The sequence below is a fragment of the Scomber japonicus genome, chromosome 21, assembly GCF_027409825.1.
Source record: "Scomber japonicus isolate fScoJap1 chromosome 21, fScoJap1.pri, whole genome shotgun sequence".
In the NCBI taxonomy this organism is placed as follows: Eukaryota; Metazoa; Chordata; class Actinopteri; order Scombriformes; family Scombridae; genus Scomber; species Scomber japonicus.
This window is the reverse complement of record NC_070598.1, coordinates 12,534,684-12,657,440: the sequence shown is the minus strand read 5'-3', so window position 1 is coordinate 12,657,440 and position 122,757 is coordinate 12,534,684. Positions and strand designations below refer to the sequence as shown.

At 41.9% G+C, this 122,757-nt stretch overlaps 6 protein-coding genes and 1 long non-coding RNA gene across 9 annotated transcripts; 3 read left to right on the top strand and 4 right to left on the bottom strand.

Moving 5' to 3' along the window:
• Nucleotides 1–4,634: 4,634 nt before the first annotated feature.
• wasf3b (WASP family member 3b) lies at nt 4,635–17,128 on the bottom strand. Its single transcript, XM_053342417.1, has 9 exons — nt 17,081–17,128; nt 11,852–12,008; nt 9,612–9,746; nt 9,211–9,364; nt 7,820–7,937; nt 7,514–7,695; nt 7,110–7,382; nt 6,073–6,386; nt 4,635–5,543 (listed from the first exon to the last, which is right to left on the bottom strand). Exons 2-9 carry the CDS (start codon nt 11,982–11,984, stop codon nt 5,386–5,388), a joined length of 1,467 nt encoding a protein of 488 aa, XP_053198392.1. The 5' UTR covers nt 11,985–12,008; nt 17,081–17,128; the 3' UTR covers nt 4,635–5,385.
• Nucleotides 17,129–19,242: 2,114 nt separating this feature from the next.
• cdk8 (cyclin-dependent kinase 8) lies at nt 19,243–28,410 on the bottom strand. The gene is made up of 13 exons (XM_053342226.1): nt 27,976–28,410; nt 26,264–26,339; nt 25,433–25,543; nt 24,553–24,693; nt 23,748–23,805; nt 23,539–23,670; nt 23,297–23,440; nt 22,362–22,431; nt 22,085–22,157; nt 21,808–21,905; nt 21,593–21,671; nt 21,286–21,444; nt 19,243–20,349 (listed from the first exon to the last, which is right to left on the bottom strand). The coding sequence occupies exons 1-13, from the start codon at nt 28,101–28,103 to the stop codon at nt 20,224–20,226; spliced, it is 1,395 nt and encodes a 464-aa protein (XP_053198201.1). The 5' UTR covers nt 28,104–28,410; the 3' UTR covers nt 19,243–20,223.
• Nucleotides 28,411–30,105: 1,695 nt separating this feature from the next.
• Nucleotides 30,106–35,892, top strand: rnf6 (ring finger protein (C3H2C3 type) 6). Its single transcript, XM_053342594.1, has 4 exons — nt 30,106–30,148; nt 31,173–31,328; nt 31,505–31,669; nt 32,182–35,892. Exons 2-4 carry the CDS (start codon nt 31,181–31,183, stop codon nt 34,023–34,025), a joined length of 2,157 nt encoding a protein of 718 aa, XP_053198569.1. The 5' UTR covers nt 30,106–30,148; nt 31,173–31,180; the 3' UTR covers nt 34,026–35,892.
• A 1,440-nt stretch (nt 35,893–37,332) lies between these two features.
• On the top strand, nt 37,333–86,532 carry atp8a2 (ATPase phospholipid transporting 8A2). 3 transcript variants are annotated; one of them, XM_053342042.1, is made up of 36 exons: nt 37,333–37,486; nt 44,608–44,752; nt 47,753–47,852; nt 49,107–49,205; nt 49,299–49,344; nt 49,639–49,679; nt 51,759–51,832; nt 52,135–52,204; nt 52,666–52,793; nt 53,157–53,268; nt 53,650–53,818; nt 53,976–54,103; nt 54,209–54,286; nt 54,426–54,514; nt 54,791–54,835; nt 55,081–55,156; nt 55,254–55,442; nt 55,528–55,577; nt 55,672–55,741; nt 55,853–55,937; nt 56,643–56,782; nt 57,916–58,054; nt 58,777–58,841; nt 66,866–67,038; nt 71,849–72,032; nt 73,144–73,254; nt 74,902–74,976; nt 75,437–75,559; nt 75,994–76,072; nt 76,171–76,232; nt 76,702–76,758; nt 78,368–78,475; nt 80,344–80,432; nt 80,630–80,734; nt 83,356–83,447; nt 84,151–86,532. In XM_053342042.1, exons 1-36 carry the CDS (start codon nt 37,444–37,446, stop codon nt 84,243–84,245), a joined length of 3,534 nt encoding a protein of 1,177 aa, XP_053198017.1. In that variant the 5' UTR covers nt 37,333–37,443; the 3' UTR covers nt 84,246–86,532. The 3 variants fall into 3 exon arrangements, with proteins under 3 accessions (XP_053198017.1, XP_053198018.1, XP_053198019.1); XM_053342044.1 differs by lacking the exon at nt 37,333–37,486 and adding an exon at nt 43,619–43,776; XM_053342043.1 differs by lacking the exon at nt 54,791–54,835.
• LOC128382065 (uncharacterized) lies at nt 39,194–43,433 on the bottom strand. The gene is made up of 3 exons (XR_008323665.1): nt 43,334–43,433; nt 41,924–42,069; nt 39,194–40,994 (listed from the first exon to the last, which is right to left on the bottom strand). It is a non-coding gene; the product is annotated as an uncharacterized LOC128382065 (long non-coding RNA).
• A 753-nt stretch (nt 86,533–87,285) lies between the features above and the next one.
• Nucleotides 87,286–94,667, bottom strand: LOC128382063 (protein shisa-2). Its single transcript, XM_053342041.1, has 3 exons — nt 94,464–94,667; nt 93,040–93,961; nt 87,286–88,687 (listed from the first exon to the last, which is right to left on the bottom strand). Exons 2-3 carry the CDS (start codon nt 93,341–93,343, stop codon nt 88,116–88,118), a joined length of 876 nt encoding a protein of 291 aa, XP_053198016.1. The 5' UTR covers nt 93,344–93,961; nt 94,464–94,667; the 3' UTR covers nt 87,286–88,115.
• Nucleotides 94,668–96,952: 2,285 nt separating this feature from the next.
• spice1 (spindle and centriole associated protein 1) lies at nt 96,953–103,801 on the top strand. Its single transcript, XM_053342493.1, has 18 exons — nt 96,953–97,089; nt 97,316–97,411; nt 98,534–98,581; nt 99,087–99,227; nt 99,364–99,466; nt 99,712–99,830; nt 99,942–100,030; nt 100,186–100,328; nt 100,423–100,548; nt 100,645–100,910; nt 101,174–101,305; nt 101,430–101,556; nt 101,697–101,798; nt 101,906–102,342; nt 103,021–103,198; nt 103,282–103,360; nt 103,476–103,542; nt 103,644–103,801. Exons 2-18 carry the CDS (start codon nt 97,316–97,318, stop codon nt 103,698–103,700), a joined length of 2,310 nt encoding a protein of 769 aa, XP_053198468.1. The 5' UTR covers nt 96,953–97,089; the 3' UTR covers nt 103,701–103,801.
• Nucleotides 103,802–122,757: the final 18,956 nt, after the last annotated feature.

Sequence of the window (122,757 nt, the reverse complement as noted above, 5' to 3'; positions counted from 1 at the left end):
CTGAATGTATTTCCATCTGTTTGATCTCTAGTGGCTCCTCGACTTCCTAAAGCAGTGGTTCTCAAACTTTATCTCATCAAAGACCCCTAAACTGACACAAAATGGACCCCCATCTGATAAGGTTTTTGCTTTTAGATGTTTTATTACAGTAATTGTATGAAACCTGTGACCAAAATAGTCATACATTCTGTCATTGTGTTACTTATGGATGCAATTATAGTGAAAATAGAATTATTTTTGCTGGAGACTCCCTTGAACCCCCTCAAGGACTCCCGTGGGTTCCAAGACACCACTTTGAGAACCACTGTCCTAAAGAGCCCCATAACCACGTGATATCTGATCTGCATGCTAGACTTCAATGTAATTTGCATGCAACAAGCACAAATTCCTCTTTTCCCTCCTGAGTTCAGCAAGTTAGGTCACGCAGGCCACTGCAGGCGATGTGTCACCATGACCCCAATAATTCTGTTATCCTCACATGTATTGTTATGAAAGAACCACAATCATCATTGGATGCTCACAGGATTTGCACCGATTTTTGCAAAATGTGGATTTTCTAAAATGTTTTTCTGTATAGAGCTGGAGTTCAGAGGCGCTCTTACAGCCGTGCTTTGATTATGATTTCAATTGAACCCTTACACATTGTTAATATTCTGAAATTTCCTCAGAATTAGTCTCAGCCGAATTTCTAAAACTACAAATCTATCATTTCGTATTCATACATATCTCACGTCATTATTAAAAGGGCCCTTTCAGAAGAGCGCAGAGAGTGTATTCTTTAGTTTTTATGGAGAAAAAAACATTTACAGTCACAGTATGATTGCCATATGTTACCTAAATCACAACAACATACCAGCCATCATAATTCCAATTCATTTAATTCAATATGAAAACATTTTCTAATGGTGATTTATGATTAACCTGAAACCTGAAACACCCTCTATGTATGGATTACTTTTTAATTGTATATTTTGGCTCACTTTAGGAAGGATCACATAAATTCAAGCTAAAAGAAAGATGCTGAGGGTATTTTTACAGCTCTGAAATGTAAAAATTGCTCAGATTTGACCTGAATAATGTGTAAGGGTTAAGAAAATGTAAATCAACAGAAACCCAATTCACGACACCCTACAGCTGCTCTGAGTTAGTTTTCCATTCGGCTGTTTTTTTGGTCTCAGAACTAGTGGCAAAAGCCAACAATGTGCACGCTAATTCCTCGTTCATACAGATCATGTCAGCAATAACTAGCCAATGAATGGTAGTTATGTTTTTTTTATTTTTTTTTTTAGAGGTGAAGCAATACTCAGACAGCAATAACATCCACGTCACACCATGACTTCTTCCTGCAAAGTGAGGTACCAGAACGGCCGCTCGGGTTTGGGATGTGATGCTTCAATGACATGGGGGTGGTGAGATAACCACTTCTGGGCTGCAAAAAGAGGACGAGATCATTTGTCACCGGCGACACCACTGCCTCATTCCTCTGCAAAAAGGGGTGTTTTTTGATCATTTGCCACATCTAGATGAAATTGTAAACTTTTCTTGGGGGTGGGGTGGGGTGGGGGTGGGGGTTGTTGTTGTTGCCTCTGCCTTTTTGTGAGCATATGAACTGTCCTGAGTGTCGTAACCTCAAGTGTCTGTGCGTGATTCGTGCATATGATATGAGTTGCATGGCCTCTGGGTGTGTGCATGTGTGCCTGTGTGTGTGTGCGCGCGGGCGTGTATGTGTGTGTGTGTGTGTGTTCGTGATCTAGCAGCTCAGCAGACACAATCTGTCTCCTTGGATTGTCGAGGGAGAGGGGGTGGGGGGGGGGGGGGGGGGTGCGGTAAAACAGGTCTGAGGAATATAAACTCCTGTTGACCCCCTGACCTTAGAGGATAATGCTGCCAGTCTTCCTGTCAAATCCTGTGAGAAGTGACCTCGTTGTGTGTTTGTCTAAGAGCTTTCTGAAGAGAGACGGGACTAGGATGCGGACGCTCCAGCACTTCAAGCCAAAGTGAAAGAGACTCTGAATGAACTGGGATCCTAGTCCCGCTGTGTGTTTTTCTGTCTGCTCTATATCGCTAATATTCTACTACTACTTAAAATCAATCTAGTCTGGTGAAGGCAGGTGTCCATTAAGTGACCTCTGAATGATTCTATGAGCTAAAAACGGCCATTTCCAAACACAAAAGTGATGCTTCTTCTGTCTTTTCTCACTTCCTCCTCTCTCTGTGAGCCGAAAGAGCTCGATACAGGAGTCCTTCCATGGAAACTGTTAAGTTTAGGTCCACAACATTTAAATGGGGAAAACAAGGCAGGATAGAACTGTCAGTGTTGTTTTTTAATGGCTGAAGACACTCATTCATTTCAGTATTATATATCATTGTCATTTTTCTTATGTCCTTCTAGACCATTTCTCACATTCATGTTGAAATATCACTCCACAAAGACATATCAGACTTGTTTTTTAGGAGTATAAATGCTTCCCTATTTATGGGAAATTCAATTCAAACTTTAAAAATAACACATTTTGGTTAAAAAACATGATGTGTGTCCATAATTGTGATGTTCCACCCTGCCATGGACATGTATTTTTGCACCAAAATACCTTTAAATGACATTATTTAAGAGTTTTGAAGAGTTTGATTTTCTTATAGAGCATTTTTTGGTACATTTACCTTTCCAAACTTTCTCTCTCTGTCAAGCATTACAAATCCACCCTGTCACTCAAAAAACACTGCAGAGAGAATTTTATCCACAATACTTTGAATCTTTCCACCTCATCAAAGGCTTTAGTATAACATTTAAAACAAAGTTAGTGTCTGAGCTTGCAAAATCTGTTTTATAGCAGGTCTAATGTATTCTTCATGCTTTGAAAAATAAAATTCTATGTTGGGTTATGTTAAAAAAAAAAAGAATAAATAAAAATGAAAAGGTCCAATCTGAACAGTTTACATGGAGTGACCCAGAGGCTTCAGTCTCAGATTATGAGTGTTGATGAAAGCAGAAGAAAAATCATTTCTGAGCTTTTGGAACATCGCCCGTGTATGTGAACTTGTGCACAGTGTCAGACTGAACCCTGTAGTTATTCATCGAGCATCGACAGGTCAGGCTGGCACATCGCAAACCATCACAAACTCTTATTCCTTTTACCTTTGGAGAAAAGTCTATTTTGTTATATTCATTGAAAAGGTCTATTTTTTTCCACTTTATTCTGGCCTGAATTCTTTCAGATTCTGATGTTGTATGATAAACAGTATAATGGCGCTGTAAAGCCTATTTCTGAATGTAGTAATAATCAACTTGTTTAACTGATATCCCCCTCCTCTTGACTAATTTGTTTCTGTAAATAAGGCATGCGTAAGAGGGGGGGGGGCTTAATACCACCATGCATGGTGCTACCAAAGCCAGTCAAACCAGGGGATGAGTTGGGTTGCACCATTTTTTCGAATCACATTTCACCACATCGGCTGTAAATGTAGAATTTGTTTTGTTGAGTTTCCTCGCTTAAATATGCACCAGTTTGTAAAGGCTGGTTAATGTGTGATTGAGTGGATTTGGCTACAAAGATGGGGGGTGTTTGAGAGAGAAGAAAAAAAAGTAATGGATGTCTGATCAGTGAATGTTTTCCACTCATGCAGCTAACAGTATTTATCATCCTGGAAGCTGTAAAGATCCGAGATGTTCATGGTGGAGCAGGTGTGAACAAGGGCTTTGTATCCAAGAATAGTGAAAAGACTGTGATGTTGGATGTAATACACACCTGAATGGTTTCACTGTGCAACAGTACACAAAGTTGTGGCTGTGTGCGAGGATTTTAAGAAAGTGCGTAGCCAAGGATGGGCTGTTCAGGAAGGGAAGAGGACGGCGTCTTTCTGATGGTTATTACCGTAATCTAGAGCTAAATATCAAAACACTCAAGGGCCTGTGAATGTGTGTGTGTGTGTGTGTGTGTGTTTTTGGGGGGAGGAAGTTGGAGATAGAAGAGGAGGAGTAGGGGTGGGGAGGGCACAGTAACAGCATCTTGTGTAGACGTATGCGTAGTTTTCAATGTGAAATGCACTTTATTTTTTGGATGAAAAATGGCACAACAAATTAAGTATCTGCAAAATGAAACGTATAAACGATAATCAACATGCACTAACATAACTGAGATATTGTAAAAACATTGTGTGAACGTGGTGTCTATTTTTCCAAGGTGTTAGTTGTAACTTTTTAATTGCTTTGGTTAGTTCACTCAATTGAGAGATCTTGTTAATTTTGTATTAAAAACAAACGTGCTGTGCATAAAAACTCCTGCCTCGACTAATTTGTTCATCCTCACCCTGTACATACCCTCACCCCTCCTTCCTTTTTTCGCACTCCTCTGTTTCCCTGGCAACTCCCTTCTTAGCTGTACTGTTACCATGGAAACTGAAATCTTAGAGCCAGGTATGTGTCGTCTCTATGACAACAGTCGAACAGTAAAGAGACATGGCAGCGTGGCCACCATCCTTCATTCATCATTTTATTTTTCTCTGGGTCAAAGGTTACAGAGCTCACACTAGCATATACATCACCCCGCCCCGACACACACACACACAACCCGCCCACCCCCGCACCCGCCTCCCTCTTCCCCTCACTTTCCCCTCCTCCCCCTCCCATTCCCACACAGCAGTGAGCGATTGCAGACGCAGATGGCTCAATCAGTTATCATATTTATGATCAATAAGACTTTTTACACATCTATCTTCACCACAGCGTTTCATTTCAGTGGCTTGAACCCGTTACATGCCGCTAAGCTCCTCCGTTATTTCCAGTTATTGTCGTCTACATGTTAAAAACTTGCCTCATCATCGTCTCTGGCATAAGCAAGTGTTTCAGTAAAAACATTTTTAAAAAAAACAGACAAGTACATCGGTTAGCTCAAGAGGAAAGTTTCTAGTTTTTGTTCTAACGCTCTTAAGTCTGGACTATACATGAAATAAGCACCTTCACAGGGTGTCTATAGTGTTATAACAGGTAGAGAAGCATCCACTGGGGTGTATTCACAGTGCTTTTGAGATATAAACGTCAAACTGAAGTTTTCAGAGAGTGGTCAGCATTACAGTATATTACTCGTCTCTTTACAGTGTTTATGCATCTTGAATACACCCTCAGGTTTTCCAGTTTTTGGACCATTCAGCTTATATGAACCTACAGCATGTGATTGTGTGTAGGTGTTAGTGTGTATGTGTTTGTGTGTGTATGTGTATGTGTGTGTGTGTGTGTTCTCAACATGTGTGATGACCCGTGAATGTGGTACAGTGGGCATTCTTTCAAGTGAGTGTGAGATTGACTGTGTGTTTATCATCAGTGGTTATCTTGCTTGTTGTGAGTGTGTGAATGTGTGTGTTAATCCAGAGTGTGTGTGTGTGTGTGTGTTAATCGGACCAATCGTTGTCCTCCAACTCAGAGTCATCCTCGGAGTCTGAGTATTCCACAGCGATGCGGCGTGACAGGATGGTGGCCACGTCGTTTCCAACCGGCTCCCTCTTTGCCTGCTGCTCCTGCTGCTCCTGCACCTTCTTCAGCTGGATGCCTGCAGGAGAACGTGGAATATAAAGCCGCCTTTTAAACTCATAAACTGGCCTGAATAATAATAGTGTTGACATAATAGGATATTAGGACTGAGAAGTAGCTTAATTTTTGTGGTATTTCCTTAATTAAAGGTTAATTTCTTCATTTTTTTCAGTTTTGACAAAGCTGTGTCTCATATCATGCCAAAAAACCTACACTACTTTAGCATTTTTGTTGAAATATCAAGCCTCGTAATACCCTAAAATGATAAAATACAATTAAATTATAGATAAAAGGCAACATGGGAGAGGTCAGTTGGAAATGGCCAAGAAATAACTAGATATGATCTGATATTTAATCACTCTAATTAGACTGGTATAAAAACACCAAAAGTTAACTTTAACACAATATATGGAAGTGTATTTTTCATTTCTATCAGATGTTGTTTCAGCTGTATATCCCTTTAAAGATTGTACACATGTAGACTGAAAAGGCACCTCTTCAGGGGCACACACACACACACACACACACACACACAACACAGCTCTTACCCATCCGTATGGCAGCTAGCAGATCACTGCGGGCATCGTTGACCACTGTGGTCTCAGCAGGTGCAGAGGAGGACATCTTGTGGGAAGTGAAGTGGGAGCCACCAGCTGGAATGGGAGGAGGCGGAGGACCAGGAGGAGGTGGGGCAGCCTGGGCTCCAGATAGAGGTGGCGGAGGCGGAGCATAGCCCCCAACACTAACCATGAGCCCAAGAGGCATTGGACCTCCAGGAGGTGAGGCAAAGGCAGTTTGGGCGGAAGGGATGAGAGGGGCTGGGGGAGGGGGAGGAGGACCGGTGTTGGCGTAGCCATCCATGCTGCGAGAAAGATAAAACAAGAGAGAATTAGTAGAGTTTTAATAAAAAATCATAGTGAGTACTCAGGTTTGTTATCAAAAGTATAGAGACCAGTGTTCCTGAGTGGAGCATGAAGATGCTGAACCATTAGGTGGCAGCATTTCCTTAAAGTTCAGATAGATGGAGTCAATGAACCTGAGCTGTCTTAAAACTTCATAATAGTAAAGTAGATAGAAAATGTAATCCAATAGCAAACACTCTATCAACTCTCTATATACTTTATCTATCTAAATACAGTCTGCTCAAATGCTGTTGCCTGGATTAACAAAGTAACTTTCTGGTCAATATCTAGTACAATATTTATGTAACATATTTTTACATGAATTGTATATGTTTTATTTTTTTGTCTTACTTTGTAAAGGTGGTTTTCTCTCACCTTCCATTTTTGATTGTTTTGCACATATAAGGCAAACCCACTTGGCAACAAACCTGTTTCTGTTTCTAATATTGTCCTGGATTTATCACTTGTATTCTTATTTTCTCCTATTATTTTTTACACCTGAATGCTAAATGGCCAATGTCAGATTTAGAAGCAAAAAACACTGTATTAAACATCTAAATGGTCAATCTTACTGAACTGTGAAATACAGAAAAAGGGGAGTTGCAGTATGGATGGATGTTATATATGCTATGTTTTATATGTTTGATGGTACAGTGCACGGGTGCTTTGGCTTGTATGTTTACCTGTAGTCCACTGGTGGGAGGGACATAGAGCCACCGTTCATAGCCTCAGTGGGTGGAGGAGGCAGTGGGACTTGGTGGTGGTGACCACGACCAAGCGTCCCACCCTGATAGGCCATGGCCCTGCCCCTATTATCCTGGTCACTTCCTCCACGAGGAGCGTGCCCTGCAGCCATCTGGGCAGCCAAGACACTGGGTGGTGGGCCGGAGTAGGTGTGGGCGTGGCCAGGGTGGTTCATGGCGTTGGGGTAATGGTGCATATCAGGACCATGGCCCCTGATGAAGGCAGCAGGAAGGAGGAAGAGGACAGGTTAGAAGATGAGGTACAAAAAAATTAAAACTTAAGAGTGTAAGTTTAGTTACTGAAATGATGCCAATATAAAGTATGTCAGTATGTGTTCACTTACCTGTTCTCTGGTGACATTGAGCCCTCAGAAGAAGCACCTCTGTCTCTGTGTATGGTGTGTCGGTGGTCCGGCCTCAGCTCTTTATCCAGAGCCATCATATTCCACTCCTGCCGACGGTTCCTCGCCTTTCTGACCTTCTTCACCTCTCTCTGTAACGTCCCGTCGACACAACGCCTCTGCTCCTAGGAGAGTGAAAAAGAAAGCGTTCAGGCCATTTGAGCTGGGAAGGAATAAGACCAGTAACTGTCTGGAAGGCAAATAAAATCTCAATGTGCTGTATTAAACCACAGCATGACTGTATTGTACCTTTTGCTTCCTCTTCTCTTTCCTCTTGTCCTCTGTGTCCTGCAGCATCTTTTCCTTCCACAGGTCAAAGAAGTAGGATGGGTCAGTGTAGAACTTAAGTGCTTCCTTGTGGTCATCCCTACAGAGACAGACACCAGAAAGGTTACACAGGTAAACAAATGTCTTTGTACATAAACTTCTTCAGGCTGAATAACAAGAGTAGAGTAAGGAAAGCACTTTTTTGACTAAGTGTACATCAGTGGGAAGTTGGGGATAAAACATGTGAAGCTATGAATATTGCAGAAGTGGAGAAGACTGATGGAAGAACAAGGGTGAAATTATGAGTGGTGGATCCTGCAGTTTCATCACAAGATACAGCATAACTAGAAATGACAGGATGGAGAAGTGGAGTGACTGGAGACAGAGAGAGGAAAGTGTGTTGCTATGTAGTCAGGGTTAGGAGTTAGATTCCCACTGGAGACAGCTATGCTAAATATGTAATGCACTGAAGGTACTGTACTGGATAAAAGCAGGAGCTGAACAGTAAAAGGAAACAGCTCCAAATCTGCTGACCTACTGTGAATTTAGGTCACAACGAAATCAAAAGAAAAACTTTTGAAAGGTTTTAAATATTACTGACAAAGTCTTAAAAAGCCAGTGTGTAAGATGTGTGTGCAGAGTGCAACCAATGTAGTAGAATCTACAGTGGCCACAAAACTATTAATGACTGCAAAAGACCCTCTCTCAAGTCACTCATTCAGGGCTACTGTAGAAATGTAGTTAGCTCTGTGGAAGAGGACCCACTCCTTATGTAGATATAAAGGGCTCATTGTAAGGTATAAAACACAACAACTCTTATTTTTAGGTTATTATAGACTATTTAAAACATACTTTTGAATATTTAATTCCATTTCTGCTAAGTTTGTTCCATTAAATGCCACTAAATTAGAGCAGAGTAAATTCATTGTTAAAATAAGGTCTTGAATCTAATAGACCCCATTAAATTAAGAGTGTTTTAAATCTTTCACATCTTAAAATAGCATTGTCTTCAAACAGATGCTTTGTTGATTTCATGCAGATAAAAGTAAGAAAACTAAGAAAGATTCACATTTAAAAACTCAATAATGGGACAACAGATCCATTTTTTTGAATGATAAATTACATAGTATGATACATTTAAGCTGCAGTCATCATTTACACTATTTATTACACACATTAAACATTTTTAAATCTAAAAGGGAACATTTAAATCGCTACCAGTGCCAATTTTAATTTAATTGGAAATCAATTTTGAGGGGAAATGCAAAAGAAATTCTTGATTAGAGAAATGTTTTAAAAATGTAGCACTACTTTTGCTGCTAAAATGTGAGGTCTGAGCACTTGGTGAGACTGGATGCGCTGTTGACACCAACCTGTAGGAGGAGAGGATGCTGAGGGGCGGAGGCTTGTCGCTGACATTGTACATCTCTTTGACAGGATTGGGCACGCTGCTCTTGGACACCACCTGCTGGTCCTGGGTGGTAGAGCTCTTGAAGGCTTTCCTCATGTTGATGTCTTGCAGGGAAACTGAGAACACAAAAAAGAGGAAGAGAGGACAATTGACTTGTTAAATGACCGGTCTCCTGGAAAGAAGGGAAGGGAACAAATAAAAAAATAAACAATGGAGGAACTAAAATATACAAAAAGGCTCTGAATAGGTGTAAAAAAAAAAAAAGAAAAAAAAGAGCACTCTTTGGTTTGCCTCCCCCATTTCCAAAGGCAGCACTTTCACAATGAAATGCCTTTCCCCTCAGAACTTTAACTTCTGACCCACCTTCCTCCACCGTGGAGTCCAGCTGTGTGACCTTGACGGCCAGCCGGTCAATGCGGTCCTGCAGGGAGTTGGCACGCATATAGAAAGTATTGGCCTCGTTAAACAGCTCCCCAAATATGTCCTCTGCATGTTTACCTGATGAAAGAGTGGAGGAGGACAACAGAGAGAGAGAGAGAGAGAGAGAGAGAGAGAGAGAGAGAGAGAGAGAGAGAGAGAGAGAGAGAAAGAGAGAGAGAGAGGACTTTTGTGAGAAATAGAAGGGCTTGTGAGAAGGAGACTTGTAATCATTATCTGGAGCCAAGTAAATCCCCACAGAGACTCTAGTTGATCAATACGATGGTAATGTGACACAATTTGAAACCAGAGTCTCTGCAGGAAATGGCGCCTCATACATATAGCAACAATGACCGTTCATAAATAAATGTCTGGTGGCTGCAGGTTAACTTAATCCTACTATATGTATATTTATGTGAAGCTTGTGACTGAAACAACTGAATTAGTCTTTAAAAATGATATTATCATTTTGTTGAAGTTGTTAAAGAGGAATCTGGCATTGCTTGAAACTCTTAACCTCAGGATTGCTGGTTAAAAGCCCTGAAAATCTGTAAAAATATGTGTCAGGGAAAGTAAATAACACTTTCTCCCCTTCATCAGCAGCTGCTGTTCATGCACCACTGAGCAAGACTTGTGTTCCCATTATTGTAGTGGCTAATGTTGAATATTGGTGAATCTTACGCTCCTCCTTACGCTCCTCGCGCTCTATCGTTTTTCCCTCTTATAATAAATCTATTATGTGTGGCTTAAGATGCACAGGTGAAAAGCAGAACCAGATGTTAACAGCTTCAGAGTAACCTTTTTTGACATTTAAATGAATAATGCATATTTAGTTGTTTTGGTTTAACCCCAGGTTGTTTTCTTAACCTGCTGTTTTGGAGAGTAAACCTGCTTGAAAATGAGGCTTTATGAAGGGGAAGTAACCCACAGTAAAAGTTGTTAGGGTGAAATAACTGATAGCCCAAGGTTAATGTTAACTCTGCACTCAAGGTAAATGAGCACAAAGGGCCTTTTACTACAAGGTCTAAAAATATTTTCCCTTGATGTCAACAGGTTAAAACGCAGTTAAAGTAGTTTTACTACTGTCCTAATAACATTATTAAAGTGTAAAACACTGTGTGTACAAAGGTGGTCTGGAAAACACACACAAACACACACTAAGGGCTATTTCTGTCCCTCCTGCTGACAGGATGAGCTGCAGGAAAAATATTTAGAGGAAGGAAGCATCACAGATCCGGCATGCAGAGCACTGTCAACTCTGACCTCTCCTGGGGATTCTTATGGTCCACATACACACACACACATACATGTGCAAACCACGCATGTCGTCTGCAGGGTTGCTCCTCCAGGCCTGTGCGAGCATTTATATATAACTTGCACAGCTGCTGTTGAAAGGCCCACTCCCAACGCAGGAACTCAACACAATAAGACACAGACTGCAAATGGATGTGACAGGGCCAAAAACGAGAGGGTTAACAGTGGGAGAGGATAGCCGAAATCTCAACTTGGTTAGTGTGAGATGGAGAAAATGGGTTTAACTGAGGATACACGAGCAAACAACGGCACAGGGAACACTGTTGACAGGTAATGAGAAAGGACACGGGAAAGGAAGATGGATGGGAACACAGTCGTCCTTGCAGCTGTAATCATTTAGTCCGCTACATTTACAGTGAGGATAACAATCGATAGGAAACAGTTATGCACACAAAGACAGTTAGCGCAGTGTCATACACACACACACACACACACACACACACACACACACACACACACACACACACACACACACACACACACACACACAGCTGTCCAGATAAGTTCATTTCTACAGCGCTATCTAAAAGGATTACATTTCAACCCTCCATGCTCCAGTGCAATGCCGCTGTAAGCCCGCTGCTAGCCCAGTGACCCCCAGGCCCTGTCACCATGACAACGCCCAAATCAATCACAGCTTTGGAAGTGATGATGAAAGCATGTGGTCTTGTCCTGCTACAAAGAGGCTACACACAGCACACAGTCTAGACGGCGGTCATATGGGTTTTATAGCTATATATTTTAAGTTTTTTTATTTTTTAACAAAAAGCTGTATTCGTGTTTTTTATGTATTTTATTTCATTTTTTTTTTACAGTTGCTGTTTTTCTTGCTGAGGCTACCACTAATGTGTTTGTGTCTATTTGTGTCTTACTTAGGCTGCTGAGCTGGCGGATGATGGCAGACAGCGTGTTATTCATCACGCACTCCAGCTCACTGCCGATACCCTCGGGGAGCTCCCCCCGGCAGAGGTGGCGGGGCTCGATGTTCCTCTTCACCAGAGGCATGGCGAGGCCTCACACCGACACAAACTGCGGGGAGACACAGGGAACAAGCACACATTGTTTTAGACAGGCGTCGGCGAGCATCAGTTCAGTGTAAATGAACAAGAAACTGAATCCAAACTAACTGTAGAAACACACAGTTATACACATCTAGCATCAAGCTGATACATACATCCATTTATAACAGAAATGCTAATAAGGCTGGATACTGTGTGTCATTTTGGTTATGGTTATGTAATACTATCACATATATTTAGTTTTTTAATTGAAATTACAATTTATTTTCATATATCTGCTGACTATTTTCTAGATATATTTGGTTCATACAATACAGAAAACTGAAAAATGTCCATAATTTTGCCCAATATGACATTTAAATTCCTTTATTTATCCAACCACTGTCCAAAACCTGGAGACATTCGATTTACCATCATAGAAACCCAGCAAATATTCACAGTAAAAAAGATTGAACCAGAATGATAAGATAACTAAAACTGTCACTGAATGATTTTTATCCATCAATTAATCAACTAATTGCTTCAGCTCCAGTTATAATGGTTTTTTTTGTCGTAAAAGGCTTTAATTCAGTACATAGTCATCTTCTACCATTATTTGACTCATCTTGTTGACAAATGTGAACAATGGATGTTGGCTGCTTGGTCATCCTCATCTACTGTAGCATATTACTTCAGAAATCGCATCGCCCACATCTAATTTAGCTTCTAATATTGGACAAAACCCACCAATAATCATATTGAAAATATATTTACATGATTGATTCCAGGGTGCTGGGGCAAAATCTAAACTCTTTATTTAATTGGACTCACCCAACTTGAGTTTACACTGAAGTGAAAGACAATGAACATGAAGTCAAACGTATGTTAAATACAATAAATATTCCTTGTGTTAGGGCATTCAGTTATCTGTAACACCATACATTTTGAGGGTGTAGTTTCTGGTGGTGTTTTTATATTGGATCGTATTTCACTGTATGGCGTTCCTGTTATTCTGTCCAACCCCTATATATACACTATATTGTACTGTAAAAACATGATAGCTTGGTTGAGGCAGTGGTCAGGAAGCCGACAAACAGTGTCCTAAAGCAAGAAGACTTGTAGCAACCACCAGAGAGATTAAAGCATTAGGGAGAGGAAGATCCAGTGTGCCAGCTAATCCCAAACGGGCTTGTCACCGGCCCAGCTGGAATCCTGACACAAACACAAATTCATGGATGTTGTGAGACAAACACCAAAAAGGCAGAAAATCATGGGTCATGCCAAAGTCAAAATGGGAGTTTTCACATATGAAGACAGTGTTGCTGAGAATAAAGAGATCCAGACTGAGACATGGAGCTACACACACTCTCCTGAGGATATACAGGATTCTACGCACAACTTTGAACTTGCCTAAAATAAACCTCCTCTGGCTCTGATCAGACACCCTCTGTAGTTCAAAAGACAATCACTTAAAGCAGGAGAAATCCCAGAGTGCATCCGACCGGCCATCTTATCGCCACTTCTTCTTGCTTCCTGTTTTTTGCCGTCTCGGCCCGGCTCCTGTTTCCTGGTCCTCCCTGTGTCACAGCTCTCCTTCCTGTCTGAGCACTCGGTCAGAACAATACAGGGACGGTTCGAAAAAGTGGCGGCGAGGACAAACACAGAGACAGATGGAAATATGTGTGCACACTTTTCCAATAAATGCGCTCGCACACAATTTCTAGCCTCAACAATTGAATGATGCTTGCTAAGTAGTGGTTCCAGTGTTTGTACTGAGGGGCCACGACAGAAAAAAAAATCACTTCAGAGAAAAGAAAAGCAGATTGGAGAGACACGGGAGACTTGGCTTTGTGACAGATGGCTAATAATAGCTGACAGGTATTACTAACACACCTCACATTACCTAAACCTTGCAAATATTGACTTGTGAGCACAGTAAATTTAGAAATTGATGGAAAATATATATTTAAACTCTTGTTTTCCCATCACAGCAATGAAATATGAGCCTTAGAGGTGACTCACAATATGTATCCTTTATATTTTATTAATCCTGGCTGAATAGAAAGATAGATTAAGTTTTAAATGCAATAAATCACCAACAAAGCAAGTAGCAGTGCTGTGCTATCAGTGTCAGAACAGGAAACTACTGTAATTACAGATCGTGTCATTACAGCTGTTCAAGACAGAAAAGAGACACCTCTGTTCATGAGGCCAATTCCCACCAGCCGAGTCCTCATCTGGCCACATTTTTCTCAGCAAAAGACCCCCCCTGTGGACCCCAACAACCTCATGCCAATAAGAGAAAACAAATGGTAAAATTACACCATCATGTGGTGCCACAAAGCCCGCTGAATACAGTCTGCGTTTGGAGTGATAGCTCTGCTCGGATTTAGCAGATTTTAGAGAGACTTGCGTTTGTGATGTAAAAAGGAGGTGATGCAAATGAGAAGATTGCATGTTTTGCTGTCTGGCTGGCATGACAATCACATCAATGAGGCGAAATAATGAGCTACTGGGGGCGAGCAGGAGGGAGAGAGGGAGGAGGGACTGGCCTTGTGTGCTGTGAGAAATGAGGAGAAAGTAGAGGCTGCATGAGAGAGAGAGAGAGAGAGAGAGACAGACTAAGTAGGATGAGAGAGTGTGTTACAGAAAAGAGACAGTGAATGAGACAGTGTGTGAAAGAGAGAGATAGAGAGAGATAGAGAGAGATACAGAGAGAGAGAGAGAGAGAGAGAGAGAGAGAAAGATTGTGTGTGACATTAAGAGGTGGACAAAGTATGTGTGTTGGGGGGGTTGTTTCGGGGTGGGGGGAGGGGTAGTAACAGGGACCTCGGGGAAGCCACTGAAAGGTTCCCGGGACAATAGGGCTCCGTTCACACGGCAACAGCACTAGCTCTCCAATGCATCCTCCCCCTCCTCCTCCTCCTCTTCGACCTTCTTTAAGGCCCCCTGTACTCTTGCCATGAAAGCACAGCAAAGAGTGCTCCTCCTTCATCCTCCACTCGCTCAGGGAGAGAGACGGGGGCAAGAAAGGAAGAGCAAAGCCTGAACATAAGCTCAGCTCACCCACAACTCCGGAGAAGAATACATTAGCTTATGCTTTCACTCCCATGCTTCGTGTTTCTGGCTCTTCCTTTCTGTAACGTGTTTGGATGCTTAAATTATTACAACCGAACATGAACGCTGAGGCATTCAGGCAAACAAACTCACACAAACACACACAAACACACCAGGTAGCCTCTCAAATGTCCCATTAGTGCATCTAAACGGCCCCTTCAGCAGTAAAAAATGTCTTTGAACCTCTGAGGGGTGACATTGAGGGCGAAACACTTCCCCTGCGACTCCTACAAGATGCCCACATCACTACACTGACACGCAGAGGAAGAGGAGGCCAGATGTGAGAACTCCATTAAGCTGAAGGGGGGGGGGGGGGGGGCGGGGGGGTGGTCATTACCAATTTATGAGTTGAGTACAGCTTCTTGTGTTGCAGGCTGGCTGTTTTGCTTGTTCTGATGTTATGAATAATGCAGTGTGGATTACGTCAGGTCACACTGCCCTAAATATGGCGTTAAAAAAAGTCTGCCGTGTCCAGGAACATGTCCTCATCTCAATATTAGTAATGGGGGCACCTGTGGTCAAACATTCATGGTAGTGTGCTGACTGAATATAGTGAATTCTTCTGGGTAGAGAGAAGACCAGGGAGCTCAGTGGTAGCTTCACCCGTTTTTTCTGCTGCTAAAAAGACAGAATATCTGTTAAGAGTGGATGATAGTTCAATAATATAATCACTTCCAATTTAATGATTCAAAGCAAGCTGTAAATAAGAGCTGATCAAACTTGTTGCTGAAGTGTAAGCATTATATGAAGTGTCAAGTAATTTATAACAGTTGAATGTTAGCTTGATGAGATTATTTTGCACATACATGTGCTATATTTTGATATCATCACAGGGAAATAGTCATATTTTAATCATGTCAACTACGTCAGAGAGGCCTAATATCTGCTGAGTAAATCTGCGGGATTATTCTTACTCAAATACCTGACATTTTGATGCACCCTCCACCCCCATGCTGTCATAATCTTAGCTGTGACACAGATGCAGCTGAAACAACAGTCAATTCATCAACTAGTTGATTTGTTTATTGATTCAATAAACTGGGTGTCAGTTTTACACCCTCCTTCTGACCCAAACTGATCTTATTTGAAGATTTTGGGGTGTTTTATTGGCTGTTAGTGAGATTAAGTGAGCACACTTTCACTTTGAGCCCAATGTGTTATTCAATACTAATTTGAAAAAGGTGATTTATTCACTCAAAGTGACTAGCTGCACCACAGGATGTTGGTAATATCTTTAGCAATGAAGCTGCCATCATCAATAGAGCTAACATGTCTTTATTTCTATCCCAGTAACACTATTTGGATTTCAGGTTAGCCAGTTTGTAGTGTAATCACATGGATGTCATGCTTAAGTCATATCTGTGTACCATTACGTTTGTTTCGTGCCTAAAATGCCCACTTCATCCACTCCTTTCACTCTTTTAGCTTCCCATAGGTTGACACACACACACACACACACACACACACACACACACATACACGCATACACACACACAGGCGTGAACTAATGGCAACCGCGATCAATCACTGTTCCGCACCGTCGCTTCCCGTTATTGATGGACTGACCCACATCTGTTCATCCACGTCGGTTCCCATGATTTTTTCCCCCAATTTTAAATATAAAATAATTTACCCAACCATTTTCTATCTTAGGTGCTTCATAAACTGATTAACACGCCGGCGTACAACCAACACCAAATATGCGGTCAAAAAATTAAATTAAAAAGGAAAAAAGAAAAGAAAAGAGATTTAAAGTTGCCCAAGCAAAGGGACTAAATGAATAAATTAAATGTTATGGTTATCGGTTATTATCCTCTACTGGGGGTCCGCTCAAACTGACCACTTGGTTAGCTAGCTTATGTCCAGTGGTCTACTTGTTAGTTTAAATAAATGAGACAACACTCAACAGAAATAACCACACAAATATCACCATTTTGATAAAAGGTGTTATCAGTCGTTGTAAAAAAAGTACCATAAGGGCCTCACCAGTACTTGAAATATTAGAAGAAAGCAGCCCGTCCGCATGTCCCGTTAGATACTCCCATTAGCTCTGCCATCCTGTGTCCCCCAGCCCGTCTGGCCACTCCGGGGGAAACAATCCTTTGAGGACACGGTCACGCCCATCTGCCACATCCACCAATCATATCTCGCATCAGGGGATTTAACATATGACGGGCGTTCGCAGCAGCCAATGGCATCTCTATGGTGGAATGATTGACAGGAAGACTCCCCAGCGCTGTTGCGAATGGAGGGGGCGGGACTAAGGTTGGGCGTTGCTGAAGAGCTTAAAGGTTGTTTTTTTTTTTTACGCAACTGGGTCCCAGTTGTCAAAATTATAAGGGCTTTAAAGATACAGATGGTGATGTGATACAGACCTTTTGGCAAGAGCTTGCCACCCAAATTTTCAACTTCATTATTGAGCTTTGTAATTTTTCATACAATTCATTCAATACACTGTCAATTTGTATATTCTGATGGCTACATTTTACATCCACAAGCATACATTTTCTAACGCTAATCCTAGTTTACTCACTTCCCTCCCAGAAATTCAGTCATCTGCAGCCCTTAAGCCATGTGAAGAACCACAAAAAAGCCTTACTACTGTCTCCACACTCACAACTTACTCATGTAAACATTACATTTTTATTTATTCATTCATTTACTTATTTATTGCCTTCAGTTCTCTTATTTCTCTTAGGGATTTGTTGTTGTTGTTGTGTGTTTATTGTTTATATACATGATTTTATTCCCCCTGCTTTTTATATTCTATGTCCTTTGTGGATTTGTTTGACTGTTTGTTTTGTGTGATTTTTGTTGTTGTTTATTTTAAGTTTTGTCCAATAAAGTTGAGAGAAAAAAAGGGCTTTACAGACATTTTGGGGCCTATGGGGATTTTGTCGACATGAAGACCTATTTCAATGACAAGCAATGGCAGAAAACTGCGCTGGAGAGAGTTTTAGGGGTTTAAATAACATTCTGCAAGCACTGATGCTTAGAATAAGCTGAGGTAGTATTGTATAACAGACTGAAATGGCTGGGCAAGCATCCTGCAGGAACAGGCTGAGTGAGAGGACTTGTTATACTTAGATCTGTGCTTTACTCTCCCAGGTGTGTTTGTAGACAGAAACAGTCTGCCTGGGGGAGATGACTGTCATCAAAGCGTGGAAAGAGAGCAGAGAATCGTCTCTGGACCGTAGTCAGGATTTATTCCATTAGAAAGGGAAAGGGAAGTTCATTATTGAAAATTCGGTTCTATTCGTGGACAAAGGGGGGGAAGCTACAGCCTGCCTTTGCTGTGCAGTTGTCAGTTGAACATTTATAATTGATTTTATCCATGAATATCAAAGCACACATGTAAGATGGTGACTATGTTATTAAGTGGGGCAGTTAAGTGTGGAGAGTATGCTGGCACACTTGGACTTTTTAATAAACGTATAACTTGTTCCTATTTTGAGATCATGTGCTTATTCAGAAAAACACTGTAGATTAGTTCTGAAACGATTACTAAATTAATCAATTAATAAATCAACAGAAAATGAACCAGCCACAATTTTGAAACCAACAGTTACTTTTGAAGCAAAATGCCAAATAATCTCTGAATCCACTTTCTCACATCTAACAATTTGCTGCTGTTTTGATGAAATGTCAATTTGCACTTCGGGGAATTTTAAGAGGATTTTTTCCACAATATTTAACATAGACTAAACAATGAATCAACATAATCAGCAGATTCATCGATAATGAAAATAACTGTTAATTGCAGCTTTATTTTGTCAAACATTGTATGAAAGTTGAAAGCACATTATCCTAAAGACTTGAAGTAACCCTTTTAGCTTAGTGTATGACAGGGTCATATATAGGTGATTAGATTAAGGAGAATAAGGTGTTAAGAACTAGACTAGTCCTTGTCGTTAGCTTTCTGTGACATTAGATCTTGTTTTTAAGCAAAAGCACAAAATTGGATGCACATAATGTTCCTGTTAAACAGATTTTTCCAGCAATTTGAAACATATTTCCTGAAAGCTAATGTGATTTGTGTGAATTCTTGAGAAATAAATAGCTTAGTGAAGCAGTCACAGGAAACAACAACAGTTTGCATCAATCATCAACAGCTTGCACATACACACACCCAAAATACAAACAATATGAATGTTTCCACTTTTATTGTCAGGATATTTGCTTCATGTAAAATATTTCAATACAATACAGTACAATGCATGTTCCATCTGCCATCCTCCATGCGATTGGTTGGTTTTGTCATCATGTTGTATGGCTTGCCACAGCATTCAGCAGCTGAGAGCTCAGCCAGCGCAAGCTGCTTCGCAACACTTGCCATGAAAACAAAACCCATGAAAACAGATTAAATTATAAACTACTAAAATCTTTTTTTTTTTTGTCCAAAAACCCTCAACGCCACAGCTATGGGGGCTCCACATCCTCCCAGCATGCTTCACAGCAGCTCAGTTCAGTCCTCAGCTGAGGCCCTCACAGGGCCACACACATACACACACACACAAAAACTGACAGACAGACAGACAGACAGACACAGACAGACAGACAGGAGGACAGGAGGACAGACGGACAGGGAATCTGTCAACGCCGGCAGTCACATAGCAGCTTTCAGTCTCATCCAAGCTTAGACAGGAAGAGGGTAACTGGCTGGGGAAGGGCATAGGTGTAGACAGGTGGAGAAGAAGAGGGGAGGGGATGACACAAGAGATTAACATGTGTCCCCCCTCAAACAGAGCCATCTTCTCTTGGCTGGCTTGATTACGTCTGAGTAAATGAAACAGATTGTATTGGACCATGATAGCCATTCTTCTCATCCTCCCGCACCGTGTTTCACCCCTCAGGTTTTGCTCTATAGCTGTGTTTCTAATACTTGGGTAATGTTGTATCATCTTGAAGAAGTGCAGGTTGTTGTCATTCTGGCCTAATAGACTGCTGCGGACACGGTGCCCTCTGTGAGGTGGGGGGGTTTGTTGCAATGGACATCCCCACATCCCTCAGTACATTCTTTCAGGCGGGCGTGATGAGGGCTGTGTATGCGTGTGTGTGTGTGTGTGTGTGTGTGTGTGTGTGTGTGTGTGTGTGTCTGTATGTGTGAGCGTGTGTGTGTGAGGAGGGTCTCAGTAGCGGTGGGTCTGGTGGGAGTACTGGGGTGGCTGTTGGGAGGTAGAGGAATATCCCATGCTGCTTTGGGGCAGTGATGTGCTTGGTCCAGGGTTCTGGTAGGCAGCATGTGGATTGGAGCGCTGCAGGGAGGGCAGAGAAGAAATTCAATAAATCCATTTAATCTTATTCATTTTTCCTGGAGGGGTTTGATGACAATTTACTACACTATTTGGTACTGCTTCAAAAGTTTGCCTCACTTCTGATCATAACCTCGTTTTAGAGGTTGTGATGTTCACGCAATGCATAGAAAAATGAATACTGTTAATATGAGGTGTGAATAAGTATCCACACCAACATGAAAGAAACTAACATTCTGTGTACACAGTTGAAATAAATAATAGGATAAGTGCCTTAATAGTAAACACATATTCTTTTCTCATTTCAAGTAAAATAAAAATAAAATAATGTGCATGATAGAATAGAGTGGATCAATCATAGTGGGCCTGTAAATCGTTCCTTTTTCTGTGCCTTCAGTTTGGATTTGAGTGCACAAGTTTCCTCCAAAGATTTGTGCAAACTGTGAAATTTGTGATAAACTGGTTTTGATCTGCTCTACTTTATGTGGTTCTACCTACAGTCATTGTGTTCTTTTCTCTCTTTTGAGCATTTATTTCTGAAAGCACTAACCAAGTGTGGACTCAAATCGATGAACAGTTCAAGAGACATATGAAGGACAAACATACAGACAGAGTTTGCTTTGTATAGAGATGGAAGTTTTGCATGTTTCATGTTGTCTCGAGACAGTAACATGAGAATAGAACAACTCATCAGTCATCCAAGCAGACTTTTTATTCATGACAGCATTTGAAAAACCCATTTCCATGACCCTTAATACTGCATAAATTATTTATCAATATAAGCGAAACCCACTGCGAGTGAATATAAAAGCAGTATAAAAATTTAAGAGGTTTTATTGCATTTTAACATTTCCATCCAGTTTGATAAGTGCTCTACTTTGTGAGTATGTGTGTGTGTGTGTCTGTGTGTGTGTGTGTGTGTGTGTGAGAGAGACCTACCTGGTAGTCTGAGGTCATTATGAGGCCACCTGAGGTAGTGGTGGGTGGGACAACTCGCACTTTCTTTAGAGGCGGGCCCTGGACGTGGCTGTTGTCAGGGTTGCCAGTGTGCCCCGCCCCATTTGTGTGGTTGTTTCCCTGTTGCTGCTGCTGGTTCTTCTAATAGCCCCCCCAAAAAACATGTACAATGTTAGTGCTGAACCCACTACCTCATTATGATGTTCCCCTTCACCCCTTCTGCATTTAAGTAGAAGTAAGCACCTTGAACAACTGTATACAGACAGTAAATGTCACATTCATTTCTTACTTTGTCTGCCTTGTCCTCTGGCTCCTCCTCTGTCAGAAACTCCCTCTTGGGATAGGGAATCTGGCAGCCTGCAAACACACTGGAGTAAAAGACAAAGAGGCTTGTCAACTTCAAACATTTTTTCAAATGACTTGGGGTTAATTAGCTAAGGGACACATCTGATGTGTTGTGACATCCCTGGGGCATGTGATCGGAGCTTAGGAGCAGTGACTCACTCAGAGGTGGGCAGCGGCTCCTCCAAAAAGTAGGGGTCCTGCATGGCCTGCTCGGATGTGATTCTACGGATGGGGTCCATGGTCAACAGTTTCTGCAGCTTTAATAACGTGTGCACAATGTTAGCGTCAAACATGAAAAGGAGTGGTGTGAGGACAATGCGTGCGTCATGTGCCACCGAGAACAGAACTATAACTACACTGCTGTGATGGACTCGCCATCATAATAGACTGACGTTAAGTCATGTCATTGCTCAATTACTGATGCATTTCAACTCACCAAGTGGAATGCTTTGCTGTCTGGTTTGACTTTGTGTTTTTCCATGTACTTTATAAGGCTGCAGTTTGTGTATCTGCGATGAAGGAGAAGCATATTGTATTGACTTCAGTGCAATTACACCATTATAAAAACATGCAGAGGTATTTCATAGTAATAATAAAAACTGTGTTAACAATTAACATGTCTTCTTTTTGCCAGCAGACAACACTTTGCTTTGCTCAGAGTTTGTTTCAGATCTTTTTAAGAAAACTGGGACAGTGGTGCTCTGCAGACTCACGTGTTCCTTCTAAAGTCTTTCATCAGCGTGGAGTGTTCTGGCATCTTTTTGATGTCCTCCCAGTCTTTATCTGTCAAATGAGGGAAAAACAGGATTACAGTATGTCACACCCTCCCTCCCTTCAAAACCAGATTATTTAGGTTGTAGGGTCTGGATTACAGTCTTTTAAGTACAAACATCCCGTTGTTACAGTTAAAGCAAAAGCATTGTGCTTCGGTTTAGATTTTAAAATACCACTTAAAATGTGGGGAATTTTTTTGCATTTGCATTTGCACACGTGAATTACGTTTTTAGACATTCACACCAATTATCTCCCAGCTTTAATTAAGCACCACAACTTTAACTGAGACAATTGCAATGGGGATTTTTGAATTAGCTCTGGTGTAAAATCTGCACGCCTTGATCTCCTACAGAGGTAAAACAAAATCCATCAAACAAACTGGTGAGTTATACAACGAAAGCAGCAGAGATGGAAGAGAGGAAAGATCAGAAGCAGTTTAAGTGAATTGGAAAATATAGGCCTAAATGTAAGCCATGCAAGTAAAAAGTTTCTGTTTGTGACTTGGCTTCATATATAGTGTCAGTGGATTGATGCTCTGAGCCAACAGACCACATTATTGCCTTAAGAAAAGGAGCAGGGAAATAATCTGCCTCTTCTGCAAAAGGAAAATACTTATCCTTCCACAGCATTTTCCACTGAAAAGTCAACACAGTAACAGCAACACTTTGGTATAATAGCAACTGAACAGCATTAACATAAATTGTTTGGAATATCAGAAATATCTATTTCCCTTACGTCACAAGCAGCCCATCCTCTTTTGAAGCTATTCAGGTAAATGTTTAATACATTTGCATGTAATCATTTCAACTGAACGGATTAAAACTAATTGTCCCTGAAAATTTTCTCCCAAAGTCTGGCAGCAGTGGGGTCTCACCAGCAGGGAAGCCCATGACGTTAAAGATGCGGTCCAGTTGGTCGTGGTGGTAAGGGTTACTGGTCTTGATGTCCTCCTGGCGACAGTGGAATATGGGCTCAGATGTCAGCAGCTCCGCAAAGATGCAGCCAATCGCCCAGATGTCTGAAAGGACAGAGCACAGGCCAAAGCTGTCACTAAACCGGCAGCACATGATAACAAATGGCATGTTGTGTTGACAGATGGTGTTGCGCTATTCTCACCGATGGCTTTGGTGTAGTGCCGAGCCCCAAGCAGTAGTTCAGGTGCTCTGTACCAGAAGGTGACCACCACAGGGTCGAGATCGGCTAAAGGCTTCAGTGGTGAATTGAAGAGACGAGCAAAACCCATGTCCGCTGCAGAGTAGATATGTTGCTCAGTAAAGCAGTTTAGTCTATAAATGATATTATATTTTAAGAGGAGACATACATACCAATCTTTACTCTACCCCTTTCTGGCCCTTCCCCCATCACTAAAATGTTAGCTGGTTTCTGAGGGGGAAACGAGACATACACACATCTTAAAAATTGCTCTCACAATCCACATATTTAAAAAAACTAAACAGAAAAAACCCATAAATATACTAAGATATTTCAGATCAGTTTGGTCCAGGTGTTGAGCTACAGTCCTGTATATGGTGTTCAAACAAAACTCTATACTGCTGCCCCCTAGTGGACATTATAAACCCACTGCATCCCTCAAGAGAGAAAGTCTACCATTTCACTTGGTCAGTGGATGTGAATGGGAGATAATTTGGCATCCCAGCCTAATCAGTACAATCTGTAAACACATAAGACTACTTTCTATTTTCAAATTATCATCCCACAGAACATACTGCAATACAAACAAATCATGTAAAGTTTCCCTTATAGTTAAATAACTAAAAATATATATAAAATATATCTACATATTTTATAATAACCTGACACTAAACAACTGCAACGTAATATGGAAAAAAGTGTCAATCATCAACAAATTGTTATTCATCTTGATTAACTCAAACATGTTTACAAATCACTGTACGTCTATGCACAAAAACATTTATAACACATGTAAAAACAGATGGTCATAAGCCATGACTGAACACATGCAGTCTGACACAGCTTCACACGCCTTTCACCAATTCTTTGCCCAAAAACAATTTTCCAATCTTTCATCAACTGTTGCCCTGTTCCCCCTTCTACCTAAATATTTTCTCTCTCTCCACTCCCCTCCCCTGCCCTCCCCAATCCTCTTACAAGGTCTCTGTGGAGGACCCAGTTGGCGTGGAGGTAATGGATGCCATCCAGGATCTGGTAGAGCAGAGACTTGACCATTCCTCTAGGAAGCTGAAGTGGTTTCTTGTTGGCCTTGGACGCTCTGTGGAACTTAATAATGTGCTACAGGGAGACAAGATAATAGTCAGGGTGGCGTGCACGCACAGTACATGTTGACTAAAATGCATTTATATCCTTTGCTACATTTGGTTGGTCACAAATGTTACGCTACAGGCAAGATGAGTAACGCTGATGTTTGTGGCATGTGTTTCCACTTCCTCGGGAGGGGAATGTGGCTATTGCAGCTCTGTGGCAGAAAATGGCATTTTAACTCAGTTCTGATATCCTGCCAATTGAAACTGCCAACTGTAAAGCAGCAGAGGTTTCACTAACAAATGCTGAATAGTGGTGTATGTGTCTGTTTAAATCAGACTTAGCAGTGCATAATTAGCACCATTTTCTCCTCCCTTACAACAGGCTGATGGTGACTGAGTGTATATGCATCAGTGCCATGAGTAATTGTGCATTTGTGAATTGTCCCTTGTTTAAAATAAACAGAAGGAAATGTTCACATATGTGCAAATGAGAGCAGATGGCATAAAAATATGTAACCTACTTGTAAACTACGAGTTGTGTTTCCAAGTACGCCTATGTGCTCACATACTGTATATGAGTGGGAATGTGCAGTATACGCATGTTTGTCTAAACTATCAACCTTGAACAAAAAATAATTACACAGATATGTATCCACATGCATTCCCACTCATATTTGCATGTTGAGTACATTAGATTAGAATATGTTTAATAAGTCATGTCATGCAGCTCCAGTGTGTGTGTGTGTGTGTGTGTGTGTGCATTTTACCCAAAGATCATGTTCGGCGTAGTCAAAGAGCAGCCATACTTTACGGTCTGCATGTGATAGGAAAACCTTCTGCAGTGAGATGACATTGGGGTGCTTCAGCTCCCGCAGCAGCTGCAATATATAAATGCATTCAGAAGACTGACCATACACTCAAACAGCAGAAATCATGAATGACACATGGCCAAAAAATTTAACTGTGAAATGTAATAAATGAATGTGCTGGATACCAATAAATAAAACATACAGGGTATGTAAAGAAGTGGTTCTTAAAGTTCTTTAGGAGGTCCCAGGGGGTTGCTATTGATCAAGGTTAATCATTTATTTTCACTATAAGTGCATCCATAAGTAACACAATGACAAAATGTATGACTATACTGGTCATGGGCTTCATAAACTTTCTGTAATAAAAATCTAAAAGTGAAAATCTGATCAGATGGGGGACTCTGGGACAAAATCTAGTCAGTTTAGTGGTCCTTGACATGAACTACTGGTCTAAACAAGCAAATGTGCAATCTGATGTAATCAAATAGAATACTGAAACTACTTATTCTTCAAAGAGGTTTGTTTTGGTTGCGGTCCTGTAAGTTTGGTGTTGATTATGTTTAAGATATTTTGTTAACTTCTGTATTCATGTCTGTTCTCAAAACCACAACCTACTTTTTCTTCTTCTGTGACTCTTTGGAGTTTCTTTGTGCTTTACGTCTGCTGCTTAGTTATCAAGAGCTTCTTTGTAAAAGACAGTGATTCGGGTGTTACATAAACCACCTAGGAATGGCATGAAGGTGTTCAACAGAGACCAAACGCAGACACAGAAATCTAAGCAGTCCTTACTGCAATCTCTCTGCAGGCTGACATGGAGATGCCAGTGCCTTCAATCTGCTTGAGGGCGTAGTCCTTATCATCCTTCCTACAAACACAGAGAGAGGCAGAGCAATATCAACACCAGACCAGACTGCCAGCCCCCTGAGAGCTGTCTGCAGACAAACATAAAGGGGGGTACTTGGCAGCTGGCACAGGGACTCTGAGAAGAGGCCGAGTTGCATTACCTCCAGATTTGTGTAATCAAGCTCACCTCTGAGGCTCAAAACAATAGAGGGGGAGAGGAAACAGGCCCTGTCTGGCAGCTGGCGAGGGACAAACAGAGCACTGGGACTGGCTCTCACTTGAATGAATCGGTTGCAACCCCTCCCTCCCCCTGGCCTAAATCATCTCATAAACCCATGCTTTGTGCCTCCTCAGGCCTCATCCAACTGCTGCAGCACAAATTAGCTTGCAGAGTCTCATAAACAGCAGTCTCCTAAAGTGAACACAAACATCTTTAAACACTTTAAGGCTCTTTTTGTGTGGTTGAGGCTGCCAGCATGTCCAGGCTGTGATAATGCGCCTGGTATGGGCCTGGTAGTTCAAGAAGTCATCAGATCTTCCTAGCTTTGGTCCAGACTCACTTAAAGACTCTTAAAATGGATTGTTATAGATACAGTGGAAAAAAAGGGAATTAAAATGTTGATGACACTCAGGTGGCCTTGAGGTCTTAAGGTCGCAGCGCCCCTGGTTCAGGGCTGGCTGGATGTCATTACCCCCATCTGTCTCTCTCAAAATGTATCTCTTCACTGTCAAGCTCTGACACTAGAACAAATACTTCAAGGTGGGCTGTAGTTAAAAGGAGAAGAGGAGGGGGAAAATAGAGCATGAAAGCAACATGACCAAACATTGAATTACAGCATGCGATTAACATTTTTACAATTTATACACGGTTAAATACTATTTTAGGAGAGAAAAAAAGTCAGGCTTTGTGTCCCTGACATCAAAAATAACACTCTGCTCTCATATGATAAACGTAATGTGTAACAGAATCTATCATAATTCATCAAAGGTGTAACAAAGTGATAAAAGCATGTTCATAAGCATGTAAAGTAAGACATGTCTGATAATTGATTTACTCAGGTGTGTATGCTTGAGATGTTTTTGCCTTAGACTCATTTTTTTAATAATCTATATATTTTTTTTTAACAGTAGGTCAGTACAGGTGTCAGAGTGTGTTCTGTTTGTTTTGTTTTTAAATGTGCTCTAATTGTGATACTGTTGCAGCATTTCCTTTTGTTCAAGAAAGACTTCTCCCAGGGGAGACACTAAAAGTGACCTTGATAAAAGCTGGTATGGATCTCTTTGAGACCCTCAACATCAACAAGTGCTTCTACACAAGTGCCTGCTTCAGCCTTCACCCCCATTACCATTCATTTTTACAACATCTACAAGAAAGGCAAGCCACAATCCCAACAGTAAACCAAATGTCAGTGCTTGTATACACATGACAGAAAGCGTCCTGAGCAGCCTGGTTGATTGACACATAAGAAAAAAACCCTGAATGTCAACACACTGCCTTTATAATGTCCTTTGCATTAAACCTCTCGCAGCATGCCTCCTCTACCAGAAGCACACGATTGTAGCCTTAAAAGGAGACACAAGACTACATGTAATAAGTAATTTAAACGTATTTGGGAAAGGAAAGGGTTGGCTAGAGGCCTTGCTAGTCGTCAACTCACCCATCTTTTCTCTTCGCCTTGTACACATGACCGTAGGTGCCTCTTCCCACTTTGCATCCTTCGTACTCAAACAGGTCCTCGACTCGCTCTCTTTCGCCGGTCAGCTTTACTTTAAAATCATAGTCCATTTTTTCACCAGTGTTCAGGCTGAATGTATCCGCTCTTTTCCTTTTTTTGTCTTTATTTTCTGAAGCGTCGCTTGGGAGGCAACTATAAAAGCGACACCAACGAGCTCTCGGTTTGGCAATTCAGCTAGTTGCCTTCCCCCCCCAAGCGTGGCCCTTTCTTCCTTCAGCCCAGCGTCCGCATCGAGTTTTCGGCTCAAATTTAACGCGCCGGAGGGGGGGTGTGTGGTGCTCGGTGAGAGTCCAGGTAGGAAAAACGAGCCCGAAATATTTTCCTTTCCCTTGTTGCTGCGTTTCTCTCTCAGCCGGTATCTGCTGCTCCAGAGAGACGCACTTCACTTCGGTAACGACGGCGTATCCAAGCACGGCACTGTCGTAAAACGTCGTGAAGCAGGGGAAGGCAGTCCTGCAGCAGAGAAAGCGGCTCAGACACACGGATCAGACCAATGAGTGTATAATACCCTGTGTGTGCGTGTGCATGTATTATTATATGTAATATAATACAGTCCCTGGCTTCACACGTGTGCAATTTAATTCAATCCAATGCAACAACTCTTCCACAAATTCTACCTTTTTTCCCCCAAGTGTATACCTTTTCTGTTTTTAGTAACGTGGTCGAAACAGGCAATATTTTTACTTTATGTTTATTAGCTACTGAGGTCGTACTAAGTGGTGGTGGCGTACTGGGGTGCTTTATATTGACTGGTCTTCCTAATATTTTGTACCCCTCGTGTATGTTAATGGAGTGGACAAAATATTAGGAACATCATTCAATATAATGCATCCTAATACACCACCAAAACCCCAAACAAAAAACAAACACTGTTTTCTATGTCAAAAATATGTTTTTGTTTTGTTTTTCCCTGTCATGTCATCTGGGATGAGTTTGATTAATATAGCGACCCCTTGTGGGGGTCACGACCCCTAGTTTGGGGGCCACCGCACTAGACAGACTATAACGTGGAAATGCATACTAATTTATGCAATCATGAAAATGAGTGTGATGAAAAATGTTTCCATATCCTTTCAATGGCACAGGTGCTCAAAGATATACCTGTGTTTAATATATTTTGTCTTTCGGTCAATTCAGTATTAAGATAAACTATTGATGCTTTAGGTATAGTGTGTTACACAGGGCAAACAAATGGACCACATTTTAAAACACACAATGAGTAAAATATTAATCTGTTTAAGTAGAATGAGATTAAATAGACAAGATGTTTTAATTAGATTTAATAATAGAGGTAAAAATGCAGTAGCCTAGATAAACATCAGAATGTTTAAGTTTAATGCACAAATAGCCTAATTTGAGACAAAATATGATCCATTCAACATGACATATCATTGTTACATTGTGGTTGATAAGCAATTACACTCTTATTAAAACAAGAATAACTGGATGAGCAGAAAAAACCCTTGGTGTTTGGTTTCAGTCACGAGCCTGTCAGGATTAGGCAAATAACAAGTAAAATCAATTGAAGTAGCAATACCAGGATGCAAAACACTTAATTAAAATTAAATGTCATACATGCACAGTGTTAAGTAAAAGTGTAAAATGTAGGCTAAGTGTTAAAATAAAAATAACAATTACTTGTTTAGAGAACTTTATATATTATGTTGCAAAATTTAACTTATCTGTTCTTGTAGTACTATTTACAAAATGCCCTGTTCTTATCCAGCACTCGATGTACTGCCGACAATGACAATAAAGGCATTATATTCTTTTTACATAAAGATAAATGTATTGTGCAGGTACTCCATACTGCAGCAATATCACAGTTTAAATCTACAGTAAGTATTCTACTTTTGTCTTTGTAGCAGATGGAGCAGATTCAAAGTATAGTTTTACCACATTAATTAAATTACACTTATGGGTTGGATAGACACTAACCCCGACAAGTGTTGTCGCAGATGTTGTGTTATGTAGGAACCAATGTATCACGTGCTGCTGTGTGGGGACGGACGGTGTAGTGTGTAGCACTACTGGTCCCATCTTGCGAGAGAAAGGAGAGCGGAGAGAACCGTCCATATTACAGCTGCTTTGTCAGGTACTAAATTCCTCTTAATGTCATTGTCACCTCCTTTAAAACTATGGTGTGGTTAAATATTAGCATGTGGGTATGTTAACTTACTGATAAAGTATTTATTTTATGTGTATCGGGGGAGTTATTCAGCCTCACAGCTCGCTGCTAACACTGCTGTCGACGGACTGCTAACGGGCTAGCAGTCTGTTAGCAACTAAAGCGTTGCGCATTCAAAATGACACTCCGCATTCTTGTGGGGTCCACAAAATTGAATGTTGCTTTGTGACGGCAGCACTGTTTGCCATCCCTGTATGTTATCATTTCGATTATGTGATGATTTAATACTGCCGACATGATTCTTTGTCTTTCCTTCATTGCCCTGCGTTTACATGGAGGATACCTCCGTTTCGTTTATCACGTCCCGCCTCTGCATCGCACTGATTGGACGCTTGGCGTGTCAGTCATGAGCAGCAGGCCGCTGATTGGCCGTTAACCAGGATGACAACGCCAGTTTTGTTGCTTTATTCCCCTGCCTTCAACATGGCCTTCCGTAGCCACGGTTGTAACTTGGCTAATATTAGCTCACATGAAGAATATGTTGATATTCGGATTTCATTTGGTTATTCTGTACAGTGAATGAATTGAAACAGTCGATACTTGTCAGTTTGGGTGGATCTGCGGCGCCAGCCGTCGTGCTAAACGTTAGCAGGATTACTATCTTTCCTTCTGCTGCTGGTGTCTTTCGATAGAAAATGGATGGCATTTAAACAGCTGGCTAGAGATCAGTCACTAAACGACAAATTCATATTTGCATTGTATATTTACTCTGGCACATAAAACAACCGTGGTAGTGTTATATTTATATTGCCAATTAAGACATTAATTCTTTATCTGCCTCAAAGAGACCCCAGTAATCATAAGCTTATTTTATTCCACTGGAGCTGCTGAGGCTATGTGTGATTTCATGTGAAGTGCAATGTAAAGATGTAGTGGGTACTAAAGCCTTTACTCCACCCCTGATTGACACCCTCACTTATCTGTCTGTCAGCACTTTTCATGGTGATGGACCCTCCTGGTGGGGGAGACGAACGGCGGAGGCAGGCAGAGCGTCTTCGAAGGGAGGAGGCATATTATCACTTCATTAATGAACTGAGTGAAGAGGAATACCGCCTAATGAGAGACAGCAACCTGCTGGGCACGCCTGGTGAGGAGTGACATACGTGTATACTTACATTCTTTGTATAAGGTGCACAGTATGCTAGAGTCACAGTGTATGTTATCCCTGATCTGCTACCTGTCTAGGAGCAGGGGTGCCACTTCATGACTGCTGACGTGGCTGCAGACATCATGTAACAGAATGCATGGCCATTTGTTTCACAGGTGAGGTGACGGCTGAGGAGCTTCGGCAGCGTCTTGATGGAGCAAAGGAGCGTGTGTCATCTCAGCCGCGTACTGAGCAACGCTTGCAGACTGCTGATTCAGTTGAGCAGCAGGGCAGCAGTGGCGAAGGAGAAGAGAGAGGGGCTGGAGGGAGACGAGGAGCAGGTAGGGATATCTACATATGGCCTTTGCAAATCAGGCTTATACTACTTATGACATATTATGGTTTGGATATTAGTTGCTGTTCATTAACCAACAACCCCAATAATAATATTATCTCACAGTCTAACTCTGACAGACCTAAAATAAACATAATATCTTATCAATGGACTTCAGTACATCCACAACACAAATGGCTTATTCATAGATTCCAAACAGCCCTTTATACAAGCAATCTATTGTTAAAAGGAGAGAACTGCAAAATTATTTCTTTTAAGATATTGTGTAGGACAAGTAACCATGAATGTTTTATTTGATTGTTGCACTTTGGCACGATTTAAACACGGTTGTAAGATGACTTGATTGTGTGCTGGCTTTAAATAAGATCAAAGATATGATACTGTTTTAAGTAGACGACAGACAATAGCAATGTTTTTTTTAGGGTTGTCCTGTACAAGAGAATAGATTTTATTTACAATATGTTAGTTCACAGTCTTACCCATCTGTGTTCTTTACAGGGGGCACAGAGCCTGGAGCAGAAACCTCTAATGGTGACTCATTACTGGAGTGGCTCAACACTTTCAGACGCACAGGTAATGCTACTCGCAGTGGGCAGAGTGGAAACCAGACATGGCGTGCTGTTAGCCGGACCAACCCTAACAGTGGGGAATTCCGATTTAGCCTGGAGATCAACATAAACCACGATCAGCCAGAGCCGGGAGAGCACAATGACTCCTCGGAAACTGCAGAGCTGCCAGTAACTGCCCCAAACACAACTTCACCCTCTATACGCACTGCTTCCTCCTTCTCCAACCCTCGACCGTCAACCACACCTAGGCCGGCTCCTTACCCCTCTCCTCGCCCAGCCCTCAGTAGAAGGATTCAAACACGTCGCACACGCAGCAGCACTACCACTCTTTCTATGAGCCCCCCTGCACTTCCTGCTCCAGTGCCTCCTCCTGCTCAGAGGAGAGGTGCTACTTTGCACTCTTTAGTACCGCCTTCCACTGTTACCCCTCCTCTTGATCAGACTACACCTTCACAACATCAACCTTTGAATGCAGAAGTGGAGCAGGGGCGTGATGATATGACTGTATCTTTAGACTGTCCTCGTGTGTCACCCCAGTCTGGGTCTCAGGCCCCAGCGGCAGGACACGAATCACGTGGCAGTAGGACTCGATCACGTGGACGTTCACGCAGGGTTGCAGCAGGAGGTGGGGTTTCATCCCGCTTGTCAAGGCGAAGTCGCTCCCCCTTACACAGAACCCCTGTTCCCAGTACCACTCCACCATCCAGCAGTGGTGTGAGTGGCTCTAGCATCCACACTGTTGAGCCAGGCAGTGGCACAAGCTCTGTTTCCATGGAGACAGGGGAGGCTGTGGCAGAACCTGCAGCTCTAACAGAGCCAGCTGTAGAGACAGGAGAACGTGAGAATGAGTCTCACATAACAGGAGCAGGAAGTTCCGCAGTGCGCCGGCACCCTACCATCATGTTGGACCTGCAGGTGAGAAGGATTCGACCCGGGGAAAACCGGGACCGGGACAGCATTGCCAGCAGAACACGTTCGCGTGCCCGGGTTGCAGAGAATACTGTCACATTTGAAAGTGACAGTGGTGGATTTAGACGCACCATCTCCCGCTCTGAGCGAGCTGGTATCCGCACCTATGTGAGCACGATCCGGATTCCACTGCGACGCATCAGTGAGACGGGCCTTGGGGAGCCCAACTCCACTGCACTGCGTTCCATCTTGCGTCAGATTATGACCGGATTTGGGGAGCTGAGCTCTCTAATGGAGACAGAGGCTGATTCTGAAACTGTTGCACCTAGCCACATAGATGTTGGTAGTACAAATAGTAGCACCAGTCCAGCCAACCGTCTACACACAAATGAGAGTGCAGCCGGCCAGGTTGGTGCAGGTGGGGCAGATCAGGAGAGGGTGGGACTGGTGGGGAGTGAAGAGGACCAGGGTGGCCAGGCTAGGCTTGGAGGTGCAGTAGTGAGCACCACAGAGGGAAGGGCCACCAGCAGAGACACTAACAACCTGGTAGAAAACGGTACTCTACCCATCCTGCGGTTGGCGCACTTCTTCTTACTGAATGATGAGGAGGATGACGAACACCCTCGCGGTCTGACCAAAGAACAGATTGACAATCTGGCCACGCGTACCTATGGTCAGGCCAGCCTGGAGGGGGAGATGGGCCGTGCATGCAGTGTCTGCATCAACGAGTATGCCCAGGGCAACAAGCTGCGTCGCCTACCTTGCTCCCACGAATTCCACATCCACTGCATCGACCGCTGGCTCTCTGAAAACAACACCTGCCCCATCTGTAGGCAGCCCATTCTGGCAGTGCACCATGACTGACCTATTTGCTCACAAACACAACTATCATGTTCCTGGCTGGCTGAACTGAGCAGACCCAAGTAGGCTTTGCATGTACATAGCGCTTTCATGGTTTAATTTGTTTGAGAATATTCATTGTGTTGAAGGTTAAGAAGGTTGAACCAAAAGTGCAGAAAAAAAGAAAGTATAAATGCAGAGAATTAACAAAACTTTATTTTTTTAGACTTTGTTTTCAGCAACTTGTTAATGTTTTATTTTTTCTCTTCCTGTGACCTGTTTTGCTGGTCTCTGTCACAAAGCCTCAGAGACTCTCATCAATGGATGGCATTAATGTTTAAGGAGCTCCTGTAGCCGCTGCTGACTAGTCTCACTTTAACTCTTTAGTGTCGGATATGTGACGTCTCTTTGTCACAACTGGACTACACAAATCACTTCTAGACTCGATTTAGTCAGTGTAAGCTGTAAATACCTCACCACTGCTTGTATCTAAAGGATTTGAAGCAAGACGTTCCTCTCATGCCATCTGTTCAGAATGGAAGCAGGAAACCTCCGTTTTTAAAAAACGTTCTCCATTTTAAAGCTTTGGCATCCATTTTAAAGTGTCGGTTGGCTTGTTTGTTTGTTTGTTTGTTAAGCCCTCTTCATACATCTGTCCCATATAATTGCAATACAGAATTCATCCATCAAAGTCGCCCACTAAAATCAGTCACTTCAAAATCTTCAACGTTACCCATATGAGCAGCACAATTGAAATGAAATACAGAAGGCAGGTGATAATCAGGAAGGCAGAATTGTAATTTAATGAGTTGTGCAATACAGAAAGAAAATACAGTATTTGTTTTTTTGCTGTTCATTGTTGTTTACATTGTAATGCCTGATTATCATCTCCACTTAAAATCAAAGGTTCGTTAACCCTGAATTCATGTTTCCTCTTGTTTGTTGTTATTTGTTTTTGATCCGTATCTGACAGACACCTTCAGACCTGTCTCATGAAGCAGCAGGAAGACGTTAGCTTGATAAACCTGTCTATCAAAAATCTGGTACCTTTTTTTTAAATTATAAAATATGGACGTAAGAGATAAAAATTGACTCTACTTTTATTTATTTCAGCTGTCCAGCTAACTCTGAAAACCTGCATCATGAGACGGGTGTTGGGGAAATTGTTGATGTTTTGAGCACCTTCTCCAAAATGACCTTTTCTGCTCATGGAAATCTGTTAATAACAAAGCTCATAATTGAGATATGTCAAAATGCAACGATTGCAGTCCGTTTCTGTTCCTGTGCTACACCTGAATAAGCCAGTGTTAGTAATAAGGTGTTCTTGTATGTCCATCTGATCTCCATTTACATGATCTGCACAGACATTGGCACTTCTTTTGCAGCACAGGTGGAATATCTAGCTGAATCACCTAGTCAGTGTGTTGTTATCAGGGTCCCTGTGTGCATCAACAGTAACAGTACACAGGAGCTATTACGTCTCTGCAGTCAACATGTCACTGACAAAACTGCAGGAATGATCCAGTATGTAAGAATGTGTGAGAGTAGGGTATGTGTGTATGGTTTAACCGTGTGTGCATGTGAGAGTGTGGGTGCTGAAGGAAAAGACCAGTGTCCGAATGAACCTGGTTCTCAGAAAGCTTCTGATCAGTGAAGGTCCACCACAGATTTGGAGAGGGGGTTGTGGCCACTCATTTCAGAAGTGAATATTTATTCTGTTCCTATTTAATAAGATGGAAATCAACTTTTGAAACATGAATATGTATTATGTTACAATGTGATGAGAGTAAATAAACCAGTTATGATAAATATGTTACTATGTAATAAAATGAAGACATGGGTTTTCTTCTCTGCTCCTTAACAATGGAATAAAATGCAGCTTTGTTATGCCTGGGAATGTGGTGTATGTGGACATGTGTGTGTCACTCTGGGCTGTGGATAATAACAGAGTACAGTTTGAATAATCAACACCAGTGGAGAAACACTACACCCAACTTGTTCACAGCTGACTACTTTATTACTCTGATACTGTTACACAACTGTTGCCAGTAAAACAGTGACCGGTAGGAACTAAAATTAGTACTCTGAGATGAGGGGACATGAATAAGCAACTTAAATGTTACACATATAAATTAAATAATAGTTAAAATGCTGTAAATGATCAAACAATTGTAGAAAATTATAGACTTCATTTTGAATATGTATAAAAAATATAATTGTGTGTAATTATTCCTAATGAGATATAACCTATTATCACAGTATACTGCATTAGGATCAATAGTGGTGTTAGAAGTAGGTCTATTCAGTAAAAAAACATCCCACTTAATTCTAAAAGTAAGTATTAGCAGCAAAAGTGATATTGTGGTCCCTCTGACTGTTACTGTATATGACATCATTAGATTATTAATACTGATGCATCAGTGGGCTTCTGAAATGTAGTTTGTAGCAAAAGTATAAAGTAGCATGAATTGGAAATACTCCAAGTACAAGTGCCTCGAAATTGTACTTGATGGTAAATAAATCAAACACGTTTCTATGGTGACGTGTTGTCAAGGGGGTGACGTCAACATTTAAACTGTCAACGACCAACACGCGGTTTTTTTCCTAGCCTATATATATATCTCAGCCATATTTTGCCACAAATAAGTGTTTGTAATATAACGAGTAAACGAAAGGAGAGTGAAGTGGGTTATGCTTCATAAGTAGTTTTAAAAGTGTATACCGTTTTGATACTTTTGTTTTGCCGTAAGACTGCCTCGTCGATATGTGGTGAGTGGTAAACAACTGCATGCTATGTTATTAAGAAATGAATTCTACCTACTTCTCTTGCAGAAAGTTGAATTCATAAGAAGTTAAACTGCTAAATTCCGGTATGACTCGTTAGATAATCCTACTTTATATAATTTTTTAAAAACGGTTTTGTTTTCTGTTGTGTTTTCAGACCCCATTAAACAAATTAATTAATAAAATAGGGCAACACAACAGGTTCACTGGGATTATTTTGTGATCATGGGGGGGGGCTGAACTAGCCTACTAGTCAAGCTGAAAAAAGAAATTAATCAGTTTTGGTTGCATATCTTTATACTATATAGCGTTTGATCTTCAAACTTTTAAATTGCCCCTCGAGGACAAATAGACAAATAAAGTGTTTTTTATTGAATTGAATTATAAATTATACACTGCTCTATTTTGAAAGCAGTGACCGGAAGTTGCATTTTCTCTCTCTCTCGCTCTCTCTCTCTCTGTCTCTCTCTCTCTCTCCAAACATTACCATCGCTGTGCTGTCGTCAAATCATGCTCCGTGATCAGCAGCAGTGGCAGCAGCAGTGGCGGCCGCAGCCTGGGCCCGCAGCAGCGTCCTCCTGCTCCGTCGGTGAGCCGTGAGCATGCCACCGCTCCGACCTCCTCGTCCTAGTCTGTCCGACTCCTGTTTACCAGCGACATGTATTTCAACCGGAGAGGCAAGAAGATACACAGCGAGGGTGGTAAGCAAAAAAAAAACCAAACAAACCCCAAAAAACAACATCCCCTTAGTACCCACCCTATGTAATCTTTCCCTCGATCTAGGTTCCGCCTGTCAGTGTGTATCAGTGTCTGTACAGGCCTGTAATGATCGAGCATATAGCGGCCTGTACATAATCGTGCCGAAATGTGCTTGGCATAATAACGGGGATCAGTATTGTCCGGCACTGCAGCATGCATGTGGGGTGAACTGCTGATCTGCTGTACCGGTATTTATCCTTCCTCCTCCTCGCTCTTTTTTTTTTTTTTTTTTTTTTTTGGCACCGGTTGGAGACTGCAGGTGCCTGCTTCAGGTAGCACCGTCTGCCCTCTACATAGGTTGGAGTTTTTCTATAGCAAAGCCTATGATAAATGCAGTGATCCGTGTTGTGGTTTAACATCACGAAAACATATTTACTCTTGATAGGACGAATGTGAGTCAGCTGTGTGATCTTATCACTGTCCCGAATGTACTGTATTCCCCATGGCATCATTATGGTATTATATAATTTTGTTGCAACAGACATTGTGGTGTATTGACCTCCTGAATCGTATCATATGGGATTCTTTTCGCATGTGTAGATTCGCAAAAAACATGTCGATTTCTTGATACGCTTATAAGGTTAGCTCATATTTAAATATTTAAGTTATTTTGCCTTTCATATGTCCAAACTCAGCTCCTATAGATCAGTCCAAGAACAGCCTATTACCTCGTCGACTTAAAAACCACGTGACCGTCTAAAGAGCGCTCTTTAGTCCGGGCTGCACATGTGTGCATTCACATCACAATATTTTAGGCAAGCATGTGTTGGAAAGGGCTGGTTTGGACAGCTGCACACATGAATTGTGTCTTCTGGGCCATGTGTAGACCAAGGCTGCTTATATTAAATAAATCCACCATGACAAACTTTATTTCTGGCAGAAAATGGCTCATCCTCTCTATACAGTAGGGGCGAAGGGAGGATGAGGGGATGGGGATGTTTAGAGGCAACGTGGGATGTGATGATTTCACACATAGCAAAACTGGGTTTGGATCGGATTGTCCTGGAAGAGAGGAGCATGTGTTTGGCTCAACCAGTGGCTTTTAATAGTGACTGTCACATATTGTCCAGCTGCTGTTGTCTGTGTGTGTGTGTGTGTGTGTGTGTGTGTGTGCGCGCCTCATGCCTGCAGCTTCCAGAAATAGAAAGCAGGACAAATTGTGAGCAGAGATGAGCGCCAACTGGGCCACACTGTCTCCAGGCCAGAGGTTCCCACATTTATTTATTGTTAATGAAGAAACACTACAATTAGATCATTTGACACTGGGGCAACACCTTTTTGCCAGAAGAAAGGTTAGAGTTAGTAAGGGTTCAGGACCAGTTTCTTACTTGTTTTGACAGTAGAGTAACCAGCATATTTTTGTATTTTGTGTTTAAACAGAGTATCTGATGACATACCTCTATTGTCATTTGTTTGTTTTATTTGGCTGGTATGTGACTTTTACCTGGTCATATGGAAGAGCTTTAATTATGAGATTCACTACTTAATTCTTGTTATCTAACCAGGTAATGTGGAAGATTTGTTTAAAATTACTGGAGATTTGTTTTCCCACCGCCACATTTAAAGCATGTGATGGAAATGGAGGGGTCATAGTGTACATGTGCGCCCTCCTGGAGTCTGTTCTCTAATCTCTTGGAGCCTGACCTCTTGATTCTTTGCTCCAATTAGCGAACTGCCTCATCCCTGGCGATGACGTCTGCAGCCTCCAATCTGTCACATTTAGTCACACACAGAATCACAGTTTTTGTTTGTATTCATGAAGCGAGCGATACAAACTCTGACCGCGTTTTCTAAGACCACCTGTGATGCATTTAAGTACTCACAAGCTCATAAAAACACCTCTGACATTGGTGAAGAAACCATCATACTGTAGGAAAAAAAAAGTATTTTTGTGTTGTGATAAGCTAAACAAACACTTGTAAAGATGTTTTGTGGTTTTTAAAGATTGTTTAGGGCAGTTCACATTTCACCATATGGATTTGTGTTCAAATTTAAGGACACATGTTGTGTTGGCGGGTTATTTAATGTGAGTCATGCAGCTCAGCCAACTGTCAACAATACGTCTGGTTTGAGACGATAATGACTGGTTGTCATGGCTGCCAAGCTACTGAAGATGCCATTTGGGAGATAAGGGGAGGCCTAATAAATTGCAGCAGTGAGGTAGTTACATGAGTTGGACACAAGGGGGCGCTCCTGGACAAGCTACAAAAGTTTTAGCCAGGTCCATTTCTGTGTAAAGCCTTCAGACCCACATTTTCATACATGCAGGCATGAATCTCATCTCACTACAGAATGCCTCCCGTTTCAGGCACATACAAACACATTTACAGTGCAGTTACTGACACATAGATGTGTTGTGTGCGGTATGTGTATATTGACTTGTTGTCTTGTGTGTGTTGTTTTCTCCCGCCGCGTCCTCTCTGTCGCCTACAGAGCAGTTAGTGTTGACCACCATTAGGCAGGAGGCTTCTGAACTGCAGGACCCAGGCGCTACCATGCGCGCCCGCCTCACAGACAGGTTTGACAAAAGTGAGTTTGCTCGAAATGGACTGGATGACGCCCCATCTGTTTCCGGAGTCCCAAGGTGCATGTGGCCATGCGCAACAGCTAGGAGCAGCTGTCTGCCAACCTCCGGCCCTCAAGAGCTACAATGTCTAGTTACTGAGTGTCTCTGGATCTTGTCTGAAAAGGTTAAGATATAATATTACTGCTGCTGACCCTGAATACGCTGTAGCTCCTTGGGGCCTGAAGTGATGAATGCTAAACGGGAATTAACCCTTTCACTGCATGTGCTTGTAGGTAGAAGCGTGACCACTCATGTCAGACCGTGGTGATGAAGACACATCGCTATGCACTGGGGTCTTTACGCCAATCGTCCACTATGTAAACACACGCATGCTGTAGAACACACAACACATGCATGTATGGACATGGCATGCCTGAAAAGAGCATGTACATGAACACTGCTGCAAACATGTGACTGTGGGCAGGGGAGTAGCTGCATGTAGGGGCCTTGCATGTGTTCCAGCGTAAAGAGTTGTATGTTCACCTTTTGCGTGTAAGAGAGTGTGTGTATGATACACTGTCAATGTGCGTATATATGCGTGTATATGTGCCTATGTATACATTAGCGAGATGTGTGTTCATGAGTATTATGAAGACTCACCTGTAGGATTATCAGAGTATGGATTAGCGGTAGTTGCAGAGCAGACACAGAGGGGATTATCATGCTTGTTCACTTGGCCTGTAAGAGGCTTTCTTGCCTTACTTCCTACTCCGTTACGGTGGCAAATGGACCCACTAGAAACGCTAGTGAACAGGTGAACCGGGACTGGCAAATAGGACCTCCCTGTCACCTAGGAAACCAGGACAGCCATGGGACGTAGGAGTCACTCCGGCAGACGGCGTTCTGTTGGTAATGCTTTCCTAACCACACTGTGGGGTTGTGGGCTGGACGGAGACAAATGGGACAAGATTATTGGTGTTTTAGATATCTAACTTAAGTCTGTGAAATAAGCAAAGTGGTTGTGGTTTGGTGTGTAACTCATGAACACTTAGATAGGTCCAGTGGCTGCGGTAGGATTAAAACCTGAGACCTTGCTGTTACAGGCAATGATTCGAACAACTTTGACGCCATGTTGCTAAGACAGGAAGATAAAATGTGCCAGTATAAAATATGCATCTGATTTGTACATTCAGCAGACCATGTGTAATTGCATCTAAATTGTTTTCATAGTTTTTCAGGCAACAAAGTGTGGAGATGTCAAATATCTGCTGCGCCTTGTGGAGGTGGGAGAGCTTTTACTGCTGGGGATAATTGTAGCTATTCTACAATAAGTGCTATTATGATTAATAGCAATTTCCTCTCTGTCTCATTATGTTTCTGAGTTGAGTGTTTGGTGCATCTCTATTAGGCAAGATTCAGAGTGTACGTTCGTGTCATTTAAAACACAATTCTGGCAGTCGTGCTAATTGACAGAGCTGCTGAGGGAGATGCCACAATAGTAGTTGACATCTGAGTCGTCCCTTGAGTGAAGGCTGGGGTGCAGCACCAAGGCAGCATGTCTGGTGAAATATGCTCTGCCATACTGGAAAATGTAGATGAATAATGCAGCCTTCTCACTGTATTATTCAGTAGCCTAGTCTGCTTTTTAACAATGAAAGTGAATTTAATATTGTAGTTGACTAATGAAGGTGCTCAAGTAGAAGGATAGTAAAAAGGGACTATTAATCTTCTCTACATAATGGAAACAAGATTGCTCGCTGATTAATGCAGAAGATTGTTTCTAAGTCTCAGCAACTAAATGGGTAGCCAGCAGTATCTGCTATCAGGCCATGAGATCAAGGTGTTTGTTGAAGGAGGATCAGTCTAGTCTTACCTGTTCTGACCGCAGGTTATCAGACCTTGGGTACCTGTCGGGCTAGCCTTGGCGCTTCATGTTTAAGTGACCTGGTTGTTCTGTGCCAGGGTTGGCTGCTGACTCATCGGTGGAGCATCAGTAATAAGTTATGGCGGTTACTGCACCTATCCTCCATCAGAGATGAGTAACGAAGGTATTGATCTGCTCAGAAATGAATCAGAGCTGAAGTGGGCTGCTGAGAAAGCCATTATTGATCTGCTTGGAAAGGTTAAGATGAGAGATGTGGGGGGAATGAGGGGTATAATAAATAGGTTTACGAAAATAAATGAACACAAGGTTTAAAAACTAAATAGAAAACAGAGTTTCTTGATGACAGGAAGAAATATGACATAGTAGATGATGTGCTTTGCCCTTCTCTACCTTTGACCTTGTCTCATCCTTAATCATTTCCTTACAGTCACTCGCTATCTTGATTAACCCCAGTGCTGATGCATTGCAGAGTGCCGAGCTGTGATTGTTACATATAGCTCTGCTCTCTGAGATGAGAGATAGGAGATAGGCTGCTTATTATCACTGTGCTTGGATAGACTTTGACCCTTGCTCCCTGCTGTGTGCAGACACTTTATGGGTGTGGAACAGCACTATACTAAGGCTTGAGTTTTTACAATCCCCTTAAAGAGGCAGGTTTCTTTTGCTTAAGGAGAATGGGACTTAAATAATGTGTATTCATAGAAAAAATACTAAATATTAACTTTTAATTTATGCAAAATGTCTTCTCTTTGGCACTCATTTTGCTCAGGAGTGCAATAATTGTAGCTGTTGTAAACACACAGGCCTTAATGTCTCTTTCAATGGAAAAGATGGCAGCACATCCAGTATTACAGCTAACTGGCTGACATCTGGGTCATTTTACAATTCATTGTCTACTTAAGAACAAGGGGCAGTGGAGTTGAGTGGACTATAATGATACTGAACTAATTTTCGTTATTGATGAATAGAGAGAATGATCATATGATGTATTCTATTGTTGTGGTGCTGCAGAATTAGAGTTTAGGGAGTGTAGAAACTCAATCTGCTGAATCCTGCCACTCATTCATGTCTAAATTATAAATGCAATTAGCCTGTTGTGGTTTTTTGCTTACAGATAAAGAGATAGGCACAATTAACAAATCAGAGAGACATGCACAAATCCTACTAAAAGAATTACAACTTACATAATAATTTATAATATATTATAAAACTAATAAAGGAACTGTAAATGAACAGCTGAACACAACATAATAATATTATGATTATATTGTCAGGATTTTGTGGGTGGCTGAGTAGATCCATGCATACTATAATGTTGTAATTTGCATTAGGGGAGATACAGTATGGCAAACAGGCTCTCTACATATAAGCAAAGTAAGGAGAAAGGTGAGCAGAAACCTGTGAGAAGTGGTCACTGCTGTTGCACAGGCGTTACAGCGGAAGGGAAGCGACATGAAGTGATCTCCTGATGGATGGCACCTGCCTCGGGGATGTCATTAGACCCATCTGTGCCTGGCTGCAAGACCTGAAGGCGATATCAGGCTTCTGGCCCTTTAAAAGCGGAGCCCCGGCTTTCCCCCTCCGCAGCACTGAAGGAGCTCCATATGGCTTCCTCTCGTTGTCTGGGCTGGGGCAGTGAGTAGCTTAGTATTACATTGGAGGGAGGAGATCGTCCAAATCGCGCCGGAAAAAAGGCGTCCAGAGGAGGCAGGTGGCCAGATGACACGGCGGCGGAGCTTAGGGGTCCAGTATCTTTCGCCAGAGCCGGGAGCTCCCTCTTCACTAGCGCCGAAGGAGGAGAGAGGAGGCACGGGAGTGCTGCTGCATCAGTCCGCGCCTAGGTCTGCCGTTGTTGTACCAGCTGAGTAAACTAGTGTCCAGATATACAGTCTATGGTCCAGACCCGTTTGCACGTCACTTTCCTCAATGAGCACGCAGCGCCAGACCTGCTCTGGTTATTAGGCGCAGTGGAGGGTGAAAAATGTCCTGCTCCTGGAGCTCATGCGGGGGTGAATGAGAGGAGATCACGACGCTTTAAAATGGTTGGAGATGACAAAGCCGGTCGGGCGGGGAGGCAGAGAGTCTGCAGGAGGAGAAGCGTGTTGCATCCTCTTCTGTCACTTTTTTGAAGGGTGGGAGATAATTTGTGCATGTTCCCTCATAACAAGCGCGACTCTTCTCTGTTGCATATGGACAAGTTGACGTGCTGATAAAACAGACAAACCCGGCGTGTTTGTTCGCCATTGTGCATCCCTCAGCACATCCATTATACGCGGGGGGGTCCCGTGGGCGTCGCGAAACGCGCGTGTGTGCATTGACGGTACCTGCATAATAATACTGAAAGACAAGGGGAGGAGGAGGGGGGGTTATAACGGAAAACGTCATTGAATTGACCCCACCGGCTTTAGCATACATCAGCATACAGTACACTCTAGTACTAATAGGTCGCCTTCGCTTTTGAACTGTAAACCTCGTCTCCAGTCTCTCTCTCTCTCTCTCTCTGTCTCTCTGTCTCTCTCTCTCTCTGTCTCTCTCTCTCTGTGTCTCTCTCTCTCTGTGTCTCTCTCTCTCTCCCGCTCTATTCCTCTTTCTCTCTCTGTCTCTGTCTCTGTCTCTGTCTCTCACTCGCACTCACTCAGCCTCGCCTCTCTCCCATCAATCCAACGGTGCAGGACCTGCTTGCTCGTCCGCCGGTTACCGCAAGGCAGATGATGAGATGTCCGGGACCACTTCCCAGGCAGATCCCGTAGACGCCACGGCGCGGATTGTGCTGCTCAACCGGCCACAAAATACCAAGTTCTGCGACAACCATGTCAGGTAGGTGCCACTTACTGTGCATGTTATTTGGCTTATGCACTGACTTTTTCCTGAGCCAGCAGAGATGTTTGTTCTGAAGTTTTAAAGAATGTTTAACAAATTAGAGCAAAGACAATGATACTACACTAGACTTATGAAATCCTATTTGATTTTTTTTGGGGGGTTTATTTTGTGTTTAATAAAAAGCCGATATACCCATTCTGACAAATGAATTATTTGGCTGCAGCCTTTTCCAGGTAGGTCAGAGTTCAGGGTCCACTTGATGGTATACTAAAGGACATTTAAGCGCCACACAGCAGAATGGATATTTGCTCACAGGGCCATGTTGTCAGGTTGAAGGACAGTCCGTTTCAGCCTGTTTGTATGTTTTTCTACCCCGCATGTGTGGCGAGTAGACTCTGGACCAGTTTTGTTTTCTTTCCCTCTCAAACATTTTCCGCCTTTTAGTTTTACCTTAAATAACTAACCTAAAACAACCTCAAAGAAAAAGCTTTTTAGTTCTTTGGACACTACAATTACACAGTTGTGCCGTTGAAACTATTGATAAGGCTTTTAATAACTCACTTATTAAGTATTTATTTGCAGCTCTGCTGAGGCTCACATTTGTCACTGCCTCAAGTCCACTCGGGAATCTCAGTTGAAAACTGCTTGGCCTAACAACTTAACATGGCTGTGTTGCTTAATCAATACACACTCATTAATGTTTAAGGCTGGCAATGAAACTAAAGTAACTACACTCCCATGTTTTAACATAAATTACTGAAAGCACCTTAGCTGTGTCTCTCCGGTCAGAGGTGTATTCTGTTATTCTGTCTTTTGAGAAATTGTGAGGGATATTTGTAAAATGAGTGAATGGTGTTTCATTGCGTGACAGCCTAGGATTTCACTGAGGATAAAAGCTGTCTGATCTAATTTCTCAGACCCTGGTCAAAAGCTGTAGGTGTGATTCTCTTAGTCATGACATTATGCGGTCTGAGCAGATGAGGCAGAAAGAAGTGGACTACAAATCCAGGACCACAGTCTAATGAAACACTTTTTAGGGATTTCACATGTGCTGTTGTGTTATGGTGGCCCAGCAGCGAACATACAAGTGACTTTTCTGCACGTGTGTAGTAACCTCCTATAGGCAGGGTCATGGGTTGGGCCAAACAGCATGTACTGCAGTGGAGAATCTCTTTTATCAATATCCTCCCATATGTTAGCTGTACATTTTATGGGCTCAATGGTGATAAATACTATGTCAGTCAGGCAATAGTATTAAAGTTTGATTCCGTATCAGATCCAGTGTCATTTGTCCCTTGTCTTTATCTGTTATTACTCTTGATTGTATAACTGGTTGGCACCAAAGAGGTTCAGGGCTCATGTTCTGTGGGGAGAGGGCTTGTCATTAGTTAGTTGATGTTCAGTGGCCTCCGATTATTGTCAGCAGATTCAATTTCACTTTTAAAAGAGCCTGTTTCAGGCCGACTAATGAGATTAAGGCGGAGGCTCCTTGGGTCATCTGACTGGATCATGCGTGGTGTCCTGCCCCTGCTGTATGCTGATTGGAGAGTCAGGAGCGTTCTTGCTCTAGAGGCGTACCCTTTGATGTCTGAGTGTTCCTGAAACTCTTTACTTTATGTTTTAAAGGTTCAATAGCCTTATTGATTTCTCAGAGATTAAAACCTTGTAGCTTTTATCTGTATACTCAGGTCACCACCTCTCCATTCCCCATGTCCTCCACCTCCACATTTCACCCTCTGCAGTTGCTTTTATACAACCTTAGCATTAGTGCTGCTCTCCTGCACACACGTGCAATCTACTCTCCTATTGGACGAAGAAAGAGGAACTTTCATTACGAAGACCTTTTGTAATTTCACCTTTCAACCAATTACCTACGGGTTTTCTGATTTAAATTTTTTTTTTTTTTTACCCCTCAGATGAATGGTTCCTCTTTGACTTCAGTTCAGTGTTTACTTTCAGCCCTTAATGTATGAAGAACACCTGCCTTGTTTCATAAAACACGACAAAGCGACACAGCAGCAGGAGGGCATCATCCCTGCAGCTAACAGCTGTTAACACCACCAGAAAGTCAGACATCTATAGTATGAAAAATAACACAACCAGATGTTTTTCTTTTTTGTTCCCATGGACTGGTGGAAACATATGTGTATGTGGAGTCTGGTGCAACTTGTCTTTGACATTAAGGCAGTTTTACTTGTTGATGTAGTGTCACTAAATCCAACATATCTAGAGCATCAGAGTCAGGATACTGTGTATGTGTTCAGAGTCTGTGTATGTGACAGACCAACAGCTGTAGCCTCTGTGTTTGGGGTGTAATATCATGCTCTTTTCACTTTTTATTCCGTGTGTGAGAGGTAGACAGAAAATGGGTCTGGCTTAGGAGATCATAGGAGATCCTGAACTATGATCGAGGGCTGTGGTTTGACATTCAGTATGCACTCATGCACACACACACACACACACAAATGCACTATCCATTAAACAAAAGGCATTGCAGAATCTCTTACTGTTTGTCGGCAGACCTTGACTTGAAGGTTGACATTATTTTTAGACTCAACTGTAAAAGCTCTTACGGTAGCTCCTGGCTATAACAAAGCTAATCAATACAGTAGTCTGATCAATGTAGTTGACAGACAGGTTGAAGTTGCCAAGGTTTCTTATACCTGCTTTCTGGGGTGTTGGGTCCAAATTTGGGCTGTTGGATTAAAAGTCTTGGTCTATTTATAGATGTGATGTGTGTGCAGCCCATAATGGCTCTGTGTTCCCTCCCTTGGCACAACTGAGTGTTTAGATTTTCATGTGCTGTAGTGATTAAAACCTAAATAGAGTCTGTTGTTATTCGACCTTTAAGATGATGCTGTTGAAGTGTATTTGGCGAAAAATCATTAGCACCCCATTTAAGCATTTTGCTAATGCACTATCTGGCTCTTCTTCCAACGTTTGAATGTAAGCAAAGTGTAAAGTCTCTTTTTTCCCTGTGTTGTTCTTCTTCTGTAGCACCACCAAGTATGGGGTCCTCACCTTTCTCCCCCGATTCCTGTATGAGCAGATCAGGCGGGCTGCCAACTCCTTCTTCCTGTTCATCGCTCTCATGCAGGTAAACCTCACACACAAAACGGCAACAAGAGCTGGTGGTTCAGTGCACTGTTTTGTCTGGTTTCAGATTATGTCTACGGACCTCGGGTCTTTAGATATTAACAGCATCAGGAGGAGTCTGCTTTAAAATGTTTCTCTAGCCATTTCGAAATACTTTAATATTCATTTTTGAAAACTACATGGCAAAGGTTACAATTTGGTAAACTGGTACAAAGCAGGAACTGCATTAATAAAAATGATGAATATTAACACATTGGTAACTGTTAAGGCATAAGTCGCTATTAATATTACTTCATTTTACTTTTTTCTTCTTATGACATATTTTGAAACTTTTCTGAGCTTAAGAAATTGTAAAATTACAAAGAACTTTCATAGAGTATAGTCACTAGATCGCACACTGTTGTCCCTACCTGACGGAGTGACAGCATTTTCTTTTCCATTGATGCTGGAGAAGAAGAGCACTCCATGTGAGCCTCATGGAAAGTTGCACTAAGGCAGTATTCAGATCAAATCAGGCGTTGCAGTGCACCTCCGCAGGGTTGTGCGGAGGTGTGGGGTAGAGGTGGTGGTGTGGGCATGTTTATTTGTTACCGCTGTGAACTGATCAGAAAATAACATTTTATTCCACTCTTTCACCGGCTTCCACACTACCACTGCTCACTCTCTCCATTCACTCTCTAGCCCGCTCAAACATATCTCTCTCTCTCTCTCTCTCTCTCTCTCTCTCTCTCTCTCTCTCTCTCTCTCTCTCTCTCTCTCTCTCTCTCTCTCTCTCTCCCTCCTTTTTTAGAGTTTTATAGCTCTGATCAGTCTGATCGCTGGTTGTGATTGGTTGGGTGGCATTTCTCCAAAAGTTGATTGCTTTCGTGCTGAAGCCACCACCCTACAGCCTAAATGCACTACTCCCATTCAAAGTGATGGGAGGACTGGCGTTTTTGCCACAACTCCTGATTTGGTGTGAATTCAGCCTAACTTTCATCTTGCTAGCACCTGCCCTCCAAAGATTCATCATTATACATCACTGACATATGTGATTTAAATAAAGGGATGTTGGGTGCTGAAAACCATATCTGTATCAACTGCTCTGTTATCAGTATGAGTGTGAAAGCTGGACTAGTTCCTGTGTACAGGCTAATGCAGTAACAACTAATGTTCATCTGTGCCATCACCATGATGGTCTATTATGAATGCTCTAAGCAACTCAATACTCACTATCAGCAATGATTTGAGTGCTGCCTTTCTTGACTCCCATCAGCAAATCCCTGATGTATCACCAACCGGTCGCTACACAACACTCGTCCCTCTCATCTTCATCCTCACCGTGGCCGGGATAAAAGAGATCATAGAGGACTATGTAAGTACTGCAGCGGAATTTAAGGTTTTTAAATAGTTTAAGTGTGGGAGGGACATCCAGTGATTGTCTTGTTTTTTTTGGGTTGTTTTACAGAAAAGACATAAAGCAGATAACACAGTCAACAAGAAGAAAACAACAGGTATTGGCTTTGTGTGTGTGTGTGTGTGTGTGTGTGTGTGTGTGTGTGCGTGCGTGTGTGCGCGTGTGCGTGCGTGCTTATTAATATCCATCACTCTTCTGTGCACTTTTCCATGAGTGTCCTCGTGTCTATTTGCGTGGTTTTGTTTTCCTTTCATGACGGACTGAATGGCTGTTGTCTGTCACTCACTATAGCGCAGGCCACGCAGCCTCAGACAAAAGTTTAGTCGCTGTGAATACTGTATGAGAGCTGCTCTGTTGGTTGACTGATGGCCATGTTGTCCTTGTCTCTCAGTGCTGCGGAACGGAGCCTGGCAGACCGTCATCTGGAAACAGGTATCACTACCATCACAGACTTCAGCTCTGTTACTCTCTCACTAATCAGTGCTGCACTACCTCTTGCTCTCTCAGTTGTACAATCCAGTTTAACATACTCTATTGGCATAAATGACTTTGAAAAGGCAGCAAAGAAGTACGAATGCTTACAAAAGTAAGTAAATTACCAGTTGAAACTACAGCACCATTCAAAAGTTTGGACACACTTTCTCACTGAAGTGAACAGGAAGCTATGTCCTAACTTTGATTGGTGCCGTATATCAATTAAAAAAAGATCCAGGTAATAAACCAAAATATGCCACTATTGGGGGTGAATTGCTGCAAAACCAGAACAATAATACAATTATATATATATTTATTATATATATTGCAGTTGTCTGTCTGCAAGTGCAACATGATGCTTTCTATTCTTTTAGTTTTGTGAAAGTGGGGATTAGCAAATCAAATTTCTTAAATAATTGCATTACAGTCTCAGAGAAGCTGCATTTCTGTCTGTGTCTCACCTGTTGTGCATTGATCACATACTCTCTGCTCTTCTAGGATTTCTTGTGTGCTTCTTTTATGTGGTCACTCAGTGTGTGTTGGGTCAGCATCTGTCCGTGCGTTGGATGCCAGACAGTAAAAAGATACCCTGCCAATTAGTATTGATGTTTTAGGACCAGATAAGTGAGCCGGCTGGTTTGTTGTTTTTGGCCTTGATTTGTCCATTACTCCACTTAGCCATGTTTTGTTTGTTTGAATATTTTGGTCTTCGATTTCAATTTCAGCATAATCTTTGCCAAATCGAAGTTACCTGAAACAAATGAAGGTTGTCACAGTGGAATCCTTGATCTATGTACAGTATGTTCTCATAAATCAAATGGGTAACTATTTCTTTAAGATCGGGTCTTATGTACCCTATAACCGAGTCCAGCTGTGTACAGTCCTGTTCCAGCAGGTCAAATCAAATCAAATTAGAGTCTTTGTTATGCGAGTGACACCAGTGTAGAGCAGGAATTTACCCCCTTGTTTGTCAGGGTCAGAACAGGTGAAGGAATTTGCTCCAGCTGCTTTCAATAGCCTTTCTCTCTCTCTGAATGGAGAGATCTGTACTTTTGTTTTTAAAATGTAACAATATTCCCTTATCGTACATTTTCCCTTTATCGCGTCATAAACTTGATTTTTGGGGATTTTGTAATTCCTCCCACTAATTGGAGTGACATGCAAAAATTCCCCTTGTGCTTTGTACATGATTAATTATGTACTGTAAAATCAGAGTAGATCAGCGCTTTGGTAGAAAGCCAATTTAAGTCAGGTCCATTAGGTATTGATAATGCAACATTCCAGGTCACATCTAATGGTATGTGTTGTAGTCTTGCCTATCTCCAGTACTCTATAACCTGAAAAAACAAGTTATATTCTTCAGTAGGTGGGAAACCAAGCAGAATGAAGACAAGATTAAATAGTCCAGGCCTGATACAGCAGCCTCGCTCTGTTTGAGCCTGTCTATGTCTTGGCGATAACAACCTGAAATACTTGGATGCTCAGTTTTCTGATATTATCATATTGTTATTTCTTTGTTCTTGGGCAATCCAACATGTCTTGGGCAATCCAACATGTCTTGGGCAATCAAATATGTCATGAGTATTGTTATGTTTTTCTTGATGGTGTAAAATGTCAGGTAGCCTCTCAAAATGAATTTTCAAAACCTTCCAGTTTTGCTAAACTGAATGCTCTCATTGGTTGTGGCTGGCTATGTGTCAGAACTGATATGATCAGTGAACTCAACTTTTTCTCATTTTGTTCTCTTTCTCTTCATTCTGTTTCTTATCTATATGCTTGTAATTTCCTGTGTGTCCTACTCTGGTCCGCTCCTGTTGCAGTCTAATCAAAACAGTTGAAGCTATGCACTGCTGTGCTTACTGTCACTTTATGTTTTGTCTCTCTGTCTGCCTCTTGGCTGCTCACTAATTGACATGCCTTTCCCCCCCCCCTCTGTTTTCCTCCCTTACCCGTCCTATTGCCCCTTCCCCTTTGCCTTAACACCCCTCCTTCTCTTTCCTCCACTTCACTGTTACACTGCTGAACCCTGGCCACAAGGTGGCAGTAGGAGACATAGTGAAGGTGACCAATGGCCAACACCTTCCAGCTGACATGGTTATCGTGTCCTCCAGGTCAGACTTCAGTGTGTGTATGAATGTGTGTTTCTGTCTGCATTTGTGTATGTCTTTTAATATGTGTCCTCAGTTAATCTAGTCCAATCATTTGTAGTATGTATGTTTATAGGGCTGGGTTTAGCTAGCCATAATACTACGTTTAAATATTATTAGAATAATAATAAATAAAATAAAATAATAAATGACTTTAATGCTTAAATGATGTAAAAAAAAATGTCATGGATTGATTGTCTGCTGATTGATGGACTACTTATTTCTGCACTACTATGTTTTGATGCAACTCTACCTGTTCTCCACAGTGAACCACAGGCTATGTGTTACACTGAGACCTCTAACCTGGATGGTGAAACCAACCTGAAGATCAGACAGGTAGGACACAGGAGCAAATCTCTCAGAATGATTCCCTTAGTTTCTGGGATTTCTCAGTGCATGGATTCGGCATGCGGTCACTGTGGAACTTCCTCCCTGACCTCAAATGCATGCTGTAAAAACAGTCTGTAAAACCAAACATTTAGAGCGTTTTTGCACTTTGAGAACTGCAGTGTGGTAAGGAGCTGCTAACCCACTTTAAAGACTTTACCCTTTACAAAAAGAACATTCAAGGAGGGATACTTTGCAAATGAACAAATTAAGTTAAGACCATTCATTTAGATAATCTAGATCCACATGGTCACATACAAAGTGATTGCGTTTCTTGTAGTCCTTGTCTTTTATTTCTATCCCCTGGTTTGATTAGTTTAGTATGTACGTTTTTATGAATCTTACATTTTAAATAGTGTTTGTGATCATTCTGTTTGGCAAAAGTAAACTTGACCTAATTTGCCATCCAGGGTCTCTCGCTCACTGCTGCCCTTCAGACCCTGGAGGATTTGGTTACACTGTCTGGCCGTTTGGAGTGTGAAGGCCCCAACAGACACCTGTATGACTTCACTGGTACACTGCGGCTGGAAAACCAAAAGTGAGAATCATACTCACACACACACACACATACATATATCATTTGTTTCATGATCAGTTATTAATGGACTGTAACAGGTATATTTTCATTGTTCTTTGCTTAATTTATCAAGTTTTAAACAGCAAGTCTCTTGGTAAATTACATCTTTGTATAAAACAAACCTGGCAAAGATGGCATAGATTCATTTGCATAATATAGATTTTATAGTTATCTGATATCAAGCATTTGCATTGTTCATTAATTAAATTAAAAATTTTCGGCAAGAAAGGTAAAGCTTGGCGTCTTGAAAGAAGAAAATACTCAACAACCCTAATTCTGCTTTGATGTATCATGTTTTGTTGCTTATGCTCTTTTTCTCCTCAGTCCTGCTCCCCTAGGTCCAGACCAGGTGTTGCTGCGTGGCGCCCAGCTCAGGAACACACAGTGGGTTGTGGGAATCGTTGTCTACACAGGCCATGACTCGAAACTGATGCAGGTAAACTTGGTGTCTTATCTGGAATCAGTATACTGACTTCATAACATGCGTGGGCATTTTTGTATTAATTAAATTCTCCCTTCCTTGTGAAGTCTATCTACATAGTTTTGGCCTTTTAATTAACTGTATGACGCATTTTTAACTGGGAGTGCATCCAAGCTGGAAAATCACTCCCAGAGTATGAATTGCTGACAAACTACTTGGCCAAAAAGGTTGTTTTTTTTAAATCCCAAAACTTCTAACAATAATCTCATATTTGTTTTTGTGTAATGACAAATTAAATTAGTAAAATAAAGGGGATTAGAGAGTTCTGCAAGTTGACATTTTCTCCCTAGAGAAACCTTTGTAACTGTATGAAATTTCTTACTGAATTACTCACAGAACTCCACCAAAGCGCCACTGAAACGCTCTAATGTGGAGCGAGTGACCAATATGCAGATCCTAGTCCTGTTCGGCATCCTGCTGGTCATGGCCCTGATCAGCTCTGTGGGCGCTGCCATCTGGAACAGAGAACATACTGAAGAGTCCTGCTGGTATCTGTCCCGTGCTGGTGAGAAAACACACATACACACACACACACGAACGACACAACCTATAACTTGACTTTACAAAAATGAAATGATTTTGGATCCCAGAGTGAAATTTCTTCAGATTTGAAGTTGGATCAGTACCCATTTTAAAAGTGAGTGTGGTGTGTTTGCATGCAGGTGACATCTCTACTAATTTTGCGTATAATCTGCTGACGTTCATCATCCTTTACAACAACCTGATCCCTATCAGCCTGTTGGTCACACTGGAGGTGGTCAAATTCACACAAGCCCTCTTCATCAACTGGGTATGAACCATTGTGTTTTGTAATGCGTGTTTTCAAATATTAAAAACTATAATTGATCAAATAGTTTTAATTAATTTTTTTCCCTTTTTTTTTTTTAAATCTCAGGATGTGGAGATGTACTACGCAGAGACAGACACACCAGCAATGGCCCGAACGTCCAATCTTAACGAGGAGCTGGGCCAGGTCAGTCCTCTTCTTCTCCCCCAAAAATTAGTGACTCTGGGATGGAAAATAGAAATGCCGAAATGTGTCACTATATCTATACTGTCAATTGAAACAGTTTGCTTTAGTTTCCTATTTCTTATCTTATTGTCTTTTGCAGGTGAAATATCTCTTTTCCGACAAGACTGGTACTCTGACCTGTAACGTCATGCACTTTAAGAAGTGTACCATAGCGGGAATTACTTATGGGTCAGTCTTCTTTTCTTTTTTTCTTTTTTTTCTGTAAGTTCAATATTGCCTCTTACTTCTAGGCGAAGCTTTCTGCTCCACTTCAAAAGCTCAAAAGCTCTGAATGTCACCAAGTGCACCTTTGTTTCCTTTAATACCTTGTAGTAATTAATGAATTGTTTATTAGTTTACTTCATTCACTAATGAATTAAACTCTTGCATGTGTGATCGGATGAACTAATCAACTCATCAACTGAACTGATTCCTTTTGCTAAACAACCTCATTAATCACTACAGCCACTTCCCTGATCTTGACTGTGATCGTTCAATGGAAGACTTCAGGTTAGTGACCTTCTCCTCCATCCCTCTCATCTGCCATCCCTTTCTAATGTTCTTTATTTAGCTTCAGCATGCTTTGAGAAATCAATGTACTGTGCATGCTTTGCTGGGAATAATAAATACAAAAATACACTTATTTTAGCCTGAAATACTGGATTTGTTGTTTGAATGCCAGAAAATTCCCAGACGTTTTTGTCTACATAGTAATTAGATTAACTCCTGTTTGAATTGCTGTTTTTGTCTCACAGCAATCTGCCTTCCAACAGCAATAATTCAACAGAGTTTGACGACCCAGCTCTCATCCAGAACATCGAAAAAGAGCATGTAGGTTTTCTCTAATTTCTTTGTTTAGAGCAAATTGACTGTACACAAAATCGACCACCTTGATAATCATTTTTGCTCTGGTTGCGTGTGTCTCCAGCCTACATCACCTCAGATCTGCGAGTTCCTGACCATGATGGCTGTGTGCCACACAGTGGTCCCAGAAATAGAAGGAAACCAGATCATTTACCAGGCCTCCTCACCAGATGAAGGAGCACTGGTCAAAGGAGCCAAAGGGCTTGGCTTTGTCTTCACTGCAAGAACCCCACATTCAGTCATCATTGAAGCTGTAAGTGTGAATATACACATTTTTACTGCGATAAAAGTTTTGTTTTGTAACGCCAGCAGTTGATATTTTGTGTTTTGTATTTCAGAGAGGAAAAGAGATGAGTTATGAGCTACTGAATGTGCTGGAGTTTTCCAGGTAATACTCGCATACATTTTCTTCTCAGTCAATAAATAACTCAGTAACAGAAGACTGTATTGTGTTTAGAAACTAAACCCACTTTCTCTTACAGTAACCGGAAACGTATGTCTGTGATAGTTAGGACTCCCAACGGGAAGCTACGGCTGTACTGCAAAGGAGCTGTATGTTTACCTCATTATCAGTGTAATTTAACACTCCACTATTCTTTTCACAAGGAATTGCATTTTAATACTGAATTGGTTATTTTGTTTTCTGTTTTGTTTTTTTTGTAGGATAATGTCATTTTTGAACGTCTTACTGAGGCATCACAGTACAATGAATTAACCATTGCTCATCTAGAACAATTTGCTACTGAAGGTAAGAGAAAGGGGCAGCTGAAGCCTTATTTATGTGTTTTTCTCTGAAGATACTTTTAGTTTCACTTTATATCCATTTTTCTTTGTGTTGATATCTTTACTGATCCATTGTTTCTTTGGCAACTCTATATTCAGATTCAACTGTACATGTTGCCGACACATCTCTAAAGTTCTTGTATTCAAGGCTTTTCATCATGGTTTTGTTTAATTGTGGTGTAGTTGTTAAGAAGTAATGTAGTGTTACCTTTTTAGAAGCACATATAAAAACCTGCCAGTCTGAAGCAGAGGCACAAAGACCTCATAAAAACTCACAAATCTGGTTGTATCAAACTTGGCTAGGGGAAATCAAAAAAGACGTGCAACTTGACTTTTTACAATAATGCCTCATGACCTCACTTGAGTCTTATGACTTAAAAAGTTGATTTTTATTTTCAAAAACAAGCAAAAGTATCCACGTACTAGTTATACTGAGTGTCAGGTTCAGGGGGCTGCATTTAAGAAATAGCAATAAATAGTTGGTCTCACCTCTATTTTGAGGTTCAAATCACTCTAGAGTTCCCTCAATTCTATCTCCTTCTCAGCCTTCCAGTGCTCTCAAAGCAAAAAAAAACATTTGGACTATTCATGCCCTGTTAAAAAAATAATCTAATCCTTCTCCATGACCACTTTGATTTACTTTCCTGTCCTCATCCTCTTATCCATCCAGGCCTGAGAACTTTGTGTTTCGCCTATGTTGACTTGGAGGAAGGTGCCTACCAGGAGTGGCTGAAGGAGTACAATCGGGTCAGCACTGTGCTCAAAGACCGTGCTCAGAAACTAGAGGAGTGTTATGAACTACTGGAAAAGGTTTGTTTTCACTTTGTAATTTCTTATGTTGTAATGTGTTTTTTTACAAGTCCTTAACAGGTCTTAAATATCTTTTTTTGTGCCAGATATAAAATTGGCTAAAAGTATTAATAGACTGATATGAAGTGAAAGCAGAAGTGTGGAGGGAAAAAAAGTATTTGCAAGTCCTCTGAGTACACATTGACTCATAAACAAGACTAGGTCAAAACCTGGTATATGGCTGGACCCTGCATGAAGTGCTAGAGGGCTTTTAATTTGAAACGGATACAGAAAGTGGCAGCATAGTGTAACTTCATCACTCAGTCAGTGACAGACATGCATGTTTATAGGGCTGGCCCTGCTGTTGTGGTCCAGCCAAAAAACATGCACTTCATGTTTACCAGCAGGTGGCAGAGAAGCTCCATTGTTTCCTGCCCATGGTCCTATGTCAGTACTCAAGTTTTTAACTTGTGCTCAAGTTGTGTGTCTTATTTTTAAGCAGAATATAAAGAGGCATTCTGCTCTTTGCTAAAACGTCTACGATCGTTAGGGTGGCAGTTGGTTAGGTTGCATTGTCTAGAGAAAAAGTGAAGAACAGTGATAAAGAGATTTCAGCTGAGAGCACTTGCAAGAGAATTGAGCTGATAGGTGGCAGAGCAGAGGTGAGAAAACTAAGGGAAGAGGGAAAAAAAGAGGAAGCAGGAGGAGAAGGGGAGCTCAGACTGGAAGACCACAAGGGTAATTACCTGCGCCAGCCTGCCAAAAGCCCCATAAAACTGGAGTCAACAACACAGTAGTGTTACCTTGTGTGTCTGTGCTAGTGTTTGTGTGTGCATCCGAGTGTGTCTAATGAGGGTACACGTGCATTTAAATGCTGAACAAATTAAAGCAAGGGGGGGAAAGGTAATGGGTTACTTCTTGGCACGAAGACACAGAGCTGGTACAGAGCTGCTGTACCAACTGAGCTGAACTCGCTGGCATCCTCAAATTAGATATGAATGATATTCTCTAGAGAGAAAGAGCCCTCACATACTGGCTAGAGATGTCTGGCTGTGTCCTAAATATGATTTCTTTTAACTTACTTACCTCTTTTTTTATTACCATATTTGGTTGTCACTGTCTTTTTGAATATTGCTGCCGTGTTTCACCAACAGAACTTAATGCTGCTGGGCGCCACCGCCATTGAGGACCGTCTGCAGGCTGGTGTGCCAGAGACCATCGCCACTCTGATGAGGGCTGACATCAAGATCTGGGTTCTTACTGGAGATAAACAGGAGACTGCCATCAACATAGGTGAGAGAAAAGCATTTAAAGGAAACACTATGGCCAAAATATAAGTTATGGCTCTCAACAGGCAGATGGAAAGTGAAAGCAGCTGATAGTGGAGTATGTACCAGTGATGTAGCCAAATCCAGTGATGGTGTGGAAGTCCCCTTGTCGTCTTAATTAAATTATGACCGAAATAATAGCGAGCATTATATGGGCTGTGAAATTCCAGACATGGCTCCAATCTCTCAGTGAAGTGTGCCAGTGTACTCGGCGTTGAAGGGACTCAGCAATGATATTGGTGCGTTTGGTTTCTTTTGGCAGTCGTCGAGGAAGTTGGTGGCAGATGTCCAAAAAACAACAAAAACTTGACGCTCTTAGTTTAACATTTGGGACACCACCAGAAACTGTACAAATCCTTTTTCATATGTCCCACACCTTTTTATAAAAAATACATTATTGTATTGCCAGTACCTTGATTTTCCTTGTATTCAGAATAATTGTTACCTATGTATGACCTATTTTCCTATGTTTAAGTGGTGCATGATATAGTTGAACTATGCACATCAGGCTACTATAGGGCTATAAAAAATGGTCACATACTGATGAAGGGTTAGGGTTAGTAATACAGGACTTTGTAACTTTAATTGTACATGAGACCAGTTTTTCACCTGTTTTCACTTTGAGTAAATGTAATCTATTTCCCATCCCCCATTCTCTACCTTCCACTATCTGTTTCTGCTCCTCAGGTTACTCCTGTCGTCTGGTGACACATGGCATGTCCCTCATTATCGTGAACGAGGACTCTCTGGATGTGAGTAGATCCTCCTCTCTCTCCAGCTGTCTTCCATTCTGTCTGTGTACACTGTGGACCGTATTGGGACTTTTTGTGTGTGTTTGTGTATGAGTATAAGAGGGTTGGGGGACAGAGGTGTGGGGGTCTTAAGAAGGTTGCCGTGGGAACAAGGGTGTGGTCCACATCCAGATTGGTGGGTGGGGCTCTTTGTGTGCTCACAGGTGCAAGTAATTAAAGTCTCTGGTGTCCCTTTGGAGAAAGGGATGAAAAGAGATGAGTACTGAACTATCACTTCAGTCCCCCTCTTTCTCTTTTTCATAAGTACTCTCACACAGTACATGGCGTTCAGTTATCCCACATTTAACCTATTTCTGGCTTAATACAAGCTGAAGGTACAGAATGTATCTATGTCTGGTCTATTTTTGTGACTGCCCCTGTTTGCTCTTTAGAGGGAGATCTGAGACATTCTTAAGCTGTACATTAGATTTTTTGTGCCACTTATGTGTTCTTTGCATTCAGTCTTTATGTGTGACCGCTTCACCTAAGTGACTTGATTGCTGTCATGTGTTTCTGTGTCTGTCTGTCTTTCACACAGGCGCACAAACACTCCCAGGCTCCCACATGTGTGCCCACACTATATGTATATCCACACAAAATCACAGTGTATTCACTTTTACAGTTTGTTTATCTGCGAGACGGGGGATATTATGCCTCATAAATTTTAAGTATTGGCTCTGTGTGTGTGTGTGTGTGTGTGTGTGTGCATGCGCATATGCGTGAGTGTGTTAGTGCCCATTTTCTAGGCCCTATGTGTGTATTAAACCTAGATGGAGACATTTATATTTGCATTCATAATTTTCCTGCTTAATGTAAGTCATTGCACAGATGGCAGGTGTCTTGCATTTTGAGCCTTGTGATTTTATTAGTCTAAAGCATGATCAACATGGCATTAGAGGCCTTTATGTGTTAAACATTGCTTCCAATTGGACTCCTGTAGGACACGATTTTAGATTTAATTGCACAACTTCACACCTACAATAATTTTGCTTTCCCGTATATGCCAACTTCTCATAAAAGAAGTATTTGTGAAGTTTTATTCTTTCACCACTCATCAAAGTGGTGTCTGGAAGCCCATAGACTTTGGGAACTTCTGGTCTAAAGCCAGACAGCATGCAAGGCCACTTAGACACTTACTAAATTGAGTTGGACCTGGTGAGCATTTAAAGTCAGGGTAATAAAGGTACTAGACTGAAAATTGCATATATAATTAGTACAAGAGGGTGGAAGTCAATACAATTAGTGTTGTAAGTGGATCATCCTTAATATGATTTGAATGATTTTGTTAGCATCCTGTCTACTACTACTAAGTTTGTTCGTATACTGTTCAAGTGAACAGTTGAAGGTCTGTTCGATATAGTCTGGCCTGGATGATCAAACAGGTGTGAACCCAAAGAAAAATCTATAATTGTTTTTGCCCCACTGTTATCACCAACACATAATTCAATTATTGTATATATGCTTTAACTTAACCCAAACTGATCATCATGTCTTTCTTCCATGTGGAAATTCCTCAACAGCGATTACACACTGATATAGGTCTATTAGGACTATTAAGATCAACGTATTTTGTTATTATTGGGTCTGACTATTTTCCCACCTTCATGTCAGAAAATAAAAAGTTTGTATCATCTACCATGGGACAAATTTTCAGGCAGAAAAAAAGTCACTTCTACAGCTGAGCAACTTGAAATGAGGCAGGGTGTATCAATGGAGGATGTTGGCCATAGCTGAGAGGTGCCGTCTTAAGATGAGACTTCCAGTATAAACAAAAGACAGTGTTTGAGTGTGGTGGGTTAAAGCGGCTGAGCTAATCATATGAGTATTTAGAGAGGTGGGCTTTTTTCAGAATCATTTTCAGGCCAGTTTTCATACTATGTAGAGTCAAATGACAACTACAAGTAGAGGGAAAAAAACACATTAAAGCTCTGATGTGCTCCACAAAATGAGCTCATCTTCACGCACCTTAGTTGCGTGTAATATCTCTCTCTACACCCATGTTTCCTGTCTCTCCCTGCACTTTGGGCTATCAAATAAAGGCAAGAAAAAAAATGTGTGATGTAGTTTTAGGCTTCCCCTATGTCAAATACAGACAGTTCAACACACTCCATTTAGCAGCAACTTTAAACAACTTGATGGTGTAGGGAATCTGTCTTTCAGCTGGAAACCTGGCCTCAATAACAACGTAATGGCAACTACCCACCCTGCTCATGTGTCCTAGAGCAATTTTTGAATGTTCACTAACTCCAGTGGGGCTGTTTAGATTAAATTAGATAAGATTTGGTTTTATTGTCCTTAAACACAATAAGTTTGCCCTATAGGTGAGCCTAAAAAAATGTCTAATTTTGGAGTGAATAAAAGGCCTCTCTGTGGTTATTGTTGAGGAGGTTTGAGATTAAAACATTTGTCATTACTGAGAGGGTTCTTTTTGTAGTGTTTGGAAAGCTGAGAGGGACAGCTGGCTGACATGAAACACACCATGGATCATGAGAGGAATTTTTCATGTGACAAATGTATGATCTACAGTATGCATTAGTGGTCAGGATGTTTGTAGCGCACCTTTTAAAGTGTGTGTGTATGTGTGTGTGTGTGTGTACATGCAACGCAGCAGACACAAGACTCAAAAAACATGACCGACTACTTTTAACTAAAACTTTTCACTGAGTAATCACATCCCTCAAACAATCAGGGATAAATCAGATGAGGTATTCAGTATCCTCTTCATATAAACAACATATTAATAATCCAATGTGCTAGATTCACATTTAGACATGTTGCTATAAGAGACGAAACATTTGTGTGTGTGTGTGTGTGTGTGTGTGTGTGCATGTAGCATACTCCAGTGTGCACATGGTGTCACAGTCATGCCTGTCGATCAGGACAACTTCAGAGAGCTCTCATTGTGACTGCTGATCGGCTTGGATGAAAGCGACACATTCTTCAGCACAACACTTAACTCTCACTTAAAATAACTCGTGCTGGCTCAGCTTCTTTATGTGTTCGCCTGTTTGAAAGTGTCACCTGCACATGAGCGAAAACAGAAGCTGCTTATCAAAATCTTACCACGAGGTTGACCTCTTGTCCCACTTCCATGAAAAATTTGTTCTACCTTCTATCGTACCATCTTCCCTCTGGTGTCAGCGTGAAGGCTGATCTGTACAGATGCCCCCACTTCCACCCTCCCCTCCCCTCTCCAACCAAGCCCATTATCCGCTCCATGTCTCGTTCACACCACTACCTCCACATCTGTCAGCACCCTCTCTATGCACAGGAAGCGACTACACAGCCTCTGTGGTGTGTTAGAGGGAGAGTCGGGAGAGCAGGAACAAGAAACAAAATATGCGTGTTTATCTTTGTGGAAGCTCAGGAGTGTGTTTGTGCATAAAACAGGGGGAGTGTTTATTGTACTTCATTTATGAGACAATCTGGATGTAGATAGGGAAAGGGACAGCGGGGGAGACGAAGGAGGGGAGATTTGGCTGAGCCATGTGAGGGCGATGAGTGAGTGGTAATGCGATCTCCTTTTGGTGCTCCTCCTCATCAAAACAAAACTCTATGAGCAATGCCTCCTGGGTAAACGGTTTGCGACCGCTAAAGCTGTGACAAACGCCATCTGTCACCTTCGAATCACATGCCACACACAGACTGACACAAATCTTTGACCTGTCTCTTTCTGTTTAGTCAATACTGAGGGATACTCAAGCATATACATTGAAAGTCTCATTTTCTGTTTTATTTCTATCCCTCACTCTCTCAAACACACACACACACACACACACACACACACACACACACTGTTTACGCTAGATGCATTGGCACCCTGATCAACTTCATAGTTCTGAATATACATTTCGTCTAACTTTCCCACAATCCCCCTGTCCCCGTCATGCGGCCCGCATTACAACTCTTAAACAAACATCATCTCTCTTCTGCTCATTAATCATCTTTACACACACATGTACACACACACATTTACACATATTTTGTGCTTCAGCTAGCATGTTCTATTGTTCTGGATTTTACAGCTTAGTATGTTTTTTGTACATCAGGCCTCCCACTATTTAAATCCACATGTGTGTCTGTAATTTATTTATTTTTTATCCTTTTTTTGCTCAGCGGGTATGTGTGTGTGCGTGTGTGTGTGTGTGTGTGTGTGTGTGTGTGTGTGTGTGTGTGTGTGTGTGTGAGTTCCTGGCTCAGGCAGCAGAGGATGTGGGTGTTTGCACAGATGCACAGTCTGATAATTAAATGGTATATTAAAACCCACTGGTGACAGAATCTGCACCTCAGTTATGAGCACATCTTTCCCCACCTTCTTTTCACTCAGCAGTACTACTCTCTTGTCTCAGGCTAGTTTACACTCTTCAACTGTTGTCTTTCTTCCCTTCTTTGTGCCTTTTCTCATTTCTCTTGCTTAGCACTTTTTGCATGTTTTATACTGTTTAGACAGTATATAAATTCTTTTTAAATGGGTCTCACCATGTATACCATACATGTGTGTGTGTGTGTGTATATATACATGTGTGTGTGTGTGTGTGTGTGTGTGTGTGTATATATTTATATTTTATATTTATATACATATATATTTGTGTGTAAGTGTCCTTGTGCGTTTTATGGTAAAGTATGCAGTGACAGAAGGTGACCTGTGATATCTCAAACTATCCCCTCACCCTGCCCGTTTTGTGATCCAAATATAAACCTGATAAAATTCCATGCAGAAGGGCCTGTGAACATGGTTTACAAAGTGTTTGTGTGTGTGTGTGTGTGTGTCTGTGTGTGTGTGTGTGTGTGTGTGTGTGTGTGTGTGTGTAAAAAGTTGCCTTCGTTGAGCTCGTATAAAAAAAAGTTTAGTTTGGAACATAAAATTGCCTACTAATGAGATCTGTCATATTGTAACTAGTGCAATCAAAGAACTAAGCTATTTTTTTCCTCCGAGGTCTCCAGAAATAGCGGGTAATTTAGCGTGAGAAAGAAGAAAGTTACATAGTAATGCATTTTTCTTTGGTCTCGTGTTTGGTCTGTTTGAAAAAGTGTTAACAGATCATACTGGACCCTTTTGTGAGCTGTTTCTTTTCATGTTAAGACGGCATTCTTTTGGCAATAGGATACTGTTAGGTCTGGACTTGCTGTTCTTGCTGCCTGTTAGCTTTGAGTGCTAACTAGTGTTAGTACCTTAGTTACCTTTTTAATCTTCGATAGCTCCCTGCAGACTTAGCCTGGTTATTATCCCAGGTTATCTTAGCTGGCGCTAAAGCTTTGACAGGACCTGCTGTGACAAGTCGCAGTGGCGTGGGCTGGGGAACTGTTAGCATTCATTTGGGGATTGACCCATGCGTCTGACCCTCTCTATCTTTGCCTGTATGACCTGAAAGTTACAAAGGTTCATGCTGTGGTAAATATCAGACACAACTAGAGACATTATATTAGGTATTAAAATAGTTGAAAAAGTGTCCTCCTTATCATGTTGAGAAGCACTTCATGGAATCAAAGCCCATGCTGAGAGTTGTGCAAGACTTGAAGCGTCAACACCCTCCACCCTAGATATGTGTAATGTACAGTGTTTTTATACAATCATTTTTCACTTAGGGCTTGTTTACGTTGCATTATACTGCTGAGGCTTTGTGTGTCCATTCCTTTGTGATGAGGTGAAGAAAAGCTCCTCATTTGAGGTTTTGTCAGATTCTCATTTCTCACATATGCTACACTACACATAAACACACACACAACCCCTGCGCACTTACATGCTAACAGACACACTCATACATGTGTACATGTGTTTTTACTCCTCTATAAAAACACACACTGCACACAGACATACACACATAGACACTTTGAGTTTCAGAACCCTGACAACCTGTAATCTCCTTTAATCCTTTCATTATGTTTTTGTTTTCCTTTCCCCTGTTTGGGGAAAAAGGTGAGTGCAAACAGGAATTCCGGCATACAAAGAAAAACACACAGCCTCAGGCTGAGAAAACAAGAGCAGGGAATTTTTGGGGAAGAGGAGGGACAGTTGTGTGCAGAGGGAACGTATGTGTACGTCGCTGTTTGGCAAGAAAATAAGAGATTGCATTTTTCATATAACTGTGTTGCACATGTATTTATAGATGAGTGTGCTTTCTGAGTGTGTTGTTTCCCGCACATGCAGATCATCTGACAGAGGGGTCATCTCTCTGCGGGTCACTGGACTCTCAAGTCTGATGGCCGCCAGTAACCCATCGTGAAATACTGTGTAGATACAAGTGACGCCAAATTTTTAAATGTTTGTTCACTTTTGTGTGTGGAAAGCTCAGTCCTGTGTAACTAATTGCTGTGTGTTTAGTTGTATTGTTTCCACAAACAATTCCTGTTATGGATCATTTCAGTTTGCCTCAGTTCTTTTCGTTAATGCGCATAAGTCAAATTCCACCACAACTCACAAAACTGTCCCTAGATTAAAAAAAAGTTAAGGGGCTGTATGCTGCACTATTAGACAACACTTAATGGATAAAACATTCCTCTTCTATCTATTAGATGTTGGGCAGAGTTATTTCTTGGCAATTTAGGGACAATTTGACAGCATATATACAGACTAGAAAGATTTACAGAGGGGATGACATGCAACTAATGTACCAGCTGGAATTAAACTAGGAACACTGTGGTTATATGATATGCATTATAACCACTAGGCCACCTGGTTGCCCTGTTGGAACGATTTTAATAGGCTTATAACCTGAATGTTCTGGTGATCTCTTTATTGGAAAGGGACTGTGGTTTAGATATATTGTACTCTTTGTAAAACAGATGAAAATATTAAGCAGAAGTACTGTAATTGCTTTTAACATTAGTGATCATTACTTTGACATGGCAACATTTTTCTCTTTTAACTAAAAGAGCGGCCAAATAACTGTCATGTAAATAAACTCTTATTTAACATTCAAGCAATGCAGATTCATATTGTTGTGCTAATGCTCTGCAACACTGGCATCCCGTGGAAAACCTAATTTGAGTCAATGTATATAGTGAATTTGTGTGTGTGTGTGTGTGTGTGTGTGTGTGTGGGCCTGTACTAGCTAGTAGCGTGCCTGCTCCTCCACATGGAATTCATTACTTCTCTGTGGGAAGTTTATTTTCTCTATTAATCCCTGTTCCTCTATTATCAAGAGCTCCATCAAAACTGCCCCAAACTACTGCCCGGCAGGCAAGCTGGCATCTATACAAACACACACTCACAAAAACACACACGCACACTTACACTTTGCTATTGCACATGATTGATATATTTGCCACGACATTAGTCCACCTCATTTATCTTTTCTTTTTTTTCTCTTCTCTGCTCTGGGTGTGTTTGTCATTCTTTCTTCTTCGCCTTTTTTTTTTCATCTGCTGTGTTGTGTTGCTGCTTTGCAATTAAGTTATGTGATTTTAAGATATGGTGCCATTCCAACATGCCATCTGGAGCTTGTAGCATCGGCGGGTTGCGATAATGTCTCCAACAACTGTGAACTTTATATTGGCATTCTTAATTGTTCAGCGTACACAGAAGCAAATGAATTCTTCCCCCCAGATGAAAGCATCTTGTGTCTGTTTTCCATTTGTTGACAGCAGTTTTGACCTTTCAACAAATTTACATGTGTTTTTTGATGTGTGATTTGTATTTTCACCACCTTGTGAGGCCAAAATTTCCCCACAACAACATAAAAAAAAGTTTTTAAAAAACTTGCATGAGAGAAAGCGGTGAGAATTAGAGTTATGACTGGCCAGATGCATTTTTAGGTTTAAGACTTTTGTCAATTAGTGGTGAGGTTCAGGGTGAGAGGTTATGTTTCCACTGTAAGCCAACAGGGATTCCTCAAACAACATATAATGTGTTTGTTTGTTGCTGACCTGGAGATGAAATGAGAGTTCAGATTGTTGGTAAAAGCCTGTTGAAGAGGAAAAAGAGCAATTAAAGCATCCTTAATTAAAAAGGTTTAAAAACAGTCTCTGTGTCTTTCTCCTTGCAGGCTACCCGTGCCACTCTGACTGCTCACTGTTCATCTCTGGGCGACTCTCTGAGGAAGGAGAACGAGCTGGCACTGATCATTGATGGCCAGACGCTGAAATATGCCCTGTCCTTCGAGCTCCGCCAGGCCTTCCTTGACTTGGCGTTATCCTGCAAGGCCGTCATCTGCTGCCGGTAGGGGACAATACTTCACCAAAACATGCACACAAAAACAAAAATGTTTTAAATAATATATTGGGGGGAATATTATTTATCAGAAAGCTCAAATCAGGGATGCTGTAGTTCATGATGGATTCTTATAGGATGTTTGCACAGATTTGGAAAGCCTGGAAATTGATTAAATTCTCAATTCACAAAGCTTGATAATCATATGAAAATGTTTTAATGTTGCAAATTATTAATTATTATGAATCAAAATGTGTCCATGGTGCAGACAAATCACAAAGAAAATAACTGTGTAGACAGAGTTTACATGTGGGTGTCATTGGGATTGATATCAGTCAATTTGTCCTTTTTTTAGTAGAGTTTAGTAAGCAAAAATAAACACTGCAGTCAGCTATTAAAGATAAAACGCACACAAACACGAGAGAGAAAAAGGTCCATTTAATCTCCCCACTTGCAGATTCATTATTACTCTGCTATGTGCATGGTAGAGAGAGAGAGAGAGAGTGTGTGTGTGTGTGTGTATGTGCAGCGTTGAATCCCTGGTGTGTATGTGTGTGTTTTGTAAAGGTTGTCAGTTGCCCACGGTCAGCAAATGAATGAAGATGATAAAAGCCTGTCGCACAGCCCAGCAGGAGTAATGTAATACACTGTACTGCATGGAAATGTCAGAGTCATGACTCACTTACTGCTGGTACCCCTGGCATGGGCACCAAAGCACTCACGCACACACACACACACACGCACGCACACAGAGGGAGTGTTGCCATTATACATTTCCATTCATACAAAGTGCACTCTGCTCATTGAATGTTTACTGCATGTTTCCTTTTTTGGTCATGTTCCACTCAGCACCAGCTGTGATGTTTAACAAAAGAGTTTCCACTCTTCCTTTGTCTGTCAGTTTGTGTGTGTGTGTGTGTGTTGTGCGCGAGTGTGTGTGTGTGTTGTGCGTGTGTGTGTGTGTGTGTGTGTGTGTGAGAGCATGTGTGTGTGTGTGTGTGTGTGTGTGTGAGAGAGCGCGTGTGCCGGCAGGAGGGAAGTAATTGACTCTCCCTTGCATATCCAGGCCATATCCGGACTCAGGTCTCCGAGGCCTTGCAAAACAGCCTCCAGCTTCCTTTACACCATCCGTCACTCCATCCCTCTCTCTGTACACCTCTCTCTCCATCACTCCTTTCTTCTATCCATCCCCTCCCTACCCTGGATACAACTAATCTAACTTTTCCATAACAGTCAACAATCAAAAACTGGCACTGAGTATAGGGTCAAATTCATTAGTTTCTGATATAAATAAAATTTTACTAAAATTTAGATTTTTAGATTTAATTTAATTAGTTATTTAAGTTTAAGTTTTTGTTCGGCTTCATGTGTTTAGACAACATTTAAGAGACAACATTTGAGAACATTGGCTTGTTAAATGAAAACAGGAGCTCTGGTGCAAAACATTTTTTCATATTTATCAAGGAAAGTATCAAATAAAGTATTGCTCTGGTTCTGGTACCAAAACTCAGTCAGCAGTTCCCAATCTTTTAGGTTTTTGATCCCTTAAAATAAATGAATACAAGGTTTATATTTGTGTGATTGGAGCAGCTTATTTTACCTCAGCTGAGCCACTCGCACTATTTCATTTGAATAATTGTAAGTTTTGATGAGGTGAAACTAGCTAATATTTCATAAGTAAAGTTCGAATAAACATTACTTTGTAGCAGAATTTAATATTTTCCTATCCTGATGATTTATCTAGCAGCCTCTTGGGGGGTCTCAAACTAAACGTTGATAACCCCTCTGTAGGTGATTCCTGTCGGGAGCTGATGTGCATCCTCGCCAAAACAGCATTAACCTGGTGCCTTATTAAGCTGTAGCTTTGACTTTGAAGTATAGAGGTGTTGGTGAAATAATGCTGCACCTACATTATGTGTGCGAGGGTTCACAGTGCGAGAAAGTGTGTGCACGCGCGCCTGTGTGTATGTGTGTGTGTGTGTGTGTGTTTGTCTCAGGGGCTACAGAGCTGGTTGCACCCATATGCATGGGTTCCTGACTTCACTGTGCGTTTGTTTATAGGAGGACTTAGCGGCTGCTTATTTTCTGCTGAGTTCCACCGTGAAGAGCACTGGGAGCCTTTCATCTCCCCAAACGCCAGACACTGTTAGCAGTGTTTAGAGGAAAGGTAGAGCGAGACAGAGAGAGAGAGATAAAGAGAGATTTGTGGTCGGAGGCCGAGAGACATACACTTCAGACACAGAAACAGGAAAAACAAAGAGCAGAGGTTGATCCCATCCTTCAGCAACGACTACAGAGGCCAAGACTCTCTCTGAGGTTTTCCCCTGCAAATCTCCCATGGTGTGCGGTGTGGGGCGGGAAATGTGTACGTGTGTGTGTTTTGGAGCATGTGTGTAAATGTGTGTGTTTTTGTGCACGCCTGTGTACGAATACTAAACAGACCACCCAGCTCTGTGATTTCAGCTTGACCGGGAAATGATCCTACTTGCATATTCACAGTAGATAGACCATCTTTATGACCTGTGTGTGTGTGTGTGTGTGTGTGTGTGTGTGTAGGCTTATACATCTGCTCATGATTTTGCCATATCTTCATCAAAATCATGATATTTCAATACACGTGCATGTGATGGCTCCCGCAGGGGTACATGATTTTATTTTATTTTATGTTATTATCAAATCTTTGATGAACACGCTAATACTGTATTTCAGAAGCAAGAGCTGAACTTGACATGGAAACAGAAACAGTCATTGTGTATATGACTCCTCCTCCTCTTCCAAGGAACTGTTTGAAGTATAGGCCACACTTAGAACAGGTCTTCCAGTTTTGATACACAAATTATTATCACCTAATACATCACTGCAGCTTAGGTAATTATTATAATCAGAGAAGTGTAATACAAATATTTAATATCAGGATTATGGTTTATCTCTTAAGTAGCCAGTAGGCAAGTGGCACATTGTTGAATAAGTACTTTCTGCTACCTGATAGTTAACTGTTAAAGCTACAGTAGTACTTTGAGGGGGAAAAAACCCCACTCCCCCTCCTCCTGTAGCCCCCACTCTACCTCCAAATAATGTTTAAAATGTATGAATTTAATGAAAAACGTAATATAATGTAAATTGTAACTAAAGCATTTGCCACTAACAGCTTGTGTCACTCACACTACACATAAGCCACAACAGTTACAACCCCTGCACTGTGGGAAACACGACTCTTTTTGTTATACATTTTTAATCCCAGTATCAGTATCCGCTTTCTCCCATGTCTCCTCTTTTGTAGACATATTTGTTTTCAGTGTACAGGTTTGCAGGTAGTAGGAACAAGACTCACTTAAGCTATGCGCATATGAAAGAAAAGCAGTAGGAACGCCTTCTCATACAAAGCATGTTTTCAAAACAGAGATGAAGACATATTCAAGCCCAGTCTCACAGTGTCTCACAGTGTGCGGTGCTGGATTTCTCTCACACAGTCTTAACTTCATTACATTCCTACCAATCAAGCTTAATTACTCCCTGATATCTTTCTAAAATGAGCTATTATCCAAAGCTGAAATTTGGACTATACAAACATATCCTAAATCTAGGGAACAAATGCACATGAAAAACAAGATGGCTTTCTTACATATAATGAATAATGTGGTACAATCAAAAGCTCCAGAATAGCTACTAAATGGGCCTTGTGATGAGATGAGATTGACGTTGAAACTACTGTTCGCATTGCCAATTTACAATCTCAACTTTAAAGCCAATGTGGTCGAGAAGTCCGTAATGTGCTTTAAACAATGAAAATCTACTGTTTAGTCTAAATTTCCTGACAACTGGACATACTCCATCCACTGAGAAAGATTGTCACAATTAGACAAAATGAAATGAAGAAAATAGTCCCCTTCACAAGAAATTAAAAAATGCTTTGATCTTTTAAATTAGCATTTTAAAGACCAAGAATAAGATGAATGGCACCTTCTTTTCAACTAGCCTCTGCACTGGATTTTCCTTCTTTTTTTCTTTTTTTTGAGCCCCCGCTAATTTAAAGCTTCTACAGTTTTCTCAGAAGGTAGAAGTGAAGTATTGATGGAAAAATGGCGGTCAAAACCCTAGTGTGTGTGAGGATAGAGGCTGCCAGTCACCTCATCCTTTGGTTTCATTTGTTCACAGATGCAACACATGGCCCCGTAAAATGAAAAGTGTCCATAGCACTTTAGCAAACGCAGCGTCCCTGAGGGAAGCATCTGTAATCGAGCCCCTCTGAGTCCCTCATTGTCAGTGAAGAGACAGAACCGGTTATAGAAAGAGGATCAGTGATACAGGTCAAGAGGGTGGAGTACCACTGGAAGCTCCCTGAACACACACACACACACACACACACACACACACACACACACACACACACACACACACTGAGGCACATTCAGATGTATGCAGACATGCACGAACACACACATATAAAAACACATCAAACATGAGCTACCCAGTCTTATTAGCAGAACAGTGAATCATTGTTTCCTAATACCCACTGAAGAGCGGTAAACAGAGCCCTGCAGTATATGTGTGTGTGTGTGTGTGTGTAAGTGTGTGTTTCTGCCAGCTCTGCATCCATCTCTTTATTTTTCCCTTTCAACTGTTTCCCACTCTTACTTTTATTTTTTCCCAGACTCTATTCTGTCTTTCTTCTGTCTCCAAATGTACTTCTTTCTCTCTCACGGCACTCTTTTATCTTCCCCTCCCTTCTCCACCTCTAATTTTCCTCAAGCACAGACAGCTGTATACACTTAATATCAACCAGCCATATCTACTCTATCGATCTCTTCTTTTTCTACAGAGTATCTCCACTGCAGAAGTCAGAGATTGTGGATATGGTGAAGAAACACGTGAAAGCCATCACGCTGGCGATAGGCGACGGCGCGAACGACGTGGGCATGATTCAAACGGCGCACGTCGGAGTGGGAATCAGCGGCAACGAGGGAATGCAGGCCACCAACTCCTCTGACTACTCCATAGCACAGGTGGGTTGCAGACAGTATTGTGAGTCAGAACGCATTCTTTCAGATACATGGTTATGGTCTTATAAATACGTTACAGGCTTTAGATGCATGTGTAGATAATGGATACCAGTTTGGTTGTCTATACTGCTTATGTGTCTTAAGGCAAGACACTGAATCCAAACGTGCTCACTGTTCAGTTGGTCCTGATCTTTGACCTCCCTGGAGGGGGATGACTAAAAGGAGAATTTACTTACCGGGGTCTCTCAAGTATCAGTTTATCTTTACAAACGCAAAGTTTTTAGCAAATGTTTGTTTGCTTAGAAGGAAAGAAAATCTGCAAGGAAAATGGTCAAAATCTCCTTTTTTCTGTTTTGATTTAGTTCATTTTCAGTTTTATATAAACTATTGAATACATCCTCATTTCATATCAGGACATTTTAGAAATTTAACTATTTGTTACTTAACAGAATAATACTCTTTAACATTTCATGCTGCTCTGGCTTTTTTCCAATTCAGATCGACATTCAGCAAGAACAGCTCATAGTTCCCCATTCATTGTTTTGTTTATAGTATACAGAAAAACATCACGACATTTATAAATGAAAAATGCCAAATATTCTCTGTTTTCAGATTCTCAAATGTGTTGCTTTAGTCAGTTTTCTATAATAATAGTAAGTTAAATGTGTTTAGGTTCTGCATTGTTGCACAAACCAAACAATTTGAAAATGTCCCCATGGGCTCTATGAAACTTTGATGAGACACATTTCACTATTTTTATATATTATTATATATGTATGACTTTTAATAGACAAAACAAATAATTGATTAACTGTAAAATGAAAATAATTGTTAGCCACAGTCCTAATTTCCATCATTTGTGAGTAAAATTACAACTAAAAGAAAAGCATCGCTGAAAATGCTACAAATTTTGTCTCTGTCTTACACATTGTGTCACTTTTACTGGTTATCTCTGAGCCCATGGGGATCTTGCATAACTTCTCTATCAGTGAGCCTCCTCTTTCCTCAACTTTCTCTTTTTCCAGTCACATTCTTGATATCCTTTCTGTTCTCTGTCTGTCTTACTCTTTTTTCTAATTATGTGAATGTTTCTCTTTATGTCTTTGATTGGCAGTTCTCCTACCTAGAGAAGCTGCTATTGGTCCACGGGGCATGGAGCTACAACCGTGTCACCAAGTGCATCCTCTACTGTTTCTATAAGAATGTGGTCCTCTATATAATAGAGGTACGTGCCTCACCATCTCTGTTTTACACACAGACACACACACACACGCACACACACACACAGACACAGTTACATTAACAGAGACGTTTTGCAGCTGTTTGTCGACATGGCTGACAGTGATGGACGAGGTGCCCTTCTGGTGTCTGCTTTCTGTCTCTATTGCACACACACACACACACACACACACACGCGCACAGAAAAAGAGTGAAGTGTGTTTAGATCAGCAATGATGAGACCTTGGCTCCGAGGGTCGACAGTTTTGTGTGTGTGTGTGTGTGTGTGTGTGTGTGTGTGTGTGTGTGTGTGTGTGTGTGTGTGTGTGTGTGTGTGTGTGTGTGTGTGTGTGTGTGTGTGTGTGTGTGTGTGTGTGTGTGTGTGTGTGTGAAGAGGGGGCACACTGCAGCCCTGGCCTGCCTGTTATGAGGGGTATTTGTCAGCTGTGCTCCCCCTCCCTCCCTCGCCCCTCAACCCTCACCCCTCACCCCTCACCCTCTGTCTGACATTAAGAATGCCAGCAGGTGCAGGTCCTCATGAGAGCCACCGCCTGTAGCCTACTGTCCTGCTCACACCATCGCTCTGTCCCTGTGTGTGTGTGTGTGTGTGTGTGTGTGTGTGTGTGTGTAAGTGTGACTTTCCATGATTATCTCACATGATTGGCTTCCTGCAGAGCACTCTAGGCCAAAGGTTAGAGACTGTCTCTGTCCACTTAGTGGAGACAGAATAAGGGGGATGGGGATGTGTGTGTGCGTGTGTTTTTGTGTATCTGACCTCACCCCTAGGCTGTTTGCTTCACTGTATGCTCCAGGAATGCTACAACACCCACCAGCGGCCCCAAACATTTTCTCTATCTGCCCTCAGATCAGATTGTGTCTGCTCTTTGTGTGTGTGTGTGTGTGTGTGTGTGTGTGTGTGTGTGTGTGTGTGTGTGTGTGTGTGTGTGTGTTAGAGGTTTACCCGAGGCCAGTCACATTTAGACACTGTGTTTTGGTAAATTAACTTCCATAAAGTCTGAAAGTGGTTTTAGCGCCAGCCACAACCTGAGTTTGGAATGCATCCTGAGTGCCAACAAGCACAGAGCTACAGGAAGTGTAACGACTCTACTAGCACATTTCATATCTAAAAATCAATATACGCTTCGGAATAATCACTGTAGATAAATGATACCACTATCTCTTTTCTGCCTTTATCTTTCACCAGCTAAATGTCATTAGCTTTTGAACTTATGACCACATTTTATTTGATTAGAGATTTTATTTGTTACTTTTTATTCAAGGGGGAGAACATGTTGGAAATGAGTTTCCCGTTAATCTTCATGCATCTGTGAGACTATCTGGAAGCTTTTGCTCAGAGGCTCTTTCACATCATAAAGTCTTAAGTCTTGTAAACTGAGGTAACCTTTCATTGAGATACATTAATCTTAACTTCGGAACAAAACGTCTTTCCTGAAAGTGACTACAAGTGACTGTTACCGCTCGAGATTTTTTTTAGTTTAAGTTAATTTAAGTCGCGTGTCCATATCAATTGTGAGCAACGGCTAAAATTTGGCCATCTCTCCCTGCTGTTTCCACTATCAGTACCTCCCTAAGGCAGCTTTACCCTCCGTTATTGTTCCTCTCATCCCCTCTCATCCCTGTCTTTGTGTTCCAGCTCTGGTTTGCCTTTGTGAACGGGTTCTCTGGCCAGATCCTGTTTGAGCGCTGGTGTATAGGCCTCTACAACGTGGTGAGTATCCGCCCCCGCTCCCTCTCGAACTGTCTCACACTTTTCCATTTCTCCACTCTCTCCCTCACTCAATCTTGTTGCCCCTCCCTGTTCTCCTGGATGTCAAGTGCTGTCTCTCGCTCTTTACCTATCTGTCAATCAATCTCACTCTACTTTGAGTTCTTATCACTGCTTTTCTCTGCATGCCAGAGACGTTTGTATGCATGTCTGTGTGAAGAAAGTGTTTTTCTGTATTTTGGTGACTGCTGTGAGTGCTTTTACGTCTGGCTGCTGATGCCTTCAGGCTCCCCGTTTTTAAAAAGTTATGGATTTCCTTTTAGTGCGGTCAGTCTGATGTGAACATGCTATGTCAGTAAAAGCATATGTGTTTATGTATGCACAGTGTTCTGGGGTTTTTTAATTGCTCTGTGTGTGTGTGTCTGTGTGTGTGTGTGTGTGTGTGTATGTACATGTGTTCCAGATATTTACTGCACTGCCTCCGTTCACTCTGGGGATATTTGACCGGCCATGCAGCCAGCAGAACATGCTCCGGTTCCCGCAGCTCTACCGAATCACCCAGAATGCAGAAGGCTTCAACACAAAGGTACATGCCCACACATACAAACCACGTGCTGCATCTAAAATTAAAGCTCTGCATTTGACTTGTAATGCCTAGTCTGTTGGATTGACGAGTGATGCCTGCTGTTTGTTTGGTGCGCCAGCAAGTAAACAAGAGTGGCATGGAGACTTGGATATTTCCATGGCAACCCTAATGAGATTCATAGAGCCAGAATAAGGAAGTCTTTCATTTTAGAGGGTACAGCAGCAACCCAACCTACTGTATGTGTACAAGTGTGCGTTAATGTGTGTGTACAGGAGGGCACTTTTGATGGCAAGAACACAGTAAAAGTTGTGTGTTACTGTGAGGAATTGCTGTTTTTGTATGTTTTCATGAGTGTGGGGGCATATATGTGTGCTTTGGCTTTAGTTTGCACTGACTTGTTTCCACTCTTTTCTCTCTGCTTCTCTTCTTCTCAGGTGTTTTGGGGCCACTGTATCAACGCACTGATTCACTCAATTATCCTCTTTTGGTTTCCGCTCAAAATGTTAGAGCACGGTGAGTGACTCACCTGAGTAACTCCTCCACATTCAGCTAATTCTGGTGGTTAAGACTTTGTCATGAGGCATCTGTGTGTTTATGTGTGCTCTCCACAGACTCTCCCTTCAGTAACGGTCAGGGAAATGACTACCTGTTTGTTGGAAATATGGTTTACACAGTAAGCATATTACTTTTATTTTCGACGTGTATGTGTGTGGCTTTTTTTGTATCATGTTTTTATTTCTGTGCCTTTTGGCATGCAGTTATGTGCATTTTTTGAATATGCACAGTATTTGTGTACACACTAGAACTGTGTTGCTTCCTCAGAGCCAGTCAATCTAGTCTCGTCTAGCCATGCTGTCTCCTTCCCGCACTCATCCGTCTCTTCTCTCTGTTCACTTCTCCATCTCACATTCCCGCTATCATTTTACTCCCCACAGTCTCAAGTGAATATCAGTGTTTATTTGTTGTGTTGTGTGGGTGTGTGTAGACTTACAGTGGGGGTCCTAGGGTTTTTTTAGCAGACATTGCTGAGTTTACTATATAACATTAATGTTTATTATCTCCACAGTCGCCAGTGAACTAATCCTGTTTCTCTGTGTTTTGTTTTTTTTTATTTGCCCGCCCGTTCCCCTGTGTGTGTGTAGTATGTGGTAGTTACAGTATGTCTCAAAGCTGGAATGGAGACCACCGCTTGGACCAGGGTAGGAACAATACCACACTCTAATACTCCACACCACATGTACTGTACTTTACTCAACCATTGATAAATAAAGAGGGGGGGGGGGGGGGTCTGAGGTTTCTCATATAACCTGGTCTAAATGCTTCATAGTCAGGGATGGCATGGGAAAAGATGTGGTGTACCTTGATCTTGTGGCGAAGGTTTGAGGTTTCTCAAACTGCACTCGCTTGCACCTCTTCAGCCAACCAGTTCACTTGTAGCTGATTTTTTTTTTTACATAGCTCCCCAATATTTTAAACTAATCCACTGAGAAAGGATGATTAAATTAATGAAATGAAAGAAGCTGAAAAGAATGAATAGACGTCATTATTGTTCAGACAAAGGAGGAAAACAGGGAGATTACCATCTGCTAGAAGAATAGTAAATACAGAAATAGAGGAGCGAAACAGATTTAATTTAAGATAGTTAACTTGGAGACCAGATGTCTTCATTCCTTTCTAAGAATGTTAAATTCAAGTCATGAGAAATGTATTTTTCACTCAATATATGGCTAGTGTCAGAAATTGAAATGTATATAGGCTATTAATACGAATTTCAGGCTTCCCATTTACACAGTGGAGGATGCGGGCAGCATAATGTCACGGTTCCTTATTCAGTATGTTAACATTGTTACTATTGAGAATTTAATAAAAAACAGCCTGCTTACTTGTTAAGGTAAATTTGTATGCTGCATTCATCCTCATGTTTCCAGCCTTAACTTTTATTACTACGTGCTACAATGTCGTTCAGCTCTGACTGCTGCATAAAATTCTAGGATGAAATGGCACCCGCCAGTAATAATAACACTAAAACCCAGACTACACAAAGTTGGCTCGTGCACTTATTGAGAAATGACCTGTGTCCCCGACTATCAACAGCCAGTACGAGTAAGAGCAATAAGACCTCACTCACCCTGGTAATGTTAACATTTATGAAAAGCCTGCTGTTTACCATCAAAATCTGCCGGACAATAGATACATACCAGATGTCTTCTGATAAGAAAAAGAACTTCTAATATTAGATGACTGCAGTGTATGCCGGCAGCACTTACAGAACCATTCATGAACTTGGTCTCAGTAAAATGCTAAATGATTATTTTGACAAGTAAATATTTTAAGAATAAATAAACAAAACTAAGATTTTGAGCGTTAAGTTTCAGCTTTTGCGCTGGTGCAGTGTAATCAGAGTTGGACGTACAGTTTAAGACAACAGCAGCTCAGACAAGGATGGCGACGTGATTTTGGGCTACTGTTGGAGAAAAAGAGAGAGATTGGCAGGATGGACAGAAGGGCGCTGACACCTTTGTCCATTCAGCTGTCCACACAACAGCCTGACAGTAATGAAGCAGGGTCCCACTGGAATTCACACAGTGTCCCCTTACAGCAGATCACAGAGAGAGGGACGAAGACAGGCGAAGGAGGGAGGGAAAGGTTGTCTATATTCGGATGAGCTGTATGTAAACTATTTGACCTGACTCTGTCTCTCTTTTTTGTCTCTTAATCGCCATCCTCCCCTGAACTCCTACTCTCTCTCTCTGGCTTATCTTCACCCTCCTCCTTCTTCCTCCTTCTTTCTCTCCCTGACTCTTGTAGTTTTCCCACCTGGCAGTATGGGGAAGCATGATTCTCTGGATGCTCTTCTTCGCTGTCTACTCTGCCATCTGGCCCGCCATCCCCATCGCCCCCGACATGCTGGGCCAGGCAAGTCACCTCTCTGTAAACATGTGTCAGTCATTTCAGTAACAGGGGGTAAAGGAGGTTAAAATAGCCCTTCCTCCTACATCTCTTTTCTGCAACCTCCATCACCTGCCCCTCCCTTCTTGGTTGCCAATACATGGCGCCTATGAGACTCACCTCTTGGGTGTTCCACGTCGGCACTGCTGGAACCCCAGGGGGAGATTTATGCCCCGGCAGCCCCTCTCACCAGGCTCCCCGCACCTGCTGCGTGTCACCCGAGCCCCGGTCTTTTACTGCCCTCTGTGGAGGTGTTGACTCAAGAGGGTGGGCTGCTGCCAGTGGTGATTAGGGTCCAGTGGGGGTGAGGAGAGTGTACGTGGGGACCTCTTGATTGAGAGACTCATTCTAGAGTTTAGGGATAAAGAGAGGGTTGAGCTGAGGTGCCCCACTGAGTGGGTAGAGAGTCTCGGGAGGGGAAGGGAATAGGGCCGTCTCAACTCCCCTCAGCCCATTAATTCAATTTGTGTCAGAAATCAGGAATGCGGTCAAATATCTTTGCAGCTGCTCAGTCTAACTGGGGAATGGTCAGAGACACTCAACGGGCTCCCCCATCCCACCATCATCCCCCCCTAACTACCCTATTACCTCTCTTATTTCCCCTGCTCCCTCTATCTATATTTCCATCTGTCCATGGGGGACAGGGGATGGAAAAGAGTTGTAGAGTCTTGCTCAGAATAACTGTGTGCGAGTTTGTGAAATTAATGCATGTGTGTCCAGCTATGTGTGATTTGTGTCGATAGTAGAGTGGTGAAGAGACCCGCAGTCTGTTTTTATGATTATAACAAAGCAGAGAAAATCATTTAGCATGCTTCTATACTGACAGTGTATAAAGACCATGTGATATAATCCGTGTCCAGTGCTGTAAAGATGAACTGTGTGCCTCTGCATGTAGATGTTTGTCACACAGAGACAGATGTAGTAGATGTGTGAGTCCATTTGGATTGTCTATGCTGTGGTTGTGATTCCAGCTGCTGGAGAGGATGTTTCCTAATGGTTTTCCAATTAAATTTCCTTGTTGCTTCTTCCTTTGGGAACCAAATTGTCTCTATATCTCTGGATCCTAACACAGGACATAGGAAACCCATGATACGGGCAATAAAATTGAAGTTAGAGACGTCACGGTGCATGAAGTGTTTGTGACTATTGACTCAAAAGTTCACGCCTAAAGTTTAACCCTCAGGCTTGTGAAACACCAAAGGGGAGATGTTGAGTAATAAAGGCAAAAATTGAGGGATTTAAAGTAACAGACGAGAACAAGCAACAGTAGATACAGCCACAAAATGACGGGAAGTTGTGAAAGAGTGAGATTGGAGGGAACCAAGGGAGAAAGAGATGTGTGGGAGTAAGACGCAAAGCAGACAGACAGACAGACAACAGATAGGCAGGCAGACAGACAGTGGTAAGGTTAGAGACGGTGGTTAGTTGCATGATTAATCCCTGGAGACAAACTGAGGATAAGGGTCATAGGTCAGTGAGCCAGGCTGCAGAGACAGGTAGGGGGGGATCGGTGGTTAGTCACTAACATTTTAATCTTTTATCATCATAGGAACATTGTATTTCAGTTATGGGAATACTGTGTTAAATGCAGTTTGTGGTTTAGATACGGAGTGTGAGAAAGCTCTTAAATATGTTTGGCTAACATTAGGGATTTTCAACTTTGGCCAGCTCTGATTTTTTTAATGCTGTGTATGGCCCTCAGTGTGCCTTGTCTCAAATTTCCCTCTGCCTTCACCATATGTGCTTCTGTGCTCACTGCAGAGAAAAGTGACTTAATACTCAATCTGAATTAATATACTAGTAAAATAAATGGAGCCTGTGTGTTGTCATTGCAGGCTGGCAGTGTGATGCAGTGCTGGCACTTCTGGCTGGGCCTGGTCCTGGTGCCTACTGCGTGTTTACTCAAAGACTTTGCTTGGACCGCGTAAGTAAAACACATTTAATATAAATACATGGGAAATCCATACAGAGACTATTTAACTTAAGCAATGCGTTTACATAACCCATATTGAGCCTGTGTCAACACTTACGCACACTTTACATTATGAATCACATGTGTCTGCGAACTTAAACACTCAGACTTTCCTTTATGTGTCTGATGAGCTTATCCCTGCTTTGCAGCACACGTCGCACTGTGAGGAAGTCTCTTCTGGAGGAGGTGCAGGAGTTGGAGGCGCGAGCCATCGACCCAGGGGCAGCTGTTCTAAGGGATGCCAGTGGCCGCAGGTATGCACAATACACTGTAAAGCATCATAGGATCTCATCTGCATCCAGTTTTATTTGTGTCAACCAAGTACTATAAACTTAATGTAAGGCTACAGTACATGTGACACAAATATGTCCTCTGAATGCTTTGTTAAAGGATGATTTTATAGATTTACTCTAGTCACACTACTCCTACAGTTAGTAAAAACACAATCCTCATTTATATGATCATGTTTCTGTGTGTGTGTGAAAATTGACATGTCTGACTCCCCGGTGGCACCGTCCACAGGGCCGAAGCCAAGGCTGAGGTCCCATAGAGGCAGAGCTGTCACGTTCTCACAGAGGTAGTTACTGGGTTTGACCTGTCCCACTGTGTGAACTGTGGCCTTAAATGACCTGCAAGCTTATTTGGAGTGACCTTAACTTGTTTGCCTTTAAACTGAGCTCACCTATCTCCATCTCTCCCTTACTAGACATTCCCCTTTTTTTTTTTCAATCATCATTTTACATGCTATTTTTCTTTTCCTGTGTCCATAAATTTCTCCATTTCTCCATCTTTGGAATCCTTCATAGGTGGATCAATTTGAGCTGCTGCACAGATCTGGTGTGTTTTACTGTAGTCTGTAGTTTCATTCGCTGTGAATTAGTCTGGTGTGTGTGGTGGATGTCACACTAGTTGTGTTAGAAATGACCACATTGTTTAGTGTTATTTATGGCAGCTATATGTCATTACGATTGTACAGGTTTGAACATTTACCAGCAGTGGTGGAAAGCTTTTTTTTTAAGTACTTGTACTTTATTGATATGTATTTTATGGCCCACATTTCAGAGGGTACTTTTGCGCTTTTTACACTTGCACATTTATTTGACAGATTGAATTACTTTGCAGGTTCAGATTTCAGATACAAAACATTTACAACAACATTTACATTTACAACTAAAATATGAACCCTAAAGCAAATAAAGTACTTCAAATTAAACCCACCTCGACCAGTTACTACATTAAAAAATTGCTTATCAGTTGTAATAATCTGATAATACTATTTATTTATAAGAATATAAGAATTAAACACACTTTTTCTTTTTTAATTTTGATACTTCATGTAGTATTTACTTGTAACAGTCTTTTTTCACTATTGTAGTGCCACTTAATCAAGGGTCCACCACTGTTTCTGATTACTGAGAGTTGTATGATGCTCTATCATGCTAAGAAAAAATAGATTTGAGTCAGTTATCATGACAAGCTTTTTTAGAGCAGAAGTCTGAGGTATGTTTTCAGGTTGGAAAGGGAAGGTTGAGTAACCACATCGCTCCTCCTGAACCCTACACAGGGCCCCGTCCTGGACTCACCCTGCATATAAAACCAGGGAAGCAGGACTGAATCCTTGAGTCTTCTCCATTTGGAATAAGAGGAGTAAAGTAGGGGTGGGCAGAGAGGCAATGGAGCAAAATGGAAAAGAGCACATCTGTGTTTGTAGTTCCTGGGGAGGTCCTGGGCTAGGCATGGGAAAGGGGTGGAAAGGTAGAGTACAGGAGAGTCTCGAGGGGAGAGTTCAAACGAAGCACAGCGTTGGGCCTTTCTGAATCCAGAAGGAGGCCAGAAAGAAACATCACAGCAAAGGAAAGAACAAGTTGAGTTGTATTGATCCGCCAGCTTTTCATTTATTTGTCAAGCCATCATTTGGTCTTTTATCATTCGCTCAGCACTGTCATCTATCTAACAGACATCATTTTCTTTGGCCAAAGACTCCTTGAGGAAACTTCAGAGACCCTGATTTTTTTCCCTTTTTTTGACAAACACTTCAGTGAAGGTTCCCAACAGTCACATAGAGTAATTTCAAAATTTCCCAACTGCTTGCTCCAAAATTCTGTCCTTGAGGAGGCTGGCAGTGGTCCATAACTACGCTGTTGATCATCATATCAAAACCACTGAGCAAGCACCATGGAAACCCCACTTGCGTGAATTTAATGCTTCATTGGCAGATAAATGCAGAAAATGTATTCTGTCAAATAAAATAAAATTGCTAGTGCAATACTTTACACTCCACACCTATGGCTTTAATAGCTTCAGTGAAGGTGATGAGACTGGAGAGACCGATATGAACTGAATAAGTATGTGTGCATGCGTGCATTTGTGTGCAATATCTGGAAAGGCCTTAGTTATTTTTGGTCACGGGTGGAGAGGAGCCGTGACGGCGTGTGGTCTCAGAACAGAGGATCCAGTCTTCTTCTTGGAAAGGGGGAAAAGAGAGGAGAGGAGCGGAGAGTGGGAGGGTGGTGAGGAATAGTTTACTGTGGATGTCCTCTTACCCTGCGGGCAGTTTATGACTTTCTGTTGGGTTAAATTGAATGTCAGAAGCACTCAAATCTACCTCCTACCTACTCGTTGGGTCTTAAAACAGCACAATTATCAATTGATAAGTTTTGATCCCTGAAGCAGAAATGTACTTTTGGCTCGTATCCTTCGGCGTCACTTGAAAGTTGAAGGACTGGCACCAAGCATTCTGATTTGAAAAATATTTCACTGTAGCTTGTAATGTAGTGCAAGTAGTGAACATTCTCCCTTTAATTACCTACCGTATAACTGAGTGTTTATGTGGCGCCACTGTGGAGTAACTGTTCTTCCTTTCCTTTCTCTGCAGTCTAAACGAACGAGCCCATCTGCTGACAAGAGTCTTTAGGAAAACGCCTTCAAGTGTAGGACGCTCAAACTCGGTGCAGCAGACTGTGTCACGTGAGTATATTTATCCAAACGTACATATAATATCTAGGTCAACATAAACCTTAACACTACAGTGCCTTGGGTAGGACTTGAAGTTGTGTCGTGCTGATTTCCGGCCATAATTTAAGTTAAATATTAAATATTTTAGGGTAGGCTAACTTTATTATTTGAAAAATGATAAAATGTCGACCATTCTCAGTTGCTTCAATAACATCTGAGTGGAGAACAGAATTGTGTTTCACTTACTTACTCACTCTTATTACATTAATACATATTTTGCCATTATGAACTAAATATACAGAAGAGGAGAGCAACACGTTTAACTTATCTGTTAAAACAAACATGAAGTGATTTCAACCAGTAAGCAAGTCTATTCTTTTTTTCCACTCATGAAGCTCAGAAACAACTGATAAAAGAGGACCTGGTTCCCAATATTTGCACAATATTTGCCTAAGAACACACACTGTGAGACCAGCAAAGTAAACCCCTTATCATACAGTAGTTATGCAAAGCAACATGCCAGTCCTATAAATGCCATCTTTGTGAATCGTTTTGCGGCTGCAGTTTGTGGTGGAAGTAAAAGCACAACTTCATACTGCAGCACAAGCAACTCAAGTAGTCTCAACAAGAACTGAAGTAAAGTTCATTGCACTTTTTGTTTTTCTGTTCAACCTTTGAGATCTGTCCCCTTCTCTCTCTCTCTCTCTCTCTGCAGATGGTTATGCCTTCTCTCAGGAAGAGCACGGCGTGGTGTCGCAGTCCCAGGTAGTGCGCTCCTACGACACCACCCGCCAACGCCCCAGCCTCTAGCCCCGCCCCTGACCAAGGCTTCGACTCACCGTAGCAACAGTTGTCAAAGGTGACAGCGGAGACAGACTTGTGTGACACCCTCACGCCGGGTGACCGACCCCTGCTGTGGCCTTACTGGAACTATGACCTGACCCCTGGTACGGGGGTGGGGGTCATGGTTAGGCGTGGAGGCCGTCACTGGCGCATGGAGGACTGACTTGAGAGAAGGGACCAGGCCGACTATACGGAATAAACATTCTTCAAACTCACACAAGCTGCACAGGCATGAGCAATCATATCCACGCACAGACATGACAAGTCAAACTCAGAGACTGCTTCTCATATCTGTATACCCCACAGACTGGGTTTGGTTCATGTTAATGTGCGTTAGCGTGTTTGTGTGCGTGTGCGAGCGTGCGTGTGTGTGCATTCCAGTGCGTCTTTATCTGCCTGTGCATGTGTGTTTGCACGCATTGGCGCTCCTGTGTTTGTGTGCATGTGTGTGTCAGTCCGCGCGTTTGTGTGTGTATGTTAGCTTCCATGGTTCTGTCACATCTCCCTCTTGCGAGGTGGATTTAGCTAGTCTGTCATCACACACCAACATCAGAGGGGAGGGGGACGTCAAAATAAACACGCACACACACACCCAGGCGCAGATGAATTCCTCAGAAAGGGAGGGAGGACAGCTTAGATCGAGGACCACCGGAGCCCTGCACCCCCAGCTTCAGACCCTCGTTCCATCGCAGCATGAAGCCTCACTGCCAAACACCAAAGTGATGTCACTGAGGCAAGACCCTCGCCCTAAACTGGACCACCACCCTGCAACCCCTCCTTACCTCACAGATACTTCCTCCCCCCTACTGTTGCTTATCTCCCCTTTTCCCATAATTTTTTCCCTCCCTCCTATCTCTCCATCTCGCAGCCTCCTCGTCTCTCCTCCTCTGCGGCACAAAATTCCACTTATTGTTTTTCTTCTTGTTTTTAATTCTGACCGCTCCTGTGATTCCTGATGACGCCCATCTAGCATCATCAGCTGACATAGAAGCAGCAGCAGCAGCAGCAGCCTGGCATTAGAGCTTCCTCCTTCAGTTCTGTTGGACTCATACTCTCTACTGGACTATTTGTTTCTTTTTCTTTTTTATTAAAGTGGACATGTGTATGTGTTTATAATTTCTTTTTTTTTTCATTAATGCCTGTTTTTGTACTCATTTATGGAGATATGTCTTAGAGGGAATATTTTACTTGAACTAGTGCTAATAGGCGTCCATACAGAAGGGATTTGATTGAGACACTCGCGTGGATCATGTGTTTTTCTGGCTCTGGGATTTGTCTGAATGTAGAGTCTATTGTCTGTGTGCTTCCTGTTGAGGACACTCTGGTTCAGGAATGCAAGACTGAAGGGTCGGGGAGGGAGGGAGGGAGGGGTGGGTGGGTGGGGGGGTGTCCATCCGAGTCCTAATCATTAAATCTAATCAATCCATGGCCTGACTAAATGTCTCTGTCTCCTGACTGTACTCTACTCATGCACTATTTTCTGAATAATGTGAAAGGAGCGAGGGGAGTTTTATGCCAAAAATAGAAAAAAAAGATCAAAAAGGGATGATTTGTACATGAGGATACTTATAGTTTAATATATTAAGAGAATCAAAACTCTCCCACGCTCCCTCTCTGAGCTCAGGAGAGATGGTGTAGACAGACCATTAGCAGATTAATATACCCCTACTCCACCCCCAATCCCCCTGTCCCTGGACATTGGAGTCCAACTGGAGATCCCTTTCCCACCCACCTTCCTGGATGTGTCCCAGGCCAAACCCATCTACAGCTGCTCCAGTATGGAGAATCCATCGGACTAGCTGGAGCCAGAGAGCCATTTACGTTTCTCAGCTCATCCCCGGTGACTCCCCGATGGCTCACTCAGCTTTCCACATTAACCCCAGTTTCTGGAGAAGCCTGCCAACACTGCACCTCCACAGGCTTAAAGACGTTGTCATAGTTTTAAACTGTCAACTGTTGCGGTTTATTGTTTCAGGTGATATGACATGTATTCGTTCTGTCCACTGTGGGTGGTAGAGCTGTCTATGAGTGTGTGCGTGAAAGTTAAGCTATTATAAACACTTCTATGTGTGTCTTTAAAGGGGATTAAGAATTTGAGACCATTCTTTGTGTAAACTTGTTCACCACACAACTTTGTTTTTTGTGAACAAAACATTGTCTCCAAGCGTGTACGTATGTAAATATCACTCACCTGGAGGAGCCATGGCAACAAAAAACCTCCCTTCTTTTAAAAGCATAAAATGTGTATATTTGACAAAAGAAGGTAAAAGGAGCTCTCAAAACACTTTGTCTTAAAAGTTGTTTATTTTCTCAAATTCATATGAAAAATATCACTCCTGCATCATCAAATCACTGTATTTCACAGGGAGCAAACACATTGGACCTCAGTGAAGCCACCATTTTACAGATGTTCTTATTTTATCGCACACAAGCTGCCTACTGTACCTAACAGACACTGTGCTCCAAGTACAGATGAGGTACACAGACTTACCAGTTTCAGCACTATGGGACATCTCGGGCTGCATGCTCAGTGGAGCAGCACATTCCTGAAGTTGCATGTTACTGAGTTACCAGTCGTGTTACAGACCCAGCTGCACAATAGTACACAGAAAGGCTGAGAAAACTTTTTTTTCCTTTTCTTTCAGATGAACAACCAGTAACTGGCATTTCTTTGCCTTTCTTATTTGGAAAATAGTGACTCAAAGCTGCCCTGGAGCTGCCCGTGCCCTCAGCTAATGCACTGAACTGTGGGAGTGTTAAATACACACACACACACCTCTCACAGGAGAGAAGTGAAGGGGGCATTTGGCAGAGTTTTCGCTGTATAATTAACTCTAATCTTCAGAGGATTGCTTCTCACTCCCTCTCTGTCACACACTCACACTTCTTAGGTACATTAACTGCCAGCCTTGCATGAATATTTTCATTTTTTGGGTCTGAGTGTGTTTCCGCTCAGGGCAGTTGGGGCAGTTTTTTTTTGTTTTTTGTGGGGTTTTTTTTTTTCTTTTTGCGTGGTGGGAGGGGGGTTATAAAGCAGGGTGGAGTGTCACAGTCTGTGTCCTATGTTCACTTCATTAGAGTTTAAATGGTCTACAGGGAAATTGCAACTGCCTTTCACATCACACCACCTGCATTTCCCATTACACACAGTTAACTCACAGTTACTCATACGACCACATCCCTCCACACTTCACACACATACAGTACAAACATCTTTTCACATGCTCCGTTTCCCCATACTTCAAACGCAAACAAGCATATCTGTATTGTATACCATTCACAATCATTCACAAGTGCAGATGTGCACATGGCATAAACACAGCATGTGGTCATAATTCTTTTTTGCTTGAATATCCACTTTACATACAGTTCACTGCTATAAATCACCCAGTCATCACTCATTCCAGCACACATAAACCTACAAATCTTTTTTCTCTCTCTCACATACACATACATGCAAACACAAACACATGCACAGTCTTTATTTGAGCTGCAGGCTGCACTGAGCTGTACATTATTACCCATCTGGGCTATGTAACCCACCATTATGCAGTTGTTTATGCATCCATCTTATCCCATCGTAGGCTGAGCTTAGCTCATTCTAACTTGCCAGGAGATCATATGACACACTAAACAGACACACACCACCCACAATAGCAGAGCAGGCCCTGCTGCCAGCAACGGCTTTATGAGTTGTTCATGTGAGTCTGACTATTGGCTTTCTTTTTCCACACTGGCAATGTCCTCTAAAGGTCTCAGGCGCAGCCTGCACAGGTTAAACTTCACAAGTTAGTCTTCACAACAAAGTGGCACAGTGGTCTGCAGGTTGGCCCCTCATCACACAGTCACTGGAGGGTATTTCTGATCACTGGTGACACTGGACCCACCGGTGGGAGGAGGACAGGGGGACTGCAGGGGCCTGTATCCTCCTTGAGTGGGGTCCAGGAAGGCTGCGGCAGGGCCCACGGGGTGGGCATAGCCAATGTATTGTGGGTGTAGGAACTGTCCCTGATGAGGCATGATTTGGGTGGCCTGCTGGCAGTTGAGTACAGAGAAGTTGGTGGGCATGTTGACGAAGACGCTGGCGTCAGGGGGCAGGCAGCACGAGGCCTGTGCCCGCATGAGAGCAGGAGGTGCAGGGCGGGAGGCAGCAGGCGGGGCAGAGGAGCTGGAGGACGTGGCTGTGCTGGACTGGCGGGAGGATGAGCCTCTGGAGGTGCCCGCACTGGACATCATAGGAATGGTTTCCAGGAGGCGCCCGCCACTGGCACCACCCCCTGATGCTCCTGCTGATGACAGCTCCTGCTTGGGTCGGAGGCAGCGGCAGCAGCACACAGCAACCACAGAACCCACCACGATGAAAGCCACAAACACCGAGCCCACAATCAGAAATGGCACATAGATGGGCACTATGGAGAAAGAAAAGGAGAACACGTTCACTTTAAATAGCAGCTCACAGAAATGCATTAGTGGTAAAATATTGACTTCTAAGTAAACATTTAACTTCAAAGAAATACCGGCACGCACTCAGATGTCCTGCTTCTCTGAACAGGCAAAACTCCTACATGTGAGTGCATATTGGGTAAGACAGTGAAACAAAAGACTGCAGAGAGGAGTGTTTGGACTAGAGTAGAAGCATGAAAGGTACACTGGGATTGGGTCCCCAGGGAGCCTCAGGCTCTCATTAGCAGTTATTAACTTTGTTTTGATCTGTTTTAATCCACAGCACCCTACTGTGTCTACAACCTCCTCGACCCTGCACCCCTGTGTGCGTGTGTGTGTGTGTGTGTGTGTGTGTGGGTGTGGGTGTGTGTGTGTGCGCGTGTGTGTGTGTTTGCATGGGTGACATTCTTAAGCTAGGCTGCCAGCAGATATTTGTGACCCTTCTTTTTTTCGGCTATTTATGACCAGCCCTTTGAAAATACGTTACTCAAGTTGAACTGCAGAACTTGGCTTCTGCTTAAAGAAGGGTATTAAAGTTGACTGATTTAATGTAGCTGAATGGGAGGTTATTCAGCCCTTTAAATCAAAGGACTGAGCCCATTCCTTCTCACTGACCTTTTCTTTATATTTAAAACAGCAAATCAAAACAGCATACTCGCTACAATGGCCTTGGGTAAGACTCACAATCCTGCCAGTAAGACGATCATTCTGTGAAATCATGAGGATCTCAGTCCCAGTTGGATGTCTGTTAACTTAATAAATGATCAGGATAAGCTCCAACAACAACTTTGAAACATGATCAACAATAACTTTCTTATAAAAAGAATAATATTTTTTTTGCTCTAACTGCACTAATAGCGAAGGCACAAACTAGCAGACGCTGTTGGCACAAATGGGGCGAGATGGCGAGATGAGATCACTGCCGAGGTGTTTTCCTCAAACGTTTCATTCCCATGCTCACTTGCACAGACACCTTGCAAACACAATAACGGCCATGTTACATTATAAGTGATTAGTTGTGTTTTATTGTTCCCACAGGGTGTAGTTATTTTCCGCTTTGAATGTGCCCATGTGTTATGAGGTGTAACTGTATGCCAATGAGAGAGAGGCAGCGTCTGGCTCCAGTTTCCTTTTGTCTCTGGGCTCTTTGAAATACATCCATACGGCTTTGAGAAACGCTTCAAAATGCTCATCAAAAGTAGCCAGGGTATTAAAAGGATTACTGTTTGAGACCTGCTAAAAAGCTGGAGGTCCAAGTGGCAAAAGGCAGAGGCCACTGGCAAAGGAGGCCAAGAGGGGGTGACATGATACAAACTAGGACCTTGACCCATTTCCCTTTGACAAGAAGCGGTGTCAACTTCAGAGGTACCTCACAACCACATACCCTCTAGTAAACAGGTTTTAACAGGAACTCTTTCTATAAGTGTGTTATGGCAACACACATGCAAGTAAAAAAGTGCAGAAATATCCCAGGGAGCCTTTCACTGCCCTCTTTTCCTGCACTTATATGGCCTCCACCTCAACATCTCTGCTTCCACTCTGCTTTTCTGCAAGGCTGATGAGGATTAGTAATTGTGAAAACCTTCTTCTTGTGTTACTTCATCCCTGCTTTCAATACGGAGTCCTAAATGCTGTACTGTAAATCTGCAATGAAGGGGGGAAAAAAACAGCTTAAAGTTCAGCAGAAGGCTAGAAGATGCACTATTACAAGTAATAGTGCATTCAAGCTCCAACTTAAGTACAGAAGTTAACTGAGGGTATTAAATGTAAAATGTCTGATACATGATTTTATATTACATTATTAGGTTTTTACTGATATATTAATGAGTAAGCATCATTTTACCTCGACCATGTTGTAGCTGGTTGAGGTAGTTTGAGTATACTGCAATATAATAAGTTCAGTTCTTTCCCAACATAGGGACTGGGTCTTCTCCAACAAGTCACAAGATTAATCTGAGTGGTTGTGAATTGATTAATGGGGTAAGCAAAGACTAATCTTTGTTTTTATGTGTTTAAGTGGGATAATTTTACCTCCTTGGGCCTTGAACAATTAATAATATGAAACCATCTGAGGGGAAATCCCGTTTAGGTGGAACTGCTAACAACGTAGATACCTGAAACGTGAGGGGCTCCAGCCAGAAACTGCTTTTTTTATTATTGTAAAAGCAGTCATGACAATGCTGGGAAACATCACTGTAATATTGTATTTTATAGTCTGATAATATGTTTTTAATGTAGCATCTTAAGTAACAAATCACTTGCTGTCATTCATTACTTCATTGAGATAAATGACTAAAACATAGAGTATTTCCTTCTGAATGTAAGGAGGTGGAAGTATAACGTTACATAAAATGAAATACATACCTCAAAACTGTACTTATACACAGCACTTGAGTAAATATACTTTCCACCACCGTTCTCACTTTGGCATATTCAGTACTTGACTGCCTACAATATATATATTTTTAAAAATCACTATTTCTTTCCTTCATGCCATGTGTGATTTTCTCAGCACAGAAATCCCTTTTTGGTGCACATGGGGGTTGAAACCCTCCTATTGTTCCTTGTCACTCTTCCACACCTGTTGCTGCAGTTGAGCTGTGGCAGCCATACTGCAGTAACAGCAGCCCCCTCTCCTAAGCTCTTGTTTTGGGCACAGTCTTTGTGGCTGGCTGGTTTGGCTGGCTGGACTCTCCCTCGTCTCCTCCGGGTATCCCACGGGCATTCTCCTATTCCTAAATACCATATGTTCCTTCATGTTGAGCACATTAATAATTTCCTGCCTGTTATTCATTGACATCACAGTGTGTATCTTTGCTGGATGATTAATAGGCTGCAAGCATATGAAAAATGAATAAAATGCACAAACAGAGCTGGGCCGAGCATTACAAAAACACACTTTCTTTCTTCTTAGAGGGGAAAAAAGGCTGCTTTTCTTTAAGTTATTTTGGCTGGAGGCCAATGAATGAAATGTATATACCACTTCCTGCAGTGATAAGGCATGATAGTCTTAGCAAATGACAGATTATAGTTGGAGGTCCAAGAAAGGGCATAATATTCTCCAGGGAAACATGAAGTAAAGCCTGTGTTGCCTTTTTCTCTGATGTTCAATATTCGCTCCATTTTTCTGGAGTGCACTTATCTACTTGTTCATCTTTTATTGAGGTGATGGTGCAGCTTCAAGAGGCTTTATGGTAGGTTAACATATGGGAATGTAAGCAGTGATGAAAGGGAAGAAAATGTGTGTATTGTCACCTAATCCACCAGATAAGTTGTAAAGTACTGGTTTTATGTTTTGCTGTGGTTTTGGTAATGATGCCTCTGTTAAATGCAGTTTATATGTGTGTGTATTGGTGTCTTGTTCAAAGCAGGGCTGAGTGTGAATCCTTAGAAAGCCCACAGACACCAGAGAGACTGCAACAGGGGAATAAAGGAGGATCTTGACGATGGGAAAGGGGATCCACGAGCCTGGAAGGAAATGATACATAACGCGATTTGTGTTTTTTATGAACAGAGCTGTCAGCGCCTTTTGGTGCGCCACTGTCCAAGATCCGGTCAAGTCCAAACTTGATCCCCGTGGGGACAGCGTGATCTGTGCCCGGCCCCTCTGCACTGTTACAGGCCAGAACAAACACAGCTATTTATAAAGTGCAGCACGGCACAGTTTGCCATTTGTGAGCGCAGTTAACTGTTTTTTTGGAGAAGTCTGCTGTCTCCTGTGCAGCTGTCGTTGCCAACCGGGACAGGCAGCAGATGAACCTCTTAACAGGGAGATACTGCGGGTCTGTTGGGTTTACGAGGGGAAACCGAAGCTTGTAATAGGTCTGCACTTCACAATATCAAATTTAAGACCGCCTGGGCATGCGCTTTGGGCATGGCGTCAACGCAGTGTTTCTATTGTGGTTTTTAAAATATTTTCAAATAAACCAACTTGGAATCTGAAGTGAAGGGAGACAGTGCTCTTAAACAACTTTTCAATTAGTTTTAGTATGTCTTTGACATGCTTCTCAGTCTTTCTTTCACAAAAATAACGCGGACTATAAAGGGGATTATAGGCATTTGCTGGAGAGCCACAATCTAAAACAACCTGTCAACACATTCACACTAGCAGAATCACTGCATCACTTTTCAAATGTAGTTTTTAGACATTTTTCTTTTTTGTTGATGTTTTTTTCCCCATTGTATTTTGCATTTTCATTCAATACATTTTGGATTTATTTGTTCCAAGCATGTTAGTACTATCCTTATCATTTGTGGTAGAAGTAGTTGCACCAGGGCTAGGTTAACATGTAAACTCAAATAAATGACAAGCTCATACCTGCACCGGTGTCCTTGTTCCCCTTGTTCTCTGTCCCAGGCTCCTGAGCCTGCCGGTCGTTGTCGCAGCTCCCTTGGTCCAGCCGTGCTTCCGTGCTGGAGCAGCAGTAGCGCAGCTCGCACTTCCCACAGCAGATGATAGCGTCCTCTGCATCGATCTTCTCCGGGCACTGGAACCCCTCTCTCCAGGCGCCCTGGGAGTCGTGCCAGCCGTGACAATACTCCCCGCTAGCTTTCACGTCGATAATGACCAGGAGTAGAGTCACAATCACGGTGACGGACATAGGGAAACCTCCTCCCCACATCCTCAGCCAGGTGGCCCGCGGCCGCACGCTGGCGCACTGAGAGAGACAGAAAGGCTTTCACTCCTGAGAAGGATGATACGGTGAAAGAGTGCGATAAAGGGAGCTAAGGGGGTGAAGTGAGAGGGCAAGGAACCACTTAGAAGCTGTCATTTGTTAGAGGAATCCCGTGCGTAATTCAGATCCAAGTCTCCAAAAACGCCTCCGCTGTGTCGCTGATTATCCTCTACTTGTACAAAACACTCACTTATACTATTGAAGGTAAAATGGTCACACAAATTATATAGTACTATATAGATTCCAGATGTAAACCGTCAGAACTGCGGGTTAAATCCAGTATGGAAAGATTAAATGGTCTCCTTTGGCACTGCAGCGAGCTTGTTCACGTCTCCTCTTCAGTCTTCAAATGACTTTCCACAGGGATGCAGAGAAACCAACACATGTAGCCTGATCCATGGGCGCACAGCTGCAGTCTCTCCTGAGTCCTCTGACCGCCAGCCTCGTGCGCAAAGAAAACTTTTCTAACTTTTGTGGCGTCGTCCGCATTGTTGAGCGTCAAAAGTCAGTGAACCAGGTCTGGGTCAGTCTAGCCCGATTGAACTAAAGCGCGCAGAGTGTATCCTAATGCGCGTCACAGAGAGAGGGGCGTGTAAAAAAAAGAAAAGGAAAAAAAAGTAGTCAGATGCAAATACTTACCCCCTCCTCATTACAGTAATGATCAGTGTCAGGACACAAGAATAACACGCACCTTCTAGTTAATGTTTTTAATAAAGCACAAAACGCACAATAAAAGAGCATGTTTTAACTTAATTGAGGACTTTTTAGACAATACTCAACTACTTTGACATGTTTGAAACACCTGCTTTTCCCTCTAGACCATATTTTTAATCTTTATCTCCAGTTTACAGCAGTCTTTAGAAATGTTTTTGTCACTTACTGTATGGATGCATTTGCTGTCACTCACATCACCTACACATCTGTCAACCACTACTTTTAAATGTTTTGTTGGCAACCCACTCTATTTCCCACAAAATATCTCTTGCTGTATTGACACAGCTTCTCCTGTCATTCCATATCAGGGATTTGCTTTGCCCTCTCCAGTTGGAGGCTTTGTGCTGAATACCTCCAGTTTTGTTCTGGTGAAGCAGTCTGGCTTTACGTCTGAAAGCATTCCTCCTCTCAGCTCACTCACATCGGATCTGCATGTTGACATTGCCATCTAGTGGTGTCACCAGATGTTTGCAAAGGAGAAAACATCTGGCAGTCATCTCTGGATGCGGGATTGAATGGATGGATACATAATACATAATGGTAACTGCAGACCATATAGGTCTGGTTAGGCCTGACATTCACATTACTTTTATTACCACTGGTGAAATGTAACTAAGAAGACCTATATTTACTTAAGTAGGCCTATAAATTACAGTTGTAAGATACTTGCACTTAATTTAATGGTAGACTATTTTATACTTATACTATATTTCAGAGGCAAATAATCCACCGCATTTTTTATAACGGCTATATTTACTTCTCACATTTTATATAGATCTATAGAACATATGTGATCAGTTCACTGATATAGGCCCATTATACACTGTTATGGATTGAGCATCAACTATAGCTAAACATTAAACATAAATTATCTGTATCAACAATAATTATCACATTTTATGTTAATATAATAATAAAGGTTAATACACATGTTGCTGATACTTCTGTTCTTTCTCATAAATACACATTTGAATCTTGGCCTGAAATTGCACACAAGTATTTTTAAATTGTCTTATTGTTAACTTTGACTTAAATTAAATATGTGAATATTTCACACAACACCGCAGTGGTGAGGAATAAGACTTTAAATTATGTCCATGATGTTAGTTCACACTTCCACTCCACTACATTTCAGAGGGAAATATTGTACTTTCTACTTAAATACATTTATTTGACAGTTTTAGTTACTATTCAGGTGAAGGAATTGTCGCAATGGATAACAAGCCGTTAAAATACAGCACATTGTTAATGATGAAACCAGTGGTTTTTTTGTGTGTGCTTTTGACGTCTTAGAAAAAGTAGTCAGGTTGTAATGAAGGCGTCTTCATTACTAGTATTTTGTAGTACTAGTTTTTTAAGCACATTTGTACACAGTACTAGTAATTAGGCACATACTTGATGGGTTTAATGTGTTGAATATTGAGATTAGTGCATAATGATGTGTGTCTTGTGGATATGGTTGCTAAACTGGAATTGATTGAAGGCCTCCCTGTAGAGACAAACATGCACTCAGTATGGCTACTTTGATAACCTAAATTTAATGAGCTCATTGTGGTATGACCTTTGCCAAAATGATGGTGGATTACATGTGGTTAACTGTTGCTTGGTTGTGCAATAATATGATGTGTAATGTTTTGTGTCACTGACCTTTGAGCCTCCCCTCCAGTGTGTTCAGGCTAAAAGAGTCCACATGGCACCTGAGCACCAATTTAAAGGTTCCAGGAGATACCATGTGGTAATTGGTGTAGGGGTGTTAGTGTACTTTAATCTGCTGTTCATGTTTTCTATGATTATGTTGTAATGTGTAACATAAATTCATATCAGGTTAACTTTTCTAGTGTAGTATAAAGGTATTTTGATGTGTGTGCGTGTTGTGTTTTATGTAGTTTTGATATTAGGGGAGGGGAGGGGCAGATTTCCCAATACAGTGGTAGTGATTGAGGTGGTTGCCAGTGGCAGCCTATATAAAGGCTGTTGGTTTCCATCACTATGCTCCTGCCAGGATCACATGCTGCCTGTGGCCTACAATATTTTATGTTAGGAATTATCACTGTTGTACTGGGCAATGTATTCACTGTGGTTGAAATAAACACCTGGTTGGTCAAGTTTCATGCTTTGAAGTCCAACCGCTTCACAGCCATCCTAACACTGGGTCACATTTCAGTTATATGAGTTGTTAAAAGCTCCACCAAATAGTGAATTGTCCCTCTCAACACTCATACATGTTCAAATGATCCAATATTTAATCAAAAATCAAGGATTAGAAAAAAAGAAAAAAAAGAAAACAGATTTGTGTATCAGAGAGCTTTGTTTTTTCTTCTTTTTTCTCCCATTGATCATGTTATGACCCCGCAGATTTGTCTGATGACCCTTTGGAGAGGCCTAACCCCTAGGTTGGGAACAACTGGGCTCCACCTCCAGCAGCTACAACAGCAACATGCTGCAAACACACTGATGCTTCAGTATTAATAATCTAATGATGTCATATATAATAATATATCAGTCAGAGGTAGATCATTTGTACTTTTACTTTCATACTTTAAGTAGCCTACATTTTGCTGCAGATAGGCTACTTTTGTGCCTTTACTTCATGCAGGACTTTTACTTGTAATGGAGGGTTTTTTTTAGTTTTTTTTTTAACATTGCTGCACCGGTACTTTGACTTAAGTAAAAGATCTGAGTACTTCTTCCACTCCTGCAACTCTTGAGTATTGCTCTTTTGTGGCACGAAGTAGTTCTTGCTCGCTTATACTACATTTCCCGTGATGCTCCACTGTGGTGCAAGCGGTGTCCGTGGCAACAGCGCAGGAAGTGGCGCGCAACTGTTGAAAAACTGTCACACAACAAACTAGAAGAAGATATTTCTTGTTAGTTTGAACTCTCTGTGAAGCTCCGCCAGCTTTAAAGTGAAGCTGTCAGACTGCTAAACTGACCGAGGCGCCTTTCTTACAACTTACTGTGGCTTCACAACGGAAAACGTAAGCGCTTTTTCAAATGTTTAGCTACAGTTATCACATTTCAGCTAACGTTGAGGACAGCTGTGCGAGCCAAGCCTATGAAACACATATTTAATGTTACTGATGTTCTGACAGCTGAAACTACTGAGGAGGAGACTTCATTTATTGGTTATACGTACAACACTGTAGCTTATAAAACAACATTGTAAAGCCACGGGTGTAATCTTTTCATACTCTCTGTACACAGATGTCATTTGTGAGAGTTGGGCGTCCTCAACAACACACCAAAGGAAAAAGGCCTTTGCGCCCCAAGAAGGCAGCTGCCCCCAAAAGAGATTGGGTGGTGAGTAGCCCCCGATGAGAAGAAGCTAACTGTGCAGCTGTGCTGTGGACTGGTACTTTTTTGGTACTTTAAGCCTTTAGTTATGCTGCCCAATTGGGAGGGTTTTCTTCTTCTTTAGTTTGCTGTGAATCTTTTTCTTTCATAATGTCTTCTTGGAGAAGAAACGATTATCACTACATTTAAAAAACAGATTGGGTCTGGTATGAGACAGCACAATCTGTTAAAGAAATGAGCACAGGTACAGGTCATAAGGCATTTTAAAGGGCCCAGACAGAAAAAAAGATTACTAGCTTAAAATCTAGGTGATTATAGCAATCCCACTTTCCCCAGTTTTTATCCCCCTTCTTTATTTGAAGTCATTTTTTTGTCATGGAGTGAATTAAGTTGATTATGTTAAAAAGAATGATTTAAAAAAAAAAAAGAAAATAACTTGTGACCATAAAAATATTTAAAACATGTGTCATTTTTACTGAGACCTCAGGAATATTTCCGAGGTACAAAAACCTGAAAGCGAAATCAGCTTCAGGTCCAGAATCTCTCCAAAGAAGGAACAACATATATGAATAGGACCAGAAAATATGTGTGCACAGTCCATTGAAGCAGGGTTGCTGAGACTACCTGAATTTGGATTTTTGCTTTGGGGTAATAAAAAAATGGATCAGGTTATTCAAGCAGAAATCCTTCCAAAAGACAAAAGAAGAAGTAGACTAGAGTTTCCCACTCTTAAAGCCACATTTTCTCTTATAATACAGTATTATCTTCCTATTCCCAGAGCTACTTCTGGCTTACTTAATTGGTTGACTTTTTTAATTTGTTGAGGTTCATTGAGCCCCTGTATAATTGGCCTATGATGCCTTTATTACTTTTTAAATTATAACCATCAATAAATATCTGGGTTATTATTGATGGTTCAACAGAATCAAGGCTTTTTACTCATTATCATTGTATTATTCAGAACAGCTTTATTAAGAGCTGCCTTTTATCAACAAGGGAAGTTTTCAGTCAGAGCTGCTGGTACTCTTCTTCCACCTCTTGTAAAAACTATGACTGTGATTTTTTTAAACAATGAAACACTGAACAGTTACAGTAGTGATAATACCAGCTGTGTGTTGTTGGTTTCAGAGCACCGTCAACGACCTGTCAGTGCACAAGCTGACGCCTGAAGAGCTGGTAAGCTGTTTGAACATTAGTCAGTTACACAAGACGCACTTTATTCTGCTTCATCTCAGACAAAATATTATAATAATACTTTACCATTGTAGTTAGCTTATTGAACTGCAATAGTAAGTCACAGTACAGCAAATTATGAGTAAAAATGCAAATGAGTAAATTATTATTTATATTATTAATTATATGATATCAGCTTCCTAAGTTTGAATATGTTCTGGTTTATTTAGTCCTCTGTGATAGTAAACTGAATATCTTTGGGTGTGGACTGCTGTTCAGAGCAAAACGAGACTTTTGGGAAACAGTGATCAACATTTTATGGACCAAACAACTCAAATAATAGTAAAGTTAGTTGCAGCCGTCGTTCTACTTCAGGCTTAGCAGGCATCTGTCATTACTCCTGAAATTACACAGACTACATTTTTTTTAAATAAGCTGTTTTGACATGTAGTTAGATTGATGGGTAAATGTTTATACACAAAAGTCTAATTGTATCTTTCCACTTCAGAGTCATCGCCATGAGATACACAAGTCCCACAACAAGGTGGCGGCTCAGTGGGAGCTGAGAGAGAAAGCTCTGAAATCCCGTCTCAGACACGCTGGGAGTCCAGCAACTCTGGACCACGCCAGCCTCAGCATCATCAGGGAGGTGTGTGTGTGTGTGTGATAATGATTTCACTGTTACTTTTAGAGGTTTTTGTGCACACCTGATATTGCTGCTCTGAGCTGAGTTGATCACAGTGTTTTTGCTGGTGGTGTTGCCTGCTGTTTTTCTATCACTGCAGGTTTTCTCCGACCAGCTGCTACTTCAGGATGTGCTGGCCCGCTCTGACAAAGCCATGGCTGTAGTCAAAGACTTGTTTGGAGACGCTCCTCGCAGACAGACTGGTAGAAATCATATCTGATTTGTTCTGTAGATACACAGATGCAATTTTAAAAGGGTAAAAATGTAAAAAATAACACATAGTTTATTCTAGTCCTTGCTTATAGGTATTTCTTTTAAAGATGACCCCCATTTTAAACAATACAGTTTGACTTTCCAACAAAATTAGATGTTAATGTTAATTCATCCTAATCCTAAATGCTCTCTTATGATTGTATACAGTATGTTTATGCATGTTTATTTCCTGCAGGGCATCCCAGTGTAACCATGGCTCCGAACTGTGACTCTGACTCTGCACTGCCTGTTCACCAGAGGCCAGATCGTCCAACTCAGCTGTCGCTCCTCAGTCAGTCAATGATGGACCAACAGGCGAGTGTGTTAAGAATATTGTAACATTTGTAATATGTATATAATGTAGTATTGCTTCCAGTTTATAGACTATTTCTTACATGTTTGCATGTGTAATATGTCTCATTTCAGGCTCTCAATGAACTAGAAGCTTCAGAGGAAGACCTCAGTGACGAAGACACTTGTCCTGCTGGCACTTCAGACTATAATGTCATCCGAAGGTGCTTATGCCTAGAAGATAGGCCCTGTCACCCTCCATCACAGTCTCAGATAAGACAAGATAAGAGACTCCTTGTGAGGGGGAAATATCTTAATAAATGATCACCAGTGAAGTTTTACACCTTGCTGAGGTTGTTGGTTTTGCTTTTCTTTGCAGGACCAATGTACGGAAAATGAAGGCAAAGACTCAAAGTAGAGTGGTGCAGCAGCAGAAAGTCCATCGTCCAATACGTGACCAGAGACACAGAGATAATGTTCCTGTAACTCCCTGCACATCAGGCAGAGCACCAGACCAAACAGGTAGAACTGATAAGCTTATCAAAGTGTGTGGAGGAGTTATCACAACGATCCACCAGGAAAAATATACTTATCATCATGTGTGACCTCGTTGCAGCTCTAAATGCCACAGTGGCTGTTGAGCGTGTACGGTCCAGACGGAGCCAGCCAGAGGAAGCCAAGGAGGAACCATCAGTCATGGTTTCACAAGTTCTGAACCCTGAGCTGCCTGTCAACCCCTCAGGTAATATCAGGAAAGTCCCATTTCCCTAAAATCAAATACTAGTAATCATATCAGAGAAACTGAGCTGGTTTGTTTTTCTCTGGATGTGTTTTTCAGGCAGGATCAGTAGTCGCACCACCAGGGCCAGGAGGTGTCTTTCTAAGAGTTCAGAGCTGCATGGATCCTCTGTTGCCTCTCTCAGTGAGGACCAGTCCAGTCTGGGTCTGCTGCAGACCATGTTGGGTCAGGTGGAGGCTGACTTGGATTCTTTGAGTCCTGAAACTTCAGCACAGAGTCCAGAACAGCACAGAACGCAAGGCCTGACTGGATTCTCTGTTGCTTTGGTCTCCACTTTAGGCCGCTTAGTGCACCTCATCAAACAGGTCCTGAAAGAGATCCAGTCCAGTCTATTTACTAAACACTCTCACAGACATACTGTACACATTCAACATGCATGGACAATGCTAAATGTGCTACTGTTTGCCTCCTGAAACATTACAATAGGAGATTTTTTGTTTAATGATTATAGTATGAAATCATTAGAGTTTAAAGCTGTTTCTGCTTATTGCTCTGATGTATGACAATGTGGCCATGCATTCTTAGTTTCAGTGCATATATTTAACTTTTGTCATTCTTTTGTTGATAGAGAGAAGATGAGATTCAAAAGGAGACTCGGGAGAGAAGAAGATTGGAAGAGGAGCTGAGAGAGCAGCGGGGGCTGATTGATGCTCTCACTGCTGAGACCATGACTCTGAGGGAAGAGGCTGCTACCCTGCAGGTGAGACAGAGGGTAACTTATAACCTGATACCAGTATATCATCCAGATTCCATCTGTGCTGATGGATAATGTTTCAAGGAAAAAGTTGACAATGTTTCTTTTTTATCTCTTGTTTTCTCTTTAGGCAGAGTTGCAGCAGCAGACAGCAGAGCTGGAGCAGAAGTTGGACACAGTTGTGTTGGCGATGGGAGGACTTGGACAGCTGGGTGGACACATTTTTCCACCCCAAGAATCTGATATCAAAGCTGCAGGTTGTGTGTGTGTGTCTGTGTGTGTCTGTGTGTGTCTGTGTGTGTGTGTGTGTGTGTGTGTGTGTCTTTGCATCTTTGCATCTTTGCATGGATACTAGTGTAGTAAATGATGAATAACTGGTTTCCACATGTCTGTACAGTTTGTCAGTCTGCACCTGTTTCTGAGCGAACACAAGCCTCTGTTTCTCCTGCTGTCCTGCTCTCCCCACCTCAACAAAGAGACAACTGGCACCAAATTCCTGGTAACCTGATTCTTAATAGCTATTATCTCATGTCAGCCATATATTCATGCCATCCTTACTTATTTTGCTGAAAGAGACGTATTTTTGCCCTTCTTCCTCTTCCACAGTGACTCATCCCAAGCCACTGCACCCGGAGTTTCCTGCTGTAGACATCCTGCGTTCCTGTGAAGACCTGAAGATCCACAGCTCGGCCTCCAGCCTCACCAGTTTGCCTCTCACCAGTCTGCCTTCAACTTCCTCTCTATCACTGACCGCCGACCCTCTCAGCTCACAGCTCTCTGCAGAGCTCATGCTGGCTGAAATCGCTCAGCTGAGCAGACAGAATGAGCTGATCAAGGCACAGCTCAGCCAGGCCAAGAGCCCCGGGTCAGGCACCGGAGTATCACCTCACGGCAGCGGGGAGCAGGGTCGGTCGAGCTCCTGCAGCAACACAGGCAGAGTCACACCTCAAAGTGTAGATGAGAGGAAGATGTCAGGATCCAGGGGTGCAGAGAGACAGAACCTGCACACCCAGGCTGCTAAAGGAGAGCAACTGACTAATCAGGTGAGATTGAGCCTGTGAAGGTGGCAGCAGAATCAGAGTCAGACTTTATTCATGTGTACAGGACATTTGTTTTGGGGTAGGTTTCAGAACATGGATGTATTATAATGCCGTGGATCCACAACAGACTCTCCACCCGGGGTCGGGGTGCGCGTGCCATTATGTAATGCGGAAGGAGAAAGGGGTTTTCACAGAATATTATAAGAATGGTATAATGAACATTTTGTGCCATTACCTTATTAATAGCATTTTAACCTAAACCAAAAAATTTGTAAAAATGTAACAATGGCAAGGGTAGCTTTAACACAAAATATTCTTCTTCCTTTTTTTTTTTTTTTTATATTTTGTGGTTTATAAGGATTAATTGCCTCTCCATGAAAGCCTATGTAAAGTGTTTTGTAAATGGCAAAATGGCAATTTATCATCTAAAGGGTAATAGAGAACAGAACAAGAGTTTTTCTTTGTTGCTCCACCAGATCTACAGAAATCTTGCTCACAGATACATCAGTAATCATTTTTTCTGTAGACTTTCTGTATTAGATAAACTCAACAAAAACAGGGAGGATTAGTAGAGAGAGGTCAGATCCAAACCCTCATGGTCTTGTCCCCAGGTAGCTCCAGTAATCAGTTTTAAGTGATGATAATCCATATTAACTGAGTATTTGTTTCTGTCTTTGTTAGGTGGCAGCTTATGACCCCCTCAGTGTGGAACAGCGCCTCCTTGAGCTGAACAGGCAGAGTGCAGCAGCCAGGGGTCGACTGCTGGACCTGATCGAGCAGCAGAAGCAAAATGTTTCAGCCAAAGTTTCCCCGGCTGTCTCCCCTGTCCCCCCCTCCTCCTTTAGCCCACACACAGCAGGTACTTTGGATCAACCTCATGTATTTGTGTGTGTCTGTTTGAGTACCTATGATTTACAAATCCTTGTGTAATCTCATTCTCAGCTGGAGGAGGAAGCCCAGAGGTGTCTGCACTGATGCCTTCACAGCAGCCCCTGTTGAAGGCAGGTGGTGCTGAGAGACGGTGAGTGGCTCAGCTGGGTGAGACAGACCTTCATGATGAGGCGTTGGTGTAGTTCATTACATTAACATCACTCATAAACTATACTATACTTTATTACTGTATTTGTGTGCTGCAGATCAGCTGGTTCTGAAGTGTCTCTCTCTCCGAGTTTTGGAGGAGAAGCCAGGGAAGGAAACACACAGGTAAAGACGCTTAGAAGCATAGATAACATGGATGTTCTCAGTTTTCACCACATTGTTATTATTTGGTTCTAAAAAAAACCTCTTTTACTTTTCCACAACAGAGGGACAAGCGGAGAGAGCGAGACGGGTGGTTTGCCTTGTCTGCTCACGTAAGATGACAAGAAGGGGAGTGTTGGTTCAACGTGAAGCCGAGGACATTTAATTAAAATTTGTTTTTTAGTATTTTATGTTTTTAAATGACTGAATTAAACGTGTTGAATTTTAAAAGTAAACGGTTTATTTGTCCAAACTGTTTGTAACACACTGTTTCTGTAAAGGAACAGAAATCTTTGACATTAGGAATTATACCTTTAGATACTTGTTTCTTTACCTTTCTTTATAAATATAGAGCACTACAGTAACTTAAATTAAAGTGTGGGTTGGAACGTGCAAAATGTGTTAATGTACTTATCACTTCTGTATTTCATAGTTATGACTCACTATCTTGCTTATTATATTTCAAGAAAACTATCACATAACTATGAATCATTTTCCACTACTGGTGTTGTTATCGGCTAACCCTAACCCATTTAGTTGCATTGTGGGTTATGTAGGAACCAAATTTTGACATAGAAGAAGAATGTGTAGAATAAAATATATGTTTCTGCTTTATTGATGATCCTGTTACAGGAATGTAAGGCTACATTGCTGGATTACTCTTTTAAAGTGCACAAATCTCAATTATTACAATCGTATTTGTTTACCGTGTACAATAACTAACGCCAGTATTTATTTATTAGATTAATATTGTCACCATGGTCACTTCCTTAATGGTGTTTATTGTCTCTGGCAGCAACTATACAGTGATTGAGAGGTGCAGTTATGATATCCAGAGTTCCTGTTTTTATTCACCTACTGTAATAGAGATTTAATGATTCGTAATTCCTTTCTCAGTATAACGCACGTGTGTGATGTTAGCAGCCCAAAAACATGCAGCTCATTTGTGTGTGTGTGTGTGTGTGTGTGTGTGTGTGTGTACATGTGGTGGAGGTGCAGTCTCCAGACACCCAGAAGCCAATAAGGCTGCCTGCTGTGGCCCCTCAATCTTTCAACTTCAGATGCATCCAATCAATCAAATCTTGCATCAAGGTCCAATGTGAGCGTTGTCAAACTGTCTGTCCATCTGGTGTTTTGTTTGTAAGACTGTGGTTCGGTTTAGACACGGTCTGTTTCTTTGTCTTTGAAGCATGTTTGATATCATTTAGTTTCAGTGTGCTTGTGTTTAATTTGTGTTTCTCAAAAGGGCGAAATAAGCTTCGTGTCTGCAAGCCATGAAGGAATAGAGCCAATGAAAGAGGAGGAGGAGGCGTTAAAAGCATTGCTCCAAGCCAGCAATTCCAATGTGGCTTTAACTAAAGTATGGTCTCCACTGGTTATATGTGGCACACGGAATACAATACATGGGAATGCACGCAAACATTTGTTTTTCTTCTTTTCTCTGACTCTCATGTCTGAAGTCTTAATTTATTTTAGTCACTTTGTCTCTTTTTATGTTTGTTTTGTCAAAACTTCATGCAATAGTTCAACTCATTCACTGACCGAAGCAAATAAGGTTTTAGATGATAACTGCAACAATTAGTTATATGAGCTTGAATTTTTTGTCTTTTTATCTGCGCACAGACTACACAGATCCTTACTTACACTTTGCCTCCAAGCACATTTTCCTATTCGTAAATTGCTGACATGTGATTTTGATCAAACTTGCTGCCCTGGCTGCCTCTAAAGTGTCTCTGCCAATAGTTAACCTGATAGGAATTTTTACTGGCCAACTGGAACTCTGTGTGAACATGATGAACTCCCCAAAAAACTCAGCAACAGAGGGGAGTCCATCTCATTTTAACTCTGCTGGAGTGTCATGACAAGCCTACAGGACATCAACAACAACCGGTGCTGACTGTCGGCACCTGTGGAGGATGCTCTGTAACCATGACGACTAATTTGTGGGTGATAGCAGGAGATGACGGTGCCATCATCACATGTAGTCTTTCTTACTCTTTTATGTGTTGACTTCTTATATGTTGCTATGATACGTTTATCTTCCCACACATGATGAACACACCAGATTATGTTTTTGTTTGTTTGTGTGAGTGAAGCTGAAGTGGAAAAAAAGGTGCATTGCAGTGTAAAGTCAGCAGATGGCAACCTGGAGACATTGTTTAGAGAGGAAACAACAGGGAAAGAATGAGGTGGTTGTCTCTGGTACCTCTCACACTGTATCTGGTAAATGTCTACTACAGAAAACTACCTTTTGAACTACTTTCAATGTTCTGGATTTCCTCATTTCTTTTTTTTAATACAGTTGAGAAAAACTGATTTAAAAAGTGTGTCTTGAATTTCTTACAAGCTAATGTCCCTTTTCTACCTAGATTGAACAGCGTGGTGTGGTACAGAACATAATGGACAGAATTCAGGGTTTAAAGGATATAACTGGTGATTTTCTATATTTTTCTTATTGTCAACAAATCTCATGCAGAGCCAAACCAATGATAAATTGATGATGATGATGTGTGTATTTAATCCTGATATATCTTATTCCTCTGTGCTGCCGACCTCTGTTGTTGTCCAAAAACTATTAAAAACACATCAGTGAGTCATTCTGCTGCACTGGATGACGTAATCCTTTGCCAAAAAGATAACAGTCATGTTAGTTTGTTTAGAAACCGCTTCAAAGTCTAATAACAGCAATCACATTCTCAGTCTCTGGAGAGTAGTCCTGTATGAGGCAGACAACACTAAGCGTTTGTGGGAACGTGGTTTCATTTACAGAGCTTCACTTTCTTGTGGTGCTACTTTTTTGGTGGTGACCATGCACAAAAAAACCTTAGTCTCAAAATGAGAAAAGACATAACAGATTTAACTATTAGCCCATTTCCATCTGCCGGTACACAGAACAATCACCAGAAAATAAAAACAATTCATATCCATGCAACACCATTACACAGTCTCTATCACACTAACCATTATACAGACAAATCTAAAAATACACACATCAGCATAATCATCCAGTACAACTGTAGAATTGCAATTTACATACATAACACAATGTTTAAATGAAGTTTTTACTTTTTTTTAATTGGCTTTTTATGTCAAAGTCAGTACAGTATCAATCCTTAACACAGGTTTGGTTTTATGTAATACAAATACAGCTATTAAACAGAACATGCAGTATCTAGTCTACATTAAAATTACTTTTTTTGTCTATAATATTCTTACAAAAGTGATACTGAACTTTAAATTGAGCATTACAGATGAGGGCTGTCATGCTATCAAAGATATTCACACACCTGAAACCTTTTTTCATGGTGGACATTTTGACATGTCACAGTAAGAAAAACACAGGTGTGAGTAATAAAATGAATGATGGTTAAATTTCACTCAGCTGCTTTAGTTTCAGGGTCTTGATATCGTTCATGCTGGCACACTGTCACAACTGTCATGGTTGTTACTGTTATTCGTAACACCTGTGCTCCTATTTTGACTTGTCATGACATGTCAAAATAGGCCCATCTGCCATGATAAATGCCTGCTGCACATACTGGTTCAGTGGAATAGTGGAATAGTGGAAGCTTAATGAGGCTGAAGCATGATTAATGTTATTAGCTGCACCTGTGCTTTTCCTGTCATGACAAGTAAAAATGCCGTCTGCAGTGTGAGGGTGATATGATATGATCTCTCCAGCATGAAAAGTGGGATGTCAGACATTAATCTGTTTCACCAGTCACACTTTGGGAATTTGCCTCCCTTTTGGGAAGAAAAAGCAAATCCCTATAATGTAAATCATTAAATTCTATGGGTGAAGTCTTGGTTAAAGGTATGATTAGGGTTAGACAAGTAGAGGTTGTGTTTAGAGTGAAGTTAAGCAAGAAATGAATATATATTAATGTTATATCCTTGTTTTCTTAATATTAAATAGCATTATTATTTTATCACTAGTAGTAGCAGAGAATGTATTCTGATTTATTTAAATATGATTTATTAACTATTTTAAGTACTGTTCTACAGTACATCTACTACTTAATCATGCTTCAAACATTTTTTAATTTTTGATGCTACTGAGAGCACTTCTGTTATCATTTCTGCAGTTTTTTGCTATATATTCTTTTATTTCCTAATTTAGTTTAATTTTATCAAATCTGGATTTGGATCTAGATCTGGATTTGATTTGCATCAACTGTGCTAACATCAGGATTCCTCTGACTCTGAGTCTGTTTGGTCACTGACTGCTCTTCTGTGCAGGTCCTCTTCACCCCAATCAAAAAGTCATAAATAAGTGGTCGTAAGCTGACTTATTTCCACTTCAGGTAGTGTTTGCTGTGGGTTTTAAGGTTTCAGGGGTGACGCTGGAGTAGGAAGGAGAGCTCTTGAGTTTTCCAGTCAGCCAGGAGTGTTGTGTGGGCGACGTCAATGGCCAGCAGGGAAATCAAAAGGAGTAAATATTGCAGATAATAACAGGATGGAGGCATAAAGGGGCCAGGCACTGCAGCCGTAAACGTGGGGTCAAGGGTCACTGTGGAGACGCTGGGGGAGGCGGGCGGGGCTTATTGTGCCCGGCCCGGCTGAGTGAAGGATGGGGTGAATGGGGATTAACCCCACCCCAGTGCCTCTCAATGCCCTCCCTCCCTCCCCCCTCCAACACAGGACCCAGAGAAGGTTCCCATGTGACTGCCCCCCAACTCCACCACCTTTATCTGGGCCTCTCAGCAGCCGCAACACACCTCCTTTACTCCTCTTACACACACATATTCACACATGCGACATAAAGTTGAGGAAAAGAACTCAATAGACATTACTTAGACGTTATTCAATGTTTGTGTAAGGAAAAAAAAACATGTGCCCCGCATTGAGACTGAAGCATTAAGTCACACACACACACATACAATGACGTGGGGGCATGGGGACGGAGGGGGTGTAGTTTTCTTTACTCATTTAAATCTGCCCCCACTTCACCTCTGTGAAGGAGGTTGAAGTCACTCAGAAAAACACACACACTAAAGCTTGTGCATACAATCACAGACTGGCTGATACTGTTGTCTGTGATAGTGTCTAAATTATTGACACATTGTAGGTTTACTGTCAGACTGTTTCTTCCCCCAGAGGTATCAGTAGGGATTTTTATTATTTCCTGAGTGGGTCAATTTTTTGGTGAATTTAGGATGGCACATATTGCATTAATCTATGTTAATAAAAACAGTGCTGGAAGAAGGGTTCAGAAATCAGATCATTTACTCAACCAAAAGACACAAAACTGCTCTCTAAAATTAATATTATATGTACATATATAATATGTAACACATAAGCAGTACTTTAATGTTGTTTGAGGTGGAACTAATTTTAAAACCATTTAATTTACTGTTCAGTAGGTTAATCTTCAAAAATGTTTCATATTTTATGAAAGTGATGGTATATTTTGTGTGTAAAGGTATAATATTCCCCTTTGGAAATGTGTTAGAGTAGGAGTATAAGGTGAGATCAAACTGAAATACTCAAGTAAAGAACCTCAAAACTGTATTTATGCAGCTAGATTAAGCTACCACTGTAGTATATAGGTTCCTAGATGTCAAGAACCCTCTCTTTAATGTTACAGTGTAGTACTCATACCACTAGAGGGCGATATTAATGTGCTGCAGCAGCCTAAATTGGGGTCTTGAGGAGAGTTTATGTAAAACTATTTTCCCCCAACTTTCACATCAGGTATGACAAACAAAGGCAGCATCAAAATAAACAAAACAATTACAGCTTTTGTGACCATTTTAGAGTTCAGTTACTGCATGAGCCACTGACACATGATTAAACAAACTTTACAGCCTGTTGGTGAGTTTGTTTTGATGCAGTGCTAAATATTTGTTGTCATGTGCAGAGGCCATTTTGTGAACTGATCCTGCTGCTTTGTCACCAAACACACCCTTTTTTAAAAAAATGTCTCGACATTTAGAATCGACATGGCGTGACATGTGTGTGAGGAGGAAAATGTCTGTGTGTGTGTGTGTGTGTGTGTGTATGCATGTTAGTGGGTGCCCATGTGCGTAGGAGTGCACTCCACAGCTGTGCGAGGTTCTGATCTGAAGCAGGCTATTGCTTGCTGAGAAAATATTATTGCAAGTGTTTATTATTGCTTCAGTGTGAAACAGTGGGAGTGTTGTGTGTGCCGCACGGGCTGGTGGAATACACAGCGTTTGTGTGTGCATGTTCAAGTGTGTGTGTAGATAGTTGTAGTAGTGGTGGTGGTGGTGGTGGTGGGAAGTGGGGTGGGGTGGAAGGGGTCTCTCTCTCTCTCCCCTCTCCTTTTGCCCTTCTCCTCCTCTCTGTTTCCCACCGGCCAGCCCCCGGCCCGTGGCCCATTGCACCCTGGGTAATGGGGAGGCCTATTGGAGTTGATTAGTTCCGGCTGGATCCCAGATAGAGTTCTGACAGCCAGGAGAAACGAGCTCTCAGCGTGACCCCCCGCTTCCCCCACACACCCCTGTCTCAGGCACAATGGGCAAAGCAAGGGAAGGGCTTTTTAAACAACTGCAGCTTCGCTCTACTCTACTCCACGGCTCCCCCCCGGTGGAAAACTGGGCCATTATTACTACAAAAACCACACTATGCCTTTGCTGCACAGCTTCAACCTACTAGTGTCCATCCACACATAATTATTAAGAATGACTACATTTTGTTAACTTTCTTCCAAACAAATAAGACCAATCTATCAACACAACACTGTTTCACATGTTTTATGAATGCTGTAGATGGATGTTATGGATGCAGCGTTCACAGTGTGTTGCCTAAAGAACCGGCTGCATACATCAGGATCAGCCACAGTGCTTTGTATTTTCTCTGACACGCCATCACGTCCACCATGTTGGACACCTGTGGCATAAACTGACGTCCATTAGACACATTCCACAGCAGAGCAGCATCATTCACGCACTTTTTCCTCCATGGCTCCATCCTCTTTATTTCCCACTCTACCCCCCTTAGATCCTGTCTTTCTTCTTCTCTCCTTTTCTCTCTCTCCCTCTTTCTCCACACATAATTGATTAAGGGCCGTTTTCATAAATCAATTTGGGACGCACATCAGTCAGCCCTGAATGGAGGAACCCCCCTCTGAGCGGCGGTATTAATCTACCTCAGCATGCCCTGCCACTCTCACTTACACACACACACACACACACACACACACACGCATGCTTACTCCCTCATACTCAGATCTGTATAGTTTGTTTTCTTTAGCTGTTGCAGGTCGCCTAAAACATGAAATATGCAAATGTTTTCAGCAGTTTTTCAGACAGACACTTCGACCTGGAACAGGCGATCTGACAGACACTTTCCACTGAGACTGAATGCTCGCTGTTATGAAGAAATTGGCAGAGAAATTTGTGTGTGTGTGCGTGTGTGTGTGTGTGTGTGTGGGGTGGGGGGGTTGATGGATTAGAGAGAACGACAAAAGCAGAAGCAAGCAAAATAAAAAGAAAGTCCTTCTTTTTTTGCTTTTATGGAAGCGAAAGAAGTCCAATTCTTTCCATATGTCAGCCCTGTACATCCCCTAAACAAACAAATATGTTTGTACACTCGGCAGTCTGTCTCCAAGACAAACGAGCTTTTACGGCTGTTTATAATTACACTGATTTAATTGTCATTATTATTAAGTGACTTCATCGCCCTTTCTTTTTCCCTCTGTGTGTCTCTTTCCCCAGTTGAAAGCTGTTGTTTTGGATGTTTTGATATGAATGTAACCATGACACCACCCTTTCTTATTAGAAAAACTGTGCCAAGTTGCAATGGATTCTGGGAGCATGAGCCTGCAACAGCTGCAAGTGATATGCCTCTCTTTCCCCTCTCCCCTCAGTCTGGATTTTCTTACACTCTGCCCCTTTTCTCTCTTAACTTTTTTCCTTCACCTTGATCTTTTGTTCTTTTTTTTTCTTCAAAAATACCTCCTTTGTACCCCTGTTGCTCCACTTATACTTGTTTCTTGTTCTTTTACCATCCCTCCATCTCCCCCCCCCCCCCTCACCCTGCTGCCCTTCTCCGTGCTCCAGGGTGTTGGCTTTAGTGGTAGTGAAAGCTGCTTTGCCTTTAAAAACAGTTTGTCTTAATGAGAAGGGGGGGCAGGCAGGGGAGAGGGGGCGGAGGGTCACAGCTGAACCCAATTGCATCCCTTTCCTGTCTGAGGTGCTGCTGGCCGGGGTCAAGCTCAGGGTCACGCTGGGCCGTCACTCCGGCTGAGTCCTGGTGCCGGTTCTGAATTGCCGCCAGCATGTGTGTACAAGACAGTATGTGTATGTGTGTTTTTGAGCAAGTTAAGAAAAGAGGGGCAGGAGGCACATCTGTTTCTGATCCCCCAGAAAGAAGAGAGGGCGAGTGAGCGGTCACACGCACACAGTATGTGTCGGGTATGGAGTGGTACGATGTGGCGTGTTTTTGCCGCCACCTCCTCCTCCACTTCCTTCTCCTCCTGCCTCCCTATAACATTTACATTTTCAGGATGTATTCAAGTCCTGGAAAAGAAAAATATGAGATAATGTTATCTAAATGGATCACAAATGGTCTTTAGTGGCGCACAGTAAATCATTTAATGTGTTAAATACTGTATCAAAAGTCTAGTTGAGGAGATAGTTGAGCATTGTGAGAAACATCATGTTAATTAATGAGTTTTGGAGGTACTGGTAGGTTATTATCTTTTGACCTTTGGACTGAGCCAAACTATCTTTTTTTACCCTTCTTTCCATTGTTTGTGCTAAGCTTCATGTTTAACAGACTGAAATGATTTGTATCAGTCTTTCCATCGAAGTCTTCACAATCATGCAAATAAAAATATTACCCAAATGTCAAACAATTGCTTTACCGGCTACAAATTAATCCCCTAGAATACAGTTTTCCCCTTTTGTTTGCCCTTAAAGGGTTGTAAAATTGTTAAAATTATCTTATTACATGCAATCTGACAGTATCTGTTTATTCTCTATCATTCAGCTTGTACTCAAAGTTGAATAATGTTTACACTATGGGAAATATTCAAATCCAAGGCTCCACATTTTTAATGATTGCACCATTCCATCAAATGAAAATATACTAATGTATCGTGCCTTACTTTATATCATTTCTCCAAAATGTGTCTAAAAACATTCCCTTGAAATACATATTTAGTAACTTTGGAAACTTTGGGATCAGCAAAAACTTTAAATAAAGTTCTTGGGGTTTGAACAATGTTTGTCCGCACAGAATGAGTTTGTGCGGACCTGCCCACGCCTTGTCTTGAAGACTATTTTCTGTCAGCAGCTGCTTTTTTATTTTTGTTTTTAAGGAAGAACTCTGAAAAAAAGGTCTGAATATGTTTAAAGGGTCTTTAAACATATTTAAGTTGATGAAAATTGCAGGTGCCCTTAATTTTCCTCCCTGTTCAGTTCACTTTTTCCTTTTTTCTCTCCCTTCTCCCTCCTCCCATGACAGCAGCTCACCTTATTCTTTCTCCCTCACCTTTATATTCATTCTTTTGTTTCATTTCTCTTTGATTTTTGCCTGTAAAATCTTTATTTAATCTGCAACCTCACAGATATTCTCTCCTTTCCGCTCCTCACTCTTCTCAGCCTTAACTAAATCCTCTCACTTCTCCTCCTCCTCCTCTTCCTCCTCTCCAGTGTCTCAGTCTGCGTGGAGAAGGTAAGGTTGAGATGAAACACCACGTCAGTCTTTGAACAGAGCCTGTAAAGCAGGCGCATATTAACGAGCATGACTAACAAGCTGCAGGACCCGCAGAGCTGGATCACACTGTGCACTACACCCACACACACACACACACAGACACACACACACACACTCCCACATCACGCCTCGTGCATGATGTAGTTCTCTGTCTTTCCCTTTATGTCTGTGTTTTTGGTGTCTGAGTTGCAGCTTTCTCCGTTTTCTGTGCACGTCTTATGCATGATGTACACCAGAGTTGTTCCAAGTCCTCAAATTTGTCTTTGAGGGCAAGTCCACTTCAAGTGATTTGACTTTGTGACTTAAATGAATAGTTTGACATTTTGGGTAAAATGCTTGATGACATTCTAATGTCTGTAAAGTAAATATGACACTACAGCCAGCAAATGATTAGCTTAGTTTAGATTGGAATAAAAAGTGGAAATGGGGGGAAAACAAGCGGTAACTACCACAGTTTGAGGCTGGAGCCATTGCAAAAGTGTCTTTAAGTGCAGTAGCTTACCACTAACGGTCGCTAGATGCTGGCTCCAAAAAACCCCTCCCACCAGTCAATCATTTTTTTCAAGTGATTATGGTTTCAATCAATAATCTGGGCCCTTTAAAAATAAATAAAGTAATAAATAAAGTAACATTAAACTTGTTTCAACAAGTTTAATGTTACTTTATTACAATCTCTGCCCTGTTAGCACAATCTAGCTAACGTTATTAATGTTAGCGCAAGTGTGCAGCACTAGGTGTTCTCAGTAAGCTATCGTTAGCATCAGCCTGAGGTAGTGGGGTATGTACTGGGTCAAAATCGGGAAAAAATTGTGCCAACCAGAAGCAGCAACTCAAACCGGGTTTCAAACTGCCTCCATTGCAAACTAATAGGTGTCATCACACATTGCTATATCAATCTTGTCTCTTGTCCAAAGAGAGCTAATAACACATTAAAGCTCACTAAGTAATATGTGATATTTTGTATAATTTGTACAAAAACCAAAGTGTAAAAGTGACATGTTAAAGATGCTGATTTTGTTACCTTTAAATGGAGCCAGGCTAGCTATTTCCCTCGGTTTCCGGTCTTTATGCTAATCTAAACTAAGTCATATATATCAATCTTCTCATCTATGGAGAAGATAAGAACATTTCATGAACACACTTCCCTCAATTATACAAGCAAGCAAACACACACACATGCGTTTACTTAGGTCACTTTTGGGGACATTACAGACTTGCATTCATTCCCTTGGAGACGTACCCAAGCCCTAACCATAACCACTACTTGCGTAATCCTAACCATTAACCCAACCATAACCTAATTCTAACCTTAACCACAGACTCCAAAATAAACTGTTTCTCAATTGGGGGGCTTTTGTCCCACATTGGATAAGCCGTCCCCAGTCAACTGGTTTTTAGACTGAAATTTGTACCTGAAAGTAGGCTATGTTGCAGACACAGCCTACAGCTATGACATACACTAATATCCCCCAGTCACTATTTCACAGCTCCAGACACTCTGCTCGACACACCTGGGCCAATAATGTGGAGCGTTTTTGCCAGGAAAAGCTATTTCATTCTGTCTCCCTTCTCCCCCCCCTCAAACTACCTCCATTTCAGTCCCTCGGGCCCTTAAAACTGCCCCGCACTTAACTTTTCCCAAACCCCCGAACACCACCACCACCCCAATCCTCTCTGACTTCTCTCCGGCTTCATCCCCGAGGGCCATAAGCCGCCGAGCATTTGTAACTCCTCCCTTCCCCTCCTCCCCCTTTTCTCTCCCCCCTCCAGGCTACTCCAGAGAGGTTCTTTACAGCCCTGTCATCCCCGCCAGAGCAGTAAAAAACACATCTGGAATCACACTCTACGTTCTACGCTCTCACCCCGTGTTTAAGAAATCCCCACACCCGCACCCTGCCTCCCCCACCTCCCTCCCTTTCCCTCTCTCCACACACACACACACACATACACTCACACTCATGGCGAGGGCCACGCCGCAGGAAAAACACTCCCATAACGAGCTACAAACACTGAAATAACACTGTTACCCTAAGTGAGATGTTTCTAATGAGTGCTGGAGAGGAGCGTGACAGAGAAGCACATTTTGTGGGGGGGTATGGGGGTGGAAAGGACACCGTGAAACAAGACGCAGGCATGTTGGATTTGACTGTATTCGTCCGCCCACACAAGCTGAAGCCATTTTGGATCTTGGTCAAGCTTTCCTTCCCTTCCCTCCCTCTCACTGTATTCTTTCAAAAGAGGAGTTTGTTGTACGACCCGTGTTCGCTCTTTTTTGGCTTTTGTGTGAGAAAGTGCGTTGAGTGTCTCCCGGTCTGAAGCGTGACTATATATACATTTAATAAGGGCCTGTGTGGTGCAGTAATAGGCGGTTGGGCTCGGCTATGGCACAGGGAGGAAATGTCAACAACAGATAGAGAGCTAAGAGAGCGGAGAGAAAACAAATTGATTCTCTGAAATTGCCACCTCATCTGTCCTGATTGAGACTTGTGTGAAGAAACTTTGCCACTGTGTTTACGTGTGTGTGTGTGTGTGTGTGTGTGTGTGTGTGTGTGTGTGTGTGTGTGTGTGCACATTCGAACCATTTTACTATCTGTGTGAGAAAGTCTGAGCTATTATTCCTCTCCCTTGGTCTCAGTTTTCCTGAACTGGTTCCAGTGATGGATAATAAAGGCTCAAAAAGCCCCCAGAAATCCTCCGGCTGTTTTATTCTCCCTCTTTTTTTTTCTCTTTTCTTTTTTACTGTGCAACTTAATCAGGATGAGAGAAAAAAGGAAGGGGTAAGGAATGATTGAGGGAGACGGAGGGAAAAAATGGGCGACCTAACTCCTCCTCTTTCACATTTTCTGAAATGAAGTTTTAGAAATGAGGGGAATAACTCCATGAGCGATTGGGTTTCATTTGGAGCCCAGAACCTTTTAACCAAGACCATGTGCCACTTCTGGGCTGGTTTGTGTGTAATGTATGTTCATGCGCATCTGTGTGTGAGTGTGTGTGTGTGTGTGTGTGTGTGTGTGTGTCAGAGAGAGACAGAGGGTCAGGTTTCGGCGCTGAGGGGAGGTGCTCGGTGTAGCAGTGCTGCGGTAGGTAAATAGGGCCCTGACCCAGGCCTGCCAGAGGAACGCTCTCTTTTCCCTCTGCCAGAATCTTTTTTGTTTTGTTTTTGTGTTGTTTTTTTTTCTTCTGTAAGACTTGGGGGGTGAGGAGAAAAGAGGAGGGTGAGGGTGGAGTTTAGGTGGAGGAGGAAAATGCCTGTGTGTGTGTGGGGCGGCTGGCTATTAACGAGCACCATCGTTTTTCTAATTAGTGCTTTGGGGACTATTTTCTTAAGGACTGTCGACCCTCCCTGCAGAGCTTTTTTTTGGGAGGGGGGGCATGTGAGTGCGTGCATGGATGTGTGGTCTTCAGTCTGTGCATGTGTGTACAGTATGTGTGTGTGTGTGTGTGTGTGTGTGTGTTTTGAGCATGATTTCATTCTGTGGTTTTTACCTTTTTGTGCCAAAACTTTGTATTTTCTCTACAGAGGTCCACTCACATTCATTCATGACTTTTACATTCAACACAAACCCGGTGTCACATCCTGCTAGAGGTATAGATGGACACACACCATCACACACACACTCAGTTCATTGAATTGAGGGGTTTCAGATCCTCTCTCCTTCCTGTATTCTCAAAACTCAAGAGCAAAGGAAATTTTCCTTTCTCTTTTCTTTCCTCTCAAAACTTTCTTTTCTCTTTTCTTCCCTCTTCTGCTGTTTCTTTTCAGTGAGTCTGCTGCTCTCGTCCTTGCTTTGATCCCCCCCCTACCCTCCACTCAACCCCTCCACCCCTCCCAGGGCCTCCAGCCAGCTCACTGGAGCGGTTTCCTGAGTCTGCCCAGATTAATGAGTGTAAGTTAGTGTGTATGTATGTGTATGTGTGTGTATGTGTGTATCAGAGAGAGATGGAGAAAGAGAAGGAGGGAGAAAGAATGCCTCAGTGTACCACAAATTGTGAGTGTGTGAGTTTGCATACTGTACAACCCTGTGTGCGTGTGTGTGTGTGTGTTTGTGTGTGTGTGTGTGTGTGTGTGTGTGTGTGTGTGTGTGTGTGTGTGTGTGTGTGTGTGTGGGTTTGATCTGTGGTTTCCAAACCAAACTTTATTTTGTGGACTTTTTTCAAAGATCATCAAAGTAAGTGATTCCACAGAAGGCTGGCTTTCGCATTGCATCTGGGCCGTTTTAAAGAATTCCCCAATCACGAGGCTGCTGGGATATGATTGCAATCAAGCTGCAGGCGTCTGCAAAAAAAGAAAAGAAAAAAAAAAGCCAAAATGACCTAAAAGCTTGCGACTTCGCCCCAGTGACACTGTTAGGAGGTCAGTTTGTAGAGCCGGGCCTGTGAGCTTCATTCACATAAAGCTCTTCTCTAGCTGAGAGTGTACAAACTGAAAACAATCACAATACTACAACTGATTAGAATTCCTCCTTGAAAACCCAAAGTGCTAAAAATAATCCCCTGATTAGAGCCATGTGTTGAATTTGGGGCGGTGGGGGTAAGGTGGGGTGTGTGTGTATGTGTGTGTGTGTACTGCGGTGGGTCGTAGAGAAAGGGAGGAGGCAGCAGAGGGGTGGTATGAATCAAACCGGAGAGAAAAAACAGTTTGTCTTTTCTCTGAGCTCTGATAATAACGCCACGTGAGTCCCCTCTGCACAGCGTTTATTTACTCTCACAACTTGCAGTGTACACACTTTCGCTCTCACACACATACACATTTGCACACGCAGTTACGCACTCCATCGTCAGCGCGGAACACACACACACACACACACACACTGAGACGCCTTCCAGCAGACTTACAAATATGGACATAAACATGTAATCAAAACCATGCATGGTCCAGTAAGGCTTGCAGTTTCTCACTCTTCTAGAGATGGGAGGAGGAATGATGGAAGAGAAGGGGGCTCATAATGGCCAGGTGGTTTGAGTTAAGATGCATTCTACCTGAGAGCATATGAAAGGAAGGGAGGGGGGGGGGGCAGACTGAATTAGTATTCTTGGCCAGGTAAGTTTCCAAGAAATTCTACTTGGGCGGTTCACATATGTTACAGTGAAGTGACACAGATTTTTTTTTAAAGTGTACAGAAACGTTTAGAGTAGAAGTTCAGGTAAAAGTGTCTTCATGTGAATGAGGACAGTCTTTTAGGCCCTTATAGAATTACCCCAACCTCCTCAAACCTCCTTGAATTTGCAGGATTCATAACAAAGAAATGTTAAAAATAAGGGTCAAACTTTACTGCTACTGTTACTGGATCCTACACTTCCCATCATGCAACTTGATAGTCTTTAATTTAACCCTCCATGTTTGGTAAATACCCACTTCTTTCAACCTCCACTCCCCTGCTTTTTAACACAGGCTTTCTGATTAAAGTGTGTGGTACTTACAGAAGTTGAGATAACTCTGATGAGAACACTGAGTACAATCAGCTTGCTCCAGATGACACTATCATGTAGTATATACTGTATATTAAGTCATCAGTTCAACAGGTCTTCATTGAATGCATGAGTTTTATTTTAAATGTCTTTTATGCACATATCCCCAAAATTCAAGACTTATTTGATATCTTTGGAAACTTTGGGATCTCCTCGTAAATCAAAAAATCAAGTCAAAAATCAAGTGGGTTTGGTGCGCCTTGGTAGCATGCCACATAACCACAACGCATGTGCTTCAATAACCCTCTCTCTACCCATGCTTCCTGTCTCTCTGCACAGTCCAAAAAAAAACAAGAAAAAAAAATGGTTGCACAGCGTGAGTTTGTAACGGCTGACACAACATCACGCCCTTTAGTAGCAACTACAAATGCCCTCTAAAAATTCTACAAACCCTTGAGCAAGTCCATCTTTGCAAACACATGATGCGCATCATTTAAATGAATGTTTACTGATAAATGTAAACTAAATTATTTACAGGACATACACAGGAACAGAAACTGCCCATTCTTTTGTAGCTCGGAAGATTTGTATCATATGACATCATCTTCATCAGCAGGTGGAGTTTGCTCAGTCGTTGTGGAACTGCAGATGTTCTCATCAATGACAACTGGGCAAACTGCACTACTCACAAAGTTCATGTGATATGATTGAAAGCTCTGGAAGAGCAATGAAACAGAGCTTGTGGTCAGATTATTTTGTCAACTGCTGTCTCCAAGGTCAAGACTAATCTTTGAACCTCAATAGAAAGACTACTCTTGTATTCTTGGATATTTCATTCATAGGAAAAAATATTCATTAAGTCTGACGATGTTTAACAGGAAATGTGCAGTAATAGGAATATTGAGTCAAAATTGGATTCAAAAGGCTGCACAGATTCACCCGTAGAGTGTGTGTGTGTGTGTGTGTGTGTGTGTGTGTGTGTGTGTGTGTGTGTGTGTGTGTGTGTGTGTGTGTGTGTGTTGCACATTTACTCGTATTCATTCTGGAGCTCATTCAAAGGTCTGCTGTGACTCTCCACTCCAGGCCCATATTGACTCATAAAGCCCCCATTGTGGCAGCCACCATTGGCCCTTATCTCTCCCTGTCTTAATTGAGCGGGCTGCCATGGCGACAGAGAGAAAACACTGTGTCATCTGTCACATCTGGTCTGTGTGTTTGTGCATGTATCCACAAGCACTTCTGGGGACATAAATCCTTGCTGATTGAAGACATTTTTGCAGAGATCCCTGCAGTCCGTATCAGGATGCTGTGAAGGACACTTAGGCTATATGAGTGGCTTACAGAGCTGTCAGTCATCATGAATGAGCAGAGGCCACGCTATGTACTACAAGCCCGGAGGAAAGTGGGTGGGAGATCCTCTGGGAGCACGTGGTTGGACAGCAGGCTCGGAGGCAGTGTCTGCTTATTTGATGAGAATTCGTCCATCAGGAAGGAAAATAAACAGTCAAGCGTGCTGCTACTGCAGAGCCAGAGGAAGAGCTGCTACTAGAGCACAACACAATATTTACACTGCTGGATGGACACACATCCACAAAGACACACTCACGCCTGCCGGCACATATACCTGCACACATGCACTGTGGCGGGCGAACAAACACTGAGACATGTGTACATATACACAACCACAGAGGGGAAACAGGTGCTAGGTAACAGTATTTGAACAACATAATTTTGGCTGTGCAAACAACACAGATTGTGGTGATTGCAGGTTTTTTGTTTGTCTGTGGATGCACGCATTTGAGTTTATTCACTGTCTGAGCAAGTATACATGTGTCTGCCCACATTTACTGTGGTGAGCAGTACTAAAATGCCCATTTCAAGTAGTTAATGCAGAGTAAATTAACCAAGATATCTTTGGAATAAAAACAACTTTTCCAGGCATTTCTTAACAGTAATACTAGACCTTCCTGATTTTTCATAATTGGTGGAAGAAATTAGATCCAGACTTCTCTTGCTGAGGAGAATTTGCTCCACATTTAGCAAGTTCATGATCGTCCATTTTTGCTACTTGACCATTTTCTGGCTTCACATGTTCGAACCCATTTACCCCCAGGCAAATACACATATGATGCTGTGCTTTAGATATTTAAGCACAAATCTTTTAGCAAACTCCTTAAAGTCACTCAGTGGAGTATTTTCAAATCAATCTGTATTTTATTGCTACAACATTATTGTGTAGTTGCCATAAAATGAATCCAGGTATGATGCTCACTGTAATGGATTACACAAGTCAAGCAAATCAAGGATCAGCTAATACATTTTTGGAAACAAATCAGTGCCTGAAGCCAAACAATTATCCAGCAAACATCTAAGTTACATTTATTTTAAAATGTGCAACAAACTGTTAAGGAGATAAACTATAACTGCACTTTGTATTAGATTTGAAATCCATTTATCTCCCTGTAACTACAACAAAAATAATAAACTAACAAATAGTTTGTGTTGAGCTATCTAGCAGAGTGAAATATCATCACCTTAAAAGGTTTGCATGAAAGTAACATATATAATATAATTTACTCATTGTCAAGCAGGACAGGTGCAACTATTCGACCTGTCCAACAGGTTATTATACTGTATTTTTTGTAAAGTCGTCCATTGTTAGGTGTTCATGTTATTGTGTCCACCCCCTTGTGCATTCCTCCTGTATGTGAGAGCATCTTGAGGAGCCCATTTGTTTGTTTAGATAAGGAAGGAGGGGAGAGCCGAGGGACCGTGAGAGTCCTGACCTCCTGGCTCTGAGCCCCGCCCTCTGGCTGTGACTGACAGATAACATCAGTGCAGCTCCTTATCAGCTCCGACTCCCAGCCCTCTGATCTGGGATCTGCCTCCGAGCACTGCAGTGAGAGGGGGAAGGGGTGGGAGGAAGGAGGGCCGGGTCATGCCAAGGCAAGAGGGCACAAAAAACACACAAACATAAACAGTTATGCACATATATGCACAGGTAAAGTCACAATGTGTGGAATCTGTTTTAATTTGCAATGTTTTGTGATTTATATATTTTTCTGTCCTACTTGTGTGTGTCAGACACAACAGAAAAATAAATAAAGAGAAAACAATTTGAATAGACTAAAACTGTTTCTGTTAAAGCAAAGAACCAGGCAGCTTTATTCATTCTCTCTCACTTTCTCCTGCTTTTTGTTGAAATTAGTCATAATGAGACTGCTGCTAGTGAGCGACTTGTGTATGAATGTGTGTGTGTCTGTGGGTGTGTGTTATTTCTCTTGGATAGTAGACCACTCTGTGTTTGCGGCCTGTGTTTGGGAGTCTCTGTAAGTCATTTGGTGTGTTTTTTGGAGGGGGTGAGATCATGCTTCGCCGCTGACACTGAACATAAAGACGCATTGAGTGAAGTGGGACCATAGGCCAAGTCTGGAGGTACAGGGGAAACAGGGATCTGTGTATGCACACACACACACACACACACACACACACACACACTCCTTCTCTCTCAGGGCAGTGAGTGTAGAGGGCTCCCGAGGGCCAGGGGGACTATCGTTTTCCCCGTTAATTATGACCGTCTGGCAGGCTGGAAAGCAGGAAGTCAGAGAGGGAGAGATGGAAAGAGGGAGGAATGGCAGATAGATGATAGGAGGGAGAGAAGGTGGAGAGAAAGAAATGGGGAGGCGGGGGGGCGGGGGGGTGAGAAAGACAGTCAAAATAAGGGAGGAGAAGTAAAGCCAAGATGGATGATGGGAGGAAAGAGGGAAAAGTATGAGAGGGGAGACTGAGAAAGGGCGGGGGAGTGATAGAGAGACATATCCAAATAAAACCATATGCAGGGAGGGTTTGGATGATAAAACCAGGTGTTTGATAAAAGGTGGAATGTCAACTGTTTTCACCCATGTCAGGTTTTTGGATATTCTCTCCTCTGTCTTTTGGCAGTCACTCCCTGGCTTCTGATATACAGCTTACACTCCCTGACCTCGGCTTTGGTTCAACCTTTTGACCCACTCAGCAACACCGGCTTGTGCCTATAACTTAACTTTACTATCCAACCTTTTGTACCATTCGTCTGATGGGCCCATT

Bases quoted from the DNA above. Each gene is read 5' to 3' on its own strand.
- wasf3b (XM_053342417.1), bottom strand. From the start codon at position 11,984: ATGCCTCTGGTGAAGAGGAACATCGAGCCCCGCCACCTCTGCCGGGGG. The intron at 7,696-7,819 runs GTACAATACAGT...TCACTCTCCTAG, and splicing joins AAGAGAAGAGGAAGCAAAAG to GAGCAGAGGCGTTGTGTCGA. The intron at 6,387-7,109 runs GTAAACATACAA...TCTTTCTCGCAG, and splicing joins CTCCCACCAGTGGACTACAG to CATGGATGGCTACGCCAACA.
- LOC128382063 (XM_053342041.1), bottom strand. From the start codon at position 93,343: ATGTGGGGAGGAGGTTTCCCTATGTCCGTCACCGTGATTGTGACTCTA. The intron at 88,688-93,039 runs GTATGAGCTTGT...CTTTCTCCATAG, and splicing joins GAACAAGGACACCGGTGCAG to TGCCCATCTATGTGCCATTT.
- rnf6 (XM_053342594.1), top strand. From the start codon at position 31,181: ATGGTGATGGACCCTCCTGGTGGGGGAGACGAACGGCGGAGGCAGGCA. The intron at 31,329-31,504 runs GTGAGGAGTGAC...TTTGTTTCACAG, and splicing joins CAACCTGCTGGGCACGCCTG to GTGAGGTGACGGCTGAGGAG. The intron at 31,670-32,181 runs GTAGGGATATCT...TGTTCTTTACAG, and splicing joins TGGAGGGAGACGAGGAGCAG to GGGGCACAGAGCCTGGAGCA.
- cdk8 (XM_053342226.1), bottom strand. From the start codon at position 28,103: ATGGACTATGATTTTAAAGTAAAGCTGACCGGCGAAAGAGAGCGAGTC. The intron at 22,432-23,296 runs GTGAGACCCCAC...CTCATTTGACAG, and splicing joins CGTCATGGGCTTCCCTGCTG to ATAAAGACTGGGAGGACATC. The intron at 21,672-21,807 runs GTGAGTCACTGC...CTTTTACTCCAG, and splicing joins GAGCCGCTGCCCACCTCTGA to TGTGTTTGCAGGCTGCCAGA.
- atp8a2 (XM_053342042.1), top strand. From the start codon at position 37,444: ATGTATTTCAACCGGAGAGGCAAGAAGATACACAGCGAGGGTG. The intron at 54,104-54,208 runs GTATGAACCATT...TTTAAATCTCAG, and splicing joins AAGCCCTCTTCATCAACTGG to GATGTGGAGATGTACTACGC. The intron at 80,735-83,355 runs GTATGCACAATA...CTTTCTCTGCAG, and splicing joins AGGGATGCCAGTGGCCGCAG to TCTAAACGAACGAGCCCATC.
- spice1 (XM_053342493.1), top strand. From the start codon at position 97,316: ATGTCATTTGTGAGAGTTGGGCGTCCTCAACAACACACCAAAGGAAAA. The intron at 97,412-98,533 runs GTGAGTAGCCCC...TGTTGGTTTCAG, and splicing joins CCCCCAAAAGAGATTGGGTG to AGCACCGTCAACGACCTGTC. The intron at 100,549-100,644 runs GTAATATCAGGA...TGTGTTTTTCAG, and splicing joins GCTGCCTGTCAACCCCTCAG to GCAGGATCAGTAGTCGCACC.